General features: G+C 38.5%; 1 protein-coding gene across 5 annotated transcripts; it reads left to right on the top strand.

Annotated features, from left to right (window-relative positions):
• Nucleotides 1–16,341: 16,341 nt before the first annotated feature.
• PTBP2 (polypyrimidine tract binding protein 2) lies at nt 16,342–97,024 on the top strand. 5 transcript variants are annotated; one of them, XM_056139037.1, is made up of 14 exons: nt 16,342–16,526; nt 17,982–18,012; nt 52,312–52,387; nt 60,008–60,180; nt 62,292–62,435; nt 67,452–67,616; nt 67,699–67,809; nt 78,028–78,223; nt 88,656–88,810; nt 90,258–90,291; nt 90,710–90,802; nt 94,918–95,134; nt 95,230–95,307; nt 95,455–97,024. In XM_056139037.1, exons 1-14 carry the CDS (start codon nt 16,519–16,521, stop codon nt 95,585–95,587), a joined length of 1,614 nt encoding a protein of 537 aa, XP_055995012.1. In that variant the 5' UTR covers nt 16,342–16,518; the 3' UTR covers nt 95,588–97,024. The 5 variants fall into 5 exon arrangements, with proteins under 5 accessions (XP_055995012.1, XP_055995013.1, XP_055995015.1 ...); XM_056139038.1 differs by having other exon boundaries at nt 95,458–97,024; XM_056139040.1 differs by having other exon boundaries at nt 88,671–88,810; nt 95,458–97,024.
• The last annotated feature ends 47,155 nt before the right edge of the window (nt 97,025–144,179 follow it).

The raw sequence follows: 144,179 nt of genomic DNA on the forward strand, positions 1-144,179 counted from the left end.
ATGCTCTTGGCCAAGTTTGTGTTGACAAGGACACCGATGCCTCCAACACCTCTTTTATTGCATGTTCCAAGGAACAATTCTTCTCCAGTGTCGAAAACGGCATGGTGAGATTCGTGCCTTCTTGTCTCAGTCAGACCAATGATGTCGTACTTGATCATTCGCGCTTGTACCATCAGGTCCTCGATGGATGCATCTGATGCTAGCGTACGTGCATTGAAAGTACAGACGATCATTTTTGTCTTCCTTCGTTGTGGCAGCCTAGGTCGGCCTTGAGATTTTGTCGGCCTCTCCTTTCTCATCACATCCTCCAGAACGGCAATGGAGAAGATTATCCATGACTTCTACTCAAATCTCTTCGATAGCCATGTCCACTTGCCGACATACCAAATTCCACAGGATGGATATGTCGTTCCCAATGTTCTCCCTTCCGAAATCCAACACGCCATTTCGTCAGTAAAGAAACAAACAGCACCCGGCCCAGACAAGGTCAGACCTGAACACCTGAAGAACCTGCCGTCAGTACAGCACTGGCTCAGCTCTTCACTCGCTACCTGTCTGAATGCAAGGTTCCGTCCCAATGGAAAACCAGCAGGACCATACTACTGTTCAAGAAGGGAGACATCCATGACATTGGCAACTATCGCCCGATCTGCCTATTGTCTGTCATCTACAAGTTGTTCACTCAAGTCATCCTAAATAGGATTGGCAGAACACTAGATGAAGGACACCCATGCGAGCAAGCCGGGTTCCGCAAAGGATTCAGCACCATCGACCATATCCACACAATAACCAAGCTCATTGAGGTTTCTCGGGAGTTCAAGATGCCACTCTGTTTAATGTTCATTGATTTAAAGAAGGCCTTTGATTCTGTTGAGACAGAAGCGGTCATTGAAGCCCTAGCCAATCAGGGCATTCAAGCCCAATACATCAGGATCCTCCGTGAGCTGTATTGCGGATTCACTACCAGGATCTCACCATTCTACAAAGAAGTGATCGTTGATGTCAAGAGAGGGGTGCGGCAGGGTGATACCATTTCACCGAAACTCTTCAGTGCCACCCTCGAGAACATCATGCGACGACTGGAATGGGAAGGAATGGGAGTGAAGATAGATGGTTGGCAACTACACCACCTCCGCTTTGCTGATGACATTGTTTTAATAACACCAAACATCAGCCAAGCGGCACAAATGCTGGCCGACTTTGACGGTGGGTGTGGAAAGGTAGGACTACAGCTGAATCTTACGAAGACAATGTGTATGAGAAACAGCCTTGTTCCTGACGCCCCATTCGCTCTCAATGGAACGACCATCTCCAAATGCAACAGCTATGTGTACCTAGGTCGAGAGGTCGACATGACCAATGACCTGGCACCCGAGCTGCGCAGGAGGAAGAGAGCGGCTTGGAACGCCTTCAAGAACGTCGAAGAAATAGCTAAGAGGACGAAGAACCTCCGGCTCCGGGCACATCTCTTTGATTCCACTGTTCTTCCTGTGTTAACATATGCCTCAGAGACCTGGGCCCTACGCAAACAAGATAAGAACGCTATTCAGGTCACCCAAAGAAGAATAGAAAGAGCTATGCTTGGAATATCACGTTTCACTCAAATGAGAGAAAGAATCCGGAGTTCTGACATCCATGGACGATCAAGGATCAGGGACGCTGTCTCATTTGCCAAGGTGTCGAAAATCAGATGGGCTCGTCACGTAATGAGATTTAAAGACGACTGTTGGACTAGAGCTGTTACTGACTGGATTCCACGGGATGTCAAAAGACCGTGTGGCCGCCCACCTACCAGATGGTCAGACTTCTTCGTCAAGATCATGAACGATCGGTTTGAGGCCCTTCATGTTCCTGGAGCGAAGAGATGCCATTGGGCTACACTAGCATGCGACAGGGACAAATGGAGACATTACTGGCGCCCGCTCGAGCAAATCGACGACTAACGGGAAGTTAAGTGATTAAGTGATTTAAGTGATTTTGAGGGTAGCATATCCTGGACCCCATCAGATGAAAACCATATTTTTGTAATTATGTTTTCAAAAATAATTCTAAGGTTCCCACAAGTGGATATTTTCAGAAGACGTAATGATTTTGGGTCCTAAACAAAGTAATACCAACCAACCTGTTTGGTTGGTATTACTTTGTCACTAAGGAAAGAAAGAATGATCAAGTTCTTCTGACAAAGACTATGGACAGAAAACATTTCACAATTTCACCTTACTCATTCAGCTATCAAACCTTCCACAACTAAAATTTACAGATAATGTCTTGACTAAAAAAATTCTTAGGGGATGTTTTTACTGAACAGATAAAAAATACATAAATTAATCACAATTAGCATAACAACTATATGTAAATTAATCAATGTTGATGTATTTGAGGGTGTTGAAGGTGCTTAGAAACAGTCTATAGTTTATATAGTTTTAAACATTCTGCTTACACTTAGTAATTAAATCTGTTTGTTAGCTAGGACTTTTTGTTTTTTGGCAAAGATAAGCTTTATTCAAATCTGGCTCAACCTCAGAAGTTCTAAATTATAAAAGACACCTGAAAATTGTGAAGTTTAAAAAAGTTTTTTGTCTCTTTTAAGCTATCTTCCTAAGTGATACTAGCAAGAAAATTCAGTAGATGTTTTTCCATTTGACATGGGTGAAATAATAATTTTATAAATTATTGGAACCTTGAGACCAGCTAGGGTAGATAGTCAGAAAGACAGATCATATGCCTTGTAAACACTGCTATAGTGGGTTCAAGGGGGGTTGTTGCTTGTTTTGTCTTGGGTACAACCCCGCTGTGCTCAGTGCTTACTCCTAGCTCTTCATTCAAGGAGGGGGACCATATGGATTGCCAGGATTGAGTTGGGTCAGTTCAATACAAGGCAAGAGCCTATCCTCTGCTATACTATTGCTCCAGCCGATTGGGCTCAGGTTCTTGTCCTCAAACTGTTAAAATGGAAAACAGAGGCTTGGAAATGAGGTAGCTGAATCAGTAGTAACTTTATTTGAGTAAAGGAAGGGAATGCTAAGGAAGCTCTGGTATGTTGCATCTTTAAGTTTTTCGCCCAGGAATGGTAAAAAACTGTCTTTTTTTTATCTTCTTTTTGCTAGGGGGATGGGCAAGCTCTCTGCTTTGGGCTTAGAACAAAAAGTAGGATAAATAGCTGGGAAGAGTAGGATATCTGAAAGGGGAATCACCCTTGATGTATATCCTGGGCCCATTCTCAGGAATTTTTCTTTAGGACCATGATGTTTCTTAATCTCACCCTACCCATTTCCCTCTTGGGTCTGAATTGTCTCTGTCTCCCTCTTGTCTCTGTATCATGGTTTTCGTTATCTTCTTTGAAGTCTCTGCTTAAATGTCACTTTATCAAAGTGACTTTCCCTAATCTCCCTATTAAATCACATCACTGTATTTCATACTTTCTATGTAGCCTTGCTGTTTTTTCTCATACAATTATCACTCTCTGACATGCATTTAGTATACACACACACAGACTCATAATAAGTAAGGCATTATTTACTACATAAAAGATGTTGAGAAAAGTGAAGAAGAATGAAGAAGAAGTATGTTAGGGGTAGCTTGCAGAATTAAACATGTCAGTAAAATAAATATAAACAAATGAAGTTTATTGAAAAGAATGTGTTATGTGAGTATATATTTATTTAATGAATGAATGCTGTCTCCTATTCCTTAGAGTCAGCTATTTTCTTTATTTCTTTTTTTATTTTGACTTTGGGGGCCACATGTAGTGGTGCTTAGATCTTACTGTTGGCTGTGCTCAGGGGTCACTCTAGATGTGGACTACTTTATATCTATTTAAATGTGGATTTGCTAAATTTTAACTTCACTAACATCAGCAATTCTAATGATGAATTATTTTTATTTGAGCTGCATATTTCATCTATTGTAAAAATTATTTGCATATGTATTTTTAAATAATATATACTGAGAGTAGGATCTTTTTATTAGAAGTAAATCTGTATATTCTCTTATCATACAATGGATTTGGATGGAAAGAAACTAAATGGAATACCCTAGCCAGTTTAAGTGCTGGGAGAAAACCCAGCTCTCCTAAATTCCTCTGCTCTTCTAGCATATTGGCCTACTTTAAATAGAAACTTTCATTTTTGAACTGATTTGCCAGCTTTCTATAAAACCACTATTTTGTGTTCATATGTAAAGTTTATTTGTTTTCTATATTTCAATTATTTTATACTACAGTGGGATAAGGAAAGAAAGATCTGCCCTCTATTTTGCAGAATATTACAAGAAAAAGATAGCATTCCTAAATAAACCTTATTTTCCACTTCATGTCAAGTGTGTTCCAAATCTATTTATTCCCGTAATCAAAAAAAAAATGTTGCCATCAGTTTTGACCTAGTACTTCTGTAAGCACTTAGAATATAGAAATAAGCACCCCTTGATTTAACAAAATCTGTTTATTAATTCATGCCACAATTATTTACAGGCAATTGACCTTATATCCCAGGCATTTTTCTAGGTTTTGAGAGAGCAGCAAAGAACAAAGAGTGCTGGATCAGAGAGAAAGGATAACGATGGTACTAACCTTGCACATACCTGACCTGTGTAGAATCATCTGCTTTTTGGCTGTAGCTTGGTGGAATGAGTGCTTGCTTGTAGGTCAAAAGGGTCTGATGTCAGACATCCCACATCCCCTGAGCCCCACCAAGAGTGATCCCTGAGTACAGCTGGGTGTAATTCCCCCCCCCAAAAAAAACCAAAACAAACAAACAAAAACTCAAAGTTCACTTACTTTCCGATAGCTTGCATTTGAGGAGATAAGACAGAAATGATCAACCAAGCATACAGGTTAGGTTGCTGATTTCTAAAAAAGAAAAATATAGTCAGGGAGCAGAGTGATGGTGAGAACATTCAAGTTAGCAAACACAACAAATCAGAGCTTTTTACCAGAGAACCAAGTTCTTCAATGTTTTCAAGAATGAAGATATTGAATAGTAAAGATGCTCAGACTCAGAGTTGGAAAGCAGAAAAGTTTATTGGAAAGTAGAAGAGAAAGGAAAAGGCGCTCCCCAAGTGGGGGGGCGGGAGGGGGGATTAGTATAGGACTAAGTTAAAAGTGGGAGTTTTCTATAGGCTTTTTAAAAAGCCCTTTGCATTTCTTATCAATTGACAAGTAGTACAGAGAAAGCAGGGAACCCACAGGGTGGTCGGGCTGGTTTGAATCCTTCTGGCCATCTGGCTCAGGTATTGTTCTCCATTGTCTCAGTCTCCTGTGAGCCTAAATTCTGGGGCAGGATTTTATGATGAACAATTATTAACTCCCTGTTCATCAGAAAAGCCCAGGAATTTGCAGGGAGTAAAAAATGAGCCAGCCATAAGGACTGCTCATAACAGCAGGCAAGGGTAAACTGAGGCTTCCTTTCTTCAGTCCTAGTTGTGAAAAGTGCTCAGTCCTTAGCACCTGCTCCATCTTGTTCACAGGACCACCACCAACTAAACCTTAAAGAACAAAAATGCTAAGCAGATGACAGGACAGAAAACACCAATTAGCTCATCCTAACCACCAACCCCTGCAACTTCTCACTGGGCAAACAGAGTAGGACAATGACAATAATCTTAATGAATTTATGGTACACAAATAGAAATATATAGTACATATGCGAAGTCCCCAACTACTCAACATTTTACAAACTGTTACCAAAGGTTTACTTCTTGTTTGTCTTATGTTTCACACCGGGTTGTGCTCAGAGCTTACTCCCTCTGAATTCTCTCCTGGTGGGCTCAGTGGACCATAAAGATTGCAGGGGGAAAAAACCTGCGTAGGCCTCCTGCAAGGCAAGGACCTTATCCACTACATTATCTCTCCAGCCTCTACTTATTTATTTGTAGTGATGAGGATTGAATCCTGGGCCTCATGCCTACAAGGTGGATACTCTACTACACAAACACATCTGGGATCCTATCTACACATTTTAAAAAATAACTTTATCCCCAATAGTAATGAGGATAAAACAATCTGCACTATATGTCATATAACTTACTTTATCAATTATTGACAATACATGCAGTTCAAACTAATGTGTAGGTGGAATCTCATTTCTTTTGAGGTAAATAATAAGAGATTTTGCTTGTTAACTGGTGTTTTATTTTTAGCAGTGGCTAAAAATGTCAATTGTTTATTATGACTCTAATGTTGCAAGTAAGAGAAATAACTGGCTAAAAAAAGTAAAGAGAGGGGAGAAGGTATGGAATTGGTGTTTGTGTGTGTGTTTGTGTGTGTGCATATTCACATATGTGTGTATGTTTGTGTGTGTGTGTGTGTGTGAGAGAGAGAGAGAGAGAGAGAGAGAGAGAGAGAGAATTAGAACTGAGGACTGGAAAGCTTGTAAGGCTGACTGCCCCGCCACAGTATTATCTTTGTCATATTGGTTTGTTTTTTTGTTTCATCAGGTTTATGCTTTCTTATTCCTCCTGCAGACTGGTTGTCTTATATCTTAGCTCACAAAGAATATGCTTGCTCTTCATTCCAACTTTAGAAGTTATCCTTTATACATATACACAATGGAATACTATGCAGCTGTTAGGAGAGATGAAGTCATGAAATTTGCTTATAAGTGGATGGACATGGAGAGTATCATGCTAAGTGAAATGAGTCAGAAAGAGAGGGACATATATAGAAAGACTGCACTCATTTGTGGAATATAAAATAATACAATATAAGATGGATACCCAAGGACAGCAGACACAAGGGCCAGGAACATTTCCCCATCGTTGAAAGCCTCTCATGAGCTGGGGGAGAAGGCAGCTGAAATAGAGAAGGGATCACTAAGACAGTAATGTTTGGAGGATTTGTTCAGGATAGCAGATGTGTGCTGAAAGTAGATAAAGGAAAAAACATGATACCCTCTCAGTATCTGTATTGCAAACCATAATGCCCCAAAGTTGAGAGAGAATATGGGGGAAATTGTCTGCCATGGAGGCAGTGGGAGGGTGGGAAGTGGGGGTTATACTGGGGGCATTGGTGATGGTGAATGTGCACTGGTGGAGGGATGGGTGTTGATCACTGTATGATTGAAACTCAAACATGAAAGCTTGTAACTGTATCTCACAGTGATTCAATTAAAAAAATAAAAAGAAATGAGTTATCTTTTAAATCACGATCAGTAAGAAGATTAACTGAGAATCTTCTATTATCTCTAAACTTTTCATTTTTTTGGCAGAGGGGTCCTCCTGATGATGCTCAGGGGACCATGTAGTGCTGGAGTGTCAAAACAGGGACTCCTGCATGCAAAGCACGTGCTCCAGCCTGAGCCATTGCCCTAGTTGTCCGTTCCTTCCTGATCTAATCAGCTATGGTTAGACGCTGGGCTTTCATGGTAAAAATGTGACTGCTGAAAGCCCATACATATCAAGAGAGCTAAGGAATAAGGAAAGGGCTTTGTTACAGACAAAACATATATCTCATAAGTGTCCACATCAAAACACTTCAAGGTACAGAGTTGAAAGAGACTCAGCAAAAATTCCAAGTTCAAGCCACTGTCCAAAGTAATAATCTCTTTTGGTCTCTGTCTAGCAGGTGCATTTAACTTTTGCTTGTACACATATTACTACAGAGTTGGCTAATGCATGAGGTAGCTCAATCCGGTGTGAGTTAGTTTTATTATTAGATTCATTCTTATTCTGAGCTAAAATTTGCCACTCTATTAAGATAATCCATTACATTTGTAGTAAAGATAAATAATACACCTAAATCTTCTTTTTATGTGACAGCCTTTTATTTATTTGAAGTTGACAAATTTTCACTGGTTTTCCCCAAGATAATCGCCTCCAACTCTTCAAACACTCTTTTTCTCATCCACATCCTTTATTTTTCACTATTTCAATGGAGACTTTGCTTTCCATTGTCTAAGAAACATCAGTGAGGAACCACATTTAACACAACATTGACAGTCCTCAGAAAGTGGGTGGTTCTAGCATCTCAATTACTCATTCCTCCTTTGTTTAATAAATACTTAGGCAGCACCCACTATGTGCCAGGTTCTTTTTGGTGTGTGTGGAGGGGCCACATTAGCCATGCTCAGGGCTCACACCTGACTCCATGCTCAAGGATCACTCCTGGTAGTACACACGGGAACCACATGTAGCCTTGGGGATTGAACTGGGGTTTGTAGCCTGCAAGGCAAGTGCCTTATGACTCCTATACTTCTCTCCAGCGCTGTGCCACCCATTTGTAATGGGCACTTGAGGTACAATAGAGACAAAATAAGATGCCTTTCTAGAGATAGTATTCTAGTGAAAACAGTTAAATTAATGCTAAACATTAATCAAATTATAGTGTTTCAGAATGTGGTAAGTGCTTTTAGTAAAAAGAGTAGCAGGAAAGTGGGATTAAAATTGTTGGGTATTAAAATTGTGTCTTTATTTATGTTTATATTATTATTTTCTTATATATAAACCTCTCCATCCCTATCATTGTTGTTGATAGAGTGCCAGCTTACTCAGCAGAGTTTTTTCCAGTATCTCTAAACTAAGATCACACGAGTGTTCCCTAGAGGTCACATTTCTGGTCACGGGATTTGCACACTTTTCAGTAGTGGTAAAAATGTGTACACCTGGCTGTGCCCTTGTGTGCTGGATGTCAATCACTTTTGTAGCACTGGAGGTTCCAGGCAGCACATGCGCAGCACTGGGGATTGAATTTGTGGCTTTACACTTGCAAAGTAGGTGCGTTTGCCCTAGGTGAATACAATCAGAATTCTCATTGAGAAGAAATTCAAATAAAAAAATTAATATGGGGCTTTACGGATGGCTGGGGCCGAACTATGAATTGGTGGGCCAAGGGACATGAATTCTTTGGAAGGTGAGCGGGGGATTTTGAGCAAAGAAGAAAAAAATCAGCCTTAGGATGAAACATGCCTCCTATATTCTAATATTGGCAAAGATAGAGTGAGTGAACAGGACGGAGACAAAAAAAGGACAAGGATATGATATGGATTGTCCTTTTAGATATCTTTATAAGAACCTTCGATTTCAGTCAGAATGAAATCAGATTTTATTTTCAAGTTTTGAGCAGAACAACAAGTCCTTACTTGACTTTTAAAAAGAATCTTCCTAAAAATAAGTTGTCAAGAGGTATGAGTTTCTCTCTGTAGGTTTTCTGTTTTGGTTCACCCCTTTAGTGATTCAGTAGAGCTGCTGGCATTGATCAGAATATGTGCTTCTACATCTGTGCCCAGCAAGAGGGAGATGAAGATTACTACCACCATTAATTGATGAGTCCTTTCAGGTTGATTAGCCTTACTTAAGTCCCAGGTTCAAAGAAATTGGTCAGTCTATTTAGTGATAGGTTAGGGTCAATATCATCACCATGGAAGGGGTGTATCACTTTTGGTTAATCCCTGGGGCAGGACCAGAAGGTCAACCCAAGACTCCTTTGCAAGAATAGTGTGGTGAGTGAGCTGCCAACTACAATCTAGTATACCTGACATCTGTGTTAACCTGACATAACTCTTGACTGTTTTTAAAAATTTATTCAAACAAACTTAATCTATGGTAAAATTTGAATCAGACACTATAGGACTATTACATCTTTAATTAAATATGCTAATTTCATTTAAAAAAAGCTCGAAGTTGTTAATGCTTTGAGATAGCACTTAAAGATTTCTTAGTAGGGTATTTCACAAAAACTGTGGACATTCTTATAAATAGAAGTCTTAAGTAACATATTTTAAAAAATTAATTATAGTTTAGGTCTGTCTATTCCTTATTTTTTGCTCTATAGATTGCAAATGAATGAGATCACCCAGTATTTGTCCTTCTCCCTCTGACTTATTTAGTTTAACATGATACTGTCAGGTACATAACATTTAGCAAACTTCATGATTTAATCTTCCCTAACTAATGGTTGTATAGTATTTCATTATGATTATATGCCATGACTTTATCCATTCATATGTCATCAGACATATGGATTATGGTATCTCTGCTATTGTACGAAGTTTACAGCTAAGTTTTAAAACATTTTTATATTCCTTTCTAAATCCCCTCAATATTATCTAAAATGTTAGTTTTATCTTCCTACTGTGAGCTGTCACTCATTTTCAAACCTGCAAACATTATTCACTGTAATATTAAATAATAGCAAAATATGTTTGCTTCCCCTTTACTAATGTAATTCTGTTTTTTCTATATATGTGTATAAGAGGTAAAATGGGTATAATGAGAGTTTGAGGTGGTAGTGCTCCAAAAAGAGACATTTGTTTATGAAAGAGACAACCGAATCAGAACTATGTTTAGCTCTACATCTCAGATTTTAGCCTTCTGTGTTAAAGAGTAAATATAATCAAACTACTTAAAAAATCTAGAAATAATAGAATGTTTTTGAAGACTGATAGTTTCCATTTGTTACTTGGTTTCTTCCATTGTGGCAGTATCAAAGAATTTAGTTTGCGAAAGTTACTAATCCAAGGAGTAAGTTTAAAACCCACATTTTCATTTGTAAATCATTGTCTTCAATTATCCTTCATATGTGACTATTTTTATAAAGCCATGTAAATTATAATATTTCATAATTCGTAATATTATAAAGCAAAATGATGTTATTTTCTTTGGCATTTAGCTTTTGTGATCTTTTACTTTTTTGTGTATTTTTCCTTTTCTCTTCCTCCTAGTTTTGTTCACATGCACGATCATTCTAAAAACTGCTGATACACTCAAACTATTGTGCTCTCTTCTAAGAATAATCTTTATTATGTGCACAGTTATAGGAAGGACAGCCAGTTATGCTAAGCTTTTTTCAGTGAACATGTAGATAAGCAGTCACTTTTCCTGAATACAAAAGAGGCAATGCATTTGTGCTAAGACTGTCCTTTGCTTGGTGCCATCTAATCCTATCTTTTTTAAAATGTAAAATTCATTTTTTATCAAAATAACGCATGCACATAGCTTTAAAAGTAAATAGTTCTGGAGGATTTATAACAAAATAAACAAAACCCCAAACAATACCATCCCCTCACTCTCTTCTTATCACTCAGTCCCGTGCCCCAGTAACAACCAACTTTAGCCCTTCTCTGAGCCATTTCTCCTAGGATTTACCTCTATGTTTCTGAATAACATGTTCATCTGATATATTTCCTTATTTCTGGGCTGGAGCGATAGCACAGCGGGTAGGGCGTTCGCCTTACAAGCAGCCAACATGGCCGACCCAAGTTCGATTCCTCCGCCCCTCTCGGAGAGCCCGGCAAGCTGCCGAGAGTATTTGATATGCCAGACACAGTAACAACAAAGTCTCCAATGGAGACGTTACTGGGCCCGCTCGAGCAAATCGACGATCAACGGGAGGGCCATCAGGCATTTTCTATCAACCTTCTACTTTGGAACAGAGAATTCACATTCCCATCACACATGCAACATACATTCACCCTTCTTTTCCATAGTATACTTCCAGGGGGTACTGATTATGGGCTGGAGCGATAGCACAGCAGGTAAGGCCTTTGTCTTGCACGCAGTTGACATGGTCGACCCGAGTTCGATTCTTCCACTCCTCTCTGAGAGCCCTCCAAGCTACTGAGAGTATCTCACCCACATGGCAAATCCTGGCAAGCTACCCATGATGTATTCGATATTCCAAACACAGTAACAACAAGTCTCACTATTTGTTGTGAGATGTTAGTCGTACCCGCTTGAGCAAATTGATGAACAATGGGAGGACAGTGCTGCAGTGCTACTGATTATAATTCCTTACCACACTTTTTTTTTAAATCTCAAAGTTAACTAACATTTTTCTATGTATTTTTAATTATCCCTAATTTGTGTGAAACACTATACAACTCTGACCAATTCATCAAGACAACTTTGGCCTAAAACTTTTATTATTTTCTTGAAGTATCTTTCCTGGAGCTATGAGTCCTCTTATTGTGTTGAAATTCAAGAACTGCAGTAGAGGAGCTGGAGCAATAGCATAGTGGGTAAGGAATTTGCCTTGCCGATCCTGGTTTGATTCCCAGCATCCCATATGGTCCCCTGAGCACCACCAGAAGTAATTCCTGAGTACATGAGCCAGGAGTAACCTTTGTGCATCGCTAGGTGTGACCCAAAGAGCAAAATAAATAACTTAATTAATTTAATTAAATCTGAGCAGGCTTTGACATCTATGCCCCGGGTCCCACACACCTGGGCTCCTCTGCCAGTTCCTTCATGCGTGAGGCTCGTCCGAACCTGTGGAGAGTGGTCTTAAGCATGGCTGTGGCTGGAACCGGAGGTTTTCAGCTGCCGGGTCTTCTGCTCAGGGTGCGGAGGTAAACTCAACCCATCCTCCTCCAAGGATTGGGACTGGGCCTCCTCCACCCAGATCCCTCATCTTCCAGTATGTAGGCGTTATACACACCAACTGTCCCCGGTGCCGTGTAATCCCATCAAAGGCCAAGACCGAGAGACTATAAAACCCAGCTCCTGGAAGAGAACAGTGCAGAGTCTCCTGCTGTCCTCACAGGGGCCCTTGGGGGGGGGTGGGTTGAGTTTCCCTCCCCACCCTGAGCAGAGCCCTGGCATCTGAAGACCTCCCATTCCAGCCATAGCCATGCTTAAGACCACTCTCCACAAGTTCAGACAAGCCTCACACATGAAGGAACCAGCAGAGGAACCCAGATGTGTGGGACCTGGGGCATAGATATCCAACCCTGCTCAGATTGGGATTGTGCCTCCTCCACCCAGATCCCCCATCTTCCAGTATGTAGGCGTTACATCCATCAACTGTCCCTGGCGCCGTGTAATCCCATCAACGGACAAGACCCAGAGACTATAAAACCCAGCTCCTGGAATTGTGTGACCACATTTGAGGCTGCGTGACATCTTATTACGTAGTTCTTACTCTGAAAAACCTGGCAGGATACCAAAAGTATCCTGCCCACATGGCAGAGTCTGGCAAACTCCCCAAGGAGTATTCAATATGCCAAAAACGAGTAACAATGATGGGTCTCATTCTCCTGACCCTGAAAGAGCCTAGAATGTGGCACTTGCTAAAATCTCAGGGCTAGGACGAAGGAGATGTTACTGGTGCCTGCTCGAGGAAATTGATGAACAACAGGATGACAGTGATACAGTGAATTAAATTAAATAAAAGAACTGCAGTAGACCTTCTACCATTGATGTAAAATTTCTTTTCTTTTGTTATACCAAGTGGTTCTCAGAGTTACTCCTGACCGTGCTAAGGGATCACTCCTGGCAATGCTGGGGGACGATATGGAGTGCAAGGGATCAAATACTTGTCAGTCATGTGTAAGGCAAGCACTCTGCCTGCTGTACTATCGCTCCATCCTATTGTTGACTTGAAATTTCTTACCCTCAAAAATGTTTGGAATTTATTTCCAGCATCCCAGATGGTCCCCCAAGTCCTGCTAGGACAGAACCCCAAGTACAGAGCCAGGAGCAAATCCTGAACTCCTTGGGGTGTATTTACCTGCCCCACCCCCTATCAGCAAAACAAAAAGAAAACCAAAAAAAAGAGTTTCAGAAAAGCATATGTAGCAGTTACTTTGGAGCGGCATATGCGCTAGAAAATCTCTGGAAGGACAGGTGATAAACTGTAAGATGGGTTGCCTTTAAAACACAGGACTCAGTAGCTGGTGAACAGGAAGGAAAAATAATATACTTTTCCTTTTTGCTTTATTGATATATCTTACATGCTATGAATTCCACCAGTATTAAACACATAATGACTTTTACTATATTTACGGAGTTGTCAATTCTCACCACAATCTAGTTTTATAACATTTTTATTATTTCTAAAAGAAAACTTGTGTCCACTGAGTGATCTTATTCTCACTCCCAACCAGAGGCAACCACTAATCTATTTTCTGTTTCAATATATTTGCCTTTTTTGAACATTTTGTACATACTTATGTAGCTTATTGTTCTCTATTTTGATTTTTTATAACCTACTCAAAAATATATAACCGAGTAAAATATTATCTAATTGGTTCTATTATTCTTTTTTTCTCATAAGAAAATGCAGCATGTAAAAAGTTAAATGATGTGTTTTAGTTTGGTTAGGAACAAAATTAGAACGTTATTAATTAGGTCCTATTTCCTATTTTTATTTCATCAATATTATACCTCATTTTGGCTTAGCATACACTGAAATTCAGATTTAGTCCTTGTTCACATAAGTGTAAATCTTTGTAACAGGTCAAAACATTTACCCTTTGGAAAGGAATGAACAAATCATCAGACTGAAAGAAGATATGGGTATGAAAATAATACTGTATAGGAATTCTTTTTTATTACATTATTTTATTAAGAATCAATAAACATTGATATAATTGTGTCATCTCTTACAAAGGATAGCCATTGACTAATGTTGAGATTAATAAGATAGTCCATGGTTAAGTCAGAAAAATATTACAAATTTAGTTTTCAATAAAGTTTTAGAAATTTATCTATGACATTTTTCCAGATTCATTCCATTAGATATGAGCCAATCTACTTTAGTGACATGTTTAACCTTAAATATACTTATGAGATTATTATTGCTTGTTAAAAATCTAATAATCAAATTCATGATGAGTTCCTTTGTAAGTGGACAATAAAGGTTAATAACAAAAACAATGATAATGAGGAGCCCTTTACTATGTATTTACTATAGCTTGTCACTAAGTAGGGAGGCTTTACAAACACTAAAGTATTAGACCTCAAAAAGCAACTAGAAGAGGTTCTGTTTTCAATTCTATTTTCACTGAAGGAAATCCAATTATTTTCAGTAAAGAAAAGCTTTTCCTGGAGAGGTTAATGAATATGCCTAATGTCACACAACAACTAAATGAAAGAGTTCCAGTTTGAACCCAGACTTTAATCAACATGCTTTTTAAAGATATTGTTGCATTAGCCTCTTTCCTGACTTTTTGTTATGTTTTGTCCTTATGTTTTATTCCTGTTAATGCACTTTATTTCATCTAGTATGCTATGCCTAACTTGTAAATAACCTTAAATCTTTTTTGGAGTACAGAGGGTTTGAATTATTGTTTGGACTTTTGTGCTTAGTCTTGTACTCTATTAAGTGAAAAACAAAGAAAAAAATTCGTTTTTTGTTAATGTTAATACTTTTAATTTCTTTTGTCACCTAAGGATAGAGTTGTCCTCATGGAATAGTTTGTCTTTGCCAAGATAAAGCAAGAACCAATCAATCAATATTGATTGAGTCAATGTGGAGAATATAAAGAATTATGCTAAAGTTCCTGCCCTTTGGGAACATACATATTTAACTGTTGAGTGAAAACCACAAATCTGTGAAAAATGATTATTAACATCATTGATGATGGGCCTCTACATATTATAAATCAACAGTTAAAGCAAAAGGAAGGTGTGGAAGTTTTCTTCCTTTTTCTTTTTTAAGGATTGGCACTCTCAGAGTCACATCAGCATTTTTTTTAACATCTGAGATATAGGCAAACTCAAAGTGGATATCAAGGATCTCTGGAGAGATGGAGGGAACCTTCCTCTTCATTTTGCAGGATGAGTTGTGGCTCTGCCCGCGTTAGGACTGGGAACGAAGAGTGGAAGAGAGGCAAAGGTGATGACACCACACTTACTCACTGAGCACTTTCCCGAAATGGCTGAGCCTCTGCTAAAACACGTGGAAAGAAAACCTAAGGATGCAATTAAATTGGTATCGAGGAGGGGACAGAGAAAAAAATAGTCTATGTCCCTGAGACGGAAGGCACATTTGGTTGAATGTAACTGTGTACCACACATGGCTATCACAACCCTACCTCCCCTTCCATGGCCCGAGGGAGGGGAGAGGCTTGCTATCTGACACCTGGGCCACCTACATGAGGTTGGAGGCTTATTATCTGACACCTGGACCACCTACATGCGGCTGGAGGCTTATTATCTGACACCTGGACCACCTAGGGCGGCCGAGTTGCCCACCGGCTCCTCGGCTCCTCGAAGGCTGCAGCCTGTCCTGCACGTGGCCTGGAGCTGCGGCTGGAAGCCCACGCCCGGCTGGCTTTGAACACGACCCCTTTTAAGAAGCGGGGGTCTTGCATGCTTCCACGGGCTTTTTGTTTGCAAGGGCGTGCGCGGGGGCGATGGCTGTGGATGACAAAGGGGCACGTGGGGAGCCCCATCGCCGCGCTCCTCGCCGCCCCTCGGGCCGGGCCCGGGCGCGGAGGGCGCGGCGGGGGGTGGGGAGGCGGCGGGGAGGGCTCCCACGCACGGCCGCGGCGAGAGCCGGGGCCCGGGCGCGGCGCGGCGGCGGGCGAGCGGGGCGCCATGCTCTGCGGCAGCGCGCGGCGGCGCGGAGGCGGCGACGGCGGCGGCGCCCACTCCCCCTCGTCCTCGCGGCCCGCCGCTCGCCTCCCGCCGCCGGGCGCCGGCGCGCTCGGCTTTTTCCGCCGCCGCCGCTGCCGCGCGCTGCCCCGTGCGCCCCGGCACCTTCGGCAATTTCCGTCAGGGCCCGGCCGCCATTTTCTCGTCGCTCGTGTGTCTCGCCGGCTGCGTGGCTCGGTTCTGGGGAGCGAAGCTTTGTCCGGTTCGGCCATGGACGGGTAGGTCACGGGGCCGGCGAAAGGTGGCGGCGCGGGGAGTCGGAGCCGCCGGCGGCCCGGTTCGGGCCCGGGCTGGAGGCCCGCGGGCGGCCCCTCCCCGGGCTGGGCTGCCGTTACCCAACCCCCGCCCCGTCGCACACACCCCTCCCTTCGCTCGCCCCGGCGGGCTCGGCGTTCGCGAAAACGCCGCGAAAGCGGGCCGCGGCCCGGGAGGCTGCGGGGCTCGGCGGCCGCCACCCCCGCGGGGGCGGCGGGGGCCGGGGGAAGCCCCCCGCGTCTCTCGCGGCCCTGCCCCCGCCGCCGCGAGGAGCCATTTCTCCCCGTCACCGGGGACCCGGCCCCGGGGGTGGCGGCGCCTCGCGGGGGCGGGGGTGGGCACCGTGGGCCTCCCGCGCCTTCCCGAACCCGCCCGAACCGCCCCGAGCCGCCCCGAACCGCCGGGCCTCAGGCGCTGGCGGGGATGCGGGGGAGAGGGGCGCGCGCGGCGGCCGGGAGGGGGAGGGCAGATGTCAGGCTCCTTTGTTGTCACGGGGGTCTGGCCGTGGGGGCGGGGGACCGGCTCCGAGGGCCGCCTCGCGTCGCCCCCTTCTGCGTTTGTGGGGCCCGAGGGCGTTCCAGGCTGGGCCACCGGCCCGCGACCCGAAGCGAGGTGCAAAACCCAGTGTTTGTGGGCGACATCGAGTCACATGGGCCGAGGCCAACCGCCAAGGACCGGAGCTCGAGCAGTCGGCCCGCGCGGGCCCCTCGGCGGCCCCGGACTGCCCAGGTTCTGGGGCATGGCCGAGCCGCGCGAACCGGGGATGCAGCCCCCACCCCCCACCGACCCCCCCCCCCCCACGCGGGGACGAGCTCGTGGCTCCGCAACTCGGAAAGGGGCGAGCGCGGGGAGCCGAGAGCCGCAGCTGACCTGCAGCCCAGTGGCCAGCACTCAAGTCCCTCGCGAGCTGCTTTGGACGCAGAGTCCCCAGGGATGCCACCTGAGCCTCAGAGCCAAGTGACAAAGGCACCCCGCTTCAGGTGTCCCAGAGATGAGTGTAGGTCCAGAGCCCACTGCTCCCCGAGCTCAGGGCCCCCTAGAAATCAACGCCACTGCCTGCATCGGGCTTTCTGGGGACCCGACTGTGGCACTTAGCTGGCCGAAGTTACTAGTGGGAGGTTTACGTGGTGGAGATGAAATGACCCATCGGCAGGACTACTCGCTTTGTGCAAGATGCTAGTGGTTTTTCTCCTTTCCGTTCTTAGTGTTGGAAGAGATGGTGAAATACTTGGGTGTCCCACATCTGCAACTTAGGTCTAGAAAATCTAGTCGGTAATAGTACAAAGAAGTGTCTCTAACCTCCTTTGTATTTTGTTTTGCTTTCTTACTGTAGAGAATTTATGATAATGAAGTAACCTGAAAGTTTGAGCCAGTGTGACCAGAAGAGTAAAAAGTTGAAACTTTTTTTTTTCTTTCAGAATTGTCACTGAGGTTGCAGTTGGCGTGAAGGTAGGAACAGATTGAAATTGAAATTATTGAATCTGCTTTTACAAGTTTTTTCAGTTAGCTCTTGAAAACTGTCACATAGGCAACAAAACCCAAGGGTAAAATGTTATTTAATTTTAAAAGCTGAATTATCCAAGTGTAATCTAGATGGGCCACCACGTTTTTTTTTTCTAAGTGTAATCTAAATAGATCACCATGTTTTTTTTTCCAAGTGTAATCTAAATAGACTACTATGCTTTTCCCCCCAGAACTGCAGTCTGTGAGAACGTTTTAAAGTTTTGTTTTGATTGGAGCTCCGGAATTAACTGTCAGATATGGCTCTTGTGATTTTAAATGATAACCTAGTTTTCTGAGTGGAAATTACGGTTTTAAATGGATAGATAAGGTATTTGACCTAAATTTTTCTAATCGAAGATTCTTTTTTACTACATTTCACCTTCATGAATACGGAAATGATTTTGTACAGATTAAATCACATTAAAAATCAGCTACCTTGAACAATAAACAGCAAAGAAACTTGTTAACACAGTTTAAAATTTGAGTCCGAGAACTGGTTTTCTTTCTTTTGGGCAGGGCATTGCTCATGGGTTACTTCTGGCTCTGTGCTCAGGAGCAGCTCTTTGCAGTGCTTGGGTAACTTAATGGGATGCTGAGGATCACACCCAAGTTAGTGGCCCGTGCATTACCTGCTGTACTCTCCGGCTCCCAGAGCTGCTTTACTTTCTGGTAAAGGAAAGTAGGCCTTAAAGTGGAAGTTGAATCTTTTCTAACATGGCAAACTGTTCATCTTTTAAATATTAGCTTTGATCTTTAGGATTTTTATGTCTGCGAATCCTTGTATCTTTGAGTTTCTTGTTATATTATGACTTTTGTTTGCATGCCTGTCTGTCCTGCTAGGATATTCTTTGTATTACATCTTTTTCCTTTTCCAAACCTGGCACACCATCTGCCAAAAACCCAGTACCCAAAAACTTGTTGGCTGCATAAGTGTGAGTAGACAGGAGCTGTTTATTAGTCCAGTGATGCTCACTAATCAGTATTTCTTTGAATTCGTAAAATTCCAGTAATGCTGTGACGTTCTTAGGTTGTATAGTGAATGAGGTTCTTGTTTTAATATTTAGGATTATTCATATTACATATATTGGAGAGAAACATTGAGAACTATTGGAGGGTATTTTTTATTTTGGTAGTGTTTTTAAGTTGAGATAGATGTAGGATTTGAAATTGGGAATAGCTCCAGCAGTGCAAGCAAGATGATGATATTACAGTAACTATTTAAATATGTCCTCTAGAAGTAAGTTTTGTGAAAGAATGAATGATGTACAACTTGAATGGCCCATTTCAGTGGAGGAGGAGGAAAGGCATTTGTAGAGAAATGAGTAGGTAGAGAGAAATGGAAAAACTTTTAAACACATACTGAATGTCCAAGTATGTTTGAAGGATTACATGTTTGAAGGATTACACAAATTTTCTGTATTAGTAGAGAAGAATATACTAGAAAATGAGGGTACAGAGTGAGAATACAGTGGCTGGGGCTTTTGCCTTGCATGTGTCTCACCCTGGTTTGAGCCCCAGCATTCCATTTTTTTCCCCTAAGCACCAAGAGGAGTAACCCCTGAGCATTGCCAGGTGTGGTTTAAAAGCCCTAAGAAAAAAGAATGATCATGAGAAATTTCAGACCACTTTGATATTATTTAATACAATTTTATATGATATCTTAAAAAATAAAAGTGTAAATTGTGCGTAATTTTTTAAGATAGTGGTTAAGAATTTTTTTTGTATAAAATTTATGAAAGTAGTACATGGACCCCTGTTCAACAAAAAGTATTGTTGATTTCTACTTGCGTTTCTTAGGAATAGGTAATTTTGTTTTGGGGCCAGGGCCCACATCTGGAGGTGTTGGGCTTACTTTTGACTCTGCATTCAGGGATCACTTCAGGCAGAGCTAGGGCATCATATGGTGTGTATTAATAAAATGAATAAGGGGCTCTGGCTTGCTGCCTGCATTCGGTGGTCTCTAGCCACTTCCTCACCTGGGACGGCTGGTGCCATGGGCGGATGAAGGTGGAAATGAGGGCCAGCCTGGTTGTTGATCAGGTGCTGCCTATTCTTTTCTCCCCATGTGCCTGTTCCAGTCTCACTAAACTCCCCATTCCAGTCTAACTATGCCCCTCATTCCTGTCTCCTCCTGTCCCCCTTGCTAGTCACGCTGTGCTCCATCTCTGACCAGGTCTCTCTAGTCTCTCACCCACTCCAAACCTTGGTGGTAGCAACCACACCCAGGTCCAGTAGCATGATCAACATATGAATGCCCTTCTTGATCCTCTGCAGTCAGGGGATCTGCTCAGGGGGAAATCCCTCATAAGTCCCGCTTCTCCTTTCCTTAGTCCAATAGCCATTTAAACATTCATCTTAATTAATATTAGTCCTTTTGTATGGACGCAGTAAGGAGATACATTAAGCTTGTAGGGTGGCTCTTCTGGGGACATCTCCCCATAAATCCCAGACTACAGTGCTCAGGCCAGATTAATCTTTCCTCACCCTAGCAGGGTCTTAATCCAGTTGTTACTTTTTGGATCATGACAGAATTTGTCCATGACCATGCTCTTAAAGTATTATGGCACTTTGGCCTGACCCATTTTGATGCCAGGGTAGCTCACAGCTTGCCCTGGGTCCATCCAGTCGTTGGGACCCTGCTTTTAGGGTGCTAGGAATTAAGGGCAACTGAGGCTTAGATGCCCCGGAGTGAATATTATTCAGTCAGTTAATTCCCAAGTTACAAAAACATAGCATTAACTGTCTAGCTGTGTCTATACAAAAAGGACATTGCTCTGAATCAACTATTTAAAGGACATAAGGAGAAGAAAAAAGCATATTTACAAGTTAACAGAGTCTGATTAGGAGATAGAGGTGATTGACTCATTGGGGAAGCAGTGCACAAAGAAAAGGTTACAGATCAAAGCAGTGGAATGGGAGTGCCTTGGGAGCACTATGATGGGTGTAACCCAATAAACCTAAGCTCCCTGTGGCAAGACAGAAAGGAAAAACCAATGTTATCCTACAGTATCCTACAATACGGGATTTCAGGGATCCAGTTGACATAGGCAGGCAGATAGGGAAGGCCCCTTCCCAAAGCATTGGCAGTAAATCTCCTGGGGAGCAACAGCCCTGACCTCATGGAAAACTAACTGGCGCCAGTCCACCAGTCTGTGACAGACCCTGTGGGGGCTGGACCCCTACAGGGATGACAGTAGAAGAAATAGACCTGAAGGAGATTCACCAGAAACTGCAAAGCTGTTCCTTTGACACCTGACCAACCCCCACTTCCCCAGAAAAACTCTAGACTAAGGCTTCTGCATCCTTGAGAATTTGCATATAAAAACCCACCTTAAAGGCCACTTTAGGGCTTCTTCACCTTTGGGGAAACCCCACACTCTCCCTTGAGTGTGTTGCTCTCCCTTTCTCTCTTCCTCTCAAAACCTCTAAATAAAATCTGTTTTACTTCACTGCTTGTTTACTCTTGTAATTCTTTTCTATGAGGCGAGACAAGAATCCAGTAACCCTGGGTCCAGGGTAGCAGAGGCATTAGGGGAGAAAGTGACCATCTTTCTCTTCCCTGCTTCACATAAGTCACCCATGGGAGCCCACCCACATCACAGTTGTGGTTCGCTGAGTTCAAGGCAAGTGCCTTACCTCTGCTCTTGCAATTAATTTTGTTACATTTTTTTCCCCTGGCTGCATTTTTTCCCCTAAAATATTTACACAAAGTTTTTTACTTACACAAAGGATTTTATTCTGTATGTATGGGCTTACTTTTTTTCATTTAAAAAGTTTCAGTGGATTACAATTAAGCTGCTCATATTTAAGGTATGCAGTTATTTGAAATATGAATGTATCTATGAAACCACCAAAAACAAGACAGTGAACATCCATCATCTTCAAAGGTATTTTGTCCTTTGGTAAAATCTGCCACATTTTTCTTAGCAACTATTAGACCAACTTTGTCATTTTGTATCAGTTTTCATTTTTTAGAATTTTTTAATTTTTATTTTATTTATTTACTTTTTTGACTTATTTCTGTCACACCTGGTGAGGCTTAGGGTTTACTCCTGCTCTGCACTCAGGAATTACTCCTGGTGGTGCTTGTGAGGCCAAATGGGATGCTGGGAATTGAACCCAGGTCTACGCCGTGGAAGGCAAACGCCCTACCCACTGTACTATTGCTCCACCCCCAAGAATTTTATTAATTGTAGCTCAGGATTAAATTCTATCTCTGCTCAGGGAAACTCCCCTTATAGTGCTTGGGGTACACAAGTTGTAAGCGATTCTGAGTATGGAGCTGAGTGGTCAGTAGCATGTAAGAGAAGCATTTTACCCATTGCATTATCTCACCGGCCTCTTTTTCAGAATTTTATATGAATATAATTATACATGTACCCCTTTTTGTCAATTGAGCATAATTTTTTGGTATTCATGTTGTGGAATCATCCTTTGCTTTTTTTATTGCTTAGTATTACTTTGTATTTCTGTACAGCAGTTAAGCCATTCAACTCTTGTTTGTTTTTGGGCCACACTTGATGATGACAAAGTTCAGGGGTTACTCCTGACTCTGCACTCAGGAATTACTCCTTGTGATGTCCAGGGTACCTTATGGGATGCTGGGGATTGACCCCAGGGTTGGCCTTTGGTGAAGTAATTTGAATTAACGTCTATCTGCATAGCAGTTTCTGGAAAATTGACAACTTACTATTGAGTTTTCCCACTCATGATTATAGTTTATTTCTTCCTTTTAGGGGGTGCTAGTTTTTACCATGCAGTTTTCATCTCTTGATTAAGATTTATCCCTATTTTGTGTGTTTCAGTGCAATAAAGATTTGAGAGAGTCAGTGTCCATTAGTGTATATAAATAATGTTTTTGAATGTTGCTTTTATATTCATGTATCCTTGCCCATTATTAGATGTGATGACTTTTTCTTGTTTCCCAAGTGTGCTCAGCCAATCTGACTGGAATTTCGGCATGAGAGCCCTCTGAGGATTACCTGAGCCACACTGTTTTAGTTTGGTGGCCTCCAGGGCTATATCTGGCCATGCTTGGTAAACTATGTGGTGCTGGGGATCAAACTGGGGTTCCTGTTTACCACTGTGATCGCTCCAGTTCTGAGATCAAGTAATTTTTTTGTTGGCACCATCAGATTTTTTTGGTAGACTGTGTATCTGTGTGTTCATGTTACTGGGCCCGCTCCAGCAAATAGATAAACAACGGGAGGACAGGGTCCCCATATGAACAAACCCTGCTGACTGCTGGATTAATATTTTTATTGGTAGTCAAAATCAGCTTGCAGTTAGTTTTATTGAGTTTTCTCATTTAAAGGCCCTCCCGTTGAGCATCGATTTGCTCGAGCGGGCCCAGTAACGTCTCCATTGGAGATGGCCATACCACCCTGAACGCGCCCGATCTCATCTGAGTTTTCTCATTTACTGTTTTTTATTTGTACCATTTCTTATTTCTCTGACTGTTTGTTTGGTCTTTTTTGGTGTGTGTGTGTTGGGGGGCGGGGGGGCTTTGTTAACTGTGAAGTTGATGTCATTGACTTTTTTTTCCTGTCTTAAATTTCAGTGAAATTTTACAAATACTGGTAATGGTTAGTAGAATTTATTGGTTTATCTTATTTAAAAATTTGAAAGCTCAGTTCACACCTCAGCATTTTTGTCTTACTCCAAATATCCAAGTTCTAGTGCCATCACTACTTTCCTTACCGACCTTCTGTGTATTCTTGTTTCCTTTTGGTAACCATGTTTTTAGTTACAAAATATAACAGTTTAGTTATGTTTTACCATTTTATTTGCTTTGATTATTTATATTGTTATTTGGCTGTTTGTATTTGTATTTGTATTGTTGTATCTTCTATAGGAGTGAAATCATCTAGTCGTTGAGATACCTAATTCAGATTTTGTTAGTTTCATATATTTCTATTTAAACACTTTTTCATGCCATTAACACAGATTTTGACATATATTCGTCTTTTCATTTTTTGACATGTTAATATTTTGACCCATGGATTGAGAAGTATGTTTTAAAATTTTCAAATTCTTAGAACATTTCCTTCGGTCTCTGCTGTTTCCGGTTTTCTCTTTAATTTATTGTAGTGAAGACTGGGGCCCACACTTAGATTTGGTTGTGATGCGCACAAATCCTTATTTTGTGGCGCTCACTGGACTTGTTAGCACTGTTTAGTTAATGCTTGCCCACTCACTTCTGACTGTGGTGTGTCAGATTGGGCACAACCTAACTGCTGTGGGGCCCATACTTTGTGAGTGTGGGCAGTGTTGAGATCAGAGCTGCAGCCTCGTGCTTGCCAAGGCAGGTTGGTTTTTTTTTCATTTTTTTTTTTTTATAATTTTATTTATTGAATCACCATGAGAGCAGTTACAAAGCTTTCGGGTTTAAGTCTCAGTCATACAATGAAACACCCATACCTTCACCAGTGCCCATTCTCTACCACCAAAAACCCCAGTATACTCCCATCCCAAACCCTCCCCCTACCTGTGGGGCAGATGATTTCCACATTACTCTCTCTCTCTACTTTGATCTATTCAATATTTTGACACCAGACCCACCATTATTGTTTGGTATTTTACCCCAACACTCAGATCTGCTGAAAAGACAACAGTAGACAATTTGTTTTCTATTGCTGGTTAAGAATAACATATGATGTGGCATGGCTGAAGTAGTGGCCACTCAATTTTGAAATTTTAACACTTAAATCTGGAGGGATTTCTGTCAAAACCTGCTGGGTTCTGAGATTTGTTCCCCCTGGGGTGGCCTGGTGACAGTGACCTATTGCAGGGTCTGGACGCATTTATGCCAAAAGCCACTGGGTTCCAAAATTTGTTCTTGAGTCTCAGGGATTATGGCCCTTAAGCAGCTTGATCGGGAGCCAGAGAGGCTGTTCGTGGATAACGATTTGGGGTCTTGTTAGGGTGAGGAGGAAAGGGCCGGCTCTACCCCTATCTTGTGAGGCCCCACTTGTCTCATCACTGAGGGCCCAAACCTGACTGTCTAATGGCCTGTGGAGTATGGCAGCCACCGAGCCGACTAGGGGGAGTAGGCAGAGGGACAGCACTCTTTCCCCTCTGGGGTAGCCTGGTGACAGTACCCTACTGTGGGGTCAGGACGCATTTCTCTTTTTTTTTGCTTTTTGGGTCACAGCCGGCAATGCAAAGGGGTTACTCCTGGCTCTGCACTCAGGAGTTACTCCTGGCAGTGCTCAGGGGATCATATGGGATGCTGGAAATCGAACCCAGGTTGCTGGGTTGGCCATGTGCAAGGCAAACACCCTACCTGCTGTACTATCACTCCAGCCCCTCCCCCCCCCCCCCCCCCCCCCCCGCATTTCTAAGGCAGGTATTTTTTGTTGTTGGGTATTCCCAGGGGTTCTTGTTGATACCTGCTTTAGTTCCATTATAGTTAGAAGACATAAGACTTGAGCCTTTGTTTAGTCTTGTTCTGTGGTACAGATAGCATATATCATGTTGGCTTCATGTATGTTAATAGGTATTTGTAGCTTTATTCTCTAAATGGCATGTTTATTGATAGTGTTATTCAGATGATCTGTGTACCTACTTTTCTTGGGAGAAGAATATTTAAACTGTCTAAAGTTATGCATTTGTTTATCCATGCATTTTTTGAGAGATGGGGCAGTGCCCACTTCTTATGGTTAGGTTCTTACAGTCCTGGTGTTCAAGGCAGGACTGGTCTGGCTTGAGAATCAACCTGTTGCTTCCTCATGCTCACCAGCCCGCAGAGCCATTTCCTCATCTTTCCATTTCCACCAATGTTTTATGTTTACTTTGAATTAGTATGAGTGTTTAGGAATAAAATATTCTTTTGATGCATTGACCCTGTTGTTATAATAACCATTTTTGTTTCTGCTAACATTTATTGCTTTACAGTTTACTTTTTCTTTACAGTAACAGCCATCTCAGGTTTCTTTTAATAGAGACCATATCATGTATTCCTCTTTCTTTTATTTGCAACCTATTAGAGTGCTTAGTCTTAAACTTTTGGGGACAGTTTTAAATTGGGGCTTGACTTCTTTTGGGAGTCTTGGGGCTACACCCACAGTAATCAGGGGCTGCTTTGACTGTCATGGCTCTAAGTGGAAGGGATTGCTTCTGATGCTGCTCGGGGTCTTATGCCAAAACACGTGCTCAAGCCTTTTTGAGTTTTCTTTCTGGTCTTAGAATTTTTTAACCTAGTCTTCACCTTTCTACTTTGGTTTTCAGACCATATGCTTTTAATGTGATTTATTTTTAAAGGTGCATTTTTAGTTTTTAACTTTATCTTGTTTTCTTTTTTCCCTTACCTGAGATTTTTTAAATTCCATTTTCTTTGGTTTGCAGATTAGCTCTAACTGCTTTGTTGATAACTGTTTACGGATTTATTGCATACATTTCTAATTTACTAGCCTGATAGCTCAAAGAGTTTTATATACTATAGTAATATTGGAATGCTTCTTTTATCCCTTGTCCTATATACTATTGTTACCATAAATTTTGCTGTTACCATATGTCAAATTCTTTAAAGTACTATTTTTTTAAACAGCCACTCTTTTTTGTATGTCTTTTTGGTTCCATCCAGCTGTGTGCAAGGCTTACGCCTGGCTTTGCGCTTGGGGTCCTGGTGGTGCTTGAGGGAAAACAAATAAAAGGTTCTGGGGATTGTGATCCTGGTCGACCTGTTCAAGGCAGGCGCCCTGCCTACTGTACTATGTCTTCAGACTCCCCCCCCTCAATTTTATATATCTTTAGAAGATTTAAATCTTAAGAAAATAACCTTTTATAGTATTTATATTGATATATGCTTTGAATATTAAGTGGAGGGGATCCCTGCAGACTTCTAGAGTTGTCTGCATTCAGCTCTTTGGTTTTCTGACTTACAAACTCATGTTAATTTGCTTTTTTTTTTTTTTTTTTTTTTTTTTTGCTTTTTGGGTCACTCCTGGCTCATGCACTCAGGAATTCCTCCAGGCGGTGCTCGGAGGACCATATGGGATGCTGGTTGAACCCGGATGGGCCACATGCAAGGCAAACACCCTGCCTATTGTGCTTCACGCCAGCCCCGATTTGCTGTTCTTGAAGTCTGCTTGTTTTAAAATTAGGAAGTGTGTGAAGTTGAGCCTTTTTCTAAACTATTTCATGACCTGCACTTTTTTTTCCCAAGGGAGTAAATTTGGGTTGTCAGAGACTCAGCCTCTTTTATTTTCTGTTTCATGAATCATTATTTATCATTATCTTAAATCTAGTGGTCTTGAAAACCGTTGTTGTATGTGTTTTGTGATTTTTTGATTTGTTTCAGTGGGACAGATCACTGTCACTGTCACTGTCCTCTCCTTGTTTATTGATTTGCTTGAGCAGGCCCAGTAACATTGTGAGACTTGTTGTTACTGTGTTTGCCATATCGAATATGTCACGGGTAGCTTGCCAGGCTTTGCTGTGCTGGCGAGATACTCTCAGTAGCTTGCTGGGCTCTCCGAGAGGGGTGGAGGAATCGAACTCGGGTTGGCTGGGTCAGCGGCATGCAAGACAAATGTCCTACCCACTGTGCTATGACTCCAGCCCAGTGGGACAGATAGTAATTAGAAATAAGTCTTACTTAAAAAATTAAAATGTATCCTCTGCATTTTAATAGGTATACTTTTTTCATCTTGAGAGCTTGTTTGGAGGTTCTAGCAGGGGAGCGCAGGTGCTTGTATACCCTCGACCAAAGACTGGTTCGTCTCTGTTTGGGGAAGGCCATCCTCTTCGACCAAGCATGCAACTTCCAGGTGCGTTCCAGGGGGACGCACCTGGAGCCGTGAGGGAGGAAGGAGACACCCGCCCAGCCAGCCAGATCAGTAGAGTCAACCCTGGTGATCAATGGGGTGACAGATGTTGTTGCCAACTCGCCCTCTCGGAGAGCCCCACAGGATACCGAGAATATCCCGTCTGTACGGCAGAGCCTGGCAAGCTTCCTGTGGTGTATTCGATATGCCAAAAACAGTAACAATAAGTCTCACAGTGGAGACGTTACTGGTGTCCGCTCGAGCAAATCCATGAACAACGGGATGACAGTGCTACAGTGCTGCTTTTTTTCATAATACCTGCTAGACACACCACAATGCTTCCTACATTGATGGGCATTTAGTCTGATTCCAATTTGCTATCAACTTTGGAAATATTTAAAATAGAAATGAAAATGTATCAAATGATACACAGTTAAAAATATTTATGAAAGGGCTGGGGAGATTGCTGAAAAGACTGCTGAGCACACTTTTGCTCTTAGAACCCAGATTTGATCCTTGAGCTACTTGGGATCCTCACAGCACTATAGGGATACTGACTTAGGTGGGTGTAATGCCAGAATACTGCTGGATATGGCTCCAAAATAAAACAAAATTTATGAAAGCCACAATGTGAATATGTTACTAATTTGTTTTCTGTAATTGTATAGGGAAAGCCATTTCTGGGTTTTATAAAACTTTAAAACCTAATCAGCTAAGATTAACAAACTATAATTTATATTTGAATTGGATAAGATTTATTTTTTATTTATTTTTGGGCCAAGCCCGGTGGTGCTCAGGGTTTATTCTCATCTCTGCTCTTAGGCATCACTCCTGTTCAGCCTTAAGATTGGAAATATTATCTTGGAGTTTAAGTGTGTTTATACATAAAAGTATTTTCCACAAACTTAAGTGCACAGTTTATGTTAATTTATACTACAGAATATTTTTCATTAACCTTAAATATTTAATGTTACTCAGTTTTCATTGATTTTATTAGATTCCACATGGGAGAGAAGATTAGCCAATTACAGTAAAACAAAATTTATGAATTTTTAGTATGGGGCTTGTTGTTTTTATTTATTTCTATTATTTTTGAAATGGGTGGGCCACATTCGGCATTGCTCAAGGTCTATTTCTTTCTCTGAACTCAGGAATAACTCCTGCTAGGGGCTTGGGGGACCATATGGGGTGCCAGGGATTGAACATGGGCCCAGCTTGTGCAAGACAAGGCACCTTGCCTACTGTACTCTCTCTCTGCCTCATCCTACCTCATTGCATGCCTTTAAAATTACTGTATCACTGTCATCCCGTTGTTTGTCGATTTACTCGAGCAGGCGCCAGTCTCTGTTCCTCCCAGCCCTGAGATTTTAGCAGCTTCTCCTTACTCGTCTTTCCCAATGATTGGAGTCTCTTTCAGGGCCAGGGGAATGAGATCTGTTATCATTACTGTTTATAGCATATCGAATATCCATGGGGAGTTTGCCAGGCTCTGCCCATGCGGGCAGGATACTCTCTGTAGTTTGCCCGGCTCTCCGAGAGTCATATTTGTTGCTTACTGTCTGAACCTCATTAAATATTGTGTGGTAATTACGAAAAATGGAAGTGTCCTGTGATGTATCCAGAAAGCAGCCTGGAGCATGGCGGTGGTTGGATTGTGGAGGTTGGCTGCCAGGACTGGGTCTCTTGGGACGGGGAGGGCCCTCACCCACCCCTCTCTGGGGTGCCCCAAGTGAAAACAGCTGTCAGTGAGTCCTGTGGCATAGTTATGGTAGCCTCATTTTATGCTCCCTTCTGGGAGAAACAGCCAATGAGTTCTGGAAGGTGACTGATGAGATTATCTGGCGCCAGCAGGGAGTAGCTTGTGGGTGTGACCCCTGGGTCACTGGATACTGGGGGAAGCAGGCAAAGGATCTCTGCTCCCAGGTCCTGTTGAGCCCAGATTCTAAGGTTACAGAGTTCTGCATTATTTGGGTTCCGTGGGACTTCATTCCTGTGTGAGGTTTTTTCTCCGAGTGTCCGGAAAGCAGCCTGGAGCGTGGTGGTGGTTGGATAGTGGAGGTTGCCTGCTGGGGCTGGGTCTTTAAAATAGCTTTTTATATTTGTAATTGGTTCTAGGAGTTTCTTTACTCATACCATTTTGTCATGATGAAATTCTTGAAAAATAGTGGCTTGGAAATATAGAAATGCATGCATGCATGAATAATACAACATAGTACTCACTGTAGTTAACTTTTGTGTATATTGATTTTAATTTTAAAATAAAATTAGTAAGTTCTCTTCAGTACATATTAGCTAAAGGAAGTCTTTGGAACTGGACAATTAATGGAAATCAATTTATTTAATTTTTCTTTAATTTATAATATTCCTTAGAATACTACAGGACTATTAAGTGACTATGTTAATTCACTTACATGATTAATTGAAGTGTTCCTTTTAACCCTTTAAAGTAAATTTTTGGGGGTTAGGAGTTAGACCTCATCACCTGTTTCCAGATAACATCACGATTATTTCAGAGGTTAATTAATTAAAGATTAATTCACTTAATCTCTTTGTTAAACTAAGCTGTTAGCTTTTTTCAAATTGCAACTCACTAGCATTTTGAAGATGTTACAAATTGCTGGATTCAAATTCAGATTTTAAAATGACTGTTAAATTCACTTTTACTGGTTTTATGTCATTGCAATTAAACTTTAAATTTGGGTGTTTATATGCCCAATTTTTAAGAGTTTATTAAAACTGGGTGTTTAATATTTGTTTTTCGTGAATTATGAGGTTTCTTATTTAGGCACCTGGCAGTGCTTAGGGCTTATCCTCCTGGTTCTGTGCTAGGATCACTCTTGGTTTGCTGGAGGGACCATAAGGGACTCAGGATCAAACACCAGTCAGCAACGTGCAAAGCAAAGCATTCTACCTGCTGTATTATTGCTTGGGTCCCTGAAGCAAGATTGTTTTATTGAATAAAACTTAGGGAGAAGGAAAGGAATATGTGGTCAAGAGAATACAAGCTTAAAAGAACAAGCAAGCTAGCAGAGGTACAGATAAGATACATTTCAAAGGGAGAATTCAGGCTTGAAGAGCAAGTCTGCTTTGAATTTTTCTTAAGATGCTACGTAATGCTTGCCTTGGCATTTAAGTTTATAATAGAATTGACATTAGAATTTATATTTACATTAGAGTTTTAAATTATGGACATTCAGGAAATTGGTGATTCAAATATAAAGTCAGAATATAGGTTTCTTGATCCAAATTCTTCATCAGCAGCAATAGATGTCAATCAGTAGGTAAACTCAAGATATTTAATGGCTCTTGGAGAGTGTCTGTCTTCATTTTTTTAAAAATTTTTTTTAGGATTTCATTTTGGGGGCCCTGCCAGTGGTGCTCAGCAGTTGCTTCTGGTAATGTGTCAGAGGCCCATGCAATGCTGGTAGTGTGCTTGTCTTGCAGCCAGCCTGAATTGGACCCCTAGCATACCATAGAGTCCCCAAGCCTGCCAGGAGAGGAAAAGTGCCTGTCATAGAGATAGGTTGGGAGAGGGGGTGTTGGGAACTGGTGACAATGGTGATGGGAAATGTACATTAGTGAAGGGGGTTGAGTATTGGATGACTGAAACCCAATCATGAACAACTTTCTAACTTTATCTCAAGATGATTCAATCTCTTGATCACTTGGCATCCCATTATTCACCGATTTGCTCCAGCGGGCACCAGTAACATCTCCATTCGTCCCTGTCACATGCTAGTGTAGCCCAATGACGTCTGCTCGTTCTTGGAATGTGAAGAGCCTCAAACTGATCGTTCAGGGTCTTGACGAAGAAGTCTGACCATCTCGTAGGTGAGCGGCCACCCAATCTTTTCACGTCCCGTGGAATCCAGTCGGTAATGGCTCTAGTTCAGCGGTCGTCTCCAAACCTCATTACGTGTCCAGCCCATCTGATTTTCGACCCCTTGGCAAATGAGACAGTGTCCCTGATTCTTGACCATCGACAGAGGTCAGAACTCTGGATTCTTTCTCTCATTTGAGTGAAACGTAATACTCCAAGCATAGCTCTTTTGATTCCTCTTTGGGTGACCCGAATAGCTTTCTCATCCTGTTTTCATAGGGCCGAGGTCTCTAAGGCATATGTTAATGCAGGAAAAAACAGTGAAATCAAAGAGATGTTCCCAGAACCAGAGGTTCTTTGTCCTCTTAGCTATTTCTTCAAAGCTCTTGAAGGCATTCCAAGCCACTCTCTTCCTCCTGCGCAACTCAGGTGCCAAGTCATTCATCATGTTGACTTCTCGACCTAGGTACACATAACTGTTGCATTCGTTGATGGTCATTCCATTGAGAGTGAATGGAATGTCAGGAATGAGACTGTTTCTCGTAAACATTGTCTTTGTGAGATTCAGCTGGAGTCCGATCTTTCCACACTCACGGTTGAAGTCGACCAGTATTTGTGCTGCTTGGCTAATGTATTAGAATGATGTCATCAGTGAAGCAGAGGTGGTGTAGTTGCCGACCCTTTATCTTCACTCCCATTCCTTCCCATTCCAGTCATTTTCGAGGGTGGCACTGAAGAGTTTTGGTGAAATCGTTTCACCCTGCAGAACCCCACTCTTGACATGGATGATCACTTCTTTGAAGAATGGTGAGATCCTGGTAGTGAATCTGTAATACAGCTCACAGAGGATCCTGATGTATTGAGTTTGAATGCCTCGATTGGCTAGGGCTTTGATGAATGTTTCAGTCTCATCAGAATCAAAGGCCTTTAAATCAATGAAATGAACTTTAGACAGAGCTGCATCTTGAACTCCCGAGAAACCTCAATGAGATTGGTTACCATGTGGATATGGTCAATTGTGCTGAACCCTTTTGGTAATTCGGCTTGCTCGCATGGTTGTCCTTCATCTAGTGTTCTGCCAATCCTATTCAGGATGACTCTAGTGAACAGCTTGTAGACGACAGACAACAGGCAGATCGGGTAATAGTTGCCAATGTCGTGGATGCCCCTTTCTTGTACAGTAGTACAGTTCTGCTGGTTTTCCATTCATACGGAACCTTGCATTCAGACAGGTAGCGTGTGAAGAGTCGAGCCAATGTATTGATGACTACTTGATGGCAGGTTCTTCAGGTATTTAGGTCTGACCTTGTCTGGGCCAGGTGCTGTTTACCGACCAAATGGTGTGTCGGATTCAATAAAAAAAATTTTTTTAAAGTAGAATTAATGGGAGTTTTAAGCATTGTTTTGCACTAAGCTCCTTGTGTTCATCATTAGTCATGTGGTTATTGAGCACTTGACATGTAACTAGTCTAAATTGATCTTTTATGATTGTAAAATACAGATTTTTTAAGATGTACAGGTCTTTCTTTTTTGTTTTGTTTTTAGGTCATATCTGGCTGTGCTGAAGTCTTAATCCTGGCTCTATGCTCAGGGGTCATTCCTGGTGGGCTATGGGAGGGAGAGGGCATAAGGGGTGCTTGGGATTGGGGTTTGAACCTGGGCCTGGCAGGTGCAAGGCAGTGCCTTACCGAAGTACTGTCTGACCTGGCCAAATTATTACAGCATGTGATAATATAAAACTCTACTGTCTCTGAGTATAGTTTTATACTATCACATGCTGTAATAATTTGGCTTAAATATTAGTATTACCTTTTTCTTTCTACATTTATTTATTTATTTGTTTGCTTTTTGGGTCACACCCAGCAATGCTCAGGGGTTACTCCTGGCTCTGCACTCAGGAATCACTCCTGGTGGTGCTTGGGGGACCATATGGAATGTCGGAAATCGAATGCAGGTTAGCCGCATGCAAGGCAAATGCTCTCCCCGCTGTACTATTGCTCTAGCCCTCTTTCAGCTTTTAAAAACAAGTCCAGTGGAAAACTTAGAAGATTACATGTGTTATTCACATTTCTTTTAGACACTGGCAGTCTTCTTGTGGAAATGTTAAGTTCAAAATAAATCAGATAAGATTATATTTTAAAGTCATAACGGTGAGCACTAAAAAATAATAGAATATCACATCTGAAGTTTTAGATTTAACTAAGGTATAATTGAAAAGGAAAAAAAGTAGGGCTTAGTGTGAAGTTTCTTTGGTGTTGAGAAGGGTCTATGGAGTATTCCCTTTAACCTTTTAAAGTAAATCCTTGGGGATAAGGAGTTGGACCTCATCTAACTCTGCCTTCCTAAATCCTGGTCTCCAAGTAACACCATATAGTAGGGCTTCAATAAAGGAATTTTGAAAGGGACGTAATCGTTTATACCCTATACTCTCTATGCACGTCTCCCTACTTTCACCCCAGGTACATACTATCAATCTTTTTTTTTTTTTTGGATTTTTATTTTTATTTTTTATTTTTTTTTATCATTTTTTTTATTAGTGAAACACCATGAAGTACACTTATAGACTTATAAATTTTTGTGCTTGGGTTTCAGTTATACAATGATCAAGTACCCATCCCTCCACCAGTGCCCATCCTCCCCCACCACGGGTCCTAGCATCCCTCCCACCCCCCCCCCACCCCCCGTCCCACCCTGCCGCTGTGGCAGGGCATTCCTCCCTGTTCTCTCTCTCTTCTTTTGGGTACTGTGTTTTGCCAGAGAGGCATTGAGTGGCAGTCATGTTTGGTCTATAGACCACTTTTAGCATGTCTCTCCCACCCTGGGAGGATCTTCACAACACCCTTTATTTGGTGCTCTCTTCTCTATCTGAGCTTCCTTCTCACCTAGCACATGTGGCTGGCCTTCAAGTCATGGAGCAAAATCCCTGGTACTAATCTGAGCCCTTCCTGGGTGTTAGTCTCCCGTTTTGTTGCTTTATGTTCCCCAGATGAATGCAATCTTTCTGTGTCTATCCCGCTCTTTCTGACTCATTTCGCTTAACATGATACTTTCCATGTAGTACCACTTGTATGTAAATTTCATAACTTCATCTTTTCTAACAGCTACATAGTACTCCTTTGTGTAAATGTACCAAAGCTTCTTTAACCAGTCATCTGTTCTCGGGCACTCAGGTTTTTTCCAGATTTTGGCTATTGTAAAGAGTGCTGCAATGAACAAACAATTGCAGATGTCACTTCGACTATACATTTTTGCCTCTCTGGGATATATTCCCAGGAGTGCTATAGCTGGGTCAAATGGGAGATCGAATTCTAATTTTTTGAGAATCGTCCATACTGTTTTCCAAAAGGGTTGGACCAGCCTGCATTCCCACCAGCAGTCAAGGAGGGTCCCTTTCTCGCCACATCCGCGCCAGCACCTGTTGCTTTTGTTCTTGTGGATGTGGGCCAGTCTCTGTGGTGTGAAATGATATCTCATTGTTGTTTTGATCTGCATCTCTCTGATGATTAGTGATGTAGAGCATTTTCTCATGTGCCTTTTTGCCATTCGGATTTCTTCTATCTTGAAATTGGTATTTTCGGTTCCTATAAATTTTGGTGCTCTGGGCTTACTCCTAATGTACTCTGGGATCATTCTGGTGCTTTGGGAACCACATGTAGTGCTGGGGATTGAACTTGGGCTAGATGCATGCAAGGCAGATATCCCTGTGCTCTCTTTGTCCCTTATATTTTTGAGTCTTAGGCAATATATGACATACTAAAATATTTAATAGTAGAGTTGGTTTGTTTTGATTTTTTTACTTATTAGCTACATGTGTTCTGTGACTTGCCCTTTTGGTACTTTAAAAAAGTAATATTAATTTTTATCACCTAAGTAGTATACGGTTATGTAAATATATGACATAATACCTTTGTTGACAGATACAGAGGTTATATGTACTTGTTTAACATAGCTTCTTTGAATATTTTTGTTCATATGTCAGTGTTATCAAGGCAAGTTCAAGTTTCTGTAGCAATGACACCATTGGATTACAAAGTTTGTCTACTTTCAATTTCTGTGTGTGTGTGTGTGTGTGTGTGTGTGTGTGTGTGTGTTTTGGGGCACACCAGCAGTGCTAAGGCCTTACCCCCGACTGTGCACACAGGGATCACTTCTGGCACTGGTTGGGGTACTGTATGGGATGCCAGGGATCAAACCTGAGTCAGCCACGTGCAAGGCAAACACCCTACTTGTACTCTTTTTTGCTCTGTACCCATCTATTTTTAATATTATTAGTGTATTGCTTTCTTAAGTGGTCATGTGAATTCATACTTCATTAGCAGCATAGCAATGTGTTTCTTTTATATATCCTCTCTGATGTTTGATTATTGTTGAAATATTTAACCATTGTCAATCTGACGTACTTGTGGATAGTACCTTGTTTGTTTTAATTCTCTAGTTATTACGTATAACATTTTCTTTGCTATCTACTTGTGTTTCTTTGTAAATGCCTCCTTGTATGGACTATTTTCTTTGTAATGTGGTTTCTGTGTTACTGATTCCTAGAAACTTTAATATTTTGTTTATCATATTAATATATATCACTGTATCACTATCATCCCGTTGTTCATTGATTTACTCAAGTGGGCGCCAGTAATGTCCCCGCCCTGAGATTGTAGCAGCCTCTCCTTACTCGCCTTTCTCAACACTGCCGTATTGGAGGCTCTTTCGGGGTCAGGGAAATGAGAACCATTATTGTTACTGTTTTTGGCATATTGAATACGCCACAGGTAGCTTTGCCAGGCTCTGCCATGCAGGTGGGATACTCTCGGTAGCTTGCCAGGCTCTCCGACAGGCATATATATATATATGTATATATATATATTTATATATACACACACACACATATATATTTCCCTCAATGATTTGTTGCCTGCTGTCTGAACCCTATCAAATATGGTGTGGTATTTATGGAAAATGGGTAGGGAGTGTCTTATGATGTGTCCAGGAATATGTTCACTCATATGTGAGGCTTGGCCTGAGCATGTGGAAAGCAGCCTGGAGTATGGTGGTGGTTGGATAGTGGAGGTTGGCTGCTAGGGCTGGGTCTCTTGGGGCGGGGAAGGCTCTCACCCGCCTCCCTCTGGGGCGCCCCATGTGAAAATAGCCTGGCGAGGAGTCTGGTGGATTAATATATATAATTTATTTTTAATATATTGAGCAAAGGTTTTATTAATATGTGCCAAAGACAACTAGCACTTTTTTTTTTACCATAATAGAAGTTAGAAATTTTACAATCATTTTTATATTTAAGCTTTTTTTTTTTTTTTGTGGAAGAAGGCTTTGGGCCACGCACAGCAGTGCTGGGGGCTGCTTCTGGCTGTGTGATCAGTGGGCACTCCTGGCTGGTGCTGCTCCTGGCTATGTCTTCAGTGGGCACTCCTCGGTGGTGTATGGGTACAAGAACCATGTGGTGCCAGGATAAAATGTGATCAACTGTATGCAAAACAGCCTTCTTAATCCCATATTCCTCTCACCTGTACTCTGAGAAATCCTTCTTTAACTCAAGATCTTACATGTAGTTCTAATTTTATTTTAAATATTTAACTTATACGTTTAGGACCTATTTGCCTGAAATTTAATTTTGGTATAGGGTGTGGTAAAAGTTCAATGAGGCCCCTTCCCCTCCCCTGTTTTGGTAACAAATTTAGAACTTTATCAATGGAATAGTTTTTAACTTTCCCACTGATTTTAAGTGTCAGCTGGGAAGTTCTACACATATATGTTTATGTGGAACTTTGTATCTGCTCTCTGTACTGTTGTTTATTCCTGTAACTACTGCAGTGCCTTAATTTGGTGGAGCATCATTGTAAGTCTTGAAAGTAGAACAAATTTAGCAATTTTGTTCTTCGAAATTTTCCTGTGGTTTAATTTATATATTTTAAATCAGTTAAGTTTCCTGGAGAATGTCTGGCTTTTGATTGTATCTGCACTATATAAGTTGTTTGGGGGAGTGGGGAGCAGATTTGTATCAGATTAACACAAGTCTTTAATTTTTGTGCCTCACAAAATTTATTGCTTTTTCTGTCCACTTTAAACTAGATGCTGTACTCATTTTATTGTTTTTAATAAGCACTGAAGGTTAAGAACAGTGACTACCTTTAGCAACAGTGTTTTTGGCTACACTAACTTTGCCAGATGGATCATGTGTTGCTGGGGAGTGAATGTGGGCCTTCTGCATTCAAAGTATGAGCTCTTTGAACTTCTCTGACCCTGGCAGTAATTTTTGAAGTTTAGGATTTTTTTCTTTTTTTCTCCATTGAAATAGTTTTGTTAGGTAACTTTTAGTTTTAAGTGTATAATAGGACTTGCTATATATTGTGAAATGATGTCCAGAATAAGGTAACATCACTCTATATAGTTAGAATTTTGAGATTAGCTGCTTCAGTCTATTCAGTATACTATTAATAGTATATTATTACTATATTAAGTGTAGTCACTGTAGTGCATATTACAGCCCCAGGAATAGTTTATTGCTACACAGTAACTTTTGATCACCTTCACTATTTTGTCCACCTTCCCCACCTCCCTGTTTCTGTGTCTAAAATAATTTTGTTTGGTTTCTGGCCTCACCTAAAGGTGCACAGGAGTTATGCTTCTATTTGGGGTGTGTAATGGAGGTGGACACATCTGGCTATTCTCAAGGATTACTCTTGACTCTGCACACAGATCACTCCTGGACTCTGCGGTGCCAGGGATTGAACTTGTCTGCCACATGCAAGGCAAACGCCTTACTTGCAGTACTTTTTCTCTGCTCCCTAAGATGTTTCTCATGTGAGATAATACAGTGTGTTTTTCTGTGACTTACATCACTTAGCATAATTCTCAAGGGTGATCCATGTTAAAAAGAGCAAGATATTTTTTTATTGCTAATAATGTTCGTATATCTATTATACATATCAACATAGATTTGAGTTTATACATATATCAGTTTTTGATTTACTGACCTATTAATGGAGAATTTGTTTTCATATCTCAGCTATTCTAAATAATGCAGAAATAAAGGGGTGTGTGTGTTTTGGAAATACTGATTACTTTTCCTTGAACACTGGAAAGTGGGATTGCTGGATCTCAAAATAGCTAAACTTTTTTTTGAAGAATCCCCATACTGCTTTCAATAGTGACTTTACTGATGTACATTTCCAGCAGCAATGCATAAAGGAATTTCTTTATTCACTAGCTTGTCAGTGCTGATTTTTTTTCTTTTTGATAATTGCTATTCTAACAGGTGTGGTTTTATAGCACAGCGGGTAGGGCGTCTGCCTTGCATGCAGCCAACATGGCCAACCCGAGTTCGATTCCTCCGCCCCTCTCGGAGAGCCCAGCAAGCTACCGAGAGTATTCGATATGCCAGACATAGTAACAACAAAGTCTCCAATGGAGACGTTACTGGGCCCGCTCGAGCAAATCGATGATCAACGGGAGGGCCTTTACTTACTTACTTTACTTATGGGAAATCATTACATATTTTTGATCTTTAGCCATGTACCATATAAATGAATTTCAGTTATTTTACTTCTGTTCTGTAAGGTTGCCTTATTGATGGTCTTCTTTGCTGTGCAGAGTATTAGGTTTGATATAGTCACATTTGATACAGTCACTTTTAGGTTCAAATTTAAAATATAATTGCCTGGACTATGTCAAGGAGCTCATCACTTCTTGCATATAAGTTATGTTTATGCCTCTTTGTAATCTAATATGTTTATAGTAGCATGCTGAAAAGTGTATTTGCCTTAATTAAAAATACTTCTTTGCTACAAATAAGTATTAACCATCTGTGTCTTTTTAGAGGCTAAAGATTATTCAGTCTTTCTCGAGGAGGTTCTTGTAACATGTCATGGCAGTAACCGTAATAGTAAGAAAGTGGTGAAACTCAGAAAAAGGACTTCTTGTAGTTTGACATTGTAGTTTCACCAATTTTATTCTCATAGTTTTATTATTCGTTACTTGAACAATTGTTGGTTTTTGGGGTTGGGAATTGGTCCCTAGAGTCTATAGTAATGTGGGTGCAAAGATGATCATTTTGTTTTGGGTGCCTCAAGGTTTTCTCAGTCCACAACCAGCAAATTACACACACACACACACACACACACACACACACACATACACACCCTTCTTATTTGTGGCTGCCACACCAGCCATTACTTGGGGTGGGGGATAAGACCCAAGTCTTGCCACCAAGTGTTTGGCCACTTGAGCAATGTCTGGTTCTCACTTTTTTTTTTTTTAAGACATACTCAGTGGTGGTGGTGAGGGATGTGGGCACTTTTCTTGATTCTTGGCTTGGTGATAATAACCTGATGGTTCTTGTGTGAGTCGAGTCTTATCTAGTGTTTGGGGGCTGCCAGGACCATCTTGGCAGTTCTTATGGATCATCCGGGCCTCACCTGACATGCTTGGGTGCTATGCAGTGGCAGGGATCCAACTTAGAGCCTTGTTTATAGGAAGGAATATGCTCTACTGGTAATCTAGCATTAGTGATCTTGAGTGATTCCCCCCCCCCCCTTTTATTTTGTTCGGTTTTTGTTTTTGTCTCTCTGAGCTATAACTGGCTCTGTGCTCATGAGCGGTCCCTGGTGATGCTCAGGGGATCATATGTAGTACTGGGGATTTAATCAGTGTTGGCCTCATGCAAGACAAATTCCTTACCTCCTGTACTGCCTCAACAGTTCTCCTTATTTTAAAGCCAGAATTACATTGTAAGCTCTTCCAGTTCATACTTAATTTTACCATTTATTTTCTGATTTTATGCGTGTATTGCATAGATTGGAAAATCACTAATAGTTGCTAGCATTAACAAAATCATTAACAATCACTAACAAAATTTTGTAAAAGCATTTGTATTTTACTGACATTGTAATTACTGAATAGAGATTAAGATTTTCTTAGTTGTTTATGCTTATAGTGTCTGTAGTACCGTTAGTACAATTAAAGAATTTCAATGTTAATTGAGAATTCTTTGTGTGTATATATGCATACATATATACATTATATATGTCAACAATTAGATGTCTTTGATTCTAATTTTTGGGAACTTTTGGGAACTTTTTTTATTTTCACTTGTTAGTTTCAAAATCAAAGCTATAAAAAATATTTACTTTCACAGGACTAAGTTCTTCCACACCTGCCCACTTTGCTTTTTTAATTCATCCCTTCCAGGAATTTATATTTTTATTAATGCTTGGTTTGTCATTTAATGTAAGAAAATATGAATTTCTTTTTATCTCCTCCCAAAACATTAAGTAGAAAGAAGTACAGAATACCCAGGGTTTTGTAACTTCTTGACTTAATGATAAATCCTTGAGAACACTCCATGGTTATATATGATTAATGCTTTCATTTTGTGCTTTGTATTGGTAGTGTAAGTGCCTTTGTGAGGCCCATATAACCTTTCTAGCAGAATATATATATATATATATATAATATATATATAATGATGGGGGCTTTGTAATCAAAAAGCTGAGATAAGATCCAGAGTGACAGTACAGTGGGTAAGGCACATTACTTATACATGATAGACCCAGGTTCAATTCCTGGAATCCCAAATGGTATCTCCAGCCTAGAGCTAGGAGTAAGTACTGAATATAAGTGGGTGTAGCCCAACAAATTTTTAAAAAAAGTGAAATTGCATTTAAATGTAATATTTTTGTTTCAAATTTTAAAAAAATGAAGATCCCAGCACTCCATTAGTTTTGGAAGCATATTATTCAAAATTTGTTCACCCCATTGTCCCTCTTGTGGTCTTTTATTTAATTAGATTAGATCATTTTTCAGTTCAAGGGTAATTTTCATTTCATATGCTCAGAAATAAGCTGATGTTGTCTGTTTTTGGTTTGTTTGTTTTTCTGGGGGGTTGTCTGGGGGACATCAGATGACGCTCATGGCTTTTTCCTGACTCTGCTCTTGAATCACTTTCTGCTGCCTTGGGGAATTTGTATGTGGTGCTGGGAACCAAACCTTGTTGGTCAGCAGCATGCAAGGCAAGCACCCTAACAGGAACTACTTCCAGCGCAACATTTTTTTTTTCTTAAATGGAGTAACTGAACTTTCTAGATTTTTATCATACTCTATTAAATAAAGATCAGATCTCTTTTTCTTTCATGGGGTGGGGGTGTCCCACACTCTTAACTCCTGGCTTTGCACTCAGAAATTACTCTTGTTGGGGCTTGGGAGATCATATGGGATACCAGGGATCAAACCTACCTGCAGGACTATCACTCTGGCCCCCATTTTTTGTTTCTTTTTCTTCTTCTTCTTTTTTTTTTTTAATCTGATGTTTAGAACTATGTCAAATTTTCATGTGATTAAAACATCCCATTCTGGTCTGCTTTTTGAAGTGTCTTTTTGTGTATGTTTGACCATATATTGTGTATGTACAATTTATTTATAAAATCTATAATAAAATATTTATAAAATGTATTTAGTGCATAGTATACATTATGCTTTTTAAGACTCCATTGACTTGAAAACAAATGGGGAAAATGCACATATCTTAAATAATAGGGGAGACTTAATACATAGCATTCCAGCATGAGAACAGTAGTGGAACTATAAAAAGAAATAGATTTTTTTGTGTGCTGATCTTTTTATTGGCAGGGTCCTTTGGCTAAGAACCCCACAATGCTTTTTGGCTAATTGAATAGGAGGGTTAGTGCAAAGGCCCAAAGAGGCGTTGCTGCACAGACTCTGAAGGTGGGGATTCCTGGGCCATCCTGGGGACACTGGGCACTTGCCAGGGCATGCTGCAGTGCTTGAATGGCTTCCAGGGCAGCATCTGGAGATAATTGGGGTTCTTGTGCTGGAAGTTGAACAGGGTTTGGTGTGTTCTTAGGCATGAGCCCTAACTGCTGTATTACCTGTCACCTAACCATTTTTGTGCTAATTTTAAGACGTGTTAAGCTCTATGTTTTTACTAAAAAGAGGACAAGTAGTGCTTATGATGTGAACCTTTTTTTAAATGAATATTTAAATTATATGGAAGGAATTGTCTGAAATTTGGTAACATTCTACATTGTAGTAGGTTGTTTATTTTACTTTTTTTATATTTTAGATTTGCGTTTTCTGTGTTTGCGTATAAAATTAATAATATCTATCTCCTGGTGCATATGATTGTATGCTGTATTTGTCCCACTCAGTTCCTTGCCCTGGGTAGTAACTGTCATGTCTTATTTTTTATGTTTTACCTTCTTTTGACTTGGTCTCATGTGCAGCTTTTTATTATTTTATGAAAATATTTGCATATTTCCTGTGATTTTTACGGTTAAAAAAGTGTTTAGTTGTATAGTACTTAACTCCCATTTAGAATTTTTTTTTGTAAAAATGCCCCAGACTAATTCTTCCTGTAGCCAAACAGCTGAGGTTATATAAAGTTTGAGTTATAGAATAGTGCTGCTGTGAACATCTTTTACTTAATTTGTGCTGCATGTATACAAGTATTATTGTGTAGATGTTCAAGGCTAAATAATGTTAGAGTATATTAAACTTTACAAGGTAGTAATAGTTTTCCCACGTATTTTCTTAGCAATAAGAAGTATGAGTTTTTTAATTGTTTCAGTGTCTCATCAGCAAGAATTTTTGCCAATCAGGTGTGTAGGTCTTTTTAAAATTTTATATTACTCTATTAGTGGACATTTTCTGCCCAGTATATTTGTTGATAATTAGTATTCTTTTTATTAAATTCTGTACTTTTTTTTTCTTTTTGGGTCACACCCAAGGATGCTCAAGGGGTTATTCCTGGTTCTGCACTCAGGAGTTACTCCTGGCAGTGCTTGGGGGACCATGTGGGATGCTGGGAATAGAACCCAAGTCGGCTGTGTGCAAGGCAAGTGCTCTACCCACCGTGTTATCACTCCAGCCCCTCTATACTTGTCTTTCCCAATAAAAATTTGTTTTTTTTCCCCAATAAAAATTTGTGGGTTTTTTTTCCTGTGAAATGTTTTGTTATAAAATATAAATGGTTATTTTTTCTCTGTTGGTTGTGTCGTTAATGTCCTTTTCTAGTTAGCAGTTTGACTTGTCTCTTCTAAGTCTTAGGCTTATCTTTTGGTGAATAAATTACCACTTTCAACCTAAACTATTAATGTAGCACTGTCCTTCCACTGTTCATCGATTTCTCAACCAGTAACATCTCAACAAATTGTGAGGCTTGTTGTTACTGATTTTGGCATATCGAATACATCATAGGGAGCTTGCCAGGCTTTGCCGTGCAGGCGAGATAGTCTTGGTAGCTTGCCGGGCTTTCCAAGAGGGGCAGAGGAATCGAACCCGGGTCGGCCGTGTGCAAGGCAAACTCCTTATTGGCTGTGCTATTGCTTCAGCCCAAACTCTTAATAAGGCCAATTTTTCTTTAAAATTCTTTGTTCTTATTTTTCATTCAGCCATTTAGATTTATTCTTTTTTTTTTTTTTACTTTATGCTGAATTCCTAATAGTTTTTAAGTTTCATCTTTTTTTTTTTAAGATGAAAAGACAATTTTCATTCAGGTTTTTTTTTCTTTTAAAGAGGTTTTGTGGTCACTTTGTAGAATTTACCAGTATTTTCTGACATGGTTTTAATATATTTTAATACTCAATATGAAATTGTTTTCTTCTACAGATTTTAAGTTTTGCTTTTTGTATTTGTCTCTTCAGAAAACCACTTTTTTATTATGTTATCTTAGGGATCCCATTCCATTTTTCCCCTCTTTACAGAGATAATTAAATTAAAATTTGCAGTGCCATTTCTTTCACAGTACAGGTATATCTTATGGTAAATGTTAAGCTCTAACAAAATGCAAAACAGTGGCATGGATAGACCACAATTAATGTTTCTTAAAAGTCCTGCTTGTATAGAAAGTGATAATCTGTTCTATGCTGTTAATTCACTGGTCTATGTTTTGTTTTTCATCTTGTTGCTTCATTATTCCTCAGACCTTTGTTTTGTAATTTGTTTTTGGGGACTGGGGACCTCTCAAGCAGTGCTTCATTTGACCCAGGGGCGCCACTGTCAATTCTTGGCCTACTCTATACTGTGCAGTGCCCCGTGATACTGCTGTAGTCTTGTGGTATTGTGAATACTTGGACCAACACAGTTGTGCTTGGGGCATCAGTGCTATGCTGAATCATTTTTGGTGGTGGGAAATGATACCCTGGATAGACATGCTAGGCTATATTATCTTCTGACCCTAATTTTTGTTATTTTTGAATTAAGCTCTTATTTTTTGGAGTGTGTGTGTGTGTGTGTGTGTGTGTGTGTGTGTGTGTGTGTGTGTGTGTTCCCTTCCCTTAAATCTTATCTGAGGTTTATTTGTCTGGAGCGATAGCACAGCGGGTAGGGCGTTCGCCTTACAAGCGGCCAACATGGCCGACCCGAGTTCGATTCCTCCGCCCCTCTCGGAGAGCCCAGCAAGCTACCGAGAGTATTTGATATGCCAGACACAGTAACAACAAAGTCTCCAATGGAGACGTTACTGGGCCCACTCGAGCAAATCGACGATCAACGGGAGGGCCTTTACCTTTTTTATTAAAAAAGAAATTGAACTGGGGCCAGAGCTATAGTACATGGGTAGGGCATTGCCTTGCGTGCCAGTCAGTTCCCGGCACCCCGTCTGGTCCCTTTAGAACTGCCAGTAGTAATTCTTGAGTGCAGAGCCAGGAGTAACCCCTGAGCATCACAGGGTGTGCCCCAGAAAACAAAACAAAACAAAACAAACAAAAAGACCCAAACAAAACTTTGATTTCTTTCTTGGGTAATTTGTAGTCAACATTTTTATTGTTTTGTTAGTGCTGTCTGAGATTTCAGTAGTAGCCTGGACTAAATCGACTTGTTAATGTTGTGTTACTGTTCAAGGTACCAAAAATGTGCATGTGTATGAATACCTTCCTTCCTATCTGTGAAGACCTGATTTGCCTCAGGAACTTGCTGATTCTTTTTTAAGATTTTGGCCAATTCTCAATACTGAAACTAAGCAGCGCCCAGGAACTCTTACAGTCCCAGTCTTTAGTTCTTGCTTGCTTTCCAGGAGCTCCTGGAGTTCTTCCACTTGGGAGTGACAGATGGTCGTTGAATTGGGCTTTTATGATATCCAAGGGAAAGAAACATTTCTGTCATTGGTATGGAAGCCAAATGTCATTTAAATTGCACTTTGTACTAGTTTTTACTTTTCAAAGATTTTTTTTTCTCTAATTGACATACAGATTGTTTATTCTTGTTAGCATTTTCCTAATTGTTCTGTGGGATGTTACTTTCTTGGGAAATACTTGTTTTTATGTCGGAGGAGTAGTTCTTGTGGTTAGATTTGATATAGGATGCCAGTACCTATTTAAATGATTTTTATTGAATATAAGTTCAGTTCATGTCCATCTTGAATGAATTAAATTTTAAACATTGCATAATCTTAGAGATTTTGATTTTAAGCTTAAGTAGCACTAATTTAATTTGTTTCAGTAGCCATCAAACCTTTTGAGAGACACACAAAAGAATCTTGGAACTGAGCAGCATGCTGCAGAGATTTCTCCAGACCCTAATCAATCACTGTATGGTCGAATAATTAAATTTTATATCTTTTCTAAGTTAGACACTATTCTTGGGCATCAAGTAAAATGGTCCTATCACTAAACGTGGAAATGTTGACATCACTGGGGGCCAGTGGTTGGGCACTTGCCTTGCATGTAGCCAACCTGGGCTAGATATCTGGCATCCTATATGGTTCCCTGAGCACTGCCAGAAGTAACCTTTGAGCAAATCCAGGTGTGGCCCCAAAATCATTCCCTCCCCAACATCCCCAAAATACATATGACTTCATATTATCTCTCTGGTCCCTCATCAACTTATTTTTGATAGAGGAACAAAATCAATTGTAGTGAAAACATCTCTTTATAGGTAGTAGTGGGCACTGTAGCACTATCCTCCCATTGTTCATTGATTTGCTCGAGCGGGCACCAGTAATGTCTCTATTGTGAGACTTGTTACTGTTTTTGGCATTGAATACGTCACGGGGAGCTTGCCAGGCTCTGCAGGCGGGATACTCTCGGTAGCTTATTGGGCTCTCTGAGAGGGACAAAGGAATCGAACCTGGGTCAGCGTCGTGCAAGGCAAACGCCTTACCCACTGTGCTATCGCTCCAGCCCGATCTATCAATATAAATATCAACTATCAATATTCTCAATCAATAGTCCCTTGATCCCAACATGGAAAATGGGGTGAGTGTTAACTTTTTTCACAAAATGAAAATTACTTGATTTTTAAACTTATATGTTCCCTTCAGTGCTGACTATGAGAAACTGTTTGATTTCCATACATGAACACCAAGTGTGAGGGATCCAACCATAAGTATTTAGATCCTTTAATACTTGTTCTGCTAAGATTCATGTTACAAGACTGATACGGTTCAATCTGTTTTTTTTACACTCTACCAGATTCTTTAAGTCAGTGGTTAGCCGAACTCTTGCAGAAAGACTCGATTATGTTTGTGTCCTCTAAGACACACACACTCTCACAATCCAGTGTAAATAAACTATAGACACAGGGACAATTGATGTGTAACAACAGATATAACTTCTATTTTAACAACTGTTTTCATATGCAAAAGAATGAGTCACAAGAGACAGTCATTGTGGTGTTGATAAAAATGAGCTTTTTGGGTGACCATAGATCTAAATATGAAATGCAAAACTATAAAACTCTTAGATGATGTAGAAGATAATCTAAATGATACTGGTTATGGTGCTGCATAATTGGATATAATACCAAAGATGTAGCCTATTCATGAATTGGTATGCTTGGGCTTCATGAAAATAATTGCAAAGTATGTGTCTTAGGACTGCTATTGAAAATAAACCTTCTGAGAGACACACAAAAGAATCTTGGAATCGAGCAGCTCGCTGCAAAGATTTCTCCAGACCCTAGTTATCAAATATTTTAGATTTCTAGGAGCACACAGCCACGCGACACCCTGTGTTATTTATAGCAGGCAGTACAAATAAATTATGTAGCATCTGCCTATTCATCAGGTTTGGGTGGTGGTGGGAAATTCAAAATAATGGTGGTGGGAAGGTGTGATGGTAGTGGGACTGGTGTTGAATTATTGAATGTAATCCATTGTAGACAACTTTTATAAAAATAAAAATTTTTTAAATAAATAAACCTTCTGAAGTCAGTGATAGTACTGCAATAGAACGCTTGACTTGGCCTTTGGCTGGCCTGGGTTTGGTGCCTAGTATCCTGCGCATCAGACTGTAGAGCCAGCAGGACTAAGCCCTAATCACGGCCGGCCGTGTGGTCCAGAAACCAAAAGAAAAGACATTAAGCCCTTAACATCAAAAGAACTCTTAAATCTCAATAAGGAAACAACCTAATTAAAATAATGACCTAAGTTCTTAATAGTCACCTCACCAAGAAAAAGATACAAAGTTGACTTTTAAAGGAAATGAGTTTTTTTTAAATTTTATTTTGATTTACTTTTTGAATTTTATTTCCCCCTTACACTTTATGTAAACACTGTGGTCTACAGAGTTGTTCATGATTTGTTACAGGCATTCAATATTCCAGCACCAATTCCACCACCATTACATCTTCCCTTCACCATTGTCTCCAATTTTCCCAACCACCCCTTTGAAATGAGGTTTAAAGGTACTCAAAACACTCATGTTGAAAAATCTCCTCTTTGGCTTTCTCCATACTTAACAGGCATTAGGAAGTAAGTCTCTTCCAGTCAGTAGTTAATTTACACTATCTATGAACTGTATTATTTACTATATTCTTAAGATAAACTAGAGGAAATAAATTACTAAAATCTCTCTCCCATTGTTCATTGATTTACTCTAGCGGGCCCAGTAACGTCTCCATTTTTGAAACTTGCTGTTACTGTGTTTGGCATATCAAATACGTCATGGGTAACTTGCCAGGCTTTGCAGCGTGGGCGAGATACTCTCGGTAGCTTGCCGGGCTCTCCAAGAGGGGCGGAGGAATTGAACTTTGGTCGGTTGGATTGGCTGAGTGCAAGGCAAACGCCTTACTGCTGTGCTATTGCTCCAGCCCGAATCACTAAAATAAGGAAGATAAAATTAGACTCTGTATATTGATAACCTGAAGTTTATATTGTCTGCTTACAGGATGAATCATGTGTCAGTTTATATCAATATTATGTATGGTATCTGTTAGTGTTATGTCTTAACTTATCTTTGGGGAGTACCTCTAATATTAGTATTGGCAATTTGTGTAGGTCCCATGGTGTTATTCAAGTTTTGTGGAGTTGCATACTTGGGAGAATCCTGAGATCACCTTCTGTTGCAACACGCAGGTGATTAGCATCAGAGTAAGCAGCTAATCGCCAACACTTGAGCTAACCAGATAGCAACAGGAAGTGGCTATGAAATTATTATAGAGTGATATGTCCTATAGTTGATTTTATGCACTTATGACAATGGTGCATCATTTATTTACATTTCCCTTGACTGCAGATGTCATGTATAGTCTCTGCATGTTTGTATGTGAAGGTTTTATAAGGAGTAATTCATAATTTGTTTAGTAATTGATAACGTGAATTATTTATGCATTTTATGCATAATTTTTAAAATATTTTTAATCTATGCAATTCATCTGGTATTTTTATTTAGATTTTCTTGAATCTCAAAAATTTATTATTCTCAAAGAAAACAGCCCGGCCGAGCCGAGTTCGATTTCTCCACCCCTCTTGGAGAGCCCAGCAAGCTACCGAGAGTATCTCGCCCGCACGGCAAAAGCCTGGCAGGCTACCGTGATGTATTCAGTATGCCAAACACAGTAACAACAAGTCTCACGATGGAGATGTTACTGGGCCCGCTCAGGCAAATCGATGAATAATGGGAGGACTGTGATCATGATCGAAGAAAAATCATGTGTGAGCTAGAGTAACACAGTTCAAACCTTTCTCATTCAAGGGTCAACTGTATGGATAACAAAGGTGTTCTCTGTCATACATCATCAAGAAAAATACAAATTAATATGAAATGCCACTACATTTTCAACATAGCTTAAATCAGGGAGTTTCTAAATGCTGGTGACATGTAGAGAAGCAAAGACTCATCCACCATATTGCTGATGGGGCTGCAAAGACATAGCCGCTTCGGAAGAAGAGTCTGGCAACTCCTAGAAAAATCCTAAATGTACTCATGTGATCCAGAAATCATGCTCCTTGGTTGTTATCCAGAGAAGTTGAATACTTAGTGTACACACATAACTTGTACATAAATGTTTTTAGCAACTTTATTCACCATTGCCAAAAACTTAGAAAAAACCATGGTATCCTTCAGTAAGTGAATTGATGTGTAAACGGATACATCCAAATAATGGAATGTATTTAACCAGTAGACACAATAGACTATTAAGCCAGGATAAAACGTGGAGGACCTTAAATGTATTACTAACAAAAATAAATCCAACAGAGACGATAAGATTATATACTGTATGTATGTATCTGATTTGACATCCTGGAAAAGAGAAACTGGAAACAAAAGAGCGATCAGTGGCTAGAAATAATGTAAGCAGTGTAAGGAAGGAAAGACTGACTGGTAGACCATAGAAGGCTTTTAGGACAGTGAAAATACTTCAAGATGTTATAGTGATATCTTAACACATTTTTTCCAGATTCATTGAATATTCAGTATCAAATGTGAGTACTTAAGTTTACTTTGGGTGATCAGTGGATGTCTCATATTTTTCATTAGTAGTAAATATACCACTTTTGTGGGAGATGTTAATGGTGGGAGAAACTGTGGGGCATAGAATATTTGGGAAATCTTTGTTACTTAATTTTATTGTAAAATTAGAACATTTCAAAACATTTTAAAAAAGTAAAACTGGGAAATATTTTTGTTGATAATTAACCCATAAGAATGATTCTTAGATATCATGTATCAGAAGGCTTGGTAAAAATTGATTACCAGCTGTATGCTTGCAATTTTTAAAATTCAGATTTGGGTGAATCTGTCAATAGTGGAATGCTGTTAAATTTCCAAATCTTTAAGTTAGTCTGGGGATGTCATTTGAGAGACTCTACAGTATCTAATTCTTGTTATCATGCTGAATCTTTTTCATGATCTTAAAAATTAGACACTGGGAACCAGAGATAATTCAGTGGGTTAGGTGCTTGTCTTATACATGCCTGACCTTGGTTCAGTTCCTGGCACTCCAAATGTCCCCCAATCCCCAACAGGAGTGACCCCTGAGAGCAGAGCCTAACATATCCTGAGTGCAGCTGAGTGTGGCCCAAGTGAAGTATCAGTGTGACTTGATACTCTAAATTTTTTATGTTCGTTTTTCACCAAACATTTGATGCTAATGAATAAAAAGTTTTTAAAACACTTAGGAAAGATGGCCAATGAATATTTCAATTAGTCTGTATGTATTTTCAAAACTTACTGTAGTTTAAACACATTAAAATAAATCTTGTGGTTAATTTTAATGTTTTGGATATTTTGAATTATTTTGATTACTTCTCTGACTCCACGCCAGACTGTTTTCACTGTTTTCACTTGGGGCGCCCCAGAGTGGGGTGGGTGAGAGTCCTCCCCGCGCCAAGCGACCCAACCCCAGCAGCTGACCTCAGAGAGTCTGGCAAGCTACCGAGAGTATCCCGCCCACACAGGCATAACCTGGCAAGTTCCCTGTGGAGTATTCGATATGCCAAAAACTGTAATGGTAACAGGTCTCATTCCCCTGACCCTGAAAGAGCCTTCAGTTGTTGGGAAAGACAGACAAAGAGAGGCTGCTAAAATCTCAGAACTGGGAGGAATAGAGACATTACTGGCACCCGCATGAGTAAATCAAACAATGGGATGACAGTGATACAGTGATACTTCTCTTTTATACTTAGTCCTCATGTCTTGTTGTATTCAACTTCTTTGTATTAATTTAGTTTAAATTATCTGGTAACGATTTAGCTTTTCTAAATACTAATACCTTTGTATGTTAAATATACACATTTAATGTAGGCAAAGCTGTTGGTTTAGCTGTTTTAAATATTAGTCTTTTAAATATGAGTCTGTTCACGTATTAGTCAGTTTGTAAATATATGCATTTAAAAATAATTTAAACAGCATAGCTGGTTTGAACAACATGACAGTTGTCACAGTATGAATATATAAACTTAAAAAACATTTAAGGGCATTATTCAGTCTCTTTTTTGACAGGAGGAAAATCTCATCTTGAATATTTTGTGTTTTAATATTTAAGCCACTGAATATACATATGTGAGCATTTAATGATAAGTTTGTTCAGCTGTAATTTTTTAATGACCTTGAATTTCCTGGAAAAAAAGGGCACAGAATGGAGTAATAACATACGGAGAAGTTGAACTACTTTCATTTTGGTTTGTCAGTAAAAAATGCGGCAGTGCTTCCAAGGTTTTGATTTGAACCCAGTCATTTTTTCTGTTACTGTCCTTTAGATTTTAGTGAAAGAAAGGTAGGGCACATTGTCTTCTTAGAAATGGGGGAAAATCAGTAGGAGAGTCAATGTTTCATTTTAGGGATTAAAATTTTTAACTATTTCCTATATTTGTTTTCATGAATACTTGTAAATTTGCTTTCAGATTGATAATTAAAAACTTAAAAATAATTGGAATTTTTCCAATATCTTGATGCAAATTTGTTTCTTTTCTTACAGAGAGGATCTGACGAACTACTGTCAGGCAGTGTTCTCAGTAGTCCAAACTCTAATATGAGTAGCATGGTGGTTACAGGTAAGTGTTACTCTCGACAGTGGGTCTGTTTGCTAATAATATTAGGGATGGAATGTTAAAATTTAGTTCATTTTACCCAATGTCCCTTCCTTTTCCCACTTTTTATTCTTTCTCTCCTTTTCTCCCTCTCCCACTCCTTTTTTTCTGGGACCTCTCAACCTCCCTACCCCCAGAGAATTTTAATTGGGCTATACTAAACACATTGTTCTGGAGGGAAAATCCACATTGCAAAAGAAATTTAAGAGACAAAACACATCTTAGAAGGTGAACAGAGTGAAAGACTATCCTTGAAGGAATGGGGTGGAAACGAATTTTTAGACATTTATGCAGTTTAAATGCCTGTTGAAACATTTCAGAGAAAATTTTTCTAGATTTTGTACCAGATAATTTTAAAAAGGTAAATTTGGTGACATCTATAGTGGGCACATTAACAAAAGTTTGCTTTTCTCTTTTTAATCCCCTCCCCCCCCCAAAAAAAAACTTCTTTCTTTTTGGTATAAATTTACTCTTGCCCTTCTTTTATAGTTTTGTTGTTAGTTTTTATGTGTTGTAAGTATTTTTTCTATTCTAAAGCCTAAACTATGAAACCCCAAAGATTCAACTTGGTGTTTTTTGTATGCTTTCAAATCTTTTGTACTGCTATATCAGTATTTTAATACTTTTGAGTTGCTTTGATGTTTACTTGAAAGTTAAGATGATTTATTTAATCTTAATGTGTTTTTTCTTAAATTCTATGTTTGGATAAAATTGTGTCCGATTTTTATATACAACTTCATTAAAGTAATTTTCACATTGAAATTACTTTGATTTTTTTTTCAGTTGGCTTGCATGTGTGTATGCAGTATATATACTTTAGCATGTACATAGACATCTTTGACAAGTGAAAATTACAACATAGTTTATAATTATAATAGCATAAAGAGGAATTTTGGGCACAAAATAACACCAGTTAGCCATGATTTTGATAGAGTGCCTTGTACAAAACTGAGCAGTTAGGCTTCAATGTCTGACTCTGTTTTGCCGGTTTCATTTAAAAATAGAATGGGGACCTAGAGAGATAGTACAGGGATTAAGATGCATGCCTTGCATGTAGCTAACCCTAGTTCTCTCCCTGGAACCACATGGTGTCTGAGCATGGCAGGGTGACTCGGGCAAACCTCAGCACCACAGAACTGGAGGAGCATTGCATCCCCTCACAAGGAGCAGTCAGCCTGGTTGACAGAAAATCAGTGGAGTGGCCTGCTTGGGCCTCTAAACACACACACACACACACACACACACACACACACACACACAGATCCATAATAAATATTTTTCAAATTACTGTGGAAGGCCTGCTTGGGAGGGCCTCTAAACACACACACACACACACACACACACACACACACACACACACACACACAGAGATACATAGTAAATATTTTTCAAATTACTGTGTAAGAGCGTGACAGAGCTACTGATAGCAGCAGCAGCCTTCTGTCCTCATCTGCTCCCCAAATCAAAAATTATAAAAATGAATAAAATAGATGAGGCACTGTTGCTGTATTTAATGAACAGTCTATAGAAGATCACGGTGGGGGAGGGGCACAGAAGGTAAGCCCCATGATCCCATAGACTTTCTTCCTTGGGTATTATACCGTTGTAGCACAATGGGATGGAGCACAAGTAGGGCATGGAGATTCCACTGAGCTGAGAGGCTTAAGATTGGAATTCAAAGCTGCTTAGAGATTTGGGCTTTGTAGATGAGGATCGTGGAAAAGGAAAACGCAACAGAGGTGCAGCCTGACAAACCTGAAGAATTTGCCATTAATTACCTCTCTACACAAACAGGATGAGGAAGTCTTGGCCTTTGTCTGTTATTCTTCATAGTAATCCCTGTAGTTAAAGATCATACGAAGAAGGGATAGAATATTTCATAAACTACAGAAAAATTGTTTTGTAGGAATAGGCTTAAAATGCCCAAAGGCAATGGAAATATCATGAGAACTGGTGCCACTTGACGGGGCTGGGAGATAGGACAGGGTGTGGGTAACAGCTATGGTGGAGAGAAGATTGGGGGGAAGAGGAGATAGTGCTGAAAGCTGGCAAAGTGTTAATGCATGAAACCCCTCGGCAACAGTACAGAAACTTCTTTATTTTCAAAAGCTTCCTGGTAGAGGCAGACTTTTGGGTGGGAGGGAATTGGTGGAGGGAAGTGGGCACTGGTGAAGGGATTGGTGTGGAAACTGTTCACCTGAAACCCAGTCATGAATGACTGTAATTTCAGGATGATTAATACAATTTTTTTAAAAGACAGTGACCAGGATGTCAGAATTAGCAGAGGACAAAACGTAACTTGTGGGGTGAAGGGTTGTGTCACACTGGGTGGGCTGTGCTCATGGATCACTTTTGGAATGATTCTTGCGGGAGATTGAACCAGACTTGGCAGCCTGCAAAGCTAGAACCTTAATCCCTATACTATTTCTATGACCACAGCAAAATATCTCTTGTCAGGCTCCAAGGACTCAAGTAATGAGTATGTTCATGGAAGAATTTTTAAGATAGAATTATAAAGAGTTACAGGAATGCTACAGTGAGAAAATACATTATTTGCAAAGTACAATTCACTATTCAGGTTTGTCCACAGATTGGTGATAATAAAAGAAATATTAGTGAACTTTAATACAGATGAATACAATTTATTTACCAGAGAGGACATTAAAAAAAAACCGTATCTTTAATACAATCAAGCAGTCTGTTTGATAATTTTAGGTCCAAGGACTAGAGAATGGTGCCAAATGTGTTCAGTTTTATGAGGAGCAGCAGTAGCCAAAGAAAGAATCCCCCCCCCCCAAAATGTGAAGATAACAAGTTGGAATAAAACACATAACAATCAAACTACTGAAAGTTAGGCACGTTATAGTAAAGTTATTAGAAGGTAAATAGCTAGTCTTAGGAAAAAAGACATTCTATAGACCAACACCTTCCACTTTATTTTTTGTTTGTTTCTTATTTTTTGCTCAGGAATTATTACTCCTGGTAGTGCTTGAGAACTATATAGGGTGCCAGGGGTTGAACCCAGGTTGGGTGCCTGCAAGGCAAGCATCCTGCCCGCTATACTGTCACTCTGGCCCCATAACACCCTGTATTTTAAAGGAAATTTAAAAATGTCATCTTTTTAGGGTGAATGGAATGATATTGGTGAAAACTTACAAGTTCATAAATTTAAAGGCATTAATTCCTGACATTTCTGTTTATACATAAACATGTGTGCATTGTGCTGTAGGACTTTGTTTGACATCTAAATTATGGCAGTGGTTGTAGATGAAGACAAATGGAATTAAATGTTACAGGGTTCTTAAGTTTTACATGAAGTGATAAAATTCTCATGTAAGTTTGTACATTAAAATAATATCTCAAAGAGATAGTGAAAAATTGTTATTCCTTGTTTTAAGTTACTATAAAGCTACAGAATTAAATCTTACGGAGTGTAGGTATATAGGGAGAGGTTTGCCACACTTGGTAGTCATGTGGAGACTACAGTCTGTACTTTGGGACCAACCATGCAGTTCTGGTGATTGAATCTGGGGCTCCTGCATGTAAAGCATGCATGCTCTCATCCTTTGAGCCATATTCCTAGCCCAACAATTTTTACTTGACAAAGGTACAAAGGCAGTACAATGAAAAATAAATTCTTAATAAAAGGTAGTATTAACAATTGGATATTCATAAAAAAATTGGATTCCATCTAATACAAAATAACTGAAATATTGTGCCTAGTTTGGTCCTCTACGCAGACTGCTCAACTTTTCAATTTTTTTTTGGGGGGGGGTTGCTTGTTAGGATCACAACTAGCGATGTTCAGGGGTTACTCCTGGCTCTGCACTCAGGAATGAGCCCTGGCGATGCTTGGAGACCATATGGGATGCTGATGATTGGAACCTGGGTCAGCTCATGCAAGCAAATGCCCTACTTGCTGTATTATCTCACTGGCCCTGCTACAGTTGTTTTTCATATTAGCTATAAGACATACATTTTTTTAAATGATCTTACCATTCTTGGAGTAGCTCTTTTCAACTTGCTTTTAAGAACTTTTTCTTTGAATTTACTACTTTGTCGTTGGCATAAGAGACAGGTTTTAGCTTTCCTCTACATTCAGTGTGCCTGTCTCATTATGTTTAATGATTTCTAGCTTTTGATTTAAAAGTGAGATATTCGACTTTCACACGATACTTGGACAGCAATAGAGGAGTAAAACTAGCCTAATTTTAATATTACTGTGTCTTAGGAATTGGGAAGGCTTGAGAAAGAGAAAGAGAATGGCTGGTTGAGAGAGCAGTACGTTTATCATTGTCTCACAGCTTTTGTGTTGTCTCCAAACAGTTAAAATAGGAGTATCAAAGATCACTCATCGCAGATCGTCATGGCAAATAATAATGAAAAAAATCATAGCTTCTGTAAGAGTTACCAGCCCAGGGGAAGTAACTGCATGTTCTTGAGAAAATGGTGTGAATAGAATTGCTAGCGGGTTTGTCTCATTTAGTTTGTAAAGAAAATAACAATAAAAAAGTATCCAAAAGCAGTATCTGCAAAATGATGCAGTAGAGAAAAAGTACTATAAAAATGAAAGATGCTTACATAAAGCAGTAGAAAATTTAATGCAGAGTGGTAATCTTTTGAATTTGAGTCGAACTGGAAGAGAAAGAGGGGGGATTTCAAGGGAAGAAGGGAATTTGGGGGTGATGTATCATCACCTCTTGTATTCATCCTGTGATTAAGGCTTCAAAACCATATACAGTTATTTGATTAGTGATGTTGATACTATGAGAAATGATTATAAATTGTTTCCCTGTTCAGATAATACAGAGTATTTAGTTATACAAATGTAAGTGGTATAAGCTTCTGGACTAGACCTAGATCGTATGCTATATTCTCATGGTTTTCAATAGAGCTACAGATATTAAGAGTTTGAATATCACTACAGTACCCTGTTTGGACTGTTGTATATGCTGACTGAAACTTTTAAATGCTGCATTACTGCACATAATAATATCAGACTGCATACTTCATGTACTCCGCTTATTTTGTGTGAATTTTACCACAAAAGTCTGTCTAGAAAAGACTGTAGAGGAATTAAAGTAGAATAAAGTACTATTAACAGTTCAAGAATAATAAAACCAATTACTAGAAAGTAGCTTGATGTTCAAACACAAAGCTGTAAATATGTAGACTGGTTAAACAAAATCAGATGCAGTAACATACATTAGTCATATGAGCCATTGAACAGTTGGAATGTGAGTATTAATTGAGATGTATATCATATATAATTGAATTGGTAGAAAAATTATTTACACAATTGCTTTAGGTATAGGTAGTATTACTCAAGCTTCCTCTAGTTTTTACAGTTGAATTTCGTGAAGCTTCAAAGGAAACTCTAGCTATTTTCACTCTACATTTCTAAAAAATAGAAGGATTATTTTCTGATTTATTTTGTGAAGCTACTATAGCTCACCTACCAGGAAAATACAAGAAACAAGTATAACATACCACATTTCTTATACATACACATATACTTAAGTAAGACATTCAACAGTATGTAGAATATAGAATATAATTCATGATGACTTTATTAAAACTTAGCTTGAAATAGTCAGGCTTAGTATTTGAAAATAAATGTGATAATTTATTCCTCTAGGAAAAAAATAAGAAAAATACTTGACCAGGTGCTGGAAAAGAGATAGTACAGTAGGAAAGGCACTTACCTTGTACCTGATAAACTGTGATTCAATCCATGGTATTTCCATATTGTCTCCTAAATACTGCTGGGAGGGATCCCTGAGCACAGAGCTAGGAGTAAGCTCTGAGCAACGTCAAATAAGCCCCCAAAACAGGAAAAGAAAAAAAATTAATGAAGGTATAGCATACATTCATGATAAAAAGTTTTCATTACATTAGCAAGAGAAGGAAACTTCTACAAGGGGCATGGGGAGCATCTATCTACTAAGAGCAGGCAAGGACTACTTATAATAGAGTGGTGAATTACTGGATGTTTTCTCCTTAAAATATGCATGATGTTAGAATTTTTTATCGCCTTATTTATATTAATGCAGGTAAAATATTTTCAATATAAAAAGTAATGACTTGAAAGAAATGAAACTCCTTATATAAAGTTGACATGAGTTTTAGAATAGAGAAATCAAAGGAATTATTAAATGGTAGAAATGTTAAGTATATTTATTGCCTTAACCCTTGTGCTATCTCTAAGGTCTTACAGATCTTCTCTAAACTCTCATAAGGGACAGTCTGTTTATCTGATCCTTCTAAATTATCCTGAGTTAAGAGCACACAGTATCACTTCAACACACTTCTTCAGTTTCAGACATTTTTCTGCCAGGTACTCAGAGGTCATTTTGTTTGTTCAGGATGTTCAGTATTTTTATTGGGAAGGTAAGGCTGGAGTAGCTTTTATAATCGGGTGGCAGCTTTGGGGGTGTGGCTGCTATGACTGTTGAGACTTTCCGAAGTACAGGGAGGTTGAGGGAGGTATCCCATTCCGACCCTGAGAAAGCCTGGAGATTTCAGTCACAAAAACCACATACCTGAATTTTTAGCAGATTATATCTCAGTATGGTCCAACCTGAGATGATGGAATCTGGCTGGGGACATGGCGGTGCTATTGGATTGTGGAACAAGCAGGGCACAGGCTGGCCCGCCTCCAATTTACCCTGGTCTGTTCAGCCTGTGCAAGTCTGAGATCCACTGTGGCTTTTGATCCATATCAAGATCTATTTATGGGTCTCTGAGGTAAAGACAGTAAATGAGCTTGGATAGCTGAGCTGGAGTGGTTTGTGTGTGGGGCTCCCACAGACCTAACTTGTAGCAGTTTAATTTCTTGGGAAACTTGGTCCCAAGTTGTTGGGACAATTTTGGGGTATCAAGAAACGTGAAGGTACCATCAGGCTGCTGATGCACCCACCCTAGGTACAGGTTGACCTGTTGGCAGCATTGCACCCCTACGGATGTTTGTATGGGCTTAAAGATACAGTGGTACAGACAGATAATAAAGCACAAGATTTCATGAGAGAAAAATCAGAAAACTATAAGCAAAAATGTTAGAACTAAAGAATGTGGTAAGTGAAATGAGGAAACTCACTGGAAGGCTTTAGCCTCAGAGTAAGAGCATCTGAGAATAGAATCAAATGAACTCCAAGGTGAAATGAAGAATACCTTGAGACAACAGCATAAGATGGTGGGGAGGGGGCTCAAAATAAATGAAAAATTTGTAATTCTTAAAAATTAACATCTGCCTAATTTTAACTCTAGATTTTCTTTTTCATATTTTTATTTTTGGTAGTAGCATAATTGTAAGATAATTAATTTTTGCTGTTAGGCATTTTTAAAAGAAATTTGATGAGATTTTTGCTTGTTAAAGGTAACAAACTATTCAACATATTCACTGAAATTTCAAGTAACATTAAAATTTTTACTTTAATAACAAATGGTAACGTTTTCTCCATTTCCTTGAAAGCCCAGATACTGAATTTTGTCAACTACTTTCAGCAGTGTTTTAAATTTTTAAAAGATTGATATGTAGGTTTTATGCAAATAAAGAAAATTAATACTTTTAAAAATATCTTTCAGCCAATGGCAATGATAGTAAAAAATTTAAAGGTGAAGATAAAATGGATGGTGCTCCTTCTCGTGTACTTCATATTCGAAAATTACCTGGTGAAGTGACAGAAACAGAAGTTATTGCTTTAGGCTTGCCTTTTGGTAAGGTGACCAACATCCTTATGCTGAAAGGAAAAAATCAGGTATGCATCTTTCAGGATTTAAAAAAATGTCATCAGGATTGAATTAACTACTGTCTAATAAAAAGGTAGAATATAGTATGTTTACTAAAAGATTGTTACAGAAGACTTAAGCTGATTTTTAATTTCTTTCTCTCTTTCTTTCTTTCTTTCTTTCTTTCTTTCTTTCTTTCTTTCTTTCTTTCTCTCTCTCTCTCTTTCTTTAGTGAACCACCATGAGGTACAGTTACAGACTTAACAAACTTAGTTGCTTACGTTTCAGTCATATAATGATTGAGCACCAATCCCTCCACCAGTGCCCATTCTCCAATACCAGTGTTCCCTGTATGTCGCTCCCCTACTCCCTGCCAAGTGGCAGGCGCATTCCCTTTGAGTGTTGTGATTTGCAATACAGGTAATTAAGTGACCATCATTCTCAGTCTGTAGTCTACTTTCAGCACACATTTCCCATCCTGAGCGGGCCCTCCAAGCATTCTTTACTTAGTGGTCCCTTCTCTATCTGAGCTGCCTTTTCCCTCAGCATGTGAGGCCAGCTTCCAAGCTGTGGAGCAATCCTCCTGATTGTGAACGGGATTGCTCTTTTCATGTCACTTTCTTCTGTCTCATTATTTGCATATAGGAAAGCCTTGGACTTTTGGGTATTGATTTTATAGCCTGCGATTTTACTGCGCAAGTCTATTGTTTCTAGGAGTTTCTTGGCATCATATGATCTGCAAATAGTGAGAGCTTGATTTCTACCTTTCCTATCTTGATATCCCTAATATCTTTTTCTTGCCTATCTGCTATTGCAGGTACTTCCAGTACTATATTGAACAGAAGTGGTGAAAGTGGGCATCCTTGTCTTGTCCCTGATCTTAGAGGGAAGGCTCTTAGTTTTTCCCCATTGAGGATAATGCTTGCCATAGGCTTGTGGTAGATGGCTTTGACTATATTGAGGAAAGTTTCTTCAGTACCCATTTTGGTCAGAGTTTTCATCATAAACAGGTGCTGGATCTTGTCAAATGCTTCTGCATTTATTGATATCATATGGTTTTCATCATTTCTTTTGTTGATCTGATGGATTATGTTGATCGATACCCAAATGTTAAATCATCGTTGCATCCCCAGGATGAATCCCACTTTGTCGTGGTATATGATCTCTTTGATGAGTTTTTGGATTCTATTCGCTAATATTTTGTTGAGGACTCTCGCATCTGTGTTCATCAGGAATATAGGCCTGTAATTTTCTTTATTTGTGGTTTCTCTGTTTGCATTTGTTTATTAGGGAGATATATGCCTCATAGAAACTGGGAAAGTTTCTGTTTCTTCAGTTTCTTGGAAAAGCTTAAGCTGATTTTACTTGATATCTATGTGCAACAAATGGGTATTAGGAAGTGAATATATATCATAATTTTTTAATGCACTTCAGAATAATTTTGAAATCAAAGTTATAATGCATGTTATTGTAATATTAGAAATCAATTGGGATGCTAACTAGTAGTAGCATTTTATGTTTTAAGCATATCCCATGAAAATATTTATCTGATAGTACTATAAGGCATTGGTTATTAATCCTATTCATTGAATTATAGGTATTAATAGCATTAGAATCTGGGCATATAAAATGTAAAAATTTGTTTTTAAATTTCTATTGCTACTATTACTGTGCATTTCTTAGATGCCATCATTAACAAACTCTAACATTGGATTTTCCTTATTTGTCTGTACTGCTTTAAAAGTGATTTTAACATTTCTTTTTCTAGGTTGGCAGTGGTAAGGTTCTGATAATAGATTGTATTAAAATTTTGTTTTCTTTATCTTTTGTTGGGAGAAGTACTTTTGTGTAACATGGAAAATTGTAGTAGAGAGCATTATGTATTTATTCAAAGAGCTAATGAAAATGGTAGCTTTAATTATATACATTCGTTTTCTTTAATGCTTAGTTATGCTTAGATGTACTGGTAAATATAGCAATCCCCTAAAAGAATTTCTAATTCTACTTATTAGAGCACCTAAATATAACTTGAAAAATTATATTCTAGATATTGACTTTACAAATTAATTAAATGGATTATGCATATATTAAAGTCTAAAGTTAATTCATAGAACTGAAATTTTTGCAATTTAAATTTTAGGCATTTTTGGAACTTGCAACAGAGGAAGCAGCTATTACTATGGTTAATTACTATTCTGCTGTGACACCGCATCTTCGTAACCAACCGATATATATCCAGTACTCCAATCACAAAGAATTAAAAACAGATAACACATTAAACCAAGTGAGTACGTGTTGTTACATAAGTGGTTTAGATCATATTAAGAATCTGACAAACTAACAAAGATATTTTATTACTGAAGGTGTTTTGTTCTTACTTCACTTCCTGCAGTATACCCCCAAATACTAGCTGTAAATTTACAAAAAGTATTTATGGAAATAGTTCTATTGACGTTATTGAAGTTATTGAAAATTTAAGATGAGTTAGGTGAATATACTTACTTTTAAGATTTAGAATATAAAATACACTGATCATGATACTGTTGTGAATCATGATTTCACTATTAAAAAGTAATGATAGTCTTTAAATAGAATCATTATAGTTTGAGATCTAAAAATGATCTCAAAACTGGATTTTTAAATACATTTTAAGGCTATTTATATTTCGATAGCACAGCGGGTAGGGCGTTCGCCTTACGCGCGGCCAACATGGCCAACCCGAGTTTGATTCCTCCGCCCCTCTTGGAGAGCCCGGCAAGCTACCGAGAGTATTCGATATGCCAGACACAGTAACAACAAAGTCTCCAATGGAGATATTACTGGGCCCACTCGAGCAAATCGACGATCAACGGGAGGGCCTTTGCCTTTACCTTTACCTTTACCTTTATATTTTTAATAAAATCTAAGGTTTTCTCTTGACAATTGAATGGAAAAAAATTTATGTAGATTTTTTTCTTATAGTAAAATTATCAACTTAACTTTAATCAGGCCTACATTTACATGTTTTCATAGTTGATAATTTCATTCCTTTTTATCCATAAATTGTACTTCTAAGAATTTATGGGGGATTAAGGGAAAATAAATACTTACTGTCTCCTTTTAGAATTTAATGTCCAATTGTTTTTGTTGATTTTTTAATTGTTTTATATATAGGTACTTTTAGTAAATAATTCATCGTTTAAAAGATTCTAGTATAATAATCATGTTAAGAATTAGGAGTCTATAAGTAGATGTATTTAGGAAAAGATAGATTTGTAATTTTAAGTTGGTTTTATTTCTAAAACAATTGTAGTAACGTTGATTTAACTCTGTATTTTTTCTTAAGTGTAGGTTCACACCTTTTTTATGTATGTTTTCCTGCCACACTCACCACCAAAGTTCCAATAACTTCCCCTAAGTCCATTAGAAAAAGTCCTTTGTCAGACTGGTTGACTCTTTAGTCTTATGCCGTGGCCCACCTTTGTACAGTTTTCACTTGTGATCTCCTTGCAATCGGACTGCATCTTTCCTTGACTGATAAATGCTGCTTTAAATGATCTTGCTTTCTTCAATTAGTCATTATGTCTTGGTCTGACATCTATCTTTTTGTTGTCTGTTTATTTCTTAGAATGGTCAGTTTTGATTTTTCTGCATAGTGTTTTAGATCATATGGCTACAGTAGTGTTAACTATGATTTTGATGCTATACCTCATCACCAAAGTGCCTCAAAACCTTCCACCATTGGTCTTAGGCTCTTAGAGTCTATCTGTCCTTCTCTGCTCTCCTCCTCCTGCTTGTTAATATTTTTGCAATCAGGGACCAAGTGGACACTTCCAGATATATAGGCATATAAAATAGTTGAACAAATTAGAATATTTACTAATAATCATAAATTACATTAAAGCAAATTGTTAAAAATATTTTTTCATGATGGGCTGAAGAGATAATGTGTACATTATTTCAGTCATTCAGTTGCATGACTGACCCACATTTTAAGAAGCTGGACTCTAAATTAATAAGGAGTTGGATGCTAACCTAGAATTCTAACCAAATAATTGGTTAGAATTATCAGCTGTGCGAGAGAGTATATACTCTGCTTCAAGTTACATAGCAAAGTGAAAACGTGAGCCTGGCCTCTGAAGCATTGGCAGTGGTCCTTCTTAAAATCTGGGTGTTATACAATTCTGTCCGATTTTTAATACTTTAGTTATGTACATTTATTCAAAAGTCTCCGCATGTTTGTAATGTTTCAGTAAGATTAAAATCTAGTTTAACAAGCCAACTCTGCTTTGTAAAATTTTTAAAAAGGGTATGGAATATTTGCTAGTGTTAGTAAAGAAAATAATGGTTAGAGTAAAAAGGGGGGTTGGAAAACCGGAAAATAAATATGGAGTAGATACATATAATTACATGCTTGCTTATGTCCATGTATTTTTGGAAGATTATCAAAGATGTCCATATATTTCTGGAAGATTATCAAAGATAAGCATTGGTGAGGGATGGGAATGGGAAAGCAGACAGTGAAAGGGTTACATTTTTAAAAAGAAGGCTAGTGTTTTCCTAAGTTGTGATCTTCCTAGACTTGCTTTTTCAGATAAAATTTTCAGAAAGTTATGCTTGGTTTGATGATTCATTTTGACTCACATTTATAGGTACTGTTACAGTTTTAGTTTATAAGCAATGAAGTTATACTAGATAAGTAAATGATCTTTCTCATTCCTTATATGAAACCCTTGTATGAGTCAAAACTCAACAACCCCTGGCTATCTGATTTTTTTTTTCAGTAAAATTACTGTTTTTTCCATACCCCTAGCTTTATTGGTACTTATACTTGACTGTCACTGTCACTGTCCTCCCGTTCATCAATTTGTTCGAGCAGGCCCAATACCGTCTCCATTGGAGACTTTGTTGTTACTGTGTTTGGCATATCGAATACGTCACGGGGAGCTTGCCAGGCTCTGCCGTGTGGGCGAGATACTCTCGGTAGCTTGCCAGGCTCTCCGAGAGGGGCGGAGGAATCGAACTCGGGTTGGCCATGTTGGCTGCGTGCAAGGCAAACACCGTACCACTGTGCTATCGCTCCAGCTACTTGACATATGATATTTTATAAGCTTAAGGTTTGACATGTTGTTGTGACATACAGTGCAAATCTAAAATGCCATCATGTCATTAACTAAATCTTTCCAAAAATGTAACACTTCACAAATTGCATGTCCTCTTTGCCCAGTTTCATACCATCTTTTCCCAGAGAACATGCTAATATACTCTGTGTAATTCCAATTTTAGTGCATATTATGTTGATTACTTGATCACTTGACTTCCCGTTAATCGTCGATTTGCTCGAGCGGGCGCCAGTAATGTCTCCATTTGTCCCTGTCGCGTGCTAGTGTAGCCCAATGGCGTCTGTTCGCTCTAGGAACATGAAGAGCCTCAAACTGATCGTTCATGATCTTGATGAAGAAGTCTGACCATCTGGTAGGTGGGCGGCCACGCGGTCTCTTGACATCCTGTGGAATCCAGTCGGTAACAGCTCTAGTCCAGCGGTCATCTTTAAATCTCATTACGTGACCAGCCCATCTGATTTTTGACACCTTGGCAAACTAGACAGCGTCCCTGATTCTTGATCGTCGACGGATGTCGGAACTCTGGATTCTTTCTCTCATTTGAGTGAAACGTGATATTCCAAGCATAGCTCTTTCAATTCCTCTTTGGGAGACCCAAATAGTGTTCTCATCCTGTTTGCATAGGGCCCAGGTCTCTGAGGCGTATGTTAATGCAGGAAGAACAGTAGAATCAAAAAGATGTGCCCAGAGCCAGAGTTTCTTTGTCCTCTTAGCTATTTCTTCCACACTCTTGAAGGCGTTCCAAGCCGCCCTCTTCCTCCTCTGCAGCTCAGGTGCCAGGTCATTTGTCATGTTGACTTTTTGACCTAGGTACACAGAGCTGTTGCATTCAGAGATGGTCATTCCGTTGAGAGCAAATGGGGCATCAGCAACGAGGCTGTTTCTCATAAACATTGTCTTCGTAAGATTCAGCTGTAGTCCGACCTTTCCACACTCAAGGTCGAAGTCGGCCAGCATTTGTGCCACTTGGCTGATGTTTGGTGTTATTAAAACAATGTCATCAGCAAAGCGGAGGTGGTGTAGTCGCCGACCATCTATCTTCACTCCCATTCCTTCCCATTCCAGTCATAGCATGATGTTCTCGAGGGTGGCACTGAAGAGTGCCTACAAGGACCAGATAAATGTTATGTTGAATGATCCCTAATTTTTTTGTTGTTTATTTATGAATCCTAAGGTATTTCATGCTTTTCAATACTGTATCCTTATTTATAGTCCCATTCATCTCTGGGTTTTAAAAACTTAGTATTATAGTTTGTCACTAACAATTTAACAATTTTTGGGCTTTGTTTGATTTTCTGACCCTAGTTAAGGTTGAATAACATTCTTTCCTTATCATTTTATCTCTCACAGTAACATAGGAAATAAAGACATAATAAGGTAGTCTTTAGAGCACCTACGTGTGATTTAACTGACAGATAATGGATTCATTTTCATTTGTATTTTTTCATATTCTAGAATGTCAGATATCAGGATTGAATAAGTTCACCTGTCTTGGTTTAATTAGAAATACCTTAGTTGTATATAAAGTAGTTGTATATTTTGTTGTTGGTCTAGTATATATATTAATATGAATGTAAAATATGTTTCATTTTTTTAAATTCTGAAGCTTCTGTGCTTTTTGTAAGATTTCTATAACAAACTACAGTGTTAGAAGTTATATCTGTGAAGAATGAGATTTGTGTATTGAATATTCTTTAATAATGTTTTTTAGAAATAAAAGACTCACTGTTAGAATATATGCCATATACAAGGCTCTGGATTTGATCTCTGGTAACCCTCCTACCCCAAAAATACTTTATGGAAGTTGTTTTTTTTAACCTAGTAGTTACCTTGTTACCAAGGTTTATAATGTGCCTATTAAGTGGAATGAATAATGTTAGATTTAAGTTTTGTTCTGTAAAAATTACTTTTCGTGACATATTCTGATTACATCTGCCAGACTACATCTCACTCTTTTGGGAATCATATTGTCTTTTAACATTAGGCCCAAATCCTTTGAAATTGATTTGAAGTAAATAGTCATAGAATGCCTGAATTATTAATATTCGATTCCTTCAGTCATAGGAAGTGCTTAGAAATATTTGGATGCTACATTTTGTTTAATCTTTGAGTTCTATAAAGTTATGCCATAATGTGTAGCAATATCTAAGTGAAAATCCTTGTTGTATTACTAAAATAATTTACCACTCAATTTTCAGCGTGCTCAAGCAGTTCTTCAAGCTGTGACAGCTGTCCAGACAGCAAATACTCCTCTCAGTGGCACCACAGTTAGTGAGAGTGCAGTGACCCCAGCCCAGAGTCCAGTACTTAGAATAATAATTGACAACATGTACTACCCTGTGACACTTGATGTTCTTCACCAAGTAAGTTTAGTTTGCATATTTACTTATAAATTGGTAGGATACTGATGCAGTAAAAACTAACGTTCTCTTAATTTTTCAACAGATATTTTCTAAGTTTGGTGCTGTATTGAAGATAATCACATTTACAAAGAATAATCAATTTCAAGCTCTCCTTCAGTATGGAGATCCAGTAAATGCTCAACAAGCAAAGCTAGTAAGTTTAGAGCTTTCTTTTGATAATGGTATTTGCTCACAGCTGATGCACACATATTGAGAGAGAACACACACTGTAATTATAAACTGATAAAACTTTGCACTGCCTTAGAGCATTTTAGATGGCAAAAATAAATGTCATTAAGATATTAGAAAAGCTTCAAATTTGTCTTCCTTTTGCGTATCTAATTTAAATATATCTTGATTCTTTTTGTTATATTATCTGTTAATATTCCTTTATTAAATCATTAGATTACAGGTGACTAAGAAGAGAGACTATAATATAGGCCTAGATGATTTTTTTAATTTTTTTGCTTTTTGGGTCTCACCTGGTGATGCACGGGGGTTACTCCTAGCTCTGACTCAGGAATCACCCGTGGCAGTGCTCAGGGGACCATATTGGATGCTGGGAATTGAACCCGGGTCGGCTGTATACAAGTCAAACGCCCTACCCTCTGTGCTGTTGCTCCAACCCCTATAGGCCTAAATTTTTTTGTTTTGTTTTAGTTGGGCAAAGATTATGTGCTCTTGTGGATATAGCAGGATTGTATTTTACATGTACACCTAAGATTTTATTTTTTTATGGAATCATCGTGAGATACAGTTACAAAGCTTTCATGATTGGGTTTCAGTTATACAATGTTCCAAACCCATCACTCCACCAGTGCACAATTCCCACCACCAATATCTCCCATATCCCTCCTGCCACCCGTCCCCCCCCCCCCCCCACCGCCCTTTCCCCCCTGTCTGCCTCCATTGCATATCGCAAGCACTTTTATTTTCTTCTTTGTTTCTCCCGCCTCTTTTTGGTAATTATGGTTTGCAATATAGTTACTGAGAGGCCATCATGTTTTATCACTTACCCACTTTCAGCATACATCCAGAGCTATTCTTTACAACCATCATTGTCCTAATACTCTCTCCTCTATTCCAGCTGCCCTCTACCCCAGCCCTTGAGGCAGACTTCCAACCTTGGAACAGTCCTCCTGACCCTTGTTTCTGCTGTCCTTGGGTGTTAGTCTCATGCTATTGGTTTTTTTTTTTTATATCCCACAAATGATACACCTATTAGTTTTAAGTGTTTCTTAACAGTGGGAATTAGTTTTAAATCATTTTCATATTCTTAATAATAGTTTGAAATTTCTCAACTCATTTGGTTCAAATGCTCTGATAGGATCTTAGTTTGGTACTATATCCAATATTCTTTAAAACAGGTTTACTTGATAGATTTCCAGTCTTTTTTATTCACATCCTTTTTTCTTGTTACATGTGGAAGACAAGTATTTTTAAAAAGTAATAATCTTTATTATACTACTGTTGAGAAGGACATGCTTTTACTTGTAAATGCCTTAGTCTTGTTTGCATATCTAATTTAAATCCAGTTTAGTTTTCTTTACTTCCCCATGTTAACAGCACTATTGTTATTCCATTATTAAACCATTAGACATACATTATTAAACCATTGCTATCAGACCATTGAATCAGCTCTCTTTGTATTTTGTAAAAGATCGCCTTTTTTTTTTTTCCCCACTCTTTCACTTTCAGATCAAGAAGGCCTCTGGAACCCAGATGATTTTTACGTTTCATTGCATTATTATCTTCAGAATTTTATTTGGGGAACAAAAGTAGCCTTAGGTGGCAAAATAGTAATAAGAGCATAATCGGAATAGTTTACAAAGTGCTATAATTTAATTTTTATCGACTGATCTGTGTTGTAAACAGTGATATTTTTTTTCTTATTTTATAAAGGGAAATACTAAGATTTATTAAGTGATAAGTTACTTATAATGCACACTAAATTCTTTCTGTCAGCTTTTATCCATTAGGTTGCTCACTAGTTTTCCAAGGTACATGGTCTGATACTCATTTATATATATTTTCAGCCATAAGCTAAAAATTTCCTCCATCACTCACCCTCCTACCCCTGGAAAAAAACTATTATTGACATGGCCTAGTCTTTCAACTTTGGAACTATTTTATATTTTAAATAGTTATTAAAAATCAGTGTGGTACTAGGTTTGTTCAATAAAAGATAGTTAAGAAAAGCTATGATTTCTATGTCTCTTGTCTGAGGTAATTTATAGTACATTTGAACTCATAATAAGCGAATATGCCTCGATTATATTTGAGCTTTTCAATAAACCAATCTTATCTGTACTCATAATAAACAAACCTAAGTGTTAGATATTTTATTTATATATTTTATATAAATATAAATGATATATTTGTATATTTTAAATTATAAATATATATTTATAAGGCCCTCCCGTTGATCGTCGATTTGCTTGAGCGGGCCCAGTAACTTCTCCATTGGAGACTTTGTTGTTACTGTGTCTGGCATATCAAATACGTCACGGGGAGCTTGCCAGGCTCTGCCGTGCGGGCGAGATACTCTCGGTAGCTTGCCGGGCTCTCCGAGAGGGGCGGAGGAATCGAACTCGGGTCGGCCATGTTGGCCGCTTGTAAGGCAAACGCCCTACCACTGTGCTATATTTATAAACATATAAATATAAGCAAAGCGGTAGGGTGTTCGCCTTACAAGCGGCCAACATGGCCGACCCGAGTTCGATTCCTCCGCCCCTCTCGGAGAGCCCGGCAAGCTACCGAGAGTATTCGATATGCCAGACACAGTAACAACAAAGTCTCCAATGGAGACGTTACTGGGCCCGCTCGAGCAAATCGACGATCAACGGGAGGGCCTTTACCTTTTACCTTTATATAGCTATGTTTATATAGCCAGTTTTGCTTTATGAAAGATCTAAGACTGTAATTTTAAGAGTGCCCATAGTTGTTTTATTAAGTATGTATTTGGGTACCTCAACTTTATTTTAACTTGTTAGGGAAGGAAAAAGAAATTTGCAAACTTCTTGTAGTATGATTTTGTACCCCAAGCTTCTCGTTAAAATGTACATGCACATTGATTGATAATCTTCCCACTTAGTTCCAGACTGTTGAGTAAACCTGGAGTATGGTCACATAATCTTAACAATTGATACCAGTTTAAATTCATCCCCCATCAACTACAAATAGACCCTCTACCCAGCTACAAATATACCCTACAATCGAGAAAAATCTAGTATTTCTTTGTTTATCATGTTTTCTCATTTTTCACAGTGAGAAAACATCAGAATTTTCTATCATCAAATCTGTTCTGTCTTCCTTTATAAAATGACCTTTATTACCATTTTTCAGGAGGTGAGGGTGAATAGAAAACATCAGGTGGTAACTTAGGCAAATTTTTTACAAAATCTAATTATATATATATATATATCCACACTTCTCTTCTATGAACAGTAAATACCACATCATATTTGTTTCCTGCCTCTTGTGAGGCAGAAGTATTTTCTGTTAGCTGTGTCTCATCAGTATTTCAAAGCTTTAAACTTCTCTCCTCGTGGCATATTCAATATGCCAAAAACCAGTAACAATGATGGGTCTTATTCTCCTGACTCTGAAAGAACCTCGAATGTGGCACTTTTAAACCTCATGGCTAGGACGAAGGAGACGTTACTGGGGCCTGCTAGAAGTAATCTATGAACAACAGAATGACAGTGAAACTTCTCTCACTTTACTATTAGGTTTTCATCTCTAATTCAGTCTTGCTATTTATACTTTCTGTCTACTGTATTTTTATTTCTATTTCCCTTTTACTCCTTTTGCACTTAAAGTGTGTCAGCTGATCACTAGAGTAGGTAAATCTCAACAGCATTATTCAGTCTTTATTTCACCTAACCTCTAGATAACAAAACCATGAAACACTTTTTAAAAACTTCTCTTTTCCTAGTTTTTGACACATTTAGATATGTCCAATCTTTATTTTTCCTTCTCCACTCATCTCTTTGGCACAACCCCTCTCTCTCTCCACACCTTTATAACTGTGGCATTGTTCAGACCACTTTGTGTAGGTCAGATTGCTCCTTGAGACCCAGACTATATCCTACCCAGCATACTGTGAGGTACCTTCAAACTTAATGCGTTCAGTTCAACTCCTATTACTCAAACCCCAACCTTGGTTTCAGTCTCTAGTGCACCTGTGTCAACAAAGTTCAGTATACCAGATCTATACTGTAGCATGAATCAGAAAACTGGCATCATTCTTGATTTCATTGTTTTTTTAGTATAGTACCAAATCTAACTGAAATTAGATTCTAAATTTCTGTTGACTGTCCGTATTCTCTCAGCACCACCCTCATTTTCATCAGTACTTTTTGTAGTACTTGTCTCTGATGCTACTAGGAATTGGTGCCAAAATACAATTAAGTATATATTTAGAGTTTATTGTATTGGTTTTTACTATAGATTTTGATGTAGACTCCTCATTTTTTTGTAGTGATCTGGGCAGCATAATTCTGAGTAGCACTGACCCAAGTTATTTTCTTTCAGTAGCCTTCTGACTAACACCACCAGTCTGACTTCCTTCATACCTATTGTATTTCTACTGAACACTAAGAATGATCTCAAATTTTTATCACTTCTATTCTTAAAGCCCTTAGTTGACTGCCTCCTAAGTATAAAATTCTCAGTCATTATCAAGGCTTAAAACAATTCTAAGTCAGTTCTGAATTTGCTTCTCCATTCTCACCTTATTCTTTAATTATTTTGGACTTTTAAGTAACTTTTTTATACTATATTTTTTTATTTCCAAGACTCAGAACTTGCTGTTCCATTTGATAATACTGTTTCCTCTTCATTTTTAAATATCTAGCTATATATGTTTCTTTTTTCAAGTATCAGTTTAGGAGTCTCAAAGAGGTCTTAAATAACCTTTCATCTAGATTAGATCACATCTTAGTTCTCACTACTACACATCTAATTTGTTAAATAAGTTTCATAAGAGTGACTATCATGTCTGTTTTGTGCACTACTACATTCTAGAACCTAACATGTATACTATGTTATAGGTATTAAGATTTTTCATCCCTTTTCACAACTTTTTGAGTACCCTATTGTGCTTCCTTTCAACCATCAATGAAATGAGTTGTTTCCAAACTTTGAAATTGTTGCTACATTTTAAAACTGTTAAAACAGTGAAAGTTAGATTAAATTTCAAGCAATGAATAAGAGTTTGGAAGCAAATTTAGGCCTAAGTCTGCATTTATGGTTGTAGTTGAGAGATGAATGAGAGATTGTGTATATTTTATATATGTATATAAGTATAATCGTTATATTCCCAACATCTCTTTAGTGTTAGATTTCATTTAGTGTGAATCAGGTTTGGGGAAGAAAATTTGTAACGCTGCTCATGTGCTTAATCATGTAGATAGATATAAAAACATCATCCTGAGGTTATCCTGAACTAACATCATAATTTGGGGGTTAGAGGCCAGTACTCCTTGTTGGTGGTGCTGTTGCTGTTTGAAAGCTAGAAATCTTGTTGTGTATGAGTAGTTTCCGTGTCAGGACCAAATTGTTTACTAGTTATGATCTTTGGCAATTACTTATAGTTAATTAGAATCCCCTCCACCCCAGCAGTTTGCTTTATAAGAGATTTAACTCTGAAGATTAACAGTGGAGATTGTTAGTGAGGCTTAGAGAGGAAAATAAAAGAATCTCCTGAATTTGTCCGTAGGCTCTTCCATAGTGCAGTACCATCTCTTTTGAAATTGCTGAAGTCAGCAAAAGGTGTTGTTGTGTTTATTGAGAATTGATATAATTGTTCCTATGATTTCCCTATAACTGTCAAACAAAAAATATTTTAATATAGTCTAGTTTATTTAGAACAAAAGCACCCTAATGTCTTTTCCTTATGTTTTGTTTTTGTCAAGCAGAATATTGAACCATCAAAAATAGATCTTACTAAGGCTTTCTAATTCTGTTTCTGTGTTTTTCATGAAGTAGAATTACTTGGTATATAAAAATTATGTTACTCTTTTTAGGAGTGAGACATAATGTGGTATACTGTCCTTTTCACCTGGACTTTTATAAAACAGTTTCGTAGACCTTGGAATGAATGTATTTGTTCTGTTTTCACACTTGGCAGTCAGTTACCAGTGGGTACTCCTTACTCTGTAGTTGTTTTGGAGGTGCTGTGAGGTTCTGGGGATCGAATATAGCTTTCCAGCATGCGAGGCATGCGGTCAGCCCATTGAACTATCACTTTGACCTGAGCCATGAAATTTTAGCTCATAGGTGAAAAATGAAATTTTCTATTTTTGTGATAGGAACAGCTTTTCAGAAACATCTTTATAAATATGTATTGTTGGCATTGGATAGTGACACAGTCTTTGGATGTCCTTGAATGTGGTCATTTTAGCATACCAATGAGTTTTTCTAGGATATCTAAAGCAAAATGCCAAAAGTTTTAGAGAACTTTTTAACAATTATGCCTACTTTAGATTTGGCGTTTAGTCAACTTAGCCCTTTCTAGGGAATAGCAAAGAGACTTCCTGGCTGCAATAGAGTATCAAGTAAAAGTGACAGGAAAGGAGCTGGAGTGGTAGCTCAGAGCATTTATGGCCTACAGGTTCAATCCCCACACTGCATGTTCCCACAACATTGCTTGGTGTAGCCCTTAGTTGAACTGAGCATTAAAGCAAGAGACCTGGTTGGCTGAGTTAATTCCAGGAATGACCTGGACCCTCTGATCCATGCTTGACTAGAGAAAGTAACTGAAACAGACTTAAATAGTTAAAGACTAACAGAGGGCTAGAGTGTGTGCAAGGCGTACGGGATCCTCGGGTTCTGCTATTTGGTCTCAGAGTGTCACACAGAGCAAGCTGCAATAGTGAGCCAGGAGGTAACTCTGTACACTGCCTGGTGTGACCCTTCCAAATCAAAAAAAGGATACAGGAGAGGTAAAGAAAACCACCTTTTGGTGAGGCGGAGAAGCACCAACGTGAGACAGGCCCTGTTTGGATTGACTTTGCTCTTGCTGTTTCTCATCAGAAGGGATTTATATCTGATTCCTTTTAAATAACAAATTCTAATGAATTTATTGTGTTTTTCCTGATAAAGTTATGTGATAATAGATCTTTTTTAACTGAAGTATAACGTGTATATAAATATTCGGACATGTATATAGTATCTTTAAGTAGGATTTCATCACAACTCCGTTGAAATACGCGTCCACTGGGTAAGGTGCTTACAATGCACGTGCCTGACCCTTGTTCAAATCCTGGTCCCTGAGCCCCTCCAGGAGTGATTCCCTGAGTACAGTCAGGAGGAGCCCTGGAACACTACCGGGTGTAGCCCCAAACAGAGATGAAATTATATTGAATTGTTGCCATTATTTTGGTTTGGGAGACATAATCTATTAGTGCTCAGGAGAGACTTTTGGCAATGCAAGGGGGTGGGGGATACGATTCGTGGTGCCTGGGATTCAAAGTAGGGGTTGCCACATGAAGCACAAGTGCTTGACCTCTTAATCAGTTTCACTGGCCTCTATTGAATTATTTTTGTTTTGTTTTGTTTTGTTTTGTAGGAGGGTGTGGGGGACCTGTAGCAGTCTGGGCTTACTCGTAGCCCTGTTCTCAGAGATAACTCCTGACAGTGCTTGGAGGATCATAGGTAGTGCTAAGGTTTGAACCCAGGATAACCATGTGCAAAGCAAGTGCCTTACTGGCTGTATACTCTATCCGACCCAGAATTAATTTTATTTTTTACCTTGATAAATATATTCATGTAGACTTTAATTTTAATAACATAAAGAGAAAATATTTTCCTCTTCCAGAATATTGGAATATTTGAATAAATGGAAAGCTTCAGATACTTTTTCAGATTCAGAGTTCTTTTTCTCTAATAGGACACTTTGTTTGATTTTGATTTTGTTTGTGGGGTGGGGACACAATAGGCAGCTTTTTTTTTCTTTTTTTTTTTTTGTTTATTGAATCACTGTGGGAAAAGTTACAAAGCTTTTAGGTTTAAGTCTCGATCATACAATGATCAAACACCTTTTCCTTCACCAGTACTTATTTTTCACCACCAAGAACCCCAATATATCCTCCCTCCCACCCCTCCCAATGCCTGTGAGGCAGTTGATTTCTACTTAACTCCCTATCTACTTTGATTACATTCATTATTTCGATAAAAGATGCACCATTGTTTAGAGTTTCCACCCAACAGTCAGAAATGCTGAAAAGGCATTGTGAAATTATTTGTTTTCTGTAGCTGGTTATGAGAACCATATGATGTTGCGTGTTCTGATATTTTACTTATTAAGTCTGGAGGGATTTCTGCCAAGAGCCAGATAATTACGAGATTGGTTTCTGTGCGTCTGGAGCCATGGCTGTGCCGGAGAGCCACTTGTGACCTGGGTAGGGCGTTGAAGGACGAGCCGGGAATGCCCTCCTTCCGATGAGGTTGCAGTTGCCCCATCACTGCCGGCTCATACCTGGCTTTCCAATAAGCTCTGAGGCCGCCTAATAGGCAGCATTTAGAGACATCTCCTGGTTCACTGCTGTAATTTAGAGGATATCGGGCTGGAGTGATACAGCACAGCGGTAGGGCGTTTGCCTTGCACGCAGCCAACATGGCTGACCCGAGTTCGATTCCTCCGCCCCTCTCGGAGAGCCCGGAAAGCTACCGAGCGTATCTCGCCCGCATGGCAGAGCCTGGCAAGCTACCCATGACGTATTCGATATACCAAACACAGTAACAACAAGTCTCATGATGGAGACATTACTGGGCCCACTCAAGCAAATCAATGAATAACGGGAGGACCGTGACCAATCTTATATTAGAGGTATACAGATACTATTCAGAGATTAGATATATGCAGATATTAGAGGGTGTCTGTGACACTGCAGGACTAGACAGTAAAACCCAAGCATTCTACATACCTTGCATACACCTTTGATCGCTCCCCCTTTGTCTCTTAAACTAACAATCTAAATCTGTTTCAGTTACTTTCCCTAGTCAAGCACATGATGATTAAAATAATCCTATTGAGTAATTTAGAAATTCTCTTTCAAGGGTGGATAGGGTCGTCTAGGGGACTCCTGTTGGAAGGAAATTGATGCTCTTGAAGACTTGTCATATAACATTGTACTCCCAACATTTGCTGCTTAAGCTATTATCTAAATAAAATACTGTCTTTTAAATTATGGGGGAGGAGGGGAAGGTTGGGCTATCAAAATATTCCTAGATTTATTTTCATTATTTTGATCATGTCTAGTTATCAGAGGTTTTTAGTTTTATAGTAATACTACTGTGTAATACTCAGAAAACTAAAGATGTTCTTTAATTTTGAGCTCTTTTTTGGGGGGGGAGGCGTCTCACCCGGCGATGCATATGGGTTACTCCTGGCTCTGCACTCAGGAATTACTCCTGGCAGTGCTCAGGGGATAATACAGGATGCTGGAAATTGAACCTGGATTGGCCTTATGCAAAGCAAACTCCCTGCCCTCTGTGCTATCACTCCAATCCCTAATTTTGAGCTCTTAAATAGTGTTTATTCTTTCAATGAAAAATTAATAATGTATTTCTCTCTTCTCTAGTTTGTCTCAGACTTATGTCCAACTGGACTAGAACTGATGTGATATAGGAGCAGAAAATAACCTATTATAACAAACAGCCTAGTCCTTTCTAGTTTATAGTATATTTCAGATATGTGACTCTTTTTTTAATCCTTTTTATACCCAGTGAGGAAGTATGGCAGCCATTATATTTTTCAGATTAAGAAAGATTCTGAGATTCAGAAAGGCTCAGAAGCCCACTCAGTTCAGAGCTTGCACTTTTATTCAAGAACTTCCCTGAAATGACAGTGGATTTGCTAACTCAAGTTATTTCATTGAATTCTCAACACCTTGCGCTTGGGAAGATATTACTTTTGGTATTGGTCTAGGATGATATTTACTTAGCTTGAAGCGCCTTATACTTTGTATCCAACATAATTTACCTTCTAAGTTGATACAATTACTGTTGTACCATCTAGCAAAACTATATAATACTTCAGTTATGTAAATTGTGGTACTATGGCAGGACTGATTATATGTGACCGTGGTTTTTAAGACTAAATGTGTAGTTCATTTTTAATTAAAAATATTAACACATGTGATTAACGAATTTTATTTTAGACTGAAGTTACACTATTTCTATTTAAAGAAGTGACATTTATGGAAATTAAGGTATGGTGCAGCTGGAGTAGCAAAGAATGATGTTTCAAATTTGATCCTTTACGCAGTAGCTTTTGAGAATGTTTTAATTGAGTTTTATTGTCAGAGTCATACATTTTACTAGTTTTCATTTCTTAAGACTGATAATACACTATTTATTTTTATAGGCCCTTGATGGTCAGAATATTTATAATGCTTGCTGTACCCTAAGGATTGATTTTTCCAAACTTGTGAATTTGAATGTAAAATACAACAATGATAAAAGTAGGGATTATACTCGACCTGATCTTCCTTCTGGGGATGGACAACCTGCTTTGGACCCAGCTATTGCTGCAGCATTTGCCAAGGAGACATCCCTCTTAGGTATGATTCTTACTGTCTTTACCACTGTTCTCCCATTTTGCCAGATGGGAAAGTGCCGCTAAACTCCAGTAAGTACAATTAGTAACCCACTTTAGAAGTTAAAATTGTTAGATTTTTTTTTCCCCAGCAGAGAAGGCGTATGGATGCTGTTGAAAGAAAGCTTTTATGTTTTTAATGGTATTAATAAAATTATATCAGTTACGTTTTTTTCACTACCTTCACCTGCTCTCCCACACCACTTTTCCAAGATAAAAGAAGAAAAGCTCTAATGAAGAAAAATTACTGAATTCTTAAGTGTATTTTTATTTTGAACTTGATATTATACTGTCTAGGTGCAACTCTAGGTAGAGGGGCCCTGAGGGGGTTTCTCTTAGGACTACTCAGATTGTTTTTGTTTGTTTGTACAGCATAAGATGCAACAAAAGATAAAGTCATGTGATTCACTGGAATGTGGGTGGAACTGTATGGTATCATATTAAGCGATTTAAGTCAGAGGAATACCACCAGGTCCTGGATGATCTATGGTATATAGAGACCAAATGAGAATAAAAGGTATCAAACAATGACAAGAATTTAACATGGGAATGTGCAACATATTAATGAACTGAAGGGGAAGGGATAAAGGGAGTGAAGATTGAGGGTGTGACACTACATAAGTGGTGAGGTTTATGAGCACTTTATAAGTGGTGAGTGTGCAGAAATTTGAACATCCATACCATAAACTTATGTACTATTGTAATCATATTGTCTAAGATGTTACAGTTGTTTTTTACTTTGCATTTAAGAAACAGTAAAGTGTAACAGAAAACAGGTAATGGAAGCAGACATATGGGTGTTTTGGTAAAATATAGCCTCTTCTTGGTTTTGTTTTGGGAGGGGCTGCACCTGGACGGTGCTCAGGGGCTACTGTGGCTTGGTACTTAGAGGGTTGCTCCTTGCAGTGCTCAGGAGCACATGTTCTGGGCATCAAACCCATATAGCCACTCTTTGAAAAAGCAGTTTATTTTAGAATTTTCTATAAAATTTACATGCACTTGACTCAGTTTATATTTCACTACATGCTACAATGCATTTTGCTCACACGGCAATAATTTGCAAACTACAGTTGTTGGATTCAAGTGAAAGAAAATATTAGGAAAAATCTTTCTTGTAAGTAAGTAAGTAAGGGGCTGTAAGTAAGTAAGGGGCTGGAGCGATAGCACAGCGGGTAGGGCGTCTGCCTTGCACGCAGCCAACATGGCCGACCCGAGTTCGATTCCTCCGCCCTTCTCAGAGAGCCCGGCAAGCTACCGAGAGTATTCGATATGCCAGACACAGTAACAACAAAGTCTCCAATGGAGACGTTACTGGGCCCGCTCGAGCAAATCGATGATCAACGGGAGGGCCTTTACCTTTACCTTTACCTTTACCTTTAAGTAAAATTAGTATGTTGTAACCAAAAGTGAAATTTTCAATTTCCTTTTATTGGATGTGTTTTGGAATGTCATGATTTCTGAGATTTGTAAGATTATCCATAAATTTGAGTTCTCTCCCCAGAGTGATGAGTCAGAAGGTAGCTTTAACAGTTTAGAAGAAAAAAGCAGTGTACTGGGGGCTGGAGCAATAGCACAGCGGGTAGGGCCTTTGCCTTGCACACGGCCGACCCGGGTTCGATTCCCAGCATCCTATCTGGCCCTCCGAGCACCGCCAGGAGTGATTCCTGAGTGCAAAGCCAGGAGGAACCCCTGAGCATCGCCGGGTGTGACCCAAAAGCAAAAAAAAAAAAAAAAAAAAGAACAAAAAAGCAGTGTACTGAATTAAATTCTGGAAATAAAATTTTATTTTGAATTTATAACAGTTTTGCTATCCCTTTTAAAGTATATAAGAGTATATAATAATGCAAATGATATATAGGGGTACCTTAGTACTCAAGAGGAACAATTGATTTAACTATTCTAATTTTCTTACGCATTAAGCTCAAATCATAGCTAATTATCGTGTCTAAATATTTTAACATTCTTTCCTGGTAGAATGAATCTCTTATCACCAGGTCTATTTTCAAGTCTTTTTTTTTTTTCTCTCCGATTAGTCTTGCATGTATTTTTCGTTTTGTTTTGGCTGGGCTTTTGCTCTATACCTGACAGTGCCGAGAGCTTAGACCTGGCTTTCTGCTTGGGATCACTCCTGGTGACGCTCAGGTCACCATATGGGATTGCCATGGATTGATCCTGGGACAGTCTTGTGCAAGGCAAGCACCCACCGTACTTTTACTTTCTGCTTCTGGCTTTCATGTAAATAATAACTACTTTCATAGTTGGTCATTTTGTAAAGTCAAAGTGAGATGCGATACGTAATGATGCGTGATTCTTATTATTATGATAGATCAGTACACTCTTAGAAAATTGTATTCTTACAGAAGGAAAAATATCACCTGCAGTTTTTTAATAGAATCTAGATATCAGACATGTGCACCTAACCAAAATTGTTTAAACTTTAAAATAACCAAGTAAAGTAGAATGTGGCATAAAATTTTTATACTTAGAATCAGGAAAAGTTAAAAGATTCGTATGCATTCTTTAAAGGAGCAATTTAAGTGTAAAATACCAAGAAATTCCAATTAGCATAAACATAGGACAGCAGTAATTAGTTCTTTGGACCCTAAGGAGTTGTGAATATTTCTCATCTGGGTATACTTAGATCTGTTTGTGCATATGGATTCTGGGTCTAGTCTTCCTTAGACATCACCTTAACTCATCTCCTAGGGAATTAATCAGTTTCCTTATAATCTTATGGCCATAGTAAATTTTACTTTTAAAGCCTTTTGCATGAAAGATGATGAAGCCTTGACAGTATTAGTTTGATCTTACTGTTTGCTTTCATTTTTCAGGAGTCTACATTTTTTTCATTGAAAGCATATGAATAATGTATCTTTTTAATATGTCTGAGGGAGGGCAGAGGAAAAATAAATTCGTCTTTTAGCTCTGCATTGAAAATTTTAATACAAACAGTATATTTTTGTTTCTGAACTCTACCTGAATAGAAAAGGGAAAATACTTTGTTGTCAGAACAAGTGTATACACACCTTCCTTTGCTAAGTAGCACTTTTACTTTTTAAGTATTTTTTGCATCTTGGACTTTTTATTTTGATTATCCTCAAAGGGTTTTGAAAAGTCAGAGTTCAAAATTGTCATCATAGTTGATTTTTTAGTACTTTTAGTTTGCTAGATAACCATTAAAAGAGTTTATATTTGTATGTTTTTCTATGTAAATTTTTTATACAAATTAAAGCTATGCTTTGTAATTTTGTTATTTCATTATAATTGCCAGTTCACTGATGTTTTAAATTTTAACTAAAAGCAAAATTCTTCAGTGAAGCAAGATATTTTTTATTGTACAAGTACTTAGAAAGATGTGAGTGAGAGAGAAAGAATGGAATGTGTATTCGAGAGAGAACACGAGTTTGAAAGACCAAGCAAGCAAGGAAACATAGGAGGATACATGTCCAGGGAAGAATGTGGACTCGCAGGAGCAACCCTTTTTAAAATACACTTTTATCCATACTCATCATTAAGAAGCATTGTGATAGATACATAGCTTTATTTCTCAAAATTATTTTCTTACATTACAGTTCTAGAACTAGAATAAGTGGGCCAAAATCTCGGGTTTTTATTACAAGTTTCTAAAAAGGTGATAATCAAAACTAATGTGGTGGATAAGGCTGACTGTTTTGCTTTTTCCCTACCCAGCAGTGTTTTACTTTTTAAGAGCGTCAAATTAGCTTAATTTTTATTACTTCTATGAGCTATGGTGTAATTTCAAATATACACTATTAGGCATTATGCATCTCTGAATTGTTCGTATTTTCTATTTGGTTATGGAATACTCCAAAATGCTTTTTTAGGTTGTTAATGCTCATATTTGGTATGGATTGAGCTTTCTGCTTAATCCGTGTATTTTTTGCTGACTAGGTCAAGTATTTTTAAATTTCTCTCAGTTCAAAAGTATCTGCTGATAATAAGGACACTAAAGTAGGATTTGCTTTTTTTTTTTTTTTACCTACATACAGGGTAGATTTTTGTGATCTTTGTGGATTTTGTGATCTCTATGCTTTGCTTTTTGAAGTAGTCCACATAACCTGTATAGCAGGAGCTAATAAATTTACATACAGTGATGTTTAATCAGGTGATTTGACGATACAACTAAAGTCTAGCATTGATGCGGTCATCTTCTTTCCCAGATCGTAGCTGTTTAAAATAAAATGATTAAGTATTACTTTATTTAAAAGATTTTAAAATGAAGAAAGTTCTTTTCTGCTGAATATTTAGAGGGCATTCACATTTTAACCTTTATGCTTTTTATATTTTAAGCACTGAATTTAATTACTTTGCCTGGATTTAATTACTCTGGAATCAGTATTATACATTTTAATTGATCTTACACAGTAATTTTTTTAATACTAGCATTTATATTTGTTTCTTGTAGTGCTAGAGATAACTGTCTTACTATAATTTATTCAAGAAGGAGACTTGATTTGTAATTAGTTACAAATCTGACATCTAAATATATAATCACAAACTAGCAGACTATTAGTTATTCACATATTCTACTTCAAAGAACAAGGTGATCAAAAATCTTGAGATTATAAATTGAGACATCATTATAATGATCATTTTATCGTGCTTCTAAAGTGTAGTTAATTTATTAAGAGGTGGATCAGTTGTAGGAAAATTGCTGGAAGTAATTAATTTTTCATGATCATGTTGTTTACACCTTAAAAATGCGGACAGATAATATGTACAAAGAATATTTAAAGCTATCTGAAAGTACTTTGAGTTTGAGAAAATCAACTATCTTCATTATAATATTTTAACAGAAAGGGGAGCAAACTTACAGATCTAGTGATATTAAAGTAATTCGTAATTGAGAACAGATTAAGTAATGTTTTATAAAGGTAATTATATAGTCCTTACAGAACAATTCGTCTTGAACTTAAACAGTGTTCTTTATAGCCATGAATGCAGTATTTTATTCATTCCAAATCTACCTCTCTTCTGATAGAATATGCTTTGCTTAGCTCTTAAATTTTTCTTTTCTGTGTTTAAGATGCATAAAATTAACAGGTAAGCTTAATTTTAATAGTTTAATTTTTTCAAAGTTGTTTTTGATGATTTGTTACAGGCACTCAATATTCTAACACCAATCCCACCACCACTGTCATCTTTCCTCCATTTTCCCAGCCACCCCTCAAGCCTGCCCCATGACAGTCTCACAATTTATTTTATATTTCTTGTTGCCATTTAAAGTTTTTTAAAAACATATAGTTTCTGAAAACTTGTTTTTAGCTTTTGTTGTTATGTTTTTTGGGGCGCTACCCCCAGTCGTACTTGGGACTTTCTCCTGGCTCAGGGAGAAATCATTCTCCCTTAGGGATCATTCCTGGAGAGCTCAGGGGTGTACTGTCATTCTGGCCCCCGTTTTTACTATTAAATGTTTTTTAACATAGTAGCTTCAGACATCATTTACTACTCTTAATTCTGTATTTGCTATATAAAAAGCGTTTGTTTTATCTGTTCATGTTTCAGTTGTACTTTGAAGAAAATCCTTGGCATGTCACATGTCAAATATCACCATACTATTTCTAAAGTTATGACTTTTACAACTCATGCCTAATTGTTTGACAATACATCTAATGCCTAGACCTTTCAGTAGAGTTTTAGATGTTTTTATAATTACTTGTTCATAGTAAGACCCTATCAAAGGCACCAAAGAGCATTCGGTTGTTAGATTTCCACAGGTTCTGTTGACATACTGAAAAAATCTTACTATTTTTGAAAGTTCCAGTCTGAACTGATCTGCTCTTTTTTTTTGGGGGGGGGGGGGAAGGTCGTGTTTTTGTTGTTTGTTTTCTTTTAGGTTTTGGGCCATACCTGGCAGTGCTCAGGGGTTCTGGCTTTGTGCTCAGAAATCACTGCTGGTGGTGCTCAGGAACCATATGGGAATCTGGGGATTGAACCCAGGTCCGCTGTGTGCAAGCCAAGTACCCTACTATCCAGTGTACTATTTCTGTAGTCTCTCTTCTGGCATTTTTTCTTAAGTCATTGCAATTTATTCTTCACCCACAGATTGTGTTTATGTGTGCATAATAATACCTTGTGGTACTTGGAATAGTAAGTGGTACCAGTGTCCTGGATCAAACCTGAGGCTCCTGTATGAAAAGCACGCACATGGAGCCATCTCGCCATCTGCCACTGAGCTTTTCTCTTTTTTTGGCTTTTTGGGTCACACCCAGCGATGCTCAGGGGTTCCTCCTGGCTCTGCACTCAGAAATTATTCCTGGCGGTGCTTTGGGGGACCTTCTGGTATGTCAGGGATTCAACCTGGGTCAGCTATGTGCAAGGCAAATGCCCTCCCTGCTGTACTATCTCTCCGGTCCCCCTACTGATCTTTTCACAATGGAAATGAGAAATTAACCCCAAGCCTAGTCAGTTCAAAAGGTTTTTTTTCTAAATAGCATTTATCTTGGATGATAGTTAAATCTTGCTTCCCTAGAAAATTTTGACTTCTCTTTGAAAATTCCTCATACCATTCTGTTGCATTTCCTAACTATTGAGAAATTACTAGTTTTTAAAAGGAATTAACTTGTATCTCTTAAAAATTCCTCATTTTACATATTTTGTAACAAAAACATTTGAAATTCTGTGCCTTAAAGTGAAATTGTCTCAGTCCCCGAAACCAGAAATTCTGATTCCTGAGTCATGATTAACCTTTTTCTGGGAATGTATTATATATCTTCATTGTTTTTAAAAGCCTTTCCTCACTCCTAAACAAAGTTGTCGCGGAAGGTTCAAATAGTACACAGAGTTGCAAGGCACTCTGACCCCAAAGACTACGCTCCTATTAAAAACAGAATAAAATGCATGAGAGATAAACTGGGTCTCTTAGTTTGCCTATATTCCTTAACAGATTTACTTGCGTAGAATAATGTCATATGTGTAGTGAGTCTGTAAGTGCTTTAGTCTTAATTTTCTTTTTTGTTTCATTTACTAAGATATTTTCAGTCATTGAGACAATTTGTTGTTGTTTATGCCAAGTTTATTCTGTGTCTAACATGATTATCTTATGATTACTAGATATATATATGACTAGATAGTAAGTTTTTCTCATGTATATGAGATGGATCTGAAATAGGCATTTAAAAAAACTTTCATAAAATGTACAAACTTAATCCCTTATTAATAACACCAATATAAATATTTCAAACATACACGTTATTTTTTCCATTGTCTTTAAAATGGCACAAGGAAAGACATGTGATAGATGACTTTGAACTCTAAATTTTATACAGTGGTATATAATTCAAACATTCAAACATGGCTCTCATATATACGTACCAAAGCATCATACATAGTTTTCATAGCTGTGGGAAACAGAATGTTGCCTAGACATGTAGAAGATTTTCTTGCCATTTTCAGGCACATAAAGTCCAGACTTTTTTTAAAAAAATAAATTTATTTATTGAATCACTGTGAAAGCAGTTACAAAGCTTTTGGGTTTAAGTCTCGGTCATGAAACACCCCTATCTTCACCAGTGTACATTTCCCACCACCAAAAAACCCAGTATACCCCCCATCCCACCCCCCTCCCTACCTGTGTGGCAGATGGTTTCCACACTAGTCTCTCTCTACTTTGATTACATTCATTATTTTGACATCAGATCTACCATTATTATTTGGGATTTTGTCCCAACACTCAGATCTGTTGAAAAGGCAACATTAGACAATTTGTTTTCTATTGCTGATAATGAATAGTGTACAATGTCGCACGGCCGTATTAGTGGCCTTGCGATTTTGAAATTCTGAAATCTTAATAATTAAATCTGGAGGGATTTCTGCCAAAAGCCACTGGGTTTTGAGATTTGTTTCTGAGTCTCTCGGATCATGATTTAAGCCACTTGTTGAGTAGCCAGAGGGCTCATTTGTGGGCGGCAACTCCGAAGTCCAAACTTTTTATGACAGTATAGAAATGTTGCTTATGTAATCATGAATGGGTTGGCTACAAATGTTTTTGTTTTAGTTTCTGATAGGTTAAATACAAACTGTGATAACTGTAAACAAAAACTGATGCTCAGTAAGAGTATAAAGAGGGTCCTTTCTCAGTGTACAGCATAGTTCAAGATAATCCTAGTATATAAAGAGGTGATACTATTTTAATAAGTGAGATAAGCAGTAACAGTCGAGAAAGATGCACAGAAACTGGCTTTCAGGGATTCAAAGATTTCTGAGATTATAAAGTTTGGTAACCAGTTACAATTCTTCAGTTAGGTTTTTTTTCCCCCCTCACTTAGTGGCCACTTCTTGCCTTTAGAATTAAAATGAAACCAGAAGTTAAATATTTTTTTGTGCAAAAAGCAGCGCAAATATAGGAGTTTGATGGTTTGGATTTTTTGAAGTTTTTCTTTATAAAGGGGAGTTTGAAATTTAATAATGAACTTCTGCATGGCGTAAGTTTTAGTTTTGTGCCATCAGTTAGAACTTACTAAGGCCAAGGAGCTTAATGAAAGTTACTTTTTCTACTATACAGTTATAAAAATCAGGGAAATAATGAGACTACTTTGATAGTCTACTTTCCTGGTCTGGAATTTCTGTTTTTATTGTTTTTGTTACCAACTTTAGTTGAGTGCTGTATGTATTCAGCCAGTCTTACTTAAAAATACTGAAGAACATTATTTAAAGAAAAAGGGCATTTTCTATATACAGAGTCCAAAAAAGACAAGCACATGTCATGGAATGAAGAATGTATCTTTGTACATTAGAAAACAAATCAAGGTACCCACTGAATGAAATAAAAAAAAAAAAACCAGTAAAGTATACGTCCTATAGTTATTTCATATGGAGAAGTTGGTAAAGATAAGTTGGTTAAAGGATTTCACAGTGATAAGTTTTAAAAGGCATTAAAACCTACTGGTGTGCATTAGTAAATACTAGATATGAGGTGTTTCAGTTTTAAGATGAGTTCTTCATATATAGTATCTACTTAAAATTGAATAAATGAAACAAGATTAGCTGTTAGTATTTGTTAAACCAGTGTGGTGTGATAGATAGGAGCTACTTATTACAAGTCTCTGTTTGTAAATATTCAAAGTTTTTCAGAACAGAAAAGCAAAAGCTTAAAGTAGAAAATGGAGGTGGGGGTGAGTGTTGTCCAAAAGTGTGATTGAGGGAGAGTGCTGGAATAAACTCACGCAGAACAGAAATGTAAATGGGGAACATACCATTACGCTGATGACATTCTCAGAGAAGGAAGAAAAGGAAACTGGAGCAGAGATTAATAACTGTGATTTTAAATATAAAACTGCCAGTGGAAGGTCATAGTACGTTCTGTAAAGTGAAAAGATTAAAAATTTTACTAAAGAATAAGATAACCAAAACCAAAAGTTATATTCAGCACATCCTGTGACACAAGAAAGCTGGAAAGAGAAAAGAAGAAATAAAACGTGAACTTGTGGGACAACAGTGCTAAGGGCCGATACTGCTCAGGTATGTCATGCATTAATTTCATTTAGGTTGGATATTTCCATTATCCTCAGAAGGAAAAAAAATCATTTAATAATATATTAAAAAATAGAATGGTACGTATTTCATGAAATTAAGGGATTTCAGGTTTATTATTGGTAATCTACGTAAAAGGTGGACAAGGGAATTTTCAAGTGTAAATGTGAGTTGTTACAATTTTGTATTTATGTAGAATTTAGGCATCAAACTATGAAGTATCTCAAGGATGACCAAAATAAGATGGCAAAGTAGACCAATAGAAATAAATATTATAGATGGTTGTCAAAGGATACCAAAATATTGAAAAAGATAAACATGATGACATTTTCTTGTTCTTTCTATTCTGGAAGTGTGTTAGAGAAATTTGCCATTATTTTAACAAGTGGAGGATGGAATTAAACAATTATTGATAAGATTTCTTGAGATCATTTTAATGAATTGTCTTTGTTGAAAACAGTGAATTGTTGATCTATCTTTAGAATTGATAATCTGTTTGTTTTAATAAGCTGTAATTTGAGTTCAAATATGAAAGTATAAATTACTGTCATGTTTAAGATGTGCATAGGATTTGGCTCACTAAACCAAGGAAGCTTAATTTTTCTAGTTTCTGACTTGATGTATATATATTTTTATGCTTTGTTTGCTTTCCATAGGAAGTGGAATATTCTGTGTTTAATTTTTTTAAGATAATACAGGTATGTACTTAACAACAGTGATTTCATTGAAACCAGTTCTTTTTCTCTACTACATATCCACAAACCATTTTTCTAAATATTACAAAAATTAACTTTCAGGAACCATTTGGAATGGTCAGCCCTGGAGCCATCCAGCCTTCGTGCTTAAATTGATTTTTGTAAACGACTTGTGTGTGTTTCGTAAAATATGCTTTATTTTAAAATTAGGGCTTCCTGTTGCAGCTGTTCCAGGAGCTCTGAGTCCTTTGGCTATTCCAAATGCTGCTGCAGCAGCTGCTGCAGCTGCTGCTGGCCGAGTGGGTATGCCCGGAGTCTCAGCTGGTGGCAATACAGTCCTGTTGGTTAGCAATTTAAATGAAGAGGTTAGTAAAATAACTTCCTAATTTTTATTCTTTAATTTCATTTCATTTGTGAAAGGTTTTCATGTTTATTTCATTTTGCACTTGACTTTCTTTTTATGTACATTCATTAGTCAAAGTATTTTCTATATGTTTCTACTTCTAAATAAAATCTATGTACTTGTTCAGGTGATAATACTTTATTTCCTTAGATAATCAGATTCCTATATATAATATATTTTAACCTAACTACCTATTTTTCCTAAGAAAAATATGGTGAAGTACCACTTTGGCTTTTTATCTTTTTGTTATTCTCAAAGGCAAATGTGATCCAATTTACAGACTTAAAAACTGTAAAATAGTTTTACTCTTTGCCTTTTTTTAATTATTTGCTTGTTCATTTCATGCTTATGTGTCATTGCATTTTTTTAAAATCTTATTTTATGTGAACTACTCTAATACATTTTTCTTTGAAGGTTCTTCCAAAGATCTTGACGAGGCACTCTTCCAGTCTTTCTTAGTAATTTTTTCTTTGGAGTTATTAGTCATTGTCTGAAAATATTTTTCAACCTTATTTCCCCCTACCTTCTTTTTAAATAAAATTTATTGCCAGATTATTTTTTTGTTATTCATTTTATGTCCGGTATATTTTATTTTGATTGCTATGAAAGCTGGTATGAAATGTGGGAAGTTCAATGTATCAGTTTTGGTGTGTAATTTAAATATTTGTTTCATTTCAATTGGCCTCTGTCAATGCGAACATAAAGCTTATTTTATCATTTAATACTGTTGTCATTCACAGTTCTGCATGCTAAATTGTTTGAATCAGAGTGCCTTTGTTTTTATTTTAAGACTTTCGCCTGCATTTCATAACCAGCCATGCTTATGCAGTTAAAGTTCAAAGTTTAAAAATCCCTGTGCATGCTTCCCTTCCCTATGTTGAGATGAAATGCTATAATTACTCTTTGATATAGATGTACTTTACCCATATTTGTCTTGGATGACTACATTTTACTCAGATTTTCTTGTACAGTACATAAACCAACCATTTTCTGACCAAATTCCTGCATTTCCTATGTACTGACCTATATTTTATTTTTTTTTTGTTCCCCAATTCCTTATTTTTTTCTTCTGCATTGCTGTTTCCCTTCCCCATTTCATCCTTTACCCTGTGTGTTCACCTTCCCTCTCCTTGTCTTTCCCCAAATGCCCATCCCCTTCCCCGTCTTATCCTTTATTTTCCTTGTCCTTGTCTCATTCCCTGTCTCCATTCCCTATGTTCATGCTTCTGTGCTTGAACAAATGTTCCTCGGACCAACTTGCCCCAATTAACCGCCTTGAACCATGATCCATGACCACCTCACCATTCTGCGGGAACCACCCTTCGTTATGGATGATCTGTTCATCTCCGCTCTTCCTCGACTCTTCTCTCTTCTTGTCTTACGCTGCTTGCTCTTCTCTCCTTCTAAAGATGGTTACGCCCCAAAGTCTGTTTACCCTCTTCGGTATGTTATTGTTAGCACTATACTTTTATTATTGATTTGATTTTTGTTTCACCTTAATTCTTATTTGTAGCTAGCACTTTGGCTTAAAATTGAATAGTAAATCTTTTGCTATTTTTCTTTGCTATTTAAAACTCTCCATAGACACAAAATTTGTTTTAATGCATGCTGATTTATTTTGCATGGTCTTTAATTTAATATCATTCACATAGCTTTGAGGGTTTATCAAAAATTATTCTTTTCAAAATTCACTGTTCAAATTCTTGATCTTCTTTATTCATTTGTGAGAAAGATGAGTTTGAATGAGTGATCATGTTGATGTCTGAATGTTTCATTAATTTGTCAGAAAGATAATTTGTAGTTAGTTTGCACATAAAATTAATTTCATTTTTGGATTACCTTTTCTGTGGCTCCAAATAAGGTGTTTATGGAGATGTGCAGCGTGTGAAGATTTTGTATAATAAGAAAGACAGTGCTCTAATACAGATGGCTGATGGAAACCAGTCCCAACTTGGTAAGTTGAAATAGCGTTACCTAGACCTGATTTCAAATATATGATATAATCTAGGGTGGGAGGGAATTATTTTAGATTATATATACTAGCAAATAATCATGGCTGCTGCGATAAATTTTGATTTCATTATATGGCCATAAAGTTACATGCTTGTACTTAAACAGAAAACATACACAAAACTGACCTGTTGAAACAATACTTTATTTTGGGCTCTGTTGTAATTTTTTATGGATTTCTTGAAACTCTAGAAATACTGTGGAACTGTGAACAACCTAGTTGGTGCTAGGAGTGCTGAGCTCTGTAATGTCGAAAATTCACATTTAACTTTCTATTACCTAATCTAAGATTTCTCAAAATTTTTTATTTTTGCTTTTTGTGTCACATTGGTGATGCTCAGGGGTAACTTCTGGGCTCTGTGCTCAGGAATCACTCCTGGGTATGCTCGGGATCATATGAGATGCTGGGGATTGAGTTCAGGTTGTCTGCATGCAAGGCAAGCACCCTACCCACCGCACTATTGGTCCAGCCCCAAATTTCTCAAAATCTTATGGTTTCCTTTTGACCATGTTTGTATATGCTGTATTTTTATAATAACGTAACTTAGAGGATAGATGTTAAATTATAAGGAAGGGATGATACATTTATAGTACTGTACTGTTAGCACTTTGCTTTTACATTGTTTACAAACAAGGTGAATTCAAGTAAGTGGGCTTAGGTCATTTAAGCTCAGTCTTACTGGGACTTCTGTAATAAGTGCAGTTTTGATGCTTCAGAACATAGTATGCTTAGAGAGAAACATATAGCAGGAAAAAGTAAGAGATGCTAGCACATCCAGTCAGACCTCAAAAAAAAAAAGTAGATGTAAATGTAGTTATAGCAAATCTTGGGTCACTAAATTATTTCAAATGAGATTTTGAAATGTACAAACTTTAAGATATTTATAACTTTCTAAAAACGTTCTGTCAAAACATATCACATGCCTAATTTTTATAGAACTTTCATTGAAGTAACTTTTTTGGTTTAAGACATATTCAAGTCTCTTAAGTTTCTAGAAACATGGAAAATTTAGAGTATGATTCTCTGAGATTTAAAGCTTACAGTTTAGTGTGATCAGTTTTTTTTTTTTTATAAATGTTCTATGTGTACTTTAAAAAGTGTATTGGATATATTGGATACTTAACAGCTGTGTAATTCTCATAAGGTAGTTGTACCGAATCATTAATATATCTCTTTTGGTCTGACAAATTATTTAGAAATAGAGGTTGATAACATCTTAGTATGATGGTTTGTGGCCATTTTAGTTAGGTACATCCTTAAAACTTTCATACGCATCTAGTGAACTCAGTTAAAATATTTAACCAGTGATATTTCTTTACTGAGTACAGGTTTGCATGTTTTGGTTGCTATTTGTTCAGTATTTCTTTTTTACATATTTTTATTTTCAGCTATTCCATAGTCACACTTTGTACCTGGTTAAATTGCATATCTAGTTTTTTTTTTTAATTTGATACAAATTGTCAGATTTTATTAATTTACTTCTTTATATTATTACTTGGTTCTGTCAGACTTTTAAGATTATTTTTTCCCTCAATGATTTGGAAGGAAAGGTTTGTTGAGATTTCTCTTGTGTGACTACAGTGCCTTCAGAGTATGATTTAAGTTCTTCACTGTTCATAGTGGAAATGAAAGCTGGTATACACCCATTTAACACTGGAGTTTATGATTTGTATTTACTTAAAACATACTTTGACAGCTATAGTTAAAATGCATTTTATTTAAAACGTACTTTGACAGCTGTAGTTAAAATGAATTTTAAAAAATCTTTAAAATCTTAAGATTTAAAAAATTTTAATTTTTAATTGAAAAAATAATACCGGCAGCAGTCAAGGAGTGGTCTTTGAGTTCAATGTGGCCCCGAAACACAAAAATTACTCTTTGGCACCTTAAAAATTCGTTTAAAAGTCGTTAAATAGGTCAGTGTTTTCCAACTGCTTGCCTGCAGGTGTGAAAAGGTCAAAAACTGTTGTTATAGAGACAGTTGAGAGAAGAAAAAAAATGGCGTTGTAAAAGAAGTATGTGTCCCATTACTATGGGTGGATAATTGACTTTATTTCATAGTACACACAACATATGAAATGCCATAAACAGTTGGGAGATTCTCTGTTACACTTCTACATTAGGAAGAATAAATTTTTACATATTCAGAAAGCTGTAAGTAAAAAAAAATCTTTTCAAGAATGTTTGATTTTCTTATGCTATAACAGCATTTTTGACTTGCTTTTTTATATTTAATTGAAGTTTTTTCTCTTCAGGTATATATGACAATATGTAGTAGATTTAGTAACTTCAGGGTATCTGTCAGATTTTGTAATCTAATCCTTTTAAATATACTTGGAGAGTAGAAATTTGTTGTACTTTTCTTTATTCCTCTTCCGCCTTGCCTTTTTTCGTCTTGGGTCGCATGAAACAAGACTTCCAGTGAATGCACTTTAGCACTCTATCCCTTGATCTCTGTTGCTTTTTTTTTTTGAGTAGTCAAATCATACTGTTGGTTTAGCTTGAGTATTAAGGCTTAAAGGAATGACCTCTTTTAATTATTTGATTACTGAATGAAATGCAGCTTTTCTTGATCTGGCTAATATAGTTTGAAACAGGAATAGAGAGAAAGAACTCAGTTGAGTAAGTGCATGTAGGAGGCCTGGGTGCAATCCCCTGGCTCTTCTCCTAAGCAATGCCTGGTATAGCTCAGAAACCAGTATATGTATGTGTGTGTGTGTGTGTGTGTGTGTGTGTGTGTATCACTGTATCACTGTCATCTCATTGTTCATCAGTTTACTCAAGCAGGCGCCAGTAATGTCTCTATTCGGCACAGCCCTAAGATTTTAGCAGCCTCTCCTTACTCGTCTTTTTCTATGATTGGAGGCTCTTTCAGGGTCACGGGAATGAGACCCGTTGTAGTTACTGGTTTTGGTATATAGAATACGACACCAGTAGCTTGCCAGGTTCTTCCCGTGCGGGCGGGATACTCTCGGTAGCTTGCCGGGTACTCCGAGAGGTATATTTCTCTCTATGATCTGTTGTGTATTGTCTAAACTCCATCAAAGATGGTGTGGTGATTATGGACAATGGGTAGAAAGTGTCCCATGATGTTCGCTCCGGAAAGTGGCCTGGAGTGTGGCAGCAATTGGGTAGTGGAGGTCGGCTGCCGGGCCTGGTTCACTTAGTGTGTGGAGGGCTCTCGCCCCCCCCCCCCCAACATATATATGTATACACACATACATGCACACATATATGTATATACATATTATATTTTCTGGAGAATATATCAAGGACTCCCAACTATACTCTCAAGGCAGTCTTTGCAATTTTCCATACTTTCTTCTTCTGTATACAGTCTGCAGAAGAGTATGATGGCAGCTTAAAGTGAAGAGACTACAAAAGGATATTTGTTGAGATTCCCAGAAGATATAAAAAGACCTTTCTGAGGAACTAATCTTGAAGGCTGAGTAGACCAGGAGGGAAGAAAGAGAGTTCTAGATGGAACATCTTGTATTAAGGGCTAGAGATAGTAAAAATAACTTGCACCAGTTTAAGGAGACAAGTTTTGTATAACTGGAGCAAAACATGCAAGTAGGACAGTCTAAGGTAACAGTTTGAGGATTGGAATGGTTCTTACCACTTGATTCAATAATAAAAAAAGAGTTGGTATTATAGAGCATCAATAAATAGCTCTTCATATAGACTGGAAAATTGTCACCCATGTCAAAGTTTAGACTTTGTCCTTAAGAATTTTAAGCAGGTAGTAACTAGAACAAGTGTGCAATATAGAGAAGTCATTTGGTATGATGTAGAGTAAATTGGAGTAGAGAAATAGCCAACAGGAAGACAAATAGACTGAACTATTTTATATAAAAAGTGAAGAATATAACATCTGCTTATTAGGCTGTGGAGAAGTTATTGTTGACTAATAAGTTTTTTCTTGGGCACTTAAAATAATAATTTGTCAGCAGGATTGTTTAGAGATCTATAATATAGATTTTTGCTCTCTGAAAATGCTGGCTTTTCCCAGATGTCTCATATGTGCAAATGAAAACTTGGTTTTTTTCTTTTTATAGCCATGAACCATCTTAATGGACAGAAAATGTATGGAAAAATAATCCGTGTTACTCTATCTAAACACCAGACTGTACAACTACCTCGAGAGGGTCTTGATGATCAAGGGCTAACAAAAGATTTTGGTAATTCTCCATTGCATCGTTTTAAGAAACCTGGATCCAAAAATTTTCAGAACATTTTCCCTCCTTCTGCCACCCTTCACCTATCCAATATCCCGTAAGTATTAAAGCCAGGGTTATTTAAAGGATATACACCTTAGGGCAAAATATGAATATTATTAATCTTTATTTTTTTTCATCCAATTTTCCTAGTCCTTCAGTAGCAGAAGAGGACCTACGAACACTGTTTGCTAACACTGGGGGCACTGTGAAAGCATTTAAATTTTTTCAGTAAGCAAGCTTTCTTGTCTTTAAATTTAATGACTTCATAGAAGTAAGTGTCCTTCACATAGTTGTGTTTATAGAGATTTCAGGGCTTAATTAACTTGAATATTACACTAATTCTATAGAGTTGCTAATTTCGTAATTTTGTTTCAGAAGAGATCACAAAATGGCTCTTCTTCAGATGGCTACAGTGGAAGAAGCTATCCAGGCCTTGATTGATCTTCATAATTATAATCTTGGTGAAAACCATCATCTGAGAGTGTCCTTCTCTAAGTCAACAATTTAAGAAAAGGAAGATTGGGGGTGAATCATATTGTATGGTGTCATCACCTATTGACTGTTCAGAAAAGTGGGGACCAGAGTTTGTTTTGTTGTTGTTTCCTTTTTTTTTTCATGCTGTTACCATTCCTTGGTTAAAAAAATAAAATGGCATATGTAAAGGCAGAGTTATTAACTGCTGTATTTCATCTGTTCCATAGGGAGCCATTTTAATGTCTGTTTAAAATTTTAGTTTAAGTTCAATTTTGTTCTCAACTTAGTTGACATACGTGCCTTAAAAAGGAAAACTAGTGTTGCTATTGTGCATTTACTAGAATAAAGGAATTGGTTGTCTAGGGCACATTGTTATATGGGAATTACAATATGTTTAGGCAGGGGTGTGTAAAAAGGTTAAGTTTTTGTTTCTCCTGCTTGGTACTTATTTTGAATTATTGGCTTGTCACATTTTTTTCTATTAATCAGATAAGATACATGATATTGAAAGAATTAAACAGCATTTTTAGTTTTTACTATCTTAGGCTTTATTGCTTTAAAAAAACATTGGCCTTTTGTATCTCACAATTCTGGTCTAGATTCAGTTATGAATGTAGGCATTAGTTAAAATTAACAAGATGCAGAGTATTAATTTCTTAAAAAAAAGTAATTTCTGTAAGTTTGAGCCCTATGTGGAAAGCATTGTGGAATCTTAACCTTTTTGTACACACTCTTGTGGGACGTATCATATAAATGTCAGCACTAAGTAACGTCTTGTTTGTGGCTGAATATTTTTCGTAGATGTTTTTGAAGTTGACATGACTTATGTGCATTTAAATATATATTGCCATCCTTAGTTTGTAATTAAGATTTGGAATATGGTTGTGGATTTCTGAGCATGTGCAGACTGGTCTAGCTAGTTCAGGAACTGGTGCATGTATTTTTCAAAGATAAAGAAAGTGTACTGCGAAAGTTTGCAGGAAGATTAATTTTGTGGCAGTTTTCTAAAACTGACAACCAGGTGGGACCAAAGTTTATGTGCCTTTAGTCTTAATTTACCTTGCATTGTAATATTCAGTTTTAATAAATCTTCAAAAATATTTTGTATTTAGGAATAGATCTGACTTTAATAAAAACATGGCTCAGAATCTACAGGTCAAATTAATTTGAATAGTTCTTGTCAATCTGAATTGTTGATTCTGTTTAAATGACCAATACTTTTTGAAATTGATGTACTTAGTTTCAAGATTCATAGATTCTGTTATCTGTGTAGACAGAATGGTCATGTATATTTTCTATTAGTTGAGTTTTTACATCTTTAGAAATGTAAAATTCAGTATAGTTTGAAAGCGGCACAATTAAAAATTAATTTTCTAACAAAGTTGGGAGGTTTGATGGTTGTTTAATTTCATTTTGTGTGTACTCTGCTTACCTCTGTAGCATGCTCAATAAACACTTCTGTAGCTCTGTATTCACCTTTTCTGTCTTTCTCTGCTGCCTTTTCTCTCTCTTATTTGTTTTCACTCCACTGTGCTTCTGAATTCATGTTTATTCTCTGCCAGGGTGGGAAAGGAGTAATAATATTACAATCTATAGATTTATACCATAAATAAATCTACATGCTGTGAAAATACACCAGCTGTTTTTTTTTTGTTTGTTTGTTTTATTTTGTTTTAATTTAAAAGACAGTAACTGGTTTTCAGGAGGACACATATTAAAACATTTCCCACCCTGTTAAAATCTACTGCTTTAAAGACATAACTTTTATTGTAGCTTGTTAATTCTATCTCTTTTTTTTGTTGTTGTTGTTGTTTTTTCTTTTGAGTAGATTTATGCACTAATAGATCTTTTGGATTTGCCATGCTCTCTTGCTGCAGTTTCATCTTTCATCTTTGTGTCTGCTAAAGATTTCCTACTAATCTTGGATTACTTTATGAATTTTAACAAAGGATATATGGTGTTATTGGAAAGAAGCAACAACATAACACTTGCTTTGAATGTGAAAAAAGTACACATCTGTACACACACACAGAAGTACTCTAGGACTATGGGTAATTCATGATGGTACTTTGTCCCCTTGTTAAGGGATTCAGCTTAGGATACTCTTTGTATTACTCAAAATACTTTGGATTAATTTTGGAATTCTGAAAAACCCATTTGGAAGATAAAACACTCATGCTATGTTATTCAGTTATATTCCCTCTAAGAAAGTAGTTTATTTTTTCCCTTAAAGTAGCACTATAATACAGAAGTACTCTCACAGTAGTAGATGTGCCTAAGACCTTTAAAAAAAAAACATGGTGAATGAATAATTAATGAACAAAGTACAGTATTTCTCAGTATTCGTGACTTAACTATCTCAAATACAAATCACTCCATTTGGGATTGGCCTGCAATCAGAAACTCTTGAGATCTGCTTGTGAACTGGAGTTCTCCATTTCCTGAACTGGGAATAATTCCTAATATCTCTAATGCATGATGATTGAAAACCTAAGTTCTTTCTGCTTCTAGTGCAGCATATATTTACCATCTCTCAAAGTACACCCCTCTACATACACGACTCTACAGTCTTTCAAGGTACCAAATCAGTGAGTGGGAATATTTCACATCCTGGAGTCCTTTCGTATAGTCAACTGATACTAGATGAAAATTATTAGCTTTGTGATTATTCCTATTATATGCCTCATTCTTAATCTCTTAGAATGAACTGCCATGTGATTAAAACTTAACTACTTGTTAATAGGTAATTTACCTTGAATATATAGAAAGTAGCTTGATTTTTTTTTTCTTCTATGTCAGAAGACCCTTTTTTTTTTTTCTTTTTTGGCCCACACCCCTGGCAGTACTCGAGGTTGCTCTAGCCCTTTGAGCTCTCACTGCAATCTGAAACTGATTTTTTTATTTTAACATTTAACATGGTGACACTAGTGTGTACCACTGGTGGCTCATACTTTGATGTGGTTTAATGCAAATTGGAGTTTCCGGCAGTAGTATGTTAAGGGGAAAAATTATTTTGGAAATTACCAAGTATTTTAACATTAGAATTCTAGTTTGACATTTGAAAGCAACTAGAAAAAAAAAGTAGTGAATCTTATATTTGGAATAGATCAACATACCTTTGAGGCATTTCAGTTTATAAGGTTTGAAATAAGTATAATCAAATTATGGGTACTAATTTGTAGTTTCTAGGAAAAGGTCAAGTCATTTTTCTAAGCCGCGGTATTATCTATTCTGTGGAGGTAATAAGATTCAGCTTAGCCAGCCTTGCAGGGTTATTGTGAACAAATGCAGAAATGCTATGCAGTTGGTAAACTGCTGTCAGAGGAGCAGGGGCAGCAGCGGTGGGGTGAGAGGGAGTTAACAATGGCTGAGTTGGATTTACTGCCATATTTGCCTAGCAAGTTTGGTATCCGTGGTAGATAGCATTAGTGCTTAGGGCCTTGGTGTCCCAGCAGTTGTCAGCCTACTAAACTGGTAGTCATTGCTAGAACCCCAAAATGCAGTGTTGCTTGTGCTGGGAATTACCAGGGAGATGCTTGGGGTCTGCAGGGCTACACCCAACTCTAATGTCTAAGATTAAACTGGGCTTGATTTCATCGAAGGTGCCTATCTCACCAACTCCCGTGAAGAAAGTTTTGATATTTTAGAATTAAAGTCTAAGAAAAAAGAAGTAACATCCAAGTACACTATGACTTTCAAAACCAAATGGAAGACTGGATTTAACCATACGTAATCTATTTAGACTATCTTATGTCCCAATAAAAAGGCTGCGTCATACTTAGAGATTCCACTTTAAAATTGCTGTGAAACTTTGCTGTGATCTAACTTGAGACTTAATCTTTTCTCATAGCTAGTTTTTGACCTTTAAAGATTCTTTTAGTTCATTGCCTTAATATGTTTTTAAATGGAGTATTATCTAAAAATCTTTATCCAAAAGCCAAAAAACAACTACAGAATTGTTCAGTAAAACTGGGCACATACAGGTTTCCTCACCCCAGATTAGCACCTGTTTTATTTTTTTAATTTATTTTTGTTTTGGGAGCCACATCCTGTGTTGCTTAGGAATTACTTTTGGATGTAGGGCAAGTGCCCTATCTGTTTTACTATCTTTCTGCTCAGCCAACATCTATTTTTCTTGTTAATGTTTTAAGGTAATGGTTTACATGGGTGTGTATATATGTGTGTGTGTGTGTTTATATATACTTATATATGGTACACACTAATATATATTATGTGGTATCTTAATATATACTAGATATTTGGCAATGCCATAGAGTTGGCATGAGCATAATTTGACAAGAATAATATCAGGTTTACTCTTAATATCTTAGGCATTCAAAACAAGATTTAAATTCTCTACGAGGTCAGCCAGCATCTATTGCTTTTAAATATTCATCTCTAGAAACTGTTGTTTTGGTTTCAGTAGAGACTTAATCTACAGTATTAAAATATATGTACCAAGTATTCAAAACCTTTATTCTATACTTCCTCTAAAACCTTAATTCTATACTTCCTCTTTATTCTCCAGAGTAGTGATCCCATTATTTTTACTCTAGAGATTGCAAAGAAGCACGTAAATGTCAGCTTACCCATTTATAGGGTACAATGACGTATCCATATATACAGATAAAATGTTTATGCACTTAAATGGTAAGATAGTTGAGCATTAGCACGTTCAGTACTTTATGTGTAAGTTTTATATTTGACTTAAATGTTAAATTGAACCTCTAACATCCCTTACATATACCTCTTCTTTTAGTCCCCATCTTACCTTTTCTCCACAAACAATTGTAGATTGAATTTAGGCTTTTAAAATTCAGTGGTTGCTTTTCAAAAAAAGTTTGGTCTGTGTCTATATTCTTTTTTAACCTTATGAAAATACTGAATGCATTTGCATTTAACATAATGTGACCTATAAGTGGTAAAATATTTCTTGTCCAAAATAATTTTAGGTTCTTTGGGCATCAGTACTCCTTCCTCATCAAATGTTATAAAAGGTTAACTCATTTTTAAGGCAGTAATAAGTTTTCAATAAATATTGCATGAGATGAAATTTCTCAGGTAAAGACCTTAGTATTTTTTTTAAGTTTAAATTATGTGATATGGGCCAGGAAATAACACATTGTAGAATGCTTGCCTTTCAAATGTGAGATCTTGGGTCTGTGCTAGATACCTCCTCCCCTGCACAAACAATGAGATTAAATACAGACATACTTCTAGGCTCACATGCTACTCTTCAACTTCCTTTCTCTCATTTCAGTGGACAGTATGCTTGACATCTGTATTATATCCCCCTAAATATTAGAGAGGAATTTTGTAAAGGTATTTTAGCTTATGAAAAAATTAAACGAAAGATTATAAGAAAACCTCTTCAGCTCTAGTTGTCAACTTCAGACCTTGTTGGTTCACTCACTGCTCACCTTACCACTCTTTAATGCAAATCCCAGGCATATTATTGAACACTTTCATTATTTCCTTACAGTGTTAACTCCTGATCATAGTTGTTCTGTAACATCTGTGGTAGCATAGCTTGTCAACATCACAGTTTCTGTCCTGAAAGTTTGCTATCCAAAATTCAGTTCCCAAACCAGCAGCAATTAGGATCATCTGGGACCTTATAGAAATTCAGACTCTTGTGCAGTCTCATACCTACTTATTGAATCATTTTGACTGGATTGGTAGGTGAGGTCCATTTGGACATTAAAATGTAGAAGCATACAGTAGGACTTTTTTTTTTTTAAATGCTAGAAAAATCCAGTGTTCCCCCCCCCCCCCCGCCCCCGGAGTGATCTGTCAAAAATTTGTTAATATATAATTGTAGAACTGGAATATATAACATCAAATTTTCAGTAGTTAACAGTCTCTGAAATAAACTGTTGTAGAGAATTGGATAGTTTAGAAACATTGATAATGACTTACCTGTAATTAAAGTACAGCTCCCTGGGTTTCCAATCTAGTCCTCCAATGTATTATCCTAATTAAAGAAAATAGAGCACTGTTCTTCATACATTAAAATTCTCAAGTGCAGTAGACAGTATAAACATTTTATTTAGCTTTGTAAATCTGAAATTTAGCCCAACATGAACTTCCATGTGAATTGTTATTTTTTTAATGACTAAATTAATACACATGCCCCAGCAATTATATTGTTATGGTATATTAAAATGATACTCTAGGGTTATTTCAGTAAATAGCTTTCCAATTTACTGAACACTTATTCAGTCCCTATTCTCATTCCAATAGGATAGTATACTATGAGAGTTGAAATAATAATTCCTGAATGGTGACTCTGATAGTCTCCAAGAGTTAACATCGTGATATAGATGAAGATCTAACAGTGCCATAATATTTCTTTAAAGACTATTATTAGCATGGGTTTTTGTTTATTTTTTTTGCGGGGGGGGGAGTTAGTCATTCAGCAAGTTAACACTTTTGTTATTTTACAATAGTGTTAATGTCTATAATTTTGATAAATGTACCTCAACACCTAAAGTGTCCAAGACCCTTTTTCATTGTCCGTTTTTTAGTCAGCCTCTTCATTCCATCCCCATCCCTCCCATCACTGCGTGGTAATCTGTTTTGCATATCAAAACCAAGGGTTTGTCCCTGTTTTGTGTCTGTATAATTCCTAGAAAAGTGAGATCATCATCTGGCATTTGTCTTCTTGTAACTTAGTTTTTAGTGTAATTGGAAGTTTTCTCTGTTGTCCTAAGTTTTACCAGACTGACATTTAGTAAGCAAATAGATGGTTCCATTTTACCTCTGGTTAGTGAACTGACAAATGAGAGAGCATTCTTGAATACTTGGTCATTTCACCAGTTTTGTCTGGTTCAGCTTAAAATTCTCTTTTATTATTTTTTTTAGCTTCTGATATTTAAAGATTCTAGATGCCTAAAACCATCAGACATCAGACAGAAACATGAGCATTAGTGTATTACTCGTGAATTCAGCATTAGCAGAGGAGAAGGGTCAAAAAAATTGCTCAGCTAGGAAGATTTGTAAAATTCTAGAAGTGATTTCAGTTCTTGTAGTCTGATTCCTAAAAATTTAAGCGAGTTTAATTAAGGGAAGGGCTGGAGCGATGGCACAGTGGGTAGGGCGTTTGCCTTGCACGCGGCCAACCCATGTTCGATTCCCAGCATCCCATATGGTCCCTTGAGGACCGCCGGGGGTAATTTCTGAGTGCAGAGCCAGAAGTAAGCCCTGTGCATTGCCAGGTGAGACATAAAAAGCAAAAAAAAAAAAAAAAAGTTTAAGGAAACAATGAAAAAAGCAAAACCTGTAGGGAGATCACAGTACCTGGGCATGCTTCCCTGAGCACTGCTGAGCTCAGCCCTAGAGGCCCCTAAGTATCTCTAGAGCAACCAGGGGAATTTTTCACACAATCCCAGACAGCACCTCATCCTGGAGTTTCTTGCGTTGAACTGTGGCTAAGTTAGACCAAGAATACCCGGGAGTGGCCTTCTGAAGACAGCTTGAAAGTCCAAGGAAAGTCCAAACTAAAAGGACCATTGCTTTTCCCCTTAGATTCAAGATATGTGGTTATAGAACCAAAGATCAATTTTTAAGCCCCATACTAAGGGTTCCCAAGCCGCGAGACGGACAGAAACACTTAATAACACAATAGCAGTAAAAGTTTTATTCCAGTATACTGGGGTCAACTTTCTCATCCACAGAGCAGTCTCTTGATAGCGACCCCGACTTCAGGCAGCTAGCAGTTTTTGTAGGGTTTGATTACATAAGCAGTACATGCCTTATTGTTTCAGAAAGAAATCTTAGTTACCAAACAAAGGCGTTCTAGCAAGTATCTAGTGGTCAGGCAATAGTTAAACAATGGTTTCCAGTAGCAGTTTATGGTCATATAAGCTACTCGTTCTTTTAGGGTTAACAAAGGGCAATTTCTGGGGCATTTTGATTGGGGCATAATGATTGATTGAGCTTGCCTGCTGGGCCCAGGAACTTTCCCAGGCTGGTTCAGGTTGGCTGGTTAGACATTGTTTCATTGCGGGGAAACCTAGGTTCCAGGAACTGAACCTGAGGCCTAGCTGATTTTGCTGATTTCTGCCTCCAGTTTTGCCCTTACGCTATCAGCTTCATGCTGCGACACGTGCTTTAGGAGCCACACCTACATTATATGATTTCAACGTTTTAATAACCACCTTTTCAACATTTTGTAACGACCAGTCTTTACTTCTGTCATCTATTTCTACAAGCAAACCAAATCACCTTCAAGATTATTGTTCATGGCAGTATGGTAGCTTGCACATAATCATCAAAATATTACAGTTAGATTTGGGGACTGATACCACATTTAGATCCTCCCCTGTTATAATACATTATAATTGCTTTATTAGATGTGTGCATTACCATGCTTAGTCTTTTAGTTAAGTGTACTCCTATATTGGAAATATAGGCATTGGGAAAAAATAGTGTTCCTACTTACCTAGTTTCAAGAATCCATTAACATTCTTAAAATGTATGTGCCACAGTTAAGAGGAATTTGTTTCTTAGTCATCTGACAAATGTAAAACTGAGGAGCCATGTTTTTAAAAAGCGTTTGTAGTTTTGTAATACTGATATTTTTGAGTGATAGACTGCAACCCCATTTTCCCAAAAAGTCCTATAGTTCCTATTGTGCAGTTTTGTATTGTGCAGCTTGAAATTTTGGGAGAATGCTTATATTGTGTTAAAAAGAAACTGCTTTCAAATATCACCTAAACTCATTCACAAGACACATCATAATACATTGGGTATCACACAACAGAATTTGAGCATTAACATTTACTAGTGTTAACAGACAAAGCAAGCTAGTTTTATGAACCCATTTTCTCATTTATTTCCTTCCTTCCTTCCTTCCTTCCTTCCTTCCTTCCTTCCTTCCTTCCTTCCTTCCTTCTTTCCTTCCTTCCTTCCCTCCCTCCCACCCTCCCTCCCTCCTTCCCTACCCCCATCCCTCCCTCCCTCCTTCCCCACATCCAGTATTGCTCTGAGATTCCTCCTGGCTCTGCACTCTGTAATTACTCCTGGTGGACTTGGAGACCATATGGGGTGCTGGGGATTGAATCAACACCCCATATGTTAGGTCTATAATCTACTTTCAGCACGCATCTCACATCACAAGCAAGTCCTCCAAACACCCTTTACTTGGTGTTCCCTTCTCTATCTGAGCTGCCTTTCCCCCAGCATGAGAAGCTAGCTTCCAAGCACTGGAGCAGACCTCCTGGTACTTATCTCAATTATTCTTGGGCGTTTGACTCACATTCTGTAAGTTTATATTCCCAAGATGAGTGCAGTCTTTCTATGTCTGTCCCTCTCTTTCTGTCTCATTTCACTTAGCATGATACTTTCCATGTAGAAGCACTTGTATGTAAATTTCATGACTTCATCTTTTCTAACAGCTGCATAGTATTCCATTGTGTAGATGTACCAAAGTTTCTTTAATCAGTCATCTGTTACTGGGCACTTGGGTTTTTTTCCAAATTTTGGCTGTTGTGAACATAGAAGTGCAGATGTCATTTCAACTATACTTTTTTTCCTCTCCTAGAAATATTCCCAGGAGTGGTATTGCTGGGTCAAATGGGAGCTCAGTTTCTAATTTTTTGAGAATTGTCCCTATGGTTTTCCAAAAATGCTGAACCAGTTGGCATTCCCACCAGCGGTGAAGGAGAGTCCCTTTCTCACAACATCTGCACCAATACAGGTTGCTTTTTTTCTTTTGAATGTAGGCCAGTCTCTGTCAAGTGAGATGGTATCTCATTGTTGTTTTGTTCTGCATCTCCTTGATGATCAGTGATGTAGAGCATTTTCTCATGTGCCTTTTTGCCATTCGGATTTCTTTGAGAAAGTTTCTGTTCATTTCATCGTCCCATTTTTTGATGGGATTGGATGTTTTCTTCTTGTGAAGTTCAACCAGTATGTTGTATATCCTTGATATCAGCCCCATGTCGGATGGGTATTGGGCAAGTATCCTTTCCCATTCTGTAGACTGTCTTTGTTTTTATTTTGGTCACTGTTTCTTTTGAGGTGCAGAAGCTTCTTAGTTTAAGATAGTCCCATTTGTCTATCTCTGTTTTCACTTGCTTGGCCAGTGGCGTATCATCTTTGAAGATACCATTCACTTCAAGGTCGTGGAGGGTTTTACCAACCTTTGTGTACTTTATGCATTCCGGTCTGATGTTGAGGTCTTTAATCCATTTTGATTTTACTTTTGTACATGGTGTTAGGTAGAGATCTGAGCCCATTTTTTTTTTTTGCATGTAGGTATCCAGTTTTGCCAGCACAATTTATTAAAGAGGCTTTCCTTGCTCCATTTCACATGTCTTGGTCTCTTATCAAAGATTAGATGATTAGATCAGTATATTCAACCCTGTTCCACTGGTCTACGGCTCTGCCTTTGTTTCAGTACCATGCTGTTTTAATTATTACTGTTTTGTAGCATAGTTTGAAGTTAGGGAGGTTCATTCCTCTGATTCTCTTTTTCCCAAGAATTGCTTTAGCTATTAATGGTTGCTTATTGTTCATATGAGTTTCAGGAGTGTTTGCTCCATTTCTTGAAGAATGTCATGGATATCATTACAGGGATCGCATTGAATTGGTACAATGCTTTTCAAAGTATTGCCATTTTGACAATGTTAATTCTTCCAATACATGAGCAGGGGATATCTTTCCATTGTCTCGTGTTCTCTTTTATTTCCTGAAGTAGTGTTTTGTAGTTTTCTTTGTACAGGACTTTTACTTCCTTAGTTAAGCTGATCCTAGGTACTTGATTTCTGGGGCACAATTGTGAATGGAATTGTTTGTTTGTTTTTTTCATGTCACTTTCTTCTCTCTCAGTATTTGCGTATAGGAAAGCCATGGAGTTTTGGGAATTGATTTTATAGCCTGCAATTTTACTGTACCAGTCTATTGTTTCTAGGAGTTTCTTGGAGGTTAGGGTTCTCCAAGTATAGTATCATATCATCTGCGAATAGTGAGAGCTTGATTTCTTCCTTTCCTACCTGAATGACCTTAATATTTCTTCCTTCAAAGCCAATGTTTCCTTGCTGAGTTTTGTTCTTGTTGATCTATCCAGAGGTGATAAGGCAATATTGAAGTCTCTGGCTACTATTGTGTTGTTGGCAATATCCTCCTTAAAATCTGTTAGCAGTTGTTTTAAATATTTAGCTATTCCCTCATTAGGTATGTATACATAAGTGTGTGATTTCTCCCTGTTGTATGTATCCCTTGATAAGAAGAAAATGGCCTTTGCTGTCCCTTCTATTCTTTTTAAACCTGACTTTTCTGTTGTCGGATAATAGTATGGCCACCCCAACTTTTTTGAGAGAGCTGTTTGCTTTCGGGATTGTTTTCCAGCCTTTAACTTTGAGTCTGACTGTTCAGATGAGTTTCTTGTAGGCAGCAGAATGTTGGGTTCTGTCTCTGAATCCATTTTGCCACTCTGTCTCTTAAATGGTGAATTTAGACCATTGACATTGAGAGAGATTATGCTATGGGGTTTTGTGTCATCTTTCTGTAAGGGTCTGTTGTGCTTGTAGGGTTTGTCTTGTCATATAGCAGCCCCTTTAGCCCTTCTTTTAGGTTTGGTTTTGAGCCTATGAAGTTACTGAGCTGCTGTTTATCCACAAAATAGTGTACCGTTTTTCGAGTTTGAGAGTTTAGCCAGATAGCATATTCTTGGTGAAGCGTTCATTTCAGTGAGTTTTTTCACTATATCCAACTATTGCTTTTTTGCTTGAAGGGTTTCCTCTGATAGGTCTGCTGTGAATCTAAGGGTGTTCCTTTGTATGTGATTTCCTTCTTTGATTTGCTGCTTGCAGTATTGTGTCTATCCGCGGCATCAATCATTCTCACTATGATCTGTCTTGGAGTGTTTTTGTTAGGGTCTCTTTTAGCTGGTACCCTTCGGGCTCCTTGATTCTGAATGGCTGCATTGTCCAGCTCTGGGAATTTTTCAGCAATGATTTGTTTAACCGTGGTTTTTGTTTGGGTTGTTTCCTTGCCTTTTCATACTCCAATGATTCTAATGTTGTTCCTCTTTGAATCATCTCCTAGGACTCCGATTCGCTCTCGAGCTATTTTGAGGTCTCTTGCCTTGTTTGTTGTTGCATGTAGGCTTCATGTAGCTGATCTTCCAGCTCACTGATTCTGTCTTCAGCTGTGGCCATTCTACTGTTGAGGGCACACCCTGAGACTTTTATTTAGTATACGGAATCTTTGATTTGTGACATTTCTGTGCATAGCTTTCCAACTTCTGCTCTCATTTCTTCTTGTATTTTTTCAATTGTTTCTTTCATGCCCTCCTTTAATTTTTTGGATAACTGTGTCACTGTTTCTTTGAGTTCATTGAACATCTTTATTTCTTTATATATGAATTCTTTATCAGAGAGGTCCCTTAGGTGAGTAACACCTAATGAGGCATCTGGACTCTTCATCGTCCTCCCCTCGTGGTGGGGATTTGTGCTGTTTCTGTTTTCTGCTGGCCCAAAATTAGGCCACACCCACTTCTACAGATGCCACCCCCACTTCTGAAGAGGCCACGCCCCTTACGGGTACCTGGTGTGAGGGGGCATACAATCTGGGGGAAGAAGAAGACTGGGCACTGCCTTGGGGATGAACAGGAAGAGGCTCAGGGATGGTGATCCTCCCAGGGTCCTAGAGGATGCCTGGGGCACGTTCACAGAGCATCAGTGCATTTTAGAGGAGACAGGATCAACAAGGCTGATAAATAAAACCTTACTTTAAAAAAGTTACCCTTATTCTTAAAAAAGAAGATAAAATGATACTGTGGTGATTTTGATATATCCCTATAAGAAATCTTAAAACTTGGCAGTCCTATTAAAGTACTGAGAGGCCAGAGAGCTATTACAGGGTTAAGCATAAGCCTTGCATGTCACAACCTCTTGGATAATCCTCAACAAGTAGCACCACATCTTTGGGCAACTGCATTGAAGCCTTGACCAGGTTATGATTTGTTGGAAAAGCCCCTGGGCCTCGTAAGCACCACTTGGGAGACCCCTCTTCCCAACAAAAGAGAAAAAATTCAAAATCAAAATTTCCAACTTTTTTTTCTGAATACCATTTAAAAATGAAAAACAACAAGAACCAAACCTTAATCTAAGGTTGCATTGTCTTTCAATAGTTTAAACTCCACAACCAAAGTCTTGGTCAAGCCTCTCTATATTTAAATTAGAGAAAGCCAACGTTGAGGAAATAGTAGTTGGGTTAAGACTCTTGCTTTTGAGATGTGGCACTTCCTACTTAGCTCACTGGCAATGTACAGGGACCATGAACATCACCAGTAGTGATCTCTGACCAGAGCTAAGAATAAGCCCTGAGTATATCTGGGTGTGCCTCCCACCCCCACCTCTAAAAAAGAAATCTAATTAGACAAAGCCATGGGAGAAATGTTTGGGTTTTTAAAATGTTTAATAGAGTATGTTAAAATATTTCCCCATTCAATGTAGGCACACCTTTAAAACAATACCAAGATGGAAAGAGCACAAAAGGCTGAGCAGCATACTTTACATGTGGGAAGCCTGAGCTCAATGTCCGGCATTGCATCATCCCCTTAGCATGACCAAGAGTGAACCTGGCCCTTTCCCCCAAGCAACATTAGAAAGACCCACCTCCTAAAATTTTTTTTTTAAAATAACAACCCATGAAGCTCATGAATTGTCTCTATCCAGAGGAGTCACTCCCACAGTGACACAAGAGTCCCTTTGGTACATTAGGACTCAGTCACTATCCTCCTGGCCAGCTGACTGTGATGGACAAGCAAAGGAATGGGCTGGTTGGTAATAGTGGCCATTTATTCAAGTCTCACAGCGTTAGTTAAATAGAAATCATAATGAGTTGGGTATAGCAGTTGCATGTAGGTGTGACTGAATATTATAACAGTGAACAACCTGTCCCTTCTCGATGCCAGGGTAGCTTTTGGCTTGCCCTGGGTCCATCCAAGCTGGGACTTGGGGTGTTAACAACCTTTTGGAGTGTTAAGAACTCAGGGCAACTGAGGCTTAAGGCAAATGTATATGATGAATAACCAAGAGTAACTATTATTCAGAGTCAGTTAACTCCCAAGTTACAAATATATAGCATTAACTGTCTTCCTGAGTCTGTACAAAAAGGACATTGCTCTAATGTGAACTATACAAAGGACATAAAGGAAAGAGAAAAAAGCAATATTTCACTTACATATAAAAAATCCAGAGCCCTCAGAAGATTGGCCTACAAGTTACAGGGTATGATTTGGGTTCATAAGTGAGGCAGAGTGTCCTGCCCCCACACCAGGCTGTCTTCACCAGGGCCCTCCCGGACTGAGGTGGGTTGAGTCTCCCTCCCCGCCCCAAGCAGAACCCCAGCAGCCAAAACTCTCCAGAACCCAACCACAGCCATGCCCAAGGGGCCAGTCCAAACGCTCAGACAAGCTTCATGCATGAAGGAACCCGCAGAGAAACCCAGGTATGCAGGACTTGTGGCTAATATCTCCAAGCCTGGTTGGATCAGGACTGGACTTCCTCCACCCAGATCCCCAGTTTTCCAGTAGCTTGGCAGTCACACCCACAAACTCCCCCCAGAACCATGTAGTCTCATCAATAGCCAAGATCCAGAGACTATAAAACAAAGCTCCCAGAAGAGAGCGACTCAGTATTTCCTGGAGCGTGTGACCACATTTGTGGCTGTGTGACCTCTTATACTAGCTAGCCCACTGATGTACCTAAACAGCACACATGTGTTTGGTTTTAACATATTTGCTTGTATGTTCTTGTATGGGCTTAAATGGCTCCAGAATGAAATCAAGAACCTTCACACACTACCCTCTTATTGTGGTGGGAAGATGCTCATTGTTTGCGTGGGCATTTGAATACTATCTGTAATGAACCACTGTGAACTACTTTATGAAAATAAAAAGTGTACCAAAATCGTAAAAAAATTTTTTAATGTTTAAATAAATTAAATAAGTGATTAATAGAGGAAGTAGAGCCCAAAGAAGAGGTTAAAGATAAGCACAGAGTATTAGGAGTGCCTGATGGAATTGGGTGTGCTTCGGGAGCACTGTGATGGGTGTAAAGGTAAAGGTAAAGGCCCTCCCGTTGATCGTCGATTTGCTCGAGCGGGCCCAGTAACGTCTCCATTGGAGACTTTGTTGTTACTGTGTCTGGCATATCCAATACTCTCGGTAGCTTGCCGGGCTCTCCGAGAGGGGCGGAGGAATCGAACTCGGGTCGGCCATGTTGGCCGCATGTAAGGCAGACGCCCTACCCGCTGTGCTATCGCTCCAGTGATGGGTGTAACTCCATAAAACTAAGCTCCCTTCAGGTGAACTGTAATCCAACAATGGATTATAGGATTTTTTTTGCAGGGTTGGGGAGGCGGTAATGATGGCTTCCTTTATGTGTGTGTGGTGCTAATAATTTAGGGCCTTTCACAGCAAGGCAAGTAATCTCTACATTCTCAACCTTTACAATACAATTTTTGTTCGTTAGCCACACCCAGCAACTTCAGGGCTTACTTCTGGTGAGGGCTTAGGAGACCACCTGGGGTGCCAGGGCTCAAACCTGGGTCTTTTGTGTGCTGCATGCAAGGCATGCCCCCTACCCCCTCTACTATCAAGATAATTAAAATAGGGTTAAATGGACTCGTGTACAACAATGACATAGAGAAGTAGTAAAGCTAATATTCAAGTCTGTACTCAACAGCACTGAAAATGGGAGATCCAAGCATCAACAACCAAACTTAAAAGTGTGTTTGTCACAGTAACAGGCTTGGAGATGGGGGATTTCAAGGCAGCCTAGGAACCTTGATGAGAGAAGTTGATACTGGTGGAGGGACTGGCGTTGGAACATTATGTCTAAAACTCAATTACGAATAACTTTTAAAATCATAGTGTTTTCACTTAAACATTTTAAAAAGAATTTCCAACCCACTTAAGCCACTGTGCCTTGCAGGCAAAGTGCTTTGCACACAACAGACCCAAGTTTGACTGCCAGTACCATATAATGTCCTCTGAAGTGTGCCAGGGATGATCCTTGAGCACTGAGTCAGGAGTAAGGAGTAAGCACTGCCGGGTGTGCTCCAAAGAAAACAACCAAACCAAACAAGATAATCCACTGTGCATTTATGGTTGTGCTTCAAGACACCCCTAGCTCTATTAGGAATACTGATCCATTTTTTATTACTACTTAGGCTGATGTTTTGGATTCAGAAAATCTGCTCTTAATATAGACTTTTAAAATCTGCAGTGCCAATGTTAGTCAAAGAATTAATGTAGATGAGCAAGAACCCCTTTATAAAAATGTTTTAACCACTTAAAAATGCTGAAGTATCTGTTAACCATAATTTATCTTTTGGCTAATTCAAGTAGAATTATACATGCAATTGAGTTTTCGTCCACACTCAAAACCAGCTTAATGACTGAAATTTCCTACTTTACCACCTGTTACCTCTAAATTTGCTATCTACATCACATGTAATTGAGGATTTAATGAGAATTATTTAAAATGAAGTAGACAAGATGTCTGTGGGAATATTAAGCTTTATAATATATAGACTTTCAAAAATTACTTGTTAGCAGTTTAAGTTCTTTCTGATCACTGAATTCAAAATCCTCAACGAAGAACTCTAGAGGCTCCTAACCAATATATTCTTTCTCTATCAAGTATATTCCCTTCCTATGTCTCCCCTTAAAAAAAAAGTATTTGGGAGGAGGAGCACACCTGGCTGTGCTTAGAGCTTACTTCTGGCTCAGGGCTCAAGGATCACTCCTGGTGGGATTCAGGAAACCATATGTGGTGCCAGGGAACTCACCCAGTCTAGTTCTATGCCTTACCCACTGAACTCTTCTTCATTGATAAGTGCAATGGATACTCAGTTCAATTCCCAGTTTAGGAAAACCAAAAGACACTCAGACTTTTTTTTATACATACCTTAAATGAATTGTTACTGAGTGAATATAACTTAGTTGTAATTAATGTCTCACTTAACTTGTTTTATTTTAGTTTAGTTCACCTCTTATTTGTTCTATATTAATACCATTAGTACATTCCATACCAGTTTGTTCAAAATAATTAACAAAATTCAAATTTTAATTTTTTGTCATTTCACTATTTTTACTAAATTATATATCTTAGGTCTATGTTTGTGTGTGTGAGCGAGTGAGTGAGTGGTAGAGAGAGAAAGCATACTGTACAAGAGAATGTTGTCTTCTCAAGAGTAGTTAGAATGTCTTATGATGGGATTGAAGAACTGTATAAGTTTTATACAGATTCATTGAGCAGATGATAGGAAACAATTCAGATTATAAAACAAGGCAGAAGGAAATTGTGATGTCCTTATAACAAGATTTCTGAAAGGATACAACATGGTTAGGTTGTCCTTTTCCTTCAGTGTATCTACACTTAATCAATTATTGTGTGATGATAATAGTGGAAATGATCACTCTGGACAAGAACCGGATGTTAAAAGTGGTGAAAAGATATTTATGATAACCTTTCAGTATTTGTGTTGTGAACAGATAATGCCCAAATATATATATGTATATATATATATATATATATAGAGAGAGAGAGAGAGAGAGAGTCCCTGCCGTGGTGGGGGGATCAATGGCAGGAGAGATACTGGGAACATTGGTAGTGGGAAATGTACATGGGTGAAGGAAAGGATGGTGTTGGAACATTGTGTAACTGAAATCCAACCATGAATAACTTTGTAACTGTGTTTCCCACTGATTCAATTAAAATATATATATATTTTTATTATTTATTATATATATTTATTTATTATATATATTTATTTATTATATATATTTATTATATATATATATAATCGACCCGAGTTCGATTCCTCCGCCCCTCTCGGAGAGCCCAGCAAGCTACCGAGAGTATTCGATATGCCAGACACAGTAACAACAAAGTCTCCAATGGAGACGTTACTGGGCCTGCTCGAGCAAATCGACGATCAACGGGAGGGCCTTTACCCTTTACCCTATATATATATATATATTTTTTTTTTTAGAAAATTAATTCTTTGTGCATTGGATTCTGGAAACAGAGGTGGAAATTTTCCTTTTCGCTGGCTTTTTCAGGAAGAAAAGTATCATTCACTTAGGAAACAATAACTACTCATTTGTTAAGAATTCAAGTTTCAGTCTAAGATTCTAAATTTTCAATTTTATTTGCTATAATAAAGATATAGATCAAATTAACCGTGGACTCGGTCTAGCTTTGTTAGATCTGCAATGCCAGAAAAAGACACTCTTTTGTCTATTACACCCAACACTAAAAGCAGATAGCCTAGAGGAGAGCTCTTCTGTCTTCCGAAGATAATGAAAAAAAAAAAAAGAAAGAAAGAAAAAAGCTTTTTTCAGTCACATTTTTCTGATCCTGGTTATTATTTATTTACTTATCCTTTACACAATTTTATATCAGCATTATGCCATTTGGATTAAGTATTATTTTTTTCATTTTCATTTTAAACTTAAAATCTAAATGCATTTTTATAGTTGAGAGCTAGAACCATCAGCTGTCCTTCATATTTCTCCAACAGGATAAGGAGAAAACATGTTTAGAAAACATGGTTTTTTTTTAGTTAATGGGAAAGCAACACATTGTTTGAGTAATGACAACAGGACATAACAAGTCCAGCAGATATTTACTGCAAGTATAGTTCTGTAGTAATTAATAGCTAGAATGTCAAACGATTTTCTTATAATGCTTATACTGATCCGTATATTCATTTGCTTATATCATTCTAATAGCAATGATATGGGGGCAAATAAAACTTCTATATTAGAGAAAATGAAATTCAGTAGTAGAATACCAAAGTCTAACAGTATATCAAAGGCCTGAGCTCATGTTTCTTTTTGGTGTTGGGTTTAGGATTTTGTTTTGTTTTTGTTTGGGGGCCACACCCAGCAGTATTCAGGGGTTACAACTGGCAGTGTGCTCAAGGATCACTCCTGACAGTGTTCAGGGGCCCATATGGAATGTCTGGGATTGAACCAGGGTTGGCTGTTTGCAAGGCAAATGCCCTACCCACTGTACCATTACTCTAGCCTCTGAGCTCTTGTTTTTAAGTCCTTGTCTACCCTATCATCTAAGTTGATTTTTTAGATATGATAATACTAATACTTTTATCATGTACTCAATAAATATGAACAACTTAATTTGACTCATTTACTGTTTCATTGCCTTGTCTACCTGTTACAGGCTCTAGGAATCAGAACCTAGTGATGGGACAGATTATATTAGATTCACTCTCTGGGTTATACAGTTTTCTCAGAGATCAGGCGATAGAATTCATTGTGGCTTTAAGTTAGGCATCTCTGTTTTTACAGATAGTAGTGTCGCAAAGCTTAATCAATTTTGAGCTTTTTTTCACTCCGTCTCCATGTCTTCCTGGGGGTCTATTCTGAGACCAGTTTCAGCATCACATGCTTCTTGTCCCCTTGTGAGCCTTCACAAGGTTATAAAACTATGACTAGTTTTATCATAGCTCCATTCAATTTCCAAAATTTTATAGACCTCAGTGTACTAATCGATTTGCTCGAACGGGCCCAGTAACGTCTCCATTGGAGATTTTGTTGTTACTGTGTTTGGCATATCGAATACATCACGGGTGGCTTGCCAGGCTCTGCCGTGTGGGCGAGATACTCTCAGTAGCTTGCCGGGCTCTCCGAGAGGGACGGAGGAATCGAACTCGGGCCGGCCATGTTGGCTGCGTGCAAGGCAAACGCCCTACCGCCGTGCTATCGCTCCAGCCAGTATACTAATAATTTGTAAGAGTTGTTGTAATCTAATTTACACAACACTTGATATATTTTCCAAAATCAGAGTCATTAGTAAAGCTATAAATTGAACTGAGGAGGTCTCAGTACCTGGACACAACCTGTTGTTTTTTTGTGACATTTGAATTAGCAGAGCCCCCCCACCTCACAGCCACCAAAATGTAAATTCTCTATCATTTACTATGTTCCTTATACTCATCCTCATACTTCTCTTTTCTGAAAAATTTCTCATTCATTGTTTCTCCTTGACCTTTTTACTGTGCTGTGGGAACCCTTTTCGCTCCAAGATAAATGAAGTCCTTAGAGGAGTAACCCAATATATCTTCTCCTTCCTCAAGAAAACCTCTTTCTCAGTTTACATGAGAAGAGATTTCACAGGGTCACAAGACAGGGCATGCTCCTTTCTCTCTAATATTGCGTTCTCCATCCTCTGCCTTCATGTAAACATTACTTCAGTGGAATTTCTGCATTTGATTACACCTTCAATCCATTTCCACTGTAGAATCTACCAATTCATGTATTCATAGTAGTTGAAGACTTTTGCACCTGACATTTTTTTCTCAAGAACCATGTACTGACAGTGTCTTATATTTTGTATACTCATGACTGGAAGGAATATATTTTCAGTGGTTCTCACTTTCAAATACCCATTTCCCTAAACCTCCATAATATTTCAGTTATCCCTTCTCTCATGACAACATCTCAACATCTGATCTTAGAATCTTTAAGAACTGCTTAACTTCTGGAAAATTAACTTCAACAAACATCTTAAGAATTTTTTTCTTTTTGGTTTTTTAGGGTGACATCTGGCCCTGCACTCAGGAATCACTCCTGGCTGTATTTTGGGGATCATATGGGATACTGGGTATTGAATATGGGATGGCCAAATACAAGGCAAGCATCTTTCCCATTGTCTCTCTGCCCACATCTTGAGAATTTTTGTCTTTTTGCTTTCTCTTGTATCACTAGCAACTAAGGTATTATCTGGCACTCAGTAAGTCCTGAATAAATACTTCCTGGATCCAACCTTAAACTTTCAATGCCAGTATATCTGGCTACTTGAAATTCAGCCTGTGTTCCTTGATTCTTTCTAGTATTTCTACTTCATCTGGAATAAATAACTCATCTGAACCAGTCGATAAAAATTATAAAAAAATTCCAACCCTGAATAATATCCAAATTATATTATTTGCTTGGATTACTAAATATATTTGGACACAACATATACCCTGGCAGAATAGATCAACTCATCTTGAGTTCTTTGCAACATTTTAAAACAATTTTAAGGATCAAAACTAATTCTCTTATATACCCTAACCTGCATATATATGTGTGTGTATATATGTATATTTCCAAAATTGTCACTAGCAAAATATTTAGAAATCACTGAAGAAAATATTATTTTTGTACACATTTGTCCATCTGCTGGTAATGTTCTCCCTTCTTTGCTAGCCTGCTGATTTATTCTTAAGACTGATTTGTGTTACTGGAATCCTTGCCTGATTTCTCAGCCAAAGTCTTGGCAATTGGTTTCCACTTACTGTTTATCAGTATCACTGCAGTTGCCAAATGTGTTTAAGAAAAAAAAAATCAAGTATGCCTCACAGTCTAGCAAAGAAAATTTTCATATTTTCATGGTTATGATGGAGAAATGCACCTGTGTATTGAGAATGCATGAGAAAGAAATTAATGTCATACAGGAAGTTATATTTAAGCATTTCCTAGAAAGAAAATAGATACAGTGGACATTTTCGGTATGAAAGGATATAAATATACAGAAGCATACGTGGAGAAAGACATACTATGTTCAGTTCATATGAATAGAATATGTGGGTGGAGTGTGGTAAGACTAGACAAAATTGGTTCTATTGTTCTGGGAATGTCAGTCATATTTTTTATGGTGAATTTTTAAATAAAGACTGAATGTGTTAAGATTTTCATTAGGTAACTAGTAGAAGTAGTGAAGATAGATTTTTAACAGAGACATTGACCTCAAAGGAGATATCTTGTAGTAATGCAGGGCAAAGATAATGCTATGAATACAGGCAATGGGGAATGAGAAATTTTGAATATTTAAGAAAATGTTATTTGCAAGAGTATGAAAGAGTTGATTATCCAAGTTTTCACTATTTTCCTGAGGAGAATAAGTTGGAAAAGTGGTAACTCTTGTAGCATGCTTTTAAAGCAGTGGTTCAAAGACTAGTAACACTCACAGAGGTCGTAAAATCATATGAAGTGCAGAAAAAGTTGGGAGTGTAGTAATACCTCGGGGTTCTTGTGGTCATACCATTTGCAAAATAATATGAGTAATAGAAAGGGATAAGATCAATAGAGAGTGTGTGTTGTTTTTAATTCATTTATTTCCTATTCTGTCCTGTCTGTGCAAGTAGACTGTGTGCTCATTGAGGGCTTATATGGAGTCGCATTTTGTATGCCTCTATCTAGTTGAAGAAAATGATACTTTTCAGCATGAATAGCTATTTGCTTGAGAAATGTACCCCCTCCCCCTGTACTATTACCTTTAAAGCACCTTTCTTTGCTTATCTGTTCTTTGTTCAGTTCAGTAGAGAGAGTAATTTGGAAAGTAATTTCTGGCAAGGTGTGTAATATAATGAAATTCTACCACAGGGAAAAATGTGAAAGCTCCATGGAACTTACTATATAACACTAGACATGGTTTTACCTTGGAGGCTTTTCAAGAATAGAGGGGTTTTCTTTTCTCTTCTTTTCTTTCTAAGTAATGTTAGAAATTTGTTGTTATTTCTATTGTTCTGCTTTGAAGTCTAAATATATGCTTATGAGAAATACTATAACATGCTAATAGTTGTACATTTTTTTATTAAATGTTTAAAATAAGATTAGGATAGCAATGTTTGTTCTGTATAGATTATTTTGAAGTACATTATGAGAAATAAACAGCACAATTTATATCAATATACAGACCTTATAAGACAGTATCGATATTGATACTGTTAAATTTTTATTTTTTTATATTTCTCTCTCTCTTTTTATTTTTACTAGTAAGTTTCTAAGAAGCATTTTGCATTTTTCCTCATTGGATTTAGTGATTTTTTCCTCCTCCTTCCTTTTTTCCTCCCACACTTTTCTCATTCCATCAGAATCTCAGAGTTAAATAAGCAATTTTCTAAGATGTCCTTGTCAGATGATATTATGGAAATTATTTGAATATCATTGCTAAGCCAGGTGAGCCATTTAAAAATGTAAATAATTTGCAATATCTTGAATCTAACTGATGAAGAGCAGCTTTAGTGCTGATTGATTTATTAGAATCTTTTCCTGATTGCTTCAAAATCTCCTTCCTATTCAGTTTATCGTATTTTTTTGTGTGTCGGTTCTTTATATCTATATAACTATAAAGTCTCTAAGAAGCATTTTGCATCACTAGTTGCTCTATACTCTTCAAACCAGTTGTAGAGGGCAAGGAACAATGTTTTTTATTATAACTATTGATTGCCTACTCACAAGACTTAGTTGATATCATTAATGATCTAATTTATAAAATATTTGAAAGCTTTGCATTTGTTGATCTTATTCAGCACCGTTTTTCCAGAGCATTATGTTTTTCAAATATATCAAGCACCAAAACAATACTCTATTACAAACTTTCAGGTTTCTTTTCATTCTTTTTCATAAAAAGGAAAAGATACAATCATGACCTTGAGGAATTTTGAACTTGTGATTTGCTTGAAACATGATTATAATTTCAAGAAGAACTGTCTTAAAGTTATCTTATTGCTGTAATGAAGCTGGTAGAAATTTCATTTATTCTCAAGTTAAGTCTCAGTAAACCTATTTTATCACAGGAAATCAGTCAGTGCTAAAATACAGCTTTGGCTCTGGGGTTCGAATTTATTCATATAACTCTTGAGAAATGCCTATCAGTCAATCACAGAAGTTTTATTGCCTCTTATATTTATTTTTAATATAAATTTCAATTTGGCATTCTCTGAGGATAAGTACTCTGTGTATTGCTACTTTTGTCACGTGTGTGCCTTCATACATTTAACTAGAGATACATAAGTAAGTTTTCCAGTTCTGATAGAGTGCAGATTATGGGTTGTAAAGGGACAGTAAAAAGGGATTTGATTATAATACGTATCAACTAAAAAATCTGTGATTATGACTGGTTCCAGCTATTTATTTTACAGAGATAAGAGCAAAAGCTATGTGCTGCTTTCCACTTTGGAGTTAACTTCACGGGAAGTTATTTTGGCAGCTGTGATTGTCGTAACAATCACGATTTGCTGATGCTATGTTCAATACTTGCTAGATCCTGAAAATGTTAGAACAAATGATTTACTAAAATAAGAACAAATGACTCTCTCTTTTAAAACCGTTCACTAACAACTCAAGCTCTTGTATATTATTTTGTTTCAAAATTACATGATTTATAATTATAATAATTATACAATAATTATAATAAATTATAATTACACGATAATGATATTAATTTATCAAATTACTTTTTTTGTTGTTTTTGTGGGATACACCCACAAATATTCAGGGCTTACTCCTGGCCTCAGAACACTACCCAGGTGTGTTTTCCTATTCCCCACTCAGAAAGCATACACAAATACAAATTCTAAAAAAAATGTAAAAACATAAGTAAAATTTCTCTGTCGTTGCCTGAATCTTACATTGGTCTTGCACCTATGTGTATATTTCTTGTTAAATAATAATATTTCTTTATTATTTGCAGATTATTTTCATTGCATTTACTTTTAATCTGACAAGTTTATAATGACTAAAAAGATTGATTTTCAAAAAACAATACAATAATAGAGATTTAATATGAACATATCATTTCTATATTTAATGAGAATGGAAAAACAGTAAAAATTTAGGACTCCTAGATAATCCTATTAAATTGTTTTCTTTCAACTCATTAGAACCAAAATATAGTTTAACAATTATTATTGAACATTAAAGGTAAATAAACTTTTCTTATATAAAAATTTGTTTACACTTTTTAAATACTGATATTAAACAATATACTGATTTATTACATTTATGTATTAGGTAGACTCTGATTTACTATGTTTATATAGTTTATTTGCCTTCATCTAGAAGAAGCTATCAGGAAAACTTTTAGGTGCTAAATTGAACTTTCTTCTGCTCTCTGTGAGTTTACGAGTGAGTGTGTATTCAGTGGCCAAGAACTCCCTCCCCGGTCTTCCCAGCAGAGGACAAAGAGTTGGTGGACCACAGACTGATGGTCAAAATGGCCTGTTTAATGCAGAGCTGCTAGCATACTTATAGAACAGCTGAGAAGGTTCTAGGTACAGGACTGCACATAGGTGTGATTGATCATTTACAAAGGTCAAGCATTTCAAAGGAGACAATTCTCCTGGGGGAATTAATTCAAGGGGACGCCCTGTCTCCCAGTAACATCTATACTGCTTTTCTCTGTCCCTCTAGTTGTACATATTAAATACTTAAGTTTACTTCTTATTAATACTTGCAGTTATTTAGATAAACACAGTAAGAAATATTGATTCCAAGACTTAGTTCCCTAGGTTCTAAGGGATAGTCCACTGGGCTTTACTGTAAATCCCAGACTAAATCCTCAGATAAATTCAGTTTGTCCTTCCCCATGAGGGTCCTGTCTCTTAAGTCATAACGGCTTTCACAAGACCATGCTTTTATGCTTTCTAGACTGTCTTATTTTGAAGCCGGGTAGTTTTACCACTTGCCCTTTTGGGGGGTTTTAGGAACTATGACAACTGAAGCCTGAGTCAGGTAATTATGACGGATGCCCAGTAGTAGATGTATTTCAAAGACAATCAACTCCAACTCCCAGGTATTCAGAGTATTAGCCATCTTTCTGTGTTTAAGCAAAGAACGTTGATCTAGAGTGGAGGCCAGCCACACATGCTAGGGGAAAAGGGAGCTCAGATAGAGAAGGGAGCACCAAATAAAGGGTGTTGGGAGGTTCCTCCCAGGATGGGAGAAGCATGCTGAAAGTAGACTATAGACCAAACATTATTGCCACTCAATGCCTCTTTTGCAAACCACAACACCCAAGAAAAGAGAGAGAACAGAGGGGAATGCCCTGTCACAGAGGCAGGGTGGGATGAGGGGAGGGGGGTGAGAGGGATACTGGGATCCATGGTGGTGGGAAATGGGCACTGGTGGAGGGATGGGTATTTGATCATTGTATAACTGAAACCGAAGCACAAAATTTGTAAGTCTACAACTGTACCTCATGGGGTCTCACTAGTAAAAATTTTTTAAAAATATATGAAAAAGCTATAGGGGAAGTAGAAAAGCAAGTAATTCACTACAAATACAAAGTCCAGAATCACCAGAAGGTTTTGATTTTTAAGTAACCAAGACTGACTTGGGGAATATAACAGTGAGACGTAAAGCACAAGGAAAGGTTAAAGATAAACTCAGGGGATTAGGGATGCCCATAAGAGCACTGTAAACTTCTCTGGGGGAGGAAAAGGGGCAATTCACTGATGAATCCTAAACACTAAGGGCTAATATCCAACAGTTGTCTATGACAATTTCAATTTCATCCACTTCCATCATGATTAAGATATTTCTACAGGGTCCTTAATGATAGTACAGTAGGGCTTTTGCGTTGCATGTGGCCAATTTGGGTTCAATACCTGGCATCCTGTACGGTCTCCTGAGCATTGACAGAAGTAATTCTTGACTGTAGTGCCAGGAGTAACCTTTGAACAATGCCGAGTGTGGGCCCCAAAACAACAAACCAAACAAAAAGTGAGATACAATTACAAAGCCTTTGTGATTGGGTTTCAGTCATATAATGTTCCAACATGTATCCCTCCACCAATGTACATTTCCCATCACCAATATCCCCCGTATCCCTCCTGCCAACTCCCCCGCTCCATCAGCCTGCATCTATGGCAGCCACTTTTCTACTTTTCTTCTGTCTCTCTGTCTCTCCGTCTCTGTCTTTCTGTCTGTCTCTCTCTGTCTCTCTGTCTCTCAGTCTCTCTCTCCCTCCTTTCCTCCCTCCTTTTGGGCATTATGATTTGCAATATAGTTACTGAGAGTCCATCATGTTTCATCACTTACCCACTTTCAGCACACATCACCCATCTACAGCAATTCCTTCCAATTGTCATTGTCCTAATGGTCCCTCCTCTACCCTAACTGCCCTCTACCCCAGCCCTTGAGGCAAGCATGCAACCTTGGAACAATTATCCTTGCTCTTGTTTTTACTTTCCTTGAGTGTTAGTCTCATACTATGTTTTTAAATATCCCACAAATGAGTGCAATCATTCTATGTCTCTCCTTTTTCTTCTGACTTATTTCACTCAGCATGATACTCTCCATGACCATCCACTTATAAGCAAATTGCATGACTTCATCTCTCTTAACAGCTGCATAGTATTCCATTGTGTAGCTGTACCAAAGTTTCTTTAACCAGTCGTCTGTTCTCGGACACTTGGGTTGTTTCCAGATTCTGGCTATTGTGAACAGTGCTTCAATGAACATACAAGTGCAAATGTCATTTCTGCTGTGTGTTTTTGTACCCTGGGGGCATATTCCTAGAAGTGGTATTGCTGGAAGCTCGATTTCTAGGAATGCCCATATTATTTTCCAAAAAGACTGGACCAGTCAACATTTCCCCCAACAATGTATGAGAGTCCCTTCCTCCCTGCATTCATGCCAGCACTGGCTGCTCATATTCTTTTTTGATGTGAACCAATCTCTGTGGTGTAAGGTGGTATCTCACTTGTTTTGATTTGCATCTCTCTCATTATTAGTGATGTAGAGCATATTTTTATGTGCCTTTTGGCCATTTGTATTTCTTCTTTGAGGAAGTTTCTGTTCATTTCTTCTCCCTATTTTTCAGTGAGGTGGAGCATAAAATGACGCCCCCAGAACCATGCCACTAGACTCTGCACCAGGCTATTTTCACTCATGGTGCCCCAGAGGGGGGCAGTGAGAGCTCTCCCCACCCCAAGGGACCGAGCCCTGGCAGCCAACCTCCACTACCCAAACACCAACACACTCCAGGTGACTTTGCACATGCTCAGGCCAAGCTTCATGCTTGAGTGAAGTCCCACAGAATCCAGGTAATATGGAACTTTATGACCTTGAACTCAATCAAACCCGAGAGCAGAGATCCTCTGCCTGCTTTCCCCTGTCTTTGGGGACCCAGGGATCACACCCAGAAGCCACCTACTGCTGGCTCCAGATAATCTCCTCATTGGCCACCCTCCAGAACTCACAGCTGCTTCTCCCAGAAGTGAGAATAAAATGAGGCCCCCATAACCATACCACCAGACTCTGCGCCAGGCTGTTTTCACTTGAATCGCCCCAGAGGGGGTCAGGTGAGACCCCTTCCAGCCACAAGAGACCCAGCCTCGACAGCTGACCTCCACTACCCAACCGCTGCCACACTCCAGGCCACTTTCCATACACTGGGGTCGAGCCTCACATATGAGGGAACATATTCCTGAATCACATCATAAGACACTCCCTACCCATTTTCCATAATTAGCACACCATATTTTATGGGGTTCAGAGAGTAGGCAACAAATCATAGAAGAAAATATATATATATATATACATATATATATATATATATATATATATATATATATATATCGGAGAGCCCGGCAAGCTACCGAAAGTATCCTGCCCCGCACGGCAGAGCCTGGCAAGCTACCCATGATGTATTCGATATGCCAAAAATAGGTACAATAATGGCTCTCTTTTCCCTGACCCTGAAAGAGTCTCCAATATGGCAGCATTGGGAAAGACAAGTAAGGAGAGGCTGCTAAAATCTCAGGGCTGGGGTGAATGGAGACATTACTGGCATCCGCTCGAGTAAATTGATGAACAACAGGATGACAGTGATACAGTGAAAGTTCTACTAGTGCCATATATATATGCCATATATATATTAATATTAATCCCCTTATATGATGGGTATTGGGTAAATTTTCCCATTCTGTATCTGACTGACTCTGTATCTTGGTCACCATTTCTTTTGAGCTGCAGAAGCTTCTCAGCTTACTGTAGTAGTTTAAGTTTGTAAATCCTTAAAAATAATCATGGTTGGGCAGTACCCCTCCACCGCCTGTATTTCCAGAAGATCCAGCAGCCACACCCACCTTTCATGTAAGCTCACTTCCCAGTTAAATAATATGAACTTTCTGCCCATCTCCTAAGTCTACAATATTAACATCCCAGTGGGAACGCATCACATTAGATAGGAATATGGAGCCAAAGAAGTTTATTTTTTTTAATGTAGGAGTACTGTTATTTATTCAGCCACTGATTAGCTGATTGAATTGGGCATGAACTCCACCTTACTTTTTTTTTCATTTTTTTATAACTTTATTTATTGAATCACCGTGAGAGCAGTTAAAAAGTTCAGGTTTAAGTCTCGGTCATACAATGAAACACCCATACCTTCACCAGTTCCCATTCTCCACCCCCCAAAACCCCAGTATACTCCCATCCCACACCCTCCCCCTACCTGTGGAGCAGATGATTTCCCCATTACTCTGTCTCTATTTTGATTACATTCAATATTTTGACACCAGACCCACCATTATTATTTGGGATTTTACCCCAACACTCAGATCTGCTGAAAAGGCAACAGAAGACAAATTGTTTTCTATGGCTGGTTATGAATAACATATGATGTCATGTGGCTGCAATAGTGACCGTGTGATTTTGAAATTCTGAAATTTTAACAATTAAATCTGGAGGGATTTCTGCCAAAACCTGCTGTGTTCCGAGATTTTTTTCTTGAGTCTTTTAGATCATGGCCTTTAAGAAGCTTGATCAGGAGCCAGAAAGGCGGTTTGTGGGTGGCAACTCAGGGTCTTGTTGGGACAGGGAGTAAAGGGCTGGCTCCACCCCCATCCCATGAGGCCCCGCGTGTCTCATCACTGAGGGCCCAAACCTGACTGTCTAATGGCCTTTAGAGGATGGCGGCCACTGAGATGCCTAGGGAGAGCAGGTGGAGTGACAACACCCTTTCCCCCCTGGGGTGGCCCAGTGACAGTAACCTACTGCGGGGTCCAGATGCATTTCTGCCAAAAGCTGCTGGGTTTCAAGATTTGTTCTGAGTCTCTGGGATCATGGCTGTTAAGCAGCTTGATCAGGAGCCAGAGAGGCCGTTCGTGGACAGTGACTTGGGGTCTTGTTGGGACAGGGGGGAAAGGGCTGGCTCCACTCCCATCCCGTGAGACCCCACGTGTCTCGTCACTGCGGGCCCAAACCTGACCGTCCAGTGGCCTCTGGAGGATGGCAGCCACTGGGCTGCCAGAGGGAAAAGGCCAAGGCACAAAACCTATTCCCACCTGGGGTGGCCCAGAGCCAGTAACCTACTGCAGGGACTGGACGCATTTCTGCCAAAAGATGCTGGGTTCCGCGATTTGTTTCTGAGTCTCTAGGATCATGGCTGTTAAACGGCTTGATCAGGAGCCAGAGAGGCCATTCCTGGGCAGCGACTTGGGATCTCTTTGGGATAGGAAGGAAAGGGCCGGCTTCACCCCCATCCCATGAGACCCCATGTGTCTCATCACTGTGGGCCCAAACCTAACCATCCAGTGGCCTCTGGAGGATGGCGGTCACTAGGCTGCCAGGGGGAACAGGCCAAGGCACGAAACCTATTCCCACCTGGGGTGGCCCAGTGCCTGTAACATACTGCAGGGACTGGACACATTTCTGCCAAAAGCTGCTGGGTTTCGAGGTTTGTTTCTGAGTCTCTAGGATCATGGCCGTTAAGCAGTTGGATCAGGAACCAGAGAGGCCATGCCTCCAATTATATAACTGAGCCGGAGGTGGTTTGTGGGTGTGTCTCCCACATACTAACTTTTGACTGTTTACTGTCTTAGTAAACTTTGCCCCAAGTTTTTGGGTTCTGGCTAAAGGCACAGCAGCAATTTTGGGGTATCTGGAAGTCTGAAAACGCCATCAGGCTGTTGATGCACTCGCCTCACAGGTACAGGTTGACCTGCTGGTGGCATCATACCCCCATGGAGCCAAAGAAGCTTGCTTAACAAAAACATTAACACAAAAGGCTTAACTAGCACCTACAGTTTAGGAAATACTCAGACAAGGACTTAATGTCCCCAAAGTGAGATACAACAATTTTTACAAATTTTCTTTTATTGAAGCATTTTAAAACTAATTCTATTAGCCACTTAGTGCAATCAAGCAATATAATATAAATCATTTTGGACTTTGTATGGGGCAAGTTCGAGGAGTAATTGGAAAAATGGGAAGGGCAGATCACAGTGGTAGTGGGTTTGGGGTTGGAATACTGAATACGTCTAACAAATGCACCTTGAACAACTTTGTTGTGTTTAAATAAAGTGGGGAAAAATACATAAGCACCAGGACTGAGTGAGTGGGACACAATATGAGAACGATTACTTTATGTCATGTTCATTTCCCGAAAGACTGGAAGCAAACGAGCAGTGAGTTTTGGTCATTTGTTTTACTGTGTCTTGTCACAAAAAGCTTTAAAAGCAGTGTTTAAGTACACCTAACATGAACATAGCATGAGTAAAAGTTACGGTAAATAAAACCAAAGATTAGGACAAAGGAAAAGTAGGATAAAAAAAGTGTATTGTCAATTTTGTATTTCACTATCACTTTTTATACACTAATATTCACACATAAAAGTGTCCACACATCTCTTAACTCCTTTGAGATTCTGAGAGTGGGAGTTTTCCTTGATAATATATTCAATTTTTATTCTGATTGCCCCACTTATTGCTTGACATTAGTTTTTCCTTTGTTTTTACTGTCCTTGTTCCTCTGAAGTGCATTGCTATTTTTGCTCTTCATAAAATTCACATTTTCAGTTTTCTCCTCTATGTTTCCTCACCAAGTGATTTCCATAAATTAGGAAAAAGTTTTCTTAGTGCAATATACTTTTTAATTATTCCATGTCCTTTATTCATTTATTGATGTGTTACTCCTATTATGAAAAACTTCTTTGCAATAGGCATAGATAGGTAAATACACTAAGAAGCACAAGACACTATCTGAATGCAAGTTGGGTTCTTTACCCTGAGGCAGGAACACATTTTTAAGAGGCCCTACTGTGACCATTTCTAAATAGAAGCAATTCTCTGTGAAATTTAACATTAAACCCATGTGGAATAAACAGAAGCACAGCTCTTTCAATGCATCACTTTAAAAAGGATAGTAAGACTTCCTTTGCCTGATTTAATTCATACTCATTTTCTTTTCAGGTCAAACTATTGACTTATTGAACTCTAGGTATATCATTGTCTAATGATCAATCTTGAAGAAAATGATGTCAAGGTAACATCATTTTAGAGCTCCTATCTACCCCCTTTCTTCTGCTTACTCTTTTTTTTTTAAAGAGGGGAGACTTCTCATTGAGTGCTCATAAGGTCCAAAGACTCAGTAATCAATTCTCCAGCCAACTGGGCAAGTAGTTTAATGAATGGGACAGAGGCTGTTGTACTGCAGTACCAGGGATTACCCATGCCACCCTTTCGTGTTTAGAGATTGAACCTAGGTTGGGTACATGCTAGGTATGTACTCAAACTACTATACTCTTCCCTACACCCACTTTATTTGATACCAGCCAAGAGAGACACAATTTCTCCACTAAGGTTCACATTTAAAATTTTAATTTGAGTGGGTTGGAGTGATTGTACAGCGGTAGGGTGCTTGCCATGCACGCAGCTGGCCTGGCCAAGGCAGGTTTGATTCCTCCACCCCTCTCGGAGAGCCTGGCAAGCTACCAAGAGTTTCTTGCCCGCATGGCAAAGCCTGGCAAGCTCCCCATGATGTATTCGATATGTCAAACATAGTAACAAGTCTCACAATGGAGATGTAACTGGGCCCGCTCGAGTAAATCATGAACAATGGGAGGACAGTGCAGTGCTACAGAGTGGCAGGCAAAGTCCCTGTATTGTCCAACTTCATGGAGTTAGTAGGTGAAAGGTTTCTCCATCATGGTTCTCAGCGGCTTACATCTCAGCTGAAAAAGTGCCCGAAATGACCTTCTGCTGTCATCACTATCTGTCCCCTAACCTAGTTAGCCCACTGATGAACAATTTGAACGGTTTTTACTTTCCCACAACTGGGAAAATAACGTTTTCCTTATAAAGAAGTGATAAGAGTAAAATTCTTGACCTTTATTAAAGCTAAGGTACAAAGATAAAAATAGTAGATTTGGAACAAAAAGTTCACTTGTCAAGGCTGGCCTTTTCTTTGCTCTAAGACTTTATCTTGGGGCAAAGAAATCTTTAGAGGGAAAGTAAATAAATTAAAATGTTGGAAGGGATGAGGAGCTGTATATCCTGATTACCACAAATGGATTGAGCTCTGAAGAAGGTGATCAGCCCTCAATAATTTGTGGATCCAAGTGGTCTATTTTCTATTCCCTAGGAAAGTACAGAGAAGGTGTCAGCAAGCTAATTGTCCAGCAGGTCAATTTGTGGGTTAGTTTGAGGGTTTATTTATATTTCAAATACATTACCATATGTTTGAATCCCTCTAGGCTGTGTGCAAGCCTTACCCACTGCAAGTCGCTTTTGCCCAGTTTCCTGTTTTTATAAATTATGCCTACTAGTTATAGCACAGCAGGTAGGGTATTTACCTTGCATGTGGCCGACCCGACCGACCCAGGTTCGATTCCTCCAGCCCTCTTGGAGAGCCCAGCAAGCTACTGAGAGTATCTCGCCTGCACGGGAAAGCCTGCCAAGCTACACGTGATTTATTCTATATGCCAAACATAGTAACAAGTGTCACAATGGAGATGTTACTGGGCCCCCTCAAGTAAATCGATGAACAACAGGAGGTCAGTGACAGTGGCACTTGATCACTTGACATCCTGTTAATCATCAATTTGCTCACCAGGCGCTAATAATGTCTCCATTCGTCCCTGTCGCGTGCTAGTGTAGCTCAATGGTGTCTGCTCATTCTACGAACGTGAAGAGCCTCAGACTGATCATTCAGGGTCTTGACAAAGAAGTCTGACCATCTCGTAGGTGGGCAGCCATGCGATCTTTTGACATCCTGTGGAATCCAGTCAGTGATGGCCCTAGTCCAGCGGTCATCTCCAAATCTCATTACGTGCCCAGCCCATCTTATTTTCGACGCCTTGGCAAATGAGACAGTGTCCCTGATTCTTGACTGTTGACAGATATCAGAACTCCAGATTCTTTCTCTATTTGAGTGAAGTGTGATACTCCAAGCATAGCTCTTTTGATTCCTCTTGGGGAGATCTGAATAGCATTCTCATCCTTTTTTCGTAGTGCCCAGATCTCTGATCCGTATGTTAATGCAGGAAGAACAGCGGAATCGAGGAGATGTGCCCGAAGCTGGAGGTTCTTTGCCCTCTTAGCTATTTCTTCGATGCTCTAGAAGGCATTCCAAGCCACTCTCTTCCTCCTGCGAAACTCAGGTGCCAGGTCATTCGTCATGTTGACTTCTCGACCTAGGTACACATAACTGCTGCATTCAGAGATGTTTGTTCTGCTGAGAATGAATGGAACATCAGGAACGAGACCATTTCTCATAAACACTGTCTTTGTGAGATTCAGTAAATACAATGGGTCTCATTCCCCTGACAGTGACAGTGACAGGTATTATCTATGGCAGTTTTGTGTTATGATAGAAAACTGAATAGTACAATGGAAACTTTATACTTGCATAATGTAAAATATTAACTAAGTATACTTTTGCCGACATTAGCCAATCTTTGGCAAAGGGTTTTTGAAAATTCAAATTTCCCAAGCTTGGCATGGAATGAGTAGAAGAAATGGCAAATATGTTTAAATAAATAGACTTAAAACAAGCAATAATTTTACAACTGAAGCATGTACTCTCATGGCAAAGTGAGAGATAAATGCCTAAGAGAATCTTGTGTGTTTAAAAAAAGACTACTTAATTTTATTCTTTTGCATTGTTTGTAGCATGTAAGTAAAAAAATTGTTCAAGAATGCTACCAGGTCTTGGAAGGATTTAAGAATAATGGAGTAATCGATTAGTAATCTTGATGGGTCCAATGGCAAAATATCCCAAAGAATGGCTGGTGTCATAAATGATGTCATAATTTATTGAAAACCAATACCATAGACTAGATGTGATTGCATAAGTTTCCTTTGACAAACTGCAGAGACCATAAGGTAGAGACTATAGGGTAGGGACCCTATATTTATTCATTCACTCATTCATCCATTCTCTATTAATCTAGACATGAACAAAAGAGAAGTAAATGAAATAATGTTGATCTTCATCAAATATCACCAGACAGCCTGCTAATAAAGAAGTAAATTATTAGAACTTAACTTGCTGCAATAACTGAGAAGATCATTTGGGCAGAATTATCATTATTATTATTATTATTATTATTGTTGTTGTTGTTGTTGTTGTTGCTGTTGTTGGCTTATTTGCTTTAGGGCTATAATCCAGTGGTACTTGGGCCTACTCTTGGTTCTATGCTCAGAAATCCCTTCTGGCAATATTATATGTGGTACTGGGGATCATACCTAGATCTTCTATGTGCAAAGCAAACAACTTAGCTGATGTGCTATCTCAACAGCCCTATTTTGGCAGGATTAAGTGAGTTTCAGAAAAGAGCAATCAGAAGGAAAATATTATAGGACACTGAGGTCTGAGCTAAAGTAACTTAGGTTGTACTAAATGGGGACTGAATGCCATCAGATAATTATAAAATCTTTCAGTAATGACTAAAACAGAACTGATAACTTAAAGTGAGTCTTGTTAAACAAACTTGTTAGATGGACAAACTGCCCAAGAGAGCATTTCATTGTCTTTGATAACTTGTTCTGAGGGAATTTCCTGCAGTAAAGAGTGAAGTTATTTATTGGACTACAACCGTTTTTTTTCCTGGACAAGGGTTTCTGTAACAACAACAACAACAACAAACTAAGCCATGCAGACATAGGTGGTCTGTAGTCATCTAAGTAGTATTTCCATGCATTGTATGGATTCTAATTTTTCCTGGAGCTTCTGTTTGAGTAGAGAAAGACAGATGATAAACAAATTATATGTATAATAAATGGTGATAAGTGAAATAAAAAATGCAATGAATGAGATACAGTGATAGATTGGAACAAGAACCTTGGGGTATCTTCACTACTTTAGAAAAATGGGTATGATAATCAGTTGAACAGGAAAATATAGTAGTGTTTCTCTTATGAGTTGATAGGCTAAAATCTGTATATTCTCTATCAAGAAAACATTATCTGCAATTCCAACTTTCTTCCCCTTCCTACTGCAGATTTGTCCTCTCCTGCTTCAACTGTTGATCTGTGTTCTAGAAAGATCACATCTCGTTCAGGTCTGCTACAGGAGAAATAGCTTTGGAACTTCTGACCCCCATGTTTGTTTTTCACATCTCAGTTGTGCTGAGGATTTATACCTGACTTTGTGCTCAGGGATAAATCGTGACAGTGCTAATACAGGGATCAAACCCAGGTTGACCAAGTGCAAAGCAAGTGTCCTACCCACTATACCATCATTCTGGCCCAAGCGCTATGTTGTATTGCACATATTTTATTATGTCTTTGGGGACTCAGACCAAAAGGCAAGGGACATAAAAGTAATAATAAATAAGACATCAAACGACAGAATTTCTGCACAGCAAATGAAACTGTCATCAAAAAAAAAAAAATAAAACACCACAATTCTATTGATTTAGAGAAAATATTTGCTGGTCATAATCTGACAAGGGAACGGGAATTAATATCCAAAGTACATAAAAAAATCTCATTAAACTTAACAGCAATAACACAATAACCCACAATAGTCAACTTCTATTGAAAAGAATGGTAGAGGATCTGAGTAGATAATTCTCCAGAGATGATACATAGGTGGCAACAAGGACAGGAAAAGACACTCATTGTCTCTTACTATTAGGAACAAGGAAACAATCACATAGTACCTCACACCTTAAGGAATTACTATTACTCAAATGGCATAAGTGTTAGGATGAGAAAAAAAAATAAATCATATCTATTGATGAGAGCCAGTGGTATAGCCATTATGAAAAGCATTATGGAGATTTTTTAAAATATCAAAATATTAGAGATTTTATGTAAACCATTTCTGGGCTGGAGCAATAGCACAGCAGTAGAGCGTTTGCCTTGCACGCAGCCAACATGACCGACCCGAGTTCAATTCCTCCGCCCCTCTCGGAGAGCCTGGCAAGCTACCAAGAGTATCTCGCCCGCACCACAGAGCCTGGCAAGCTCCCCGTGACGTATTCGATATGCCAGACACAGTAACAACAAAGTCTCCAATGGAGATGTTACTGGGCCCGCTCGAGCAAATCGATGATCAACGGGAGGGCCTTTACTTTTTTACTTACTTACATTTCTGGGTCTTTAGCCAAAAATACAAATACAAAAATATGAAATGATGTATAAACCCCCATGTTCATTTCAGCCTTATATACAAATAGCAAACAGAACTAAACACAACCTAAATACATTTCAACCAATAAAGAATATGTGGCATATATATATAATCATATATATAATAACTATCCAACTATAAAATATCGAAATCTGTCACAGCAACATAGATTGGTCTATTAGTGAACTAAAACAGCAAAACATGTTATTATTTTTAGTTTTTGCTTCCCAGCACTGTTCAGCAGATTCAGGGACTTCTTAATTCTCAACCAATAGGGTTGGTGTTGAAGTGCAATGCCCGGAAGATACAGTGCTGCCTAGGTTCTACAGTGCCAGAAGTTCCCAGGGTCACTGCAAGTCAACGATAATCAGTGGCCCACAGGGTGACGAACATCCAATTGGGGTCAGATGCATGCCAAGCATGTGGCTTCTCTCTCTCACCTCTATAATTGTGCTCTTATGTGAAACAGAACCCAAAAAATGAAAAATTAAAGTAAAAAATTTAGACTATAAGATCAACATAGTGGTTGCATTAAGAGGACAGGGGTTCAAAAGGGGTCAATTTTATGGTCAAGGTTAGAACTGAACTTTTAGTGGTGAACTTAATGGCTTATTTGTAAGATAATAACTTATGGTGATGTATAGATAAAATATATATGCACTATGCATAATGTTATGCAGTGCTACTTCAACTAAGGAATAAAGAGAAAGACAACTGAAAAGCAGACATCAAAACAAAACCCAGAAGTTTAATTAAGTTCAAAATAAAGGCCCCAGAAAACTGCTCCATTTACCTGGAGAAGAGGGTGAGACTGGGTTTGAGTGAAAGTAATTTTCACTCTGCAGGCAGTATCTTCACCTTTCCATCTTTATGTGGTCTTTGTAATAAATTGCTGCTCCTGTAAACTCCTGCATTTCATGAACTCTGAGTTCGGGTCAGAAGTTTCCTGAATGGGACCAAGCTCTATGCAGTAAGTAGTCTTATCAAGAACTACAAAAACTCCTTTCTCAGAGACTAACCTAAGGCATGTTTCCCTCTTGAGGCCTGCTAGTATGAGAACACTTAAAATCCTTGTTTGTGGAAGTTTCTCTTTTCCCAATTCCTAAATAGTTTGAGCCTGGACGTTTAAACGGGGGTGAGGGGGGGAAGCAAAAGGAAAAAGTTTTGTTTAATGGATTCATCTGGGCATCAACTACAGTTTGGAAAAACAGCATTTCTGTGAACAACTTTATTTTTAGTTTATTTCTAGCATTCTGTTGCTCACTATAATCTATGAGTTTATATACTTAATATGCAACTCCCTGAGCATATGCAGTTCCCTGAGCAGCGAAATTGGAATGAATGCAAAGTATGTTGTATAATTTTTGTATATGATTCCACATCTTTTCTTTTTTTTAATTTTTTTATTTTTAGTGAAACACCATGAGGTACAGTTGTAGATTTACAATTTTTTGTGCTTGGGTTTCGATTATACAATGATCAAATACTCATCCCTCCACCAGTGCCCATTTTCCACCACCATGGATAATATCCCTCCCACCCCCATCCCTCCCATCTCACCCTGCCTCTGTGGCAGGGCAATCCCTTGTGTTCTCTCTCTCCTTTTGAGTGTGATTCCACATCTTTTCATATGCTCTCTTTGCTGAGTCCTTTTGTTCAGAGGTGCAATGCTTTGTTTGCCCATTTTTACCAAAGAATTTTTCTGGACAGTTGGTGGTTAGCATTTATAGCCCAAGTAGAATCTTTTGTAATCTCTCTGTCTCTGTCTCTCTCTCTTCTCTTCTCTTCTCTCTCTCTCTCTCTCTCTCTCTCTCTCTCTCTCTTTCTCTTCTTTTAAGAAACTGAGACAGTGCAATTTAGAAGGGAGATATTTTCCAAAGTTGCAGAGGATATCTTATAGTTACTGAGATTAAGGGGAGGCCAGATCTTTGCCTCAAATTCTGTGCTTACACTTCTCCTGCTCCATGAAAAATACATGCCATTTAAATATTTACATTTTGCTAACAGTAGCAGAAATAATGCCAACAAATGTTAATTAAGCAGCCACTAGATGATTAAAACACGGTACAGGCCTTCCCAGCGAGAGCAAATCTATTAACATTTTCTTATTGACTCTCAGAAGCCTCACTGTGATCTGTCTTCTGAGCTGAACCAAAACAAAATTTCTGATCAAAGGAAGTTGTCCCAGGTGGGGGATCAAATTTGCCAGAAGGCACTTATTGCATGGCAGCCAGGGAATGGAGGCTGAGCGGGTGGCAGTCAGAAGCGGCAGTTTTCCCCTTAGGAGGAGATGTCCTTAGGTGTCCAAGAACAGAGACCCTCTGGGAGTTGGTGCCTCTTGGTGCTCACAGTGCTGTGGCTGCTGCTCAGAGAACTCTTGCTGCCGACAGTTTCCACACAAGTGCCTAGACAGCTACAAGTGCTCTTGAGTTTTCCTAATTTTTAAATTTACTTTGTTTTATTTAGTCACTATGCCCCGGGTCCCACACACCTGGGTTCCTCTGCCAGTTCCTTCATGCGTTGAGACTCGTCCAAACGTGTGGAGAGTGGTCTTAAGCACGGCTGTGGCTGAAACCGGAGGTCTTCAGCTGCCGGGATTCTGCTCGGGATGGGGAGGGAAACTCAACCCACCATCCTCCAAATGCTGTTTGGGGCCCCGGATTGGGACTGGGCCTCCTCCACCCAGATCCCCCATCTTCCAGTATGTAGGCCTTACACCCACCAACTGTTCCTGGTGCCGTGTAATCCCATCAATGGCCAAGACCCAGAGACTATAAAACCCAGCTCCCAGAACAGTGCAGTCTCCTGCCTCCATGCCTGGCTGTCCTCACCAGGGTCCCTTGGAGCAGGGAGCGTTGAGTATCCCTCCCCACTCTGAGCAGAGCTCTGGCAGCTGAAGACCTCCAGTTCCAGCCACAGCCATACTTAAGACCACTCTCCACACATTTGGATGAGCCTCACGCATGAAGTAACCAGCAGAGGAACCCAGGTGTGTGGGACTCGGAGCTTAGATCTCCAGGCCTGCTCGGATTGGGACTGGGCCTCCTCCACCCAGATCTCCCATCTTCCAGTGTGTAGGCATTACAACCACCAACTGCCCCCGGCGCCGTGTTAATCTCATCAACGGTCAAGACCCAGAGACTATAAAACCCAGCTCCTGGAAGCTCCCTAACTTTTAAATTTTGCGCTGCAAATGCGGCCACGCGACATCTTATTATCTAGTTCTTACTCTGGAGAACCTGGCAGGCTACCAAAAGTATCCTGCCCACACGGCAGAGTCTGGGAAACTCCCTGTAGCGTATTCAATATGTCAAAACCCAGTAACAATGATGGGTCACATTCTCCTGACCCTGAAAGCACCTCGAATGTGCCACTTTCTAAAATCTCAGGGCTAGGACAAAGGAGACATTACTGGTGCCTGCTCGAGGAAATTGATGAACAACAGTGATACAGTGATATTTAGTCATTGTGAAATTACAGTTATTCATGATTGGGTTTCAGGCATGCCGTGTTTCAACACCCATCCTTATGCCAGTGTCTACTTCCCTTCTACCTATGCCCACCATTCCACCCACTCACCCACCCTATTTGTCTCACACCCACCACTCTGCATCAATGAGAGATACTTTTTTCCCCTTATATTTATTTATTGAATCACTGTGGGAAAAGTTACAAAGCTTTCAAGATTAATTCTTGGTCATACAATGATCAAACACCTTTCCCTTCACTAGTACTTCTTTTTCACCACCAAGAACCCCAATATACCCCCCCTCCCACCCCTCCCAATGTCTGTAAGGCAGATGATTTCTACTTAACTCTCTCTACTTTGATTACATTCATTGTTTTGACAAAAGAAGTGATCGTTGATGTCAAGAGAGGGGTGCGGCAGGGTGATACCATTTCACCGAAACTCTTCAGTGCCACCCTCGAGAACATCATGCGACGACTGGAATGGGAAGGAATGGGAGTGAAGATAGATGGTCGGCAACTACACCACCTCCGCTTTGCTGATGACATTGTCTTAATAGCACCAAACATCAGCCAAGCGGCACAAATACTGGCCGACTTTGACCGTGAGTGTGGAAAGGTAGGACTACAGCTGAATCTTACGAAGACAATGTTTATGAGAAACAGCCTTGTTCCTGACGCCCCATTCGCTCTCAATGGAACGACCATCTCCGAATGCAACAGCTATGTGTACCTAGGTCGAGAGGTCAACATGAGAAATGACCTGGCACCCGAGCTGCGCAGGAGGAAGAGAGCGGCTTGGAATGCCTTCAAGAACGTCGAAGAAATAGCTAAGAGGACGAAGAACCTCCGGCTCCGGGCACATCTCTTTGATTCCACTGTTCTTCCTGCATTAACATATGCCTCAGAGACCTGGGCCCTACGCAAACAAGATGAGAACGCCATTCAGGTCTCCCAAAGAAGAATAGAAAGAGCTATGCTTGGAATATCACGTTTCACTCAAATGAGAGAACGAATCCGGAGTTCTGACATCCGTCGACGATCAAGGATCAGGGACGCTGTCTCATATGCCAAGGTGTCGAAAATCAGATGGGCTGGTCACGTAATGAGATTTAAAGACGACCGTTGGACTAGAGCTGTTATTGATTGGATTCCACGGGATGTCAAGAGACCGCGTGGCCGCCCACCTACCAGATGGTCAGACTTCTTTGTCAAGATCATGAACGATCGGTTTGAGGCCCTCCATGTTCCCGGAGCGAAGAGATGCCATTGGGCTACACTAGCACGCGACAGGGACAAATGGAGACGTTACTGGCGCCCGCTCGAGCAAATCGACGACTAACGGGAAGTTAAGTGATTAAGTGATTAAGTTTTGACAAAAGATGCACCATTATTGTTTAAAATTTCCTCCCAACAATCAGAATTGCTGAAAATAATAATTGTGAAGTAATTTATTTTCTATAGCTGGTTATGAGAACTGTATGATGTTGCATGGCCGCTATAGCAGCCATGCAATTTTGGATTTCTGATATTTTCCTAGGTAAGTCTGGAGGGATTTCTTCACAGAGCCAGATAATTATGAGATTGGTTTCTGTGCATCTGAAGTCATGGCCATGCTGGAGAGGTGCTTGTGGGGGGCAACTCGTGACCTCAGTAGGCCATGAAGGATGAACCAGTACCGCCCCCCCTTCCCATGAGACTGCAGTTTCCCGGTCACTTCTGGCTCATACCTGGCTTTCCAATAAGCTCTGAGGAGGTGGCCACCTTGCTGCCAGGTCGGTGAGGGGGGGGGGGTATTGATTCCCTAATGAGCTTTCTAGCATCAACTGGGGCAACAGATTATTTTTATAGGAAGAGAAATTTGGGGCCTGAAAGACAGTAATGCGGGAAGGGTGCTTGCTTTGCATGGCCAACCTGGGTTCAATTCCAGGGAATTCCATATGGTCCCCTGAGCACCGCCAGGAATGATTCCTGAGTGCAGAGCCAGGAATAACTTCTGAGCATCACTGAGTGTAGCCCCAAACCAATCAACAACAACAAAAACAAAAGAAAGAGAAACATTTTTACAAGAGGTGTGGAAGTGGTACTCCCAAGTGGGTGAAATTTAAGAGTCTGAGAGGCCCCCTCCAGGTATTGTTGGCCAACTGAACTGCAGTTCAGGGTTGGGACTGAGAATATGGTGCTTCTTGAGCCCTATAGTACTGGAAATAACCTGAGAGGTGCTTATGGGCTTCCAGGGTCACACATGGCAGTGCTTTGGGCTTCCTTGGTAGCTCTCAGGATGCTTGAGATGCAAGGGAATTTTTGAACTTAAAAGATTTAAGTTGCAAGCACAAAGCTGTAGGAAGATGAATCTCAGAAGATACAAATTATTTGTTCAGTTCAAAAATAATCTCACAGATGTTGAGATGGAAAAACCCAAGATGCCTGCATCAAAGGGACACACATGCAAGTAAAAAAATGCTATTGATGCAAAACATTAGTGTCTGAACAAATACATACATAAGAGAACATCACGATTAGATGGAGGGGGGGAATTAGAGAGCCTACATGAAGTGGTACTCAGGTGAGTTTTGAAGTATTAAGGGATAACTATGCAGATAAGATTCTATTTAGTAGCTTACTACAGTTATCAAGTGAGACAGTAATCCAAGTGGACGGATTATAGCAATTAGGTAGAAAGAATGTATAGTATCTAATGACTGACTTGGGGAAGAAATGGGGTTGCTAGAGAGAAAAGTTGATAACGTTCGTAAGTTTTCAGGTTTTTCTTTAAGAATCATGCTAGTGATTGAGATGGAATATAGGAAGGGAAATAGAATTGAGGAAGAAATGCTTTGGTTTGGGACATTTCCTATGAGGTCATCCAAATGAAGAGACATGCTTGTCACAAATTAAACTTCAGACTCAATGTAAAGAACAAGGTCCAGGTCCTAGACTAATGGCAATTTCCAATCAGTAATATGTGTTCACATTTCCTAGCAGTAGAGAAGCATTTTCAAGTCCTTTACAGATGTGTAAAAACATAATTGTAGGAAACTTGCCTCACCTCAATTTGAATATTTTTCTTTATCTAGCAGTAAATACTGAGTATCCTTAAAAGAAACAATGCTGGGGCTGGGGCTGGAGCTATAGCAGAGCATGTAGGGCATTTTCCTTGCACACAGCCAACCCAGGTTCGATTCCCAGCATCCCATAAGGTCACTCAAGCGCCTCCAGGAGTAATTCCTGAGTGCAGAGCCAGGAGTAACCCCTATGCATTGCCGGGTTGGACCCAAAAAGCAAAAGCAAAAGAAAAAAAAAGAAAAAGAAAAAAGAAACAATGTTATAACTAACACTGTAGGAATAATTAAAAAAAAAAAGACCAGGTTTGCTTTTCAAGCCCTTGTTATCCCTTGAATACTTATCTTGCGTATGTTTCTTTGCTTGCTAGTTTCCACTTTGGAGAAGGCTGTGTTTTGACTTGAATACATTTCCCCTTTCTCTCCTCTCATATCGTTCTAAGCAAGTTTCATTCAATAAAATCCATTTTGCTTCACACACACACACACACACATCATGATGTAAAAAGCAATTTTGCTGCCCCCTAACACAGAAACCTAAGGATTATGAGGTCTACTTCATATCTACTTTCAAAAAGCACAGACTTATTGAACCTTGTCCCAAGTGGATGACATTTTCTGGGAAAAGAGAACCTCTTCTTCATCCAAATAAAAATAATCAGTGGCTTAAACAGTCCTTTATCCATCTGGACAACGTTGGGGGAAATGATATGAAAATCTGAGTACTTACAACAGTCATCCTGGATATTTCCCTCTCACACCCACGTCTATAAAATAGAACAAGTTGACATTTGTGGAGAACTTCATCAGTACCAGGCATTGCTTTTGTACCTTGACTCAGATATGTACTCAACCTTCAGGTTGCTCATGACCTAGAAGAAATAAATATTAATAGAATATGTTGTAACATAAATCCTTGATTTGTTCTATTGATAGTTTTATCTCTCAAAGGGTAATGCTTTGGTTCTACCGATGAGATACATACAAGAATGAATCATTATATTAACATTTTATTTTCCTCTCAAATAAAATTATCATTAGCAAGAAATACTACAATAGACACATGTAAGAGAAAATTAAGGTCTGAAAGAGAGAACAGTTCAAACGCCCCTGGTACAAATGAACTTCATCCCAGGATATTAGAACTTACAGGTATGACATTCACATGCAGCATAATGATTTTGAGGATAAATCTCAGAGAGATAGTACCCCCAAACTAAAGGCAACAGTTTCCTATCAAAAAATTTTTTAAATTTTTAAAGTATCAGGAAAGGAGCCTATTGGCAATATACGGCAAAGTTCTAGGCTAGATTCAGCTTTTAAAAACTGCTTACAAATAGTTAGAAAAGGAAGGACAATTAACTAATGAGGATTAGCTTCATTAACTAAGAGTAAATTCTGCTCTAACTGGTCCACCTCTCTTAGCAAGAAAGCTACTATGCTGATGCATCATGAAAACTCAGTAGACTTCATGTATCCAATTTATTTAGGAATACCACATGTGGTGTTCGAGCCATGATTCCAAAGATATTGCAAGAACATTAAAAATTCTCAGAACGTAGCCTTTTAGAGACCTTCCTTCAGGTGTAATTAAATTCCCATGTATTTGCAGAGTCCTAGTGCCCAATCAACTGAGAGTCATCATACAGCCCAGGAGGCTATTAGAGAGAGCTCGCTGGTTACATTTTAGTTATTTATTCACTTTATCTCATGCTATACTCTCTCTCAACTCTTCAACCTTTCCATTAATCTGTTAGCCTATCTTTAGACTGTTTGCTTTCAGTTGCTTTTCTCAGACCCTGGGACTTGATTAAGGAAAATATCTGTGCTATTCATCAAAGCAGGAAAAAAAGCCAAGCAGTCTTTCAAATTCTAAGTATAATGTCAGGTTTTTCCTTGCCTTCATATTTATTATTAACTAGGTCAAGTAGTGCCCGTGGCTCCCCGAGGGTCTCTATTTAACCTTGATTTGGGCCTCCTGCCACGAGAAAAACAACTAGGACTTCCAGTACAGATTGTTTTAGATTTACCAATACTGGTTATCCCAGTATTTTCAATACTATACAAACAGTTTTCCAAGTTTTTTTTTTCTGATCCATGCTGCAGATGGCCTTTACATGTGCACTACACTCTCATGGATATCTAAATTATAAGGCTTTGCAAGCATCACATTTTGGTACATAAATGTGCAATTCTTGGCAGTTTGCTTTAAAACGTCTTGAGCTCTGTGACAACACTGTTATTGGTAGGATCTTATGGGTACAACATACTAACACCACACACTCCGCCAGAGAACCCACTTTGCTTCTCCACCATGGTACCAATTTCCACTCCACACAACCCCTAAGATCAGTTATGTAAACCAGTTCTCAGGTTCTGTTGCCTTTAGGCATTTGTATTTTCTTACTATATCTCTTTACATATTACATATGAGAGAGATCATTCTCTATATGCCCCTCTCCTTCTGGCTAACTTCCCTCTGCATGAGACTCTCTAGTTCATCTAAATGGCAGGAAACTGCATGATTTTGTCTTTTCTTAGAGCTGAACAGCATTTCCACTATGTTTGCCATAGTTTCTTTATCAAGTCATCTAATCTCAGACAATTGGGTTCTTTCCAGATTTTGGCTATTATGAAGAGAGCTGCAATGAGCGTAGAAGTACAGATGTCTTTTCTGAATAGATTTTTGGGGACTTAAGGGGTTGGTGACAAGAACTGGAATTGCTGGATCATATAGAAACTCAATTTTTATTTATTTTTTTTGAGAAGAGCCCATATTGTTTTCTAAAATGGTTGAATCAATGGACATTCCAACTAGCAGTGGAAGAAGTTCCTTTTTTCCTCTCATCTCTCAAACAAGCTGTCTAAGTCTATTTTGTCTTTTCCATTCAACATTTTGTTGCTGTTTTGGGGCCTTACCTGGCAATGCACAGGGTTTGGTTACTCCTGGGTCTGCACTCAGTAGTATACTCCTGGTGGTGCTCAAGGGACTATATGGGATGCTGCAGATGTATAAGATAAATAGCCTGCCTGCTGTACCATTTCTTCCTTACCCTCCAATCACCATATTAAGTTGTTAATGACAGTTGACTAACAGTATTATCAACTTGACTCGGGTCTAATGTTTATGAGAAACACTATTCCTGATATTTATTAAAGGCAACATTTTTTTTACATTTTATAAAAGACTAAATGACCCAGTTTTCCAATTGTGTACTAAATTTGATAGCAATGCCACCTGTAGCTTAAAAGTCAGTAAAAAATTTTAATTATACTGTGGGAAAGGATACATCCTGAACACACTGGTTTTTCTTATGTTTGAGTATATTCCCAATGGGCAGGTAAAAAAAAATAAGTCTTTATAGTCCATGCTTCCCTAATTATTTTTAGAACTTAAAAAAAACAATAACAGAACTCCCTCATTTGGGCCAGAGAGATAACTCAGTGCTTTAGAGCCCCGGCTTTATAGGAGGGATCCTGAGGTTTCACCCTGGTACATCATCCCTGGAGCACTGCAAGGAGTAAGCCCTGAACAATGAGCTGAGAGTAGACCCACTACCAGGGGTGGTCCCAAAAGAAAGAAGTATAGAAGGTCCTTCATCTGTATGTTTTCTCTTCTGTAAGTGTGCAAGATACTTGCTCCCTTTATTTTCCTCTGATAAAAATGCTTGCTCTGGGGACTGGAGTAATAGCACAGCAAGTAGGGCATTTGCCTTGCATGCGGCCGACCCGGGTTCGATTCCCAGCATCCCATATGGTCCCCCAAGCACCTCCAGGAGTAATTCCTGAGTGCAGAGCCAGGAGTGACCCCTGTGCATTGCCGGGTGTGACACAAAAAGCAAAAAAAAAAAATGCTTGCTCTCAAAAGGTCTGACATCCATTTATTATGCCATAGTATATACTTATGTGTAGTTTGTTTTTCTAGAAAAGGTGTATTATTTGCATATTTTTGTCCTCTTTTAACTGTAATGTACTTCTATCCAATGATATCATTGTAAACATATTTCCAAAAATCAGTCTGAGGCTTCAGTCTGGAGGTATGATGAATTACCTGTTTTTGAACCCATATTAAATAATAGCTGACAGAAAAGGCAACGTTAATTACAGTTTCCTCTGCTAGGTGTTTTTAGATTTTGCTGGTCTAGATCCTGATTTTTGTTGTTATCCTTTTTTATTTAGCCACTTTGAAACTGCAAATTTATTCATGATTTGGTTTCAGGTGTACAATGTTTCAACACCCAGTGTCCACTTTCCTCCACCAATACTCCCCACTCCGCAATTTACCTCTCACCCACCAATCTATAAGAGGTGCTTAAAAAAAAATAAGATCTTGCACATGTTCTTTGTTTCCATTGTCTTTGGTATTTTTTATTCTACTATTATCTTTCTTTATATTCCACATACGAGTTCATACTGTATCATTCTCTCTCCCTCCGACCAACTTCACTCAGTTGGCGGTCTCCAGGTCCCTCCATGTAGCAGTAAATTTTGTGACCATCTTTACTTATGACTGGGTAATATTCCACTGTGTCTATGTACCATAGTTTCTTTATCTAGTCATCTATTTTTTGTCACTTGGGTTGTTTCCAGATTTTGGCTATTGTGGATAGTGCTGCAAGGAACATAGGGGTGTAAATGTCTTTTCTTTATTTTGAGGGGATGCTTCGGGAGTGTTCCACAAAGTAAAATTTCTGCATCTAATGAAAGCTTAATTCTTAGATTTTTAGGAATGTTCCAGGAAGGCTGGACCAGTCCACATTCTCGCAGTTACAGTAAACCAGCACTAAAGTAAAAACTTTGAACAAACCCATTTTTAAAAACTACCTCTTTCCCATAAGAGTATTATAAATTGAATAGTAAAACCCAATCTCAAAGACAATGATCAAAAAAATCAAGATTTCATGTAAACTACAATCAATTCT

Source organism: Sorex fumeus, unplaced genomic scaffold (assembly GCF_029834395.1).
Source record: "Sorex fumeus unplaced genomic scaffold, SorFum_2.1 ptg000131l, whole genome shotgun sequence".
Taxonomy (NCBI): Eukaryota; Metazoa; Chordata; class Mammalia; order Eulipotyphla; family Soricidae; genus Sorex; species Sorex fumeus.

Bases quoted from the DNA above. Each gene is read 5' to 3' on its own strand.
- PTBP2 (XM_056139037.1), top strand. The intron at 60,181-62,291 runs GTATGCATCTTT...TTTAAATTTTAG, and splicing joins TGCTGAAAGGAAAAAATCAG to GCATTTTTGGAACTTGCAAC. The intron at 90,803-94,917 runs GTAAGTTGAAAT...TTCTTTTTATAG, and splicing joins TGGAAACCAGTCCCAACTTG to CCATGAACCATCTTAATGGA.